We start from the raw sequence: 124,977 nt of genomic DNA on the forward strand, positions 1-124,977 counted from the left end.
TACCTTAGTGCAAAAGTTTTGCAATTTGTTTAAAGATGCTGTTCAGATCCGACTGCCCAATCATCACCACCCCAGCAAACAGCAGTGCTCAGGCAGTACAAGGTACAGCGCGACCAGAGCAGCGCTCCCATCAGGCGGCCGCAGCAGAGCCGCGCACCGCCCCTCACACACGCCGTGGGGGGAGGGGGGAGTCGGGCCCGTCGGGCAGCCCGGAAGCCTCAGCTGCTCCGTGGGAGGCTCCGTGGCCGTGCGGGCGGAGCGGGGCCGCGTCCCGGCGTAGAGGGCGGAGGCAGCGGGCGGGCTGCCCGCCGGGAGAAGATGGCGGCGGCCGAGGCGGTGGCGCGGCGTTTGTCGCGGCAGGAGCAGGAGCTGCGCTGGCTGGCGGCGGAGGTCGGCCGCCTGAAGGAGCGGGAGGCGCCGCGCTGCGTCGAGGGCTGCAGCCCCGAGCTGCAGAGGCTGAGGGCCGAGAACGAGAAGCTGCGCTACCGCCTCCTGCACCTGCGCCGCAGCCTGGCGGCCGAGCTGGCCCGGACGGCGCCGGCGGAGCCCCGAGCCGACAGCGAGGTAGTGCTCGGCGAACCGGGCCTCTGCCGGGGTAGGGGCTCCCGGGGCGGGGCGGCCGTGGGGGGCGGCCTGGAAGGGGACACCCGGCCCGGGTCACGGCCGCGGTCGTGGGCACAGAGCCGTGCTGTTCCCCGGGGCGCGAGCACTCATCACACTACTGAAGCCTGTTTTTGTTGCTGACTGGGCCGTGTAAACGTCTCAGGATCTTGCTGGTGGTGGTCGTTGAAATAATGTTGAGAAAATGATATTGGGAAAACTGTTTGGTCAGCAGTCTTGCAGTGTTTGCTGGCCATCAGATGCTGTGGCCTAGTTCTCGCTTTATGTGACTTGTGTGTGTATAAAGGAATGTCTCTGAGGGGACTGACTGTGTTCTTAGCCTGAGACCAGGCTGGTCTGCTTTGGTTGGTTCGGTGATTGCTTGCGAAAACCTCAAAAGCATAGTGGTATACTTCACCTTGTTGTTATTTTCAGGAAGTCTCTGCAGTAAGGTCTGCTGTTGTGGTGGAACAAAAGGAAAAGGAAGTCGCCAGTGGACACAAGAGTGAAGTAAGTGGATATTTAACACCATGTCATTAAAGGAGGAGTGGTATTGTTTGGTTCGGTGCAGGAATGATGCTGAAGTCTGAAGTACCTTGCTGTATTCTGAAATCTCCGATTTGGGAAGAAGGCTTCCTGTAATGTAGATATTGACAAAATGGATTATCTGAGACTTTCAACTTGTGTATAGTGTTCTTGCATGTTCACAGCGCTCCACTTTCTATATGACAATAGTATATAGGCTTTTGGGAAATAAGGGTCAGGATACTGTGGTTCCTGGAGAGAGTGGTGTTTCATGAATAGCTAAATAGCGTGCACTGTGAAGGAGGATGTTGGCAGTAGTAGCTGTTGTTTGATAATCATAATTTGTTTTCTGCTAAACTAAAGGAAACTTCCCCTAAACTCTCTTGAGTTACTTGAATCTGATTCTTTGAAAAGTCCGGCAGAACTGAGCTCTTGTTGGAATGATCCAAACTTCTCTGGGATGTCAGCCAAATGCAAACTGGGGCAGAAGTATGGGCTGCTCTCTGAGGTCGGACACATAAAGCCATTTAGATCCAGATGGATGAGGGTGCGTTGGAATATTAGAAAGCAACTACAAAATAGTCAGCAATTCGGACTGGACTATTATTCACAAATGCTTTACTACATGTCAATGTAAATTCTAATATATTGAAATCTGGTCTCAGTTGGAACCTCTAGGGGATGTATCAGCGCTCTAAACCTCTTCCTTCCATTTCTCTCACAAATAATTTTTGGCAAGTGTGTATGATTTCATTTCCTTGTTACAGTTACAGCGTGAGCCAAGCTTCATAGAAGACAGACTGAAGCTTTATGAAACACTGAAGAAAGAACATGATGCTTTGCTAGCTTACAGAGCTGCCAACGAGAGAAAACCTATTAAAATTACTCTGAGAGATGGAAAGACAGCTGATGGGGAGTCTTGGAAAACCACACCATATCAGCTAGCTGTAGGAATCAGGTAACTTGCAGATTGAAGGAATTATACTTCTGGGGTGATAAATCAGTTACTGTTATTTGCCTCTTACCTTGTTGCATTAAATTCATGTCGTAGTTGGTGGATGGTGACAAGATCTTAAGTTGCTTCACTTGGAAAGGCATTGTTGAGGCCTCAACTGAATGCCAAAAGAGTAGCAGGGTTGTGCATTGCTGTTATGAGGCTGTATGCCGGGATCATAATGCTAGCTTCCAATTAAAAAATGCAACAATTAGTCAGGCTGCCAAGAACTAAGAGACATGTAAAGATTTGTGAGTTACTGGCTAATTGTAGAAACTTATTATGAGCAGATCCCTAGTACTGAAAGTTGAATGAACCTTGAAGTCCTCAGTGATCTCTGTTTTGAAAGTAGGAAAGTGCTTGAAAAAAGCCACCCAAAACATAAAGACTAAAGGTGCTATAAGAGGTGAATGGGATCATTGAGTACTAACCACTTTTTCAAATTTGAACCTAAATATTTTGGTCTCTTCTTTGTGTTCTCTAGTCAAGGGTTGGCTTCAAATGCAGTCATAGCCAAAGTGAATGGGGAACTGTGGGACCTGGATCGTCCGCTGGAGGGAGATTGTACTCTGGAACTGCTTACGTTTGATGATGAAGAAGCTCAAGCTGTAAGTAAATCTGTTTTTCACTTGATTAAAAGAATTGATGACATTAAATTGATTGCAGCATTATGCTTTTTAAACTTGAACTTTAAGTAAAATGCAAAAAAACTGTTCAAGTAATTTTTCTCATGATTTGACAAAGGTGATTAGATATTACATAACTAATTTGTAGATGAAGTAAATCTTACTGTTCTTTTGTACATAAAGAGGTTATTTCTCAAATGTGACTCGCATTTTGTATGTAATGTCTTGATTCGTGTACTAACTTGAAGTAGTTTGCTTAAGATTTATGGTGTGTTCGAAGGATGTGTTTGGAGATCAGACACTGAAAGCAACAGTGTGGTTGTCTTAGAATTTTCTAGAAATTGTGCAACATCAAATTTGAGTCATAAATGGAATGAAATGTACACATCTGTGTATTGACAGTGCTTGTTAGAGACATAAGCAAGCACATCTTGGTCGATTAAACTATGAATATAGTTAGTGACATGCCTGATATTTTTTTGTGGGATTCAGATTCTAGCCTGTGTTTATGCATTGGACTTAGACTTCATTTTGTCAAACTCACATGATTAAGTTTGTACAAGGCATTTCGCAAGCCTTTTGGGCTATTAAGTGGCCTGAATTAGTAGGGACTTAAAACATAGGTGAGTATTTATCTGTGGAGTTGCTGACTCCTACCTTCTGATGTTAAACATAATGTGGTTTACAGTATTATCAATAAATGTACCACATGTGAACAAGAGCAACTTAAATGGCTGTATTGCTTTACATGTGGTTAAAGCTGCATAGACTTTAAACTGACTGGAAACTGACTTGCTTATAAATGAACAGAGTATGTTTATTACAGTGACTGAGTTGTGCAGAGGTATAATTGTATTTCAGACTAAAATAAGATGAGGCTTTCATGCAATGGCTGCCATTGTATTGTCAAAGAAGCAATTATCACATCAAAAATCACCTAGTAAATATTTAGCATGGTTAAAAATGACAGCAGAAAATTGGTATAAATCTCACAGAATTTAAAAAGCAATGATTCTGAAGCCATATGTTTGTTTTGGTTTTTTATTTTAATTATATAATTTCAGTGATTCTATGACTTGCTCATCTGACTTAATTTGCAGGTTTACTGGCATTCAAGCGCTCATATTCTTGGAGAGGCCATGGAAGGATATTACGGGGGCTGCTTGTGCTATGGACCACCAATTGAGAATGGATTTTACTATGACATGTACATGGAGGACAGGTAAGTATTCAGTAAGGACTTTAACACTCGTTATTGCAATGCAATACTAGAGTATTTTACTCCATAATGTTTCTGTATGTTAAAAGTAAAATCATGTATCTCTAATATTGCCTAAATATCTGACAAGTTGGCCATCTTTTAGTAGAGATGCATAGAGAGAATGTATGCTTGTCTAAATTCTTAAATTCAATGGCAGTGTTCAGACAGCTGCTGCTGCTCAGGACTTGGGATTGCTGAATGCTTTGTGGAAAAAAATGTAGAGCGCTTTGGTAAAACTTCCTGAAATTCCTGGGACACATTGGAGGAAGTTTCCTTACAGAATCACATGTAGAAAAGATGCATACGGATGTAACTCATTTAGGTGTTTACTACTTGTCTAATTTGTGCACAGCTTTACAGTTCTGGTTGTTTTTCCCTGTTTATCTCCCTGTAGTCAGGGAGAATACTGAGTCTGCATCAGCTGTTAAGCTAGCTCTTGCAGTGGAGTTTAGCCACATATACTTGGAGATAATGGTCTTCCAGACAGTTAAATCAAAGACTGTTACCTGTGTGATTGGAATGGGATTGTTTGGAGTGGTACCATTTGTGTTTCAGAGCTTTGTGTATGAAAATAACAGCTGATACCAAGAAACTAAGACAATATTGTGACAAATCACATGTCCCGTGGATTTCAAATTAAACCACTGTAACATGATTACTTAAAGAATGTGAATATCAAGATAATTGACTTGAGTTTCTTTTGTCCTTGTGTGTTTCTTTAGAGGCGTATCTAGTACTGAATTCCCAGCACTAGAGAACCTCTGTAAAAACATCATAAAAGAAAAGCAGCCTTTTGAAAGGCTGGAAGTCAAGAAGGAGATCCTGTTAGACATGTTTAAGGTAAATCTTTGGAGTACCTGTGATTCTGGTACGATGTTTTATAATGTAACTTATATAAAATACTACTTATAACATCAGAATTGTACCTATCGAGTAATAATAATAAAAAATCTGTAGGATTCTGTTTCTCTTCTCCCTGTCCTTTACAGGTGTTCAGGAGTTTTTTCAAGCAATAATAAAACAATTTCTTGTTGCACAAAAGCACCGTAAGCTCAGTGAGATTATTGGTGCATAAAAGGCATACGTTCATCCTGGTTAACTTGCAGAGGTGAATCAAAAAAGACTTTATTCCCTAGACCTCCATTTGATATGGTGAATGTTAACAGCCTCCCTGTACTGTGATGTAATTGCCTTTCAGAAGTCCTTTGATGTTTTCAGGTGGTAGTCGCCATGTTTAACACTTAGTCATGAAAATGAAGATACTTTGTCTCTTTCCCCTCTTGTTTTGTAACACTTCTGGAAGGCTGTTGAATGTTTACATACGCACATGTGAACAGCTAACTTGCTAGTTGTGGTAGTCTTTTACTGATGCACTTGCCTTATGAATACGTACTTTTGGAATAGAATGCTAGTAGCTGTTGTAACGGTGTTCCTGGCTTCTCGTGTTTCCTCACACAGTATAACAAATTTAAGTGTCGTATCCTTAATGAGAAGGTGAACACACCAACTACCACAGTTTACAGGTAAACAAATTAAATCAAAAGGTATTACAGAACATTTATACTGTTAAGTTTATTTCATTTTATTTGAGAGGATAATAATCTTTTTCTCTTTTTTATTTCTGAATACTTGTATAATAAAGTTTTAGATTAGATTTTCAATTAATATTACTGATTTATGTAAAACTAGATATTTCCTTTCTCTGTTAGGACAGATCAGATCTCCAGTGATGGACAAATGGCAAATCTTTACAGTCTTTGCCTCTTTGATAGAAAGATTAAAATAAATTACCACTAATGCAGTTGAAAGTCTAGATAATGGATAAAACTAACCTGTAGCTCAGTGTGTGATGAGGATCCTGTTCATGCAGATGCAAGGAGTAAAACTTATTAGTAAGAAAATGTGAAAAACATTTTTTCTGTTTGGTGTGTATAGTTTGAAATTTCCTGAGCAATTTTAAATGAATTTACATATGGAAATATATGAATTGCTGTGTGTGATACAGTGGTTTTGATAATGCATCACATGTGATGAGTGTTGGACCAAGGGAATATTCAAGTACAAGACACCAGTTACATTTAAGATGCATGGAATTTGCTGTGTATTACATATGTAGATACTTATTAATTATTTGAGCATGTAAAGCGATACCTTGTGTATCATTAGTAACTATATTTTAAGACGCTGGACTGTTTTGAAATAAACACTTTCTTCTGGTATATAGATGTGGTCCGCTGATCGATCTCTGCAGGGGCCCACACGTGAGACACACTGGAAAAATTAAGGCCCTTAAAATATTTAAGGTAAGTTTAAATAAACTGCATTTTAAAACTTAACTGCAATAAGCTGGTCAGTTGATTTATTTCTTTATCTATTTTTCCTGAAGTGACAAGGTCCTTTGTATTTTTTTCTTTGCTTACTCTAAAAATAGTCCCTTATTTATTTCCCCTTCCTCATCAGACAAGTAGAACTACTGACTTTCCTCCTTCATCCATTTCCAGGGCTTACTCGTTGTTGACATCACAGCAGTCATCAGTGAAAACTGACAGCATCTTTTTTTTTTTTAATCAGAGTGTTAGTGCAGTTAAATTCATGCTTGGACTGTAATGACAAGCAGAGCAAATACACTCGGGGTAGTGGTGTGGAACTAGCTGTCCCATGCACAGTAGAGAAGTTAATGTGGCTAAGCTAATGTGACAGTACTGCTTTATTGTTGAGCTGGTATCTTCAGCAGCATTGCACTGTGTAGTGCAGATGTTGTAGTCTGGCTCTGTACTAGCTGTCACATCTTTGTGCCATTCTGTCCATGCATTATGCATGTTCCTTCCATTCTATGGTAAATGAACATCCAAGATGCAAATTGGGTCAGAAAATAGCATTATGACCTTGTAAGGTGGGATCTTTCAGGTGTAGGAGGTAAATGGGCACTGGCAGGTCTGTAAGTGTTGCTTTTTAAAAATAGCATTGCTGACAAGAATGATGTAGTTTAACTTACTTGCAGATGCTAATTCTGGTGATGTTGTTAGACTGACCCCATTGGAACATTCATTATACTTGCTTCTGCTGGCTTCCTGACTGAAATCTATGGGACTTTTTAGTTACAAGGATTAAGTGTTTGACTTGTCAAAAAGCTAGGATTTATCTGAGCAAGAGTTACTTTCGTCTTTCATGTTTCTTTTTCACATTGTTTTTAACTTAAATACTGTTGGTTTTTTATAAGATACAATGTGAGCTAATATGGAATCTAAATGAAGTAAATATGACTTGACTAGTGACTCTTGTTTATACCTTCTGCATTAGGTATGCTGACTAAATGGCGGTGCAAATATCTGTAATATAAATAAATGCTGGATGACTGCATGTAATTCTTTTACCAAATTAAAAGCCATAACATTCAAATGCATTAACATCTATTCTTCCTCTTGGTGAGAGTATAACAATACTTATCCTCAGTTATGGGTTTTGTGCATCAGAATTCCTCTACGTACTGGGAAGGAAAAGCTGACATGGAAACTCTGCAGAGAATCTATGGAATATCCTTCCCTGATAACAAAATGCTGAAGGAATGGGAAAAATTCCAGGAAGAAGCCAGAAACCGGGATCATAGGAAAATTGGAAAGGTGTGCTCTGTTATGGTCTGCTTCTCTTTTATGCTACTGTAATAGAATTCATTCTCATCCTTTTTTTTTTTTTCCTTTCTTCTTTTCAGGGTAATTTGAGTGGGAACCTGTTCTATGAATTTATCTTACAATGTACTTTTATATTTCAAAATTTAATTCATGCAGATTTGGCTCATTAGTTGCTTACGAATACTGAACTAATGTTGGGAAGAAGTTAGGAGGTAGTCCCTGTTCTTGGGGAGGTATGTCTTAACATTATTGATGTAGGATATTTTGAGATCCTACATAAAACACTAAATTTTTCATAGAAGAGAGAATATGAATAATGTTTTGGTCATACTTCTTATAGGCGTGAGTGAGGAAGCAACACATACCTCTACTAGATTTAAACGAAAAATTTTAGTATTACATTGAGTTTAACTTGGAAGACATTGGTTTGACAAGGATTGTGACAGAACATTGGTCTTATTGGTATGCAGAGATTCCACAAAGAAGTCACATATTTGCAGTTACGTTTGATGTCTCTTGGTAGAATAAGTGTAGTTAGAAGGAGAGTATCTGAAAGAAGATAAATTGCCTTGTGGTTGTTTAAAGACACAATGGGCAATACAGCTGAAGGCAGTGAGGCATACATTTGAAACACTGAAGTGTTAAATGAAGGTTAGCATCAGTAGTCTGCAGGATGCCAGCTCAAACCTCTCGTTACTTGTTGGTAGGTACCAAAACACGAATATGGGCTGCTCTCAGAAGCAGTAGTGAACAACTGGGGGTGACTCAGAAGAAGGAAAGCCAATGAGACACTTACAGGAAACTGACAAAGGACAGGTGTGGAGGAATGATCTTTGCTGAAATGCTCACGTTTGTTTCAGTTAGCCCACTAAGACTAGAACATATGTACAGCACTTGATGATTGCCTATTTGCATTTTCAAAACCAAATTATCTACCATCAAAAAATTTATATATTATCTATGTGTCTAGCATCTAATAAATGTAAGTGGCTAAGGTTCTCCAAAGATGGACTGGAGCCACACTTCTGAGTTTGTATTTGAGATAATTCTGATGAAGAATGACAAGGTCATAAACTTCAGCCTTCACCCCTCAGATGTGATGGGTATATGCATAATTGCTTTGGTTACTAGTGGTAAGATTACTTACGGCTTCAAGATTTTGAGGAAATATCTATTTAGATAGCCACTGAATCAGTTGGGCTACCAGTGTTATTACAGACTTCTAAGAGTAAGAACTGCAGATAAATTAACTTCTGGTGCTGAGAAATTGTTAACTTCTAGAAATCATCTTGTTACTGTATTCTTTCATTTTTGTGAAGTCTCGATGTGCGAAGTAGTCGTTTTCTGCAGGTACCTACTGGAGATATATCTGAAATGATGTTACAGAATTCTGTTTTAAATTTACATAGGAGCAAGAACTCTTCTTCTTTCATGATTTGAGTCCTGGAAGCTGCTTTTTTCTCCCCAGAGGTGCCTTTCTTTATAATACACTCACAGATTTCATACGAGTGAGTATAGACTTGCTTAATACTTTCTACTGATCTTAAGTGGTATGTTATTCGTAGCACTGAGCTATTCTCAGAGAGAGATGGGTCTATGTAGGCAAACATATGCCATTTTCACCAAGATGATACAGATCTAACCTTTTTCAAAATAGGACAGATGAAAGCATTCTTAACTGACATACGTTTTACAGTTATGTAAATCCTACATGCACAGTTTACTTGCCCAGTAAGCTGCCATAGTAAGAAAACATTAAAAAAAAAAAAAAAAAAAAAGAAAAAGAAAGCACTGGAACAGGCTCCCCAGGGAGGTGGTTGAGTCACCATCCCTGAAAGTGTTTAAAAACCGTTTGGATGTGGTGCTCAGGGACATGATTTAGCGGTGGGTTGTTAGAGTTAGGGTAGTATGATTAGGTTGCAGTTGGGCTTGATGATCTTGAAGGTCTTCTCCTACCTGAGCAATTCTGTGATTCTGTGAAAAGAAAATCAGAATATTGCTTGTAGAAAGCTGCATTATCTTGTTCATGTTTAATTTGTTTTACAGGAGGAGTATCACAGGCGTAATTTTACTGAAGTTGTATCTCCGAACGTCTTCAACAGTAAACTCTGGGAAACTTCTGGGCATTGGCAGCACTATAGTGAAAATATGTTCTCTTTTGAAATAGAGAAGGAAACTTTTGCGCTTAAACCGATGAACTGTCCAGGACATTGGTTTGTACTCTCAACTGAAACGTTCTTACTTCATTATTTTTATCCCTTGTGAGGCTGAGGAGAAATAAATGGGGTGTCAATACATGTTATCATCTGTGTGTGCAGTAGGCTACTAAGCAGCTAGGATGTCTAGAGAGCTCCCTGGCAGCATCCCAAAGCAGACCAAACAAAACTCTTGTAGGAGGATCTTTTCAGTAAGTCTAGACATAGTGAGCTAGACTTGCCTGTGTCAATATTAGTCTGTACCAGAAGCAAATACAAGTAATGTTGGTTAGACTGAGGCATCAGATACGGCATATCGAAAGTTGTGATTGTTATTCTCAGTGTGGTTTTTTTCTAGATGATCTCTAGCAAGGCTTTTTGAGTGCCTTGCGTTCTCCATTTGCCTGCCTTTTAGAACATGGGCAATCTGAATGAATAAATGCTTAACAATGAACTTACCATCTGTATTAATCGCTAGTTTATGTATTGACTTACATCTTCTGTAAGAAGGATAAAAGCAAGGTTCTTTCATATTTCTTCTAGCTTGATGTTTGCCCATCGTCCGCGATCCTGGAGGGAAATGCCTCTTAGACTTGCAGATTTCGGAGTTCTTCACCGAAATGAGCTCTCTGGTACTTTAACCGGCTTGACTCGCGTAAGGCGCTTCCAACAAGATGATGCTCACATCTTCTGTACAATAGAACAGGTAAAAAAAAAAAGCAACAAAAAAAGAGAATCCTGCCCCTCCAACACAAACTGACATTAAAAAAGTAAAACTCATATAAGAATTTTCACTCTAACTTCTTCTATTGTGTTTTGTAGCAAAATGCTGCTTTCAAAAAAACATTTTTTGTTAGATATTGGCGTTTCCTTCTTAATCATCTGATAGTTCGTGTTTCTTAATCTTCTGCAGTAATGTTCATCAGTAGCTTCCTGAAATTATTTTATTAGAAATCTCTCAAATAGCAGTGCTGTAATTTGCTTATTCTTTGAAGTTAAATATTTATATAAAAAATAAAGTTATATTTGAGGGAAATTACTGGTTATGAATTATAGAACAGGATCTTTGTATAGGTGTTTTCCCTTGAGAAAGATAGATATCAGGCAAGTAAATTACGAAAGGAAAAATATTTTCATATAATTTTCATATGTGATTGTTGTTACATAGTGGCCTCTTAACTGTTTATGAAGAATTCAGCAAATCCAGTTAGGGTTTTATGTAAATAAATTGTAAAAATGTTGTGTTTTATTTTTCAACTAATTTCGTTTGTTTACATTTAAGATTGAAGAAGAAATTAAGGGCTGTCTTGATTTCTTGAAGTCAGTTTATTCTGTCTTTGGCTTTACCTTCCAATTGCATCTTTCAACAAGACCGGACAACTATCTAGGAGAAATAGAGATTTGGGATCATGCAGAAAAGGTAATTCACAACAAAACATGTTTTTACTATCTGTGAAGTGTTACAGAAATAGATGTTTAGCTAAATTGTTTCATGTTAAACAGTGAAATTTGTGAAATTGTGTAAACCAGATGCTAAATGTTATCCTGAATAGAAATGCATGTTGAAAACCTGTAATATGTGAGCTTTCTAAATAGAACAAGAACTTTTAGATTTTTAGAGTCCCTTCCTTTGAACCGATTATTTTTTTTCCTCAGACTAATCACAAAATTTTTACAGGGAACAACTTTAAAATAAAAGTATATCATAAGTGACAAAATGTTTTAACAATACAAGTCATCCAGCCTGCTGGCTTGCTTAGTATCTCAGAGAAAAATGCTTGCGCTTTTACAGTGACGAAGGGCTCTCGTATATCTGTAAAGGTTGTGGGGTTTTGTTGTTGTTGTAATTACTCTCTCTGTTTTATGATTAGCAACTTCAGAACAGCTTGGATAACTTTGGAGTACAGTGGACATTGAATCCAGGAGATGGAGCATTTTATGGTCCTAAGGTTAGTGAATCAGTAGTTTAATACAAATTAAGGACAGACAACAGTATAGACAGAATGTAGGCAAACTGTATCAGGCTACTGTGTAATCTTTCTTCACAGATTGATATTAAAATCAAAGATGCTCTTGGCAGATATCATCAGTGTGCTACTATCCAACTTGACTTCCAACTACCCATTCGATTTAATCTTACCTATGTTGGGTGAGTGATTAAACTACTTATCTTCCTCTTCTAACTAGAACAAATAGAATGCTTTGGTTATCTGCAATTTCCATAAACTGAGATATATATTAATGCTCTGTTGCTCACCTAACAAATTATTAGTTTGCATCTAAGCACCCTAAAGGAAAACATCTCTTGTGAGTGGAGGGCTGAGTCCAGAACTTGAAGGTGTTTTCTCAGTATAACGGTAGCTCCTTTTAATTGTAAATGCCATTGTTTGCAGGAGAATTTGATGACGTGTCTGTTTGTCTTGAGAAAACTGGTAGACAGCTGATTATATGGCTCAGTTTTTAATTTCATTCTAGTCATCTTATCTTCTTTGAGGAAGTTGCATTTGTATTCAAACATACTGCAAGGAGCTAGTATGTTTGCAATAGAAAATACGTTGTTCTTTTTGTCAGATAAAATTAGGTAACCATAACATAAAACAAATGCAAATAGTTTTTTAAGGAAAGTGTCACTTAGACTTCAAACTAGGAAGAGAGACATTTTATCAGCTGAGTGAGTTAATTTTAGAACTATGTCATCTTCTGGGTTATTCTTCTTATAATGTTTATTTTTATATAATACAAAAAGTTTGAGGGAGATGTTGGTTATTTTTGGTTCTGCTGCATAGTGTTCAGTAGACATCATAGCTCTTTAGTAGAAAATAAGATTAGAAAAAGCAGCTGGCTTTTTTTAATAATCAGAGGTGTGTAACTTAAAGAAAGAAATGAATAGTGAGGGCAGATAAGATCCTGTGCAAAGAGATAAATTCAAGTTGTAGTGGAAAAGAGAGAAAGAACATAAAATATTAAAATACACAGAAATTGAGCTGTCAGTTTTGGAGTAAAGTGGTCGAGCGTGTCTTCTAAAACTTAGGAACTTGTGTCCATGTTGCAGTCACTCCGACTGGAGAAAGGAACTGAATATTCCTTTAAAATCACGGGTCACTTTAAAGTAGATTTTTAATAGCAAATGGCAATTTTTGCCTAGTGTAAACTACTGTTTTTTCCTGTGATAAGTAAAATCAGAAGGATTAGTAGGATTGTGTGTATGTGATCTAGGAGAAGTGTGGTTCTGAAGTTTTCCTATTCTTTTTCAGTAAGGATGGCGATGATAAAAAGAGGCCAGTGATTATTCACAGAGCTGTTTTGGGATCTGTGGAGAGAATGATAGCTATTCTAGCAGAAAACTATGGAGGAAAATGGTACGTGGCACGAATACCATTCTAAGAAATGTTAAACAACGCAGCTAGAGAGTATAGATCCTCCCTAATGTCTAATACATTCCAATGCAGAGTGATTTCCCTAGGGTTTTCTCAACATCAGGTGAGATGAAAAGAAATCTAGTTTTACAGTTCCAGTTGTGTTTTCTATTAATAGCTCGTGGTTACAAATTTGATTTCATGAGATAAGAATTGCAACTGTGTGTGTGTGCTGCATTTTACTTCTTCCTTTTTACCTTAGAAATCCAGTTTTGGTACTGGAAGATGCTTAATTATGTAAAGTAGTTACTTACACAGGCATAAATTAGCCTGGATATGTGATTATTCTTTTTTCATTTGTCAATTGTTCTATTTCATCTGAAGTTAGCTCTGAAGATATTTTCTTCTTTAATGGATTGAAGGATTAAGGAAGAGTGAATTCTCACCTTTAAATGCAGAGACTACCCACCTAGTACTATCAGGTTATATAATAAATGAAAGCGGAAAATTATGTGAAGAATTGAAATTCGTTTTAAATTTTTGAAATTGGTAGGAAGTGAACAGAAGGTCAAAGTTCTGCGTACGTCGTTTTACTGGATTCAATGTTTGCTATTTTATGTGAATTGGAAAGTGTAAAGGTAACGTTATACAGCATTTTTAGCTTGCAGTTCTGTGGATATGAATGAAAATGTAGAATGCTCATTTATCTTTATTTCTTGCTGGGTTTGCCAGGCCATTCTGGCTGTCTCCACGGCAGGTCATGGTTGTGCCTGTGGGACCTACTTCTGAAGAGTACGCACGGCAGGTGAGAGTAGAGCCTAATGTAGCAACCAATTTTAGTTGCTCCTTAAATACTCATCCTTGAGCAAACAGTAAATGCTTTAATAATATGGGAGACATTTTTGGGTCAAGCCATTTTTTCCATACCCTCTAAAAGTTGTGTAAGCCTGAGAAAGGGAAATATAACTAAATGTTTGGGGTTTTGTTACCATGCACAAACTTCAGTAATAATTACAGGAAAAATGTTCTGAGCTACAAACCTTACATACTAATTAATGTTTCATTATAGAACTATCTGCTTAAAGTAGGGGTAGACTTGGTTTCTTCCATTTCCCAGCATATATACCCTTGGCTACACTGCATTGGAGCAGAGTTCTTTTTATCAACCTCCCACCCTTTTTATGCAAACATAAATGTTTTTTTTCCTTTTCTTCTTTCTGTGACTGAGGCATTTTGGCATTCAGCAGTGTAGCTGTCTGAGGGGATCAGCGAATGTTTGATATGAATGTTAACTTGTATTCCTTCTAACAAGGAACTGTTAAGCATTAAGGTCTTGTCAAGCTCTTAAGCTTGTGTGTAGTTTTCTTCAAATAATTTTGTTGACTTCATTAATACACCTATTCATAAGAGCAAAATTATTTACATATGTCAATTATTTATTGGAAGGAATATTGTTGTAAAATATATGCTGTAATAGCGTCTTCTTTTAGGTTTGCAGTGAGTTTTTTGATGCAGGATTTATGTCAGATGTGGATCTAGATCAGAGCTGCACGTTGAACAAGAAAATCAGAAATGCACAACTGGCTCAATATAACTTTATCTTAGGTAACTGCAGCGTCTTTCTGCTTTTCATTTAAGTTCTAATGTTGGGCATGTTTTGTTTAGGCTCACTTTATAATATAGGTAGTTTAATATTGTTTGTGATACATCTTGCAGTGGTTGGAGAAAAGGAGAAAACAAATCATGCTGTCAACGTGAGAACAAGAGACAACAAAGTTCATGGAGAAATTTCAGTATCTTCTGCAATTGAGAAACTCAAGAAATTTAAGAGTTCGCGTATTCCAAATGCAGAAGAAGAATTCTGATGTTGCTGCTGAGGAAAAAACTATATACACTAACTGCCCATGTGAAATACTTTCCTTCTCTACAGCAGTAATGCTCATCTGAAAGATTTTAGAGCATGGATGTACAAACCAAGCAAAGGTAGCAATGCTGGTACTCCAAGGATAGCACGAGAGAACAAATGCAGTGGGTGACCCCGTTCACAGTCCTGCAGGACTCTGCTCTGTGCTAGTTGCAGAGGCCTTTTTTAAGATGCTCTACACTTCTGCTAAAGTATGTCAGTTTTACTGTGTAAATAAATAGAGCTGCACTAGCTGAAGGAGCAGGAGGCTGGGAAATGTGCTTGCTGCTGCTGCGGCTGCTGAACTGCCTCAGTCACATAGCAGCTGCTGAACTGACATGGCCTGGAATCCAGAGCTTGGCTGTTGGCTTTCATGTTTTTCTAACTCCGAATTGTCAAATATGTGTTCTCGGAGTAGGGGAGTAGCCTGTTCCTTCATGAGTTTATGCTCACAAGTGACAAATAAATGGCATCTGTTGGAAATCACAATGTAACAAGGTCCTGAATGAGCCTATGCCTTGGGTAACTGCTTGCTGTAAAGGTGATTGCCAAGAATGAAGTGGAATTAACCAACCATCTGTGTGGGAAGCGTTTTATTTCTGCCCGCGTTTGTTGTTGACTTGGTTCTTTAAAAACAGTCAAGAAAAATCCCCCTCAATCCACCTTTCAAAAAAATGGGCGTGTAATTTATTGCTGGGGTTGCTTGGGATATTGAGTGCTAAAACAGTGTGGGTGATGTAATTTTCATTTTTTAATATTGTAAATGTGTTGGAATACAAATTGGTTCTACTTATCTGACTTGATTATGCTTATAAATGATTTTTAAAGCTAATGCTGCAGGGCATTTAATTAATGTTTTTGAGAGATGATTTTTAACAGTATTTCTTCACTTTTATCTGCTCTCTCAGTACCAAGAGGTTGAGATGGGAGACATACTGCCACGGGCTGATGTGGTTATGGTGATGTAGGTGTCACTGAGATGAAGCAGAAAGTGCTGTTAGACACAGGTGTTACTAAAGCACAACACGGATGCTTCCTCGTGCCCACCACTTGTGCAGCTTGTGTTCCGTGGGCCTGTGCTTTGTGTTGTGCTAGGTGAGGCTTGTAAACAGGTTTTTACCAAGTGATGACCACCAACAGAAAAAAGAAAAGCAAATTGAAGGAAGGAGGGCAGGGAAAGCTTTCTGCTCAGCTTTACAGAATTCATGTCAGATGAGTGGGTAACTTTTTCCTGTTTTTAACAATATATTTTTGTATGTAAGATTTTTTGTTTTGCATGGGCTACGTTTTCCTTCCATGACCTGTGATATATACAGGCTCCAGCACTGCCAGTAGTTTAAGATGAATTTCTACGTTTTTCCAGTACCAGGCTTTAACTCACGTATCCGCGCTGTAGCCGTTGCAGTTTTCGGATAACCTGCAGCATATGCACTGAATTTCTGCAGGGACAAGCGCGCCCAGCACATCGGCGCTGAGGCAAGCGGGCGGGATGCGATACGCAGTGCGATGCTCCGCAGGGCTCGGCCCCGAGCGCCGCCCGCGGGCGGGCGCGCTCCGCCCCTCTCCGGGCAGTGCCGGCCGTGAGGCGGCGGCAGACAAGATGGCGGCGCCGGCGGGGCTGCGAGCGCTGCGGCGGCTCTGCGGCATGGCGCTCTTCGTGTCCCAGCTCTACGTCCTCTCCGGACGCGGTGAGCGCGGTTCCCCGGGCGCCCCGAGGCCGGGCTGCGGCGGGGGGGGAGGGCGGCGGGAGCGGGCAGGGCAGGGCCGGCCTGGCGGAGCCTCAGTTGCGCTCGGGGTGGTCGGGCGCGGCCGTGCCTCCTGGCGGGGCTGACCTCAGGCGCTCGGCCCGGGGTGCCGGAGGTAGGCGGCGGAGCGGTGCCACTGACGCCCGCCGGGCAGCCCCACGGTGCGGTCACAGCCCTCGGCTCGGGCACGGCCCCGCGGAGCTGCGTGTGGACGTTCCCGTGCCGCAGCTCCGCGTGAGGGAGCGGCTGCAGTGCGTGGTGGAGCGGCTCTGTTCGTAGCAAACACAGCGGGAAATGAGCTTTCTGGGCACTGCTGCTTCATTCTCAAGAATCAAAAATAAGGCTGAAGTGAAATAGAAACGTGGTTTCTCGTCTAAAAGGTGTAAATCAATTTTAGTGCTAATCTTTGATGTTTAATGTTTACATCCTATTTATGAAATGAGAAACCTGATTTATATATTTTTAGTCTTGTTATACTTTCCATTTGTACTTTTGAGCCAGTGTGGTGAAATCAAACCATTCCGGGTGTATTTTATTCTAAAAATACTGCTTTCGCCTTTTTTTTTTTCCTTACAGCAGGATCTTTGATGGCCACAAAGCATTCACAGCCACAGTCTGCATTTGCAAAAAGCCTGACTTCAACGAGCACGAACGCTCCCTACTTCAAGGCAGCAGGTACAGTGTCGTGCTCTTCCCCTTGTTTTTCTTCTGTGGATCTTCCCCCTCAGAGTATTGAGTTTACCAGTAAAGTTCTTCAGTTCTGTCTCGGAAACCTCTGTGTTCTTTCACAGTGATAAAAAAGACGTTGTAGAGTATCGTATCAAGAAGTACTCTTAAGTAACCATAAGAAATTATTTGCATTATACAGTTAGAAAACTCGTCAATTTAAAATCTTAAAGCTAGAAAACAGTTAAAATGGCATTGTGGTTCATGCATCTTATACCTATGGTGGATGGTAGAATTCTTCAGACTTCAGCATTCTGCAAGAAGTTGTTACTGCTCCCAGTCCAACGTAAGCACAGCTGTTGTATATCACTGCGGGTACACAGAGGTAAGAGTTTCAGCCAGATAGCAAGTTAAGAGGTGATTTCTGAATGCATACGAACAATAAATGGCTGAGCTAGCTGTTAACTTTGTCCCTAACTAGTCTGTGCTGAGTGCTATTGTGCTGGGCTGTGCCGTCCTGTGCAGAACTTCTCGAGATCCTTACAAGTTGCTCTGCTGTGTTGTGAGGGTTGTATGGATTCTGTTCACTGCAAACTATGAAAAGTCCCTCATATGGTGTCAGTGGACTTACAAGTATTTGAATATACATGCTTCAGGCTATATAGCTTTTTAAATTTTTCTTTTTTTGTGATTGTATTCACGTATTTTACCTTTCAGTAAGTACAGAAATTCCAGCTTATGTGACTAAATGTCCAAGCAATGGGCTTTGCAGTAGGTTGCCACCAGACTGCATGATATGTAACACAAATTATTCCTGCATATATGGGAAGCCGGCCACTTTTGATTGCAGAGTCAAGCCACATGTTCATTGTGTTGTAAGTAACCTATTATTTTAAAAACTATTTTTAAGTAATTTAATTTAACTGTGGCATCTTTTCATGAAATATACAGATATTTAAAAAAAATTCTTACGTAGGCAGATTGCTAGGTTCTCATAGGCAGGTTGTCAGTTTTGTTGATTGATACAATTAACATGATTGAACTGCAGGGTGTTGGTGGAGGGGTAGATCTACTCTTCTCTGGTTGTCTTTCTTGCATTGGGTCGTCTTGTAATGCAGCCACTAATTGATTGGGTTTAATCAGTACTGACCAATGAAAACTGAACCAGTTTGAGAATGGGGAGGGTAATATCTGACAGAAGTTGAAACCAAATGAGTGAGAACAGTCAGTTTGGCAGCAGTCTCATTTAGATTAGAGGAAGCCGTAGTACTAAAACTGTGTTTTAATACCTTTGTCAGTTTTGCCATGTTGATTTCCTACTGGATATGGAGGTACTAAAGAGCAACTGTCATTTTGCCCAGAATTTCTATCTATGAGATGTAATTTGATACTGAAGGTTTGACATTTTCTTGATTGCTAATGAAGTGATAATGCTGTCCTCCTGTAGGATCAGAATAACCTTGAGCAGGAGAACTTTACAGTTAACATGACGTGCCAGTTTTGCTGGCAGCTTCCAACAACTGACTACGTGTGCACCCCTTCTACAAACTGCATGACGGTTTCTTGTCCGCGGCAACGATACAACGCCACTTGTACAGTGCGGGATCATGTTCATTGTCTAGGTAATGTGCCATACCGTGCATTTTGTAAAATTTTCTTTTTATTAAATAACATTTTTAATACTGAGTCAGCACAACGATCGTTTATATTGATTATAGTAACAGTCCGCACCTTGATCAATCTATTGGATTTCTTTTAAGAGTTACATTTTATTTATAAAAGTGATAGCTAGCTGTAAACATTGTTTTTGAGGACTGTTGTATACCTTCATGTGAGGGAAAATTGATCTATTTTATTTTTGTCAACTTTTATGACTTAAACTATTTTGTACAACTTTAGCGGAATCCATTTCAAATCTCTTGGGAGGGTAATGGAAAAAATCATGCTGGTGTCACCCAGCTAGTTTAATTTCCCTGTTTATTTGTTCAGTTACCATTCGTGTTTTCTGATGTGAGACAAAAGACTGATGGACTACAGAGGACTGTAGAACATCAGATTTTGTCAGAAATGGTTGTTTCATCAGTGCCACCCCTTTTAGTCCCTTGTTAGAGGATTACGGTGAGTTTGGCTTCATATGTCATTTTCTTACTCATTACGTGATCTTTGTTGCATTAAGGTTCAAATGTTTTTTTGACACTTAGGTAATAGAGTCTTTCCAAAGATGCTGTATTGCAACTGGACTGGAGGTTATAAGTGGTCTACTGCCTTGGCACTAAGGTACACAGGATCTACTAGTGAAATTTAAGCTAAAACGTGCATTATTTTAAATGTATAGTGTGTAAAGTCTTTGTTCCGTGTTGTTCAGCTCAGTGGGTATTTTATAATGGTTTCAAATTTAGAATTTGGAGGCATACAATGCCTGAAGGTTTCTTATTAGCTGTCTTAAGTAGAGCTTGAAAGAAAACCGTTACCCTATTTCTGCACTGAACGTGCTTTCTTCAGAGTAAATGCCAATGATTCTGAAGCCTCACAAGTGATTCTCTGAGTAGAGAGGACATGCTTTCTTTTATTCTGTGCAGTGTTAGATGAGGTTCAAATGCTCAAATAATTCTGTGGACTTAAAATTGTTCGCTCCCTCTTTATAATGTACTTAAAGCAATTAAGGCTGAAACTCATCCAAATTACTTCTTGAGTGCAGCTATTTCTGAATTTGATGGATATCACTGGTCTGTGCATAGATGGAAAAGAAGCCTTAAAACATGTAAACCAAGTGTTGTAGCTGGAAATGCTTTAAAAGGGAAGATTCTTACATTTTGGAATTATTATGGTAGAAACCACCATAGGAATTTAGAAAAAAACTATTTAGGTAATTTTTTTTGACACATTAAGCCATTAGAAAACCACAATAGTGATTTGAAAGTACATGGAGTTCCTTTGGTGGTAAGACATTTTTCATTAAATTTTAGTTTTTCAAAAATGATGAATTATGTAGTAAGAATCTATATTCCTCAAGACAAATACATAATAAGACTGTGATTAAGGACATGATAGAGCACACGTGCCTTCACAGCAGTTATTGTTCTCTGCCCCCAGCTGGAGAAATTGGCTCTTGTGTGGATACTGCATGGGATGAGTATACTCCTTGGTTTTGTTTCTATAGCCTATTTTTTAAGCTTCTGCAAAGTTAGAAAAGTCGAGAAGTTTTGTTTTTATTGCTTGTCATGAGTGAAAAGCTGTCGAGTCTCTGGGTGCTATAAATATGACTATAAAATAACATAAAAGTAATGAATTGTTTTTATTCTCACAGCATCACCCTTGGTGGATTTGGAGCAGATCGTTTCTATTTGGGCCAATGGCGGGAAGGTCTGGGAAAACTCTTCAGCTTTGGTGGACTTGGAATATGGACACTGATTGATGTGCTACTAATTGGTGTGGGCTATGTGGGACCTGCAGATGGTTCTCTTTATATTTAAATGTAGTTGTAGTTTCAGAGAAGGAGTAAGTAATTGCTTGGAAAGGGCTCCCAACAGGGGTATGTAGAAGTTTAAGCCCTTAAGATAAAATAAAGAACAGTTGTTCTTTCTGTACAGTATCTGTACCTAGCTTGCCTTTAAATAAGGTAAAATAAAAGAGTGGATCACTAAGTTGAAATTAATTTCCCTTTTTTATGGACGCACTGTTTTTCTGAGAAAGGCTGATCAGCCAGCTGAGTTCTGCACTGTTCTTGGTGACCTGTCCAGCACCAACAGAGCTGTAACCTAACTGGATTAGTGAGTTGTTCCTTCATGCTTGTATGTATCAGTTTAATTTTAAAACTGGTTTACCTAAATATGTCATTAATATGGTTTTCTTTTTCTCTGCATACTTGTGGGAGGTTGATTTATTTGCCTGAGGTCACCATCCTTGATGGTCTTCATTGCGTTCATCTCTAGCATTTGCTTAGTGACTGACTTAGAAATGAGGGTTAGAATTAGATTGCGCTAACACTCAAAGCTAAATACGAAATAACCAAAATACCTTTGGTTCCAGAATGTCTTTGTTTTGGTTGAGTTTGACTCATGTTTCACTCGTATTGCTGTGTGGCGGTGCAGTGCCGCTCAGGCTGTGTAGCGCTGTGTGCCCGCAGCCCGGGCCGGCCGCGCCTCCCGTCAGCCGGCCGCTGGAGCGCCGAGGGGCGGCGGTCGGACGGGCGTTTCACTTGAATAAACTTGACCTTGGAGCGGTAATTGAGTTTCGTCTTGCTTGTGCTTTCCGTGAACTCCGGGAGGTCCCTGTGGCCGCCGAGCCCCGCTGTGCGGAGCCCCGCTGCGCGCCGTTCCGCCGGCCGGCCCTGCAGGGCGGTGCGCCGCCATGGCCCCGCCCCGGCCCGCCCTCGGCCCGCACAGGCGCCGTCATGGCGGCGGAGCGGGAGCGGCGCTTCTACCGGGAGCTGCCCAAAGTGGTGAGCTCCGGGGCGGCGGCTGTGTGGCCTCGGCCGGGGCCGGGGCCCTGCCTTCCCTCGGGCGGAGGCCGCGGGGCGGGGCGGCGGGCTGGGGGCTGGCATGCTGCGGACGGGGTGGATTTGTCCAGCGTACGGCCCCTGGGGTCCTCTGTTCGTCGTGCACTTGCCACTGGATAAAGAACTGGCTGAGCGCCGGGCCCACAAGGTGGTGGTGAACAGTTAGATACAGCTGGGGACCAAGTGGTGTTCCTCAGGGCTCAGGGTTGGGGACGACCCTGTTTAATATCTTTATTGATGGTCTGGATGAGGGGATTGAGTGCACCCTCAGTACTTTGCAGGTGATACGATGTTGGGAGGAAGTCTCAGTCTGCCTGGGGGTAGGAAGGGCCTAGAGAGGGATCTGGATAAGCTGGATCACTGGGCTGAGGCCAGCAGGATGATGTTCAGCAAGACCAAGTGCTTGGGCAGAGTGGCTGGGAAGCTGTGTGGCAGAAAAGGATCTGGGGGTGTTAGCTGACAGCCAGCTGAACATGAGCCAGCAGTGTGCCCGGGTGGCCAAGAAGGCCAATGGCATCCTGGCTTCTATCAGGAATGGTGCAGCCAGTAGGAGCTGGAGGTGGTCGTCCCTTTGCACACAGCTCTGGTGAGGCTGCATCTTGAATACTGTGTTCAGTGTTGGGCCACTCACTGCATAAAAGACATTGAGGCCCTGAGTGTGTCCAGAAAAGGCCAACGAAGCTGTGAGGGGACTAGTGCACGAGTCTTATGGAGTGCGGCTGATGGAGCTGGGATGGGTTGGTCTGGAGAAGAGGAGTCTCTGGGGAGAACTTATTGCTCTCTCCAGCTCCTAAAAGGAGGATGTGGTGAGATGGGGTTCAGCCTCTGCTCCCAGCTAACAGCGATAGGATGAGAGGTGATGGCCTTCAGTTGTACCAGGAGAGGTTTCAGACTTTCTTCTCGGAAAGAGCGATGATGCACTGGAACAGGCTGCCCAGGGAGGTGGTGGAGTCACCACCCTTGGGATGTTCAAAACAAGGGTAGATGTGGTATTGAGGGACATGGTCTAGAGCAGTCACAAGCATGGGTTGGTGGTTGAACTAGATGATTTTAGTAGTCTTTCCAACATTAATGATTCCGTGATTCTATGATTCTGTTCCACACTCTGGGAAGTGCTGTGCTTGTTGTCCCTCTGCTTTATTTGCAGCTTTTGTTGTCTGTTCTTCCAATAAAAACAATTGTGTAACCTTTGTTTTCTTTGTTTTGTCCTGTTTACTCTGAAACTACTCCAAGAAGTCTGTCCCTGATAACATATTCTCCATGTTCCCAAGGGTGTGTTTTAGTGCATCTGTGCTATCTCTGTGTGCGTGCTGCTGCATCTTATCGGTGTTACAGTTCTGGGCTTCCAAAACAGCCAGCGGCACGTACTCAACATGCAGCTTGCATGGCAAAACCAAGCTGCACCCTCTCTGTGTTCTGATGCCCCTTTTCAATAAGATATATCTTTCTGGATTTAAGTTTAGTATCTATTTGAATTCTGCAAGGTGTTTTGCTTGGAAGACCAGGATGAAATGTGTACTTGGCTTCATGTCCCAAAGTGGGAAGCAGCTGTAGCTCCAGCTGTTCTGTTGGAGTTGTGCACAGGTTGAGGCGATGAGAACCCTTTTCCTCTGCCTGGGAATTTAGTGCTTTAGGAATTTGAAATGGGATAGGTTATAAAATTAAAACCAAATTTTGAAGAAACTATGTTTTCAACATTTTCCAAAAGCTTTAAGATGTATTTCACCAAGTCTTTCTATCTCTGAGAAGAGTGGAATGACAGGGGTTGTGTGTAGCAAAGCTTGCGCTTTGCACGTACATTTTGATTGAGTTTTGAGGGCTCTGGGGAACCGTTTCATACCTCAACAGCCAAGAGACCATAAGATGGAGCAAAGATGGGGAGAGGAACAGAGTTGAGGGTCACAAGTTTGCACCCCTAAGTCGGGTTGTCATGAAAAGGGCAGAAATCAGTCACCAGCAATGGGAGGCAATTAGTCCTGGTGTGCTGTTAATGGCTAAAGACAGCACCTTGCTGGATTTCTGGTGTGAGCTAAGACTTCTGAGTATTAAATAAATAATTAAAAAATAAAGTTGAGCAGATACAAAAATATAGCTTGTTTTGAACAGTGTCTGCATACATTTCATTTACAGTGAATGAGGAAAAAAGTGTTTTTTCTTAATTCCGTGAGAGCTGTTCATATCCTCCTCCCCTGCAGTGGCACTGTTTCACCAGCTATCTGGGCTGCTGGGATCCATGCTAACCACAGCCCTCCCAGTGAGAGGCAAAGAGGGCAGTCTCAGCTGTACTGGTGCATGCTAACACATGAGGAAGCGATTGTTGGCCAAACATAGGGATGATTGTTATTTTCAAACTTGGAGTGAAACAGTGATGCAGGATACGTGAATGGTAATACAAAAAAAAAAAAAAAAAAAAAAAAAAAAAAGTAGAAGCTGTCCTTCTCACTTAAACATCCACAATGTATTTCCCCCCTCCTAGGAACTTCATGCTCATTTGAATGGCTGTATAAGTTCTTCTACTATGAGGAAACTTATGGCCCAGAAACCAGACCTTCAGATCCAGAATGGAATGACTGTGATTGACAAAGGAAAGAAAAGAACCTTAGATGAGTGAGTAGGCACATGTGTGAGATGAATGTTTACCATGTACCTTTTAATTAAGCTGCAGTCTTAATTATGACCTTGTATACTGACTGCAGAAATAACATATTTAAATTTCAGTTTAGTAAAAACTGTTGGATTTTGTTTTCTAGTTGTACCAATTAAGTCATTTCCTAAATATTTGGAAAGAAAATGGAAATCTCATGTTGATATTAATAATTTCTGTTGCAAATGTGTTAGCTTCTGAAATCAGAAGTGGTCTTTAAGATGGTCTTGATTGCCCTATAGACAAAACTCAATATGCTTTTTAAGCTACAAGCTGGGTAATTAACGTAGTACATGTTTTCGCAGTATAGACTTTTTTTTGAATACTCATTTTACCGTTCAGTGTTTAATTTCTGACTTTTTATTTTAGATGTTTTCAGATGTTTCAGATCATCTATCAGATTACAACAAGGACTGAAGATATTTTACTGGTAAGTTAATTTAAACAGTTTCAAACAAGCAAGCGATGTGCAAAGTCAAGGTTGGTTGGTTGAATTCTGAATAACAATGGTATCAACAAAGGTCCCTTCAACTGGAGGTCAAAATTTCTGGTGTAAAATACATTAATTTAGAAATACAGGATTAAAATAATTTTTCCATTTAATATTTTTTAAAAGCAATGAGCTTCCAATATGGAGGTCCTTATTACCGCTCAGGTACTTGGACTGGTAGCATCTTAAAAATGTGATGCCTCTTCATCAGTAGCAAAGCTTTAATTTATTATAGTCTCCTGTTTCTTCTTTGTCTTGTCATATACTAAAGCTGCAGAACTAGAATTGTCTTTTGCTTACCTCAGTTTACAAAATTAACAGGAAGAATGGTTGTGTGGTCACTATAGGGAGAATAAAGCGATGTAGCGTCATCTTTTTCCTCATCTGAAAGGGTTTTTAGGTGGACTGTTAAGTTACAGAAAGACACAGGAGCTGTGAAAGGGTTTATAAGTGCACCAGGTGAGGAGTGATCTCATTCAGACACGGAAATGCATGTTTGTCATTACCCTCTCTCGTGTCTGTATGGGAACTGAAGGTGCGTCCATGGGGAGTCTTTCCAGGGTCGGGGAGCTGGAAGCACATCCGTCCTGAAAATTTTCTAAGCGTTCCATGCCAAAAGATAATTAGGTCTCTTTTAGTTGTAAAAGAGAGTGTAAATATTATTTTTATGACGTTGAATACACTGTTTCTTAATTAGATAACTAAGGATGTTATTAAAGAATTTGCTGATGATGGTGTCAAATATCTGGAATTAAGGAGCACCCCTCGAGAAGAAAAGTCCACAGGTATACTTTGTTCTAGTTATTAATTCTTAAGTCTGATATGCTTTAAAACTTAGTTAAGACTATGTTAATAACAAGGCAACTTAAATTCAGTTGGGTCAATTAAAATGTGCTTTAAATATAAAAGCAAAATTTAGTGATGTAAAAATATGTCACTTTACTGTTTACTGTTAGATTTTTGAGAAAAAAGATGTGTTGGTTATAATTCCATTATCCAAGAATTTCAGTTACTGACTTTAGTAGGACATCTGAGCGTGCTAATATTTTTAGTAGCTGGTATATTTTATTTTTATTACTCCATCTTTTATTTTCTTTTTTATGTTATTTCATAGAAACGCATAAGAAACTACATTCTGATTCGTAATGTTGCTTTTTTTTCTCCTAGATGCTTAGCAGAAGGCTTAATCCAAACATATGCTTCAAAGTTAAACTGTATTTATAAATTGAATTAGAACTATGTAAATTAGAAAACTATGGAGTAAAATCAAAGGTGCAAAATAAGCAATGAGGCTAGAGAGCTGGGTCTGCAGCATAATAAAATTAATTCAAATATGTTGATTCCAAATGTGTACATGTGTTTGTAGGTATGACCAAAAGGATGTATGTTGAAACTGTACTTGAGGGTATAAAGCAGTGTAAAGAAGAAGGCTTGGATATAGATGTAAGGTAAATGAGCCCATGGAGTGCCTCTGTTCAAGGTTTTGTTTAGTCTGATGCTCAGTGATGGTTTGCAGAGAAGTTTACAAAACAGTATAGAAAAGAAAATTGCCTAAACCAGATAAAATATATTGATTTCTGTATATTTTTAATTAGCATATGGTTTGACTAATACAACCTTTTTACAGAAAGTCACCCATGTAATGGAATAGAAATATAATCCGTACGCAAATTTAATTTTTCATCTTCATTTCTACTGATAGAGAATGAAACTGGATGCAGCTTTTCTGCTCTAAGGCTGTTCATTCGCTGCAATATTTTCAGGAAAAGCAGTGTTTTGAAGAAAATTGTGTTAGAGACTCTTTTCAGGGCCTACATTCATTGCAAATGTTTTGACAAGCAGCCTGCAGTAAAGGAGAGGTAATTAAAAGGAGCAGAAAGGTTTTAGAAGATGTCAGCTGTTGCTTGTGGGCAATGAATCTACATGGCTGTATTACAGATTCTCAGTAGCAACCTGTTAGATTTATTTGTGAAAACTGAAGGTTTCTTATTTTTTGTGTGTGCCTTTCTGAGAGGTTGCTCTTCTGGTACTGCAGGTGGCAGAAGAGCGGTATAATGTTCCCTGCCCTCCCTCTCTCCATGGTTACTGCATATCACAAGCTATTGTACTGGTATCCCTCTGTGCTTTGGTACCTTTGTTCTCTGAACAGTTTCCTGTGCAAATGCTCTCTGTAGTCAACCATGAAGGAGGTGAAAATGCCCTTTGTGTTGGTGTGAGATTTGTTGGTCTCCTGGCACTATGGCTTGTGTTTTACTTCACATGTACATTTCTCTCCAAGATTGTTAATAGCAATAAATAGGAGAGGTGGCCCGGCAGTTGCTAAGCAGACTGTTAAACTTGCTGAAGAATTCCTTCTTTCCACTGATGGGGTTGTAGTAGGACTTGACCTCAGTGGTGATCCAACTGTAAGTTTTTGTTTTGTTTTGATCTGTCCTTGAAGATGAATATTTAATGTTGTGTAACAGAAGGCAGTTCCAAAAATACTTTGTTCTTTTAAGATTTTGCCTTAGATTTGTTGCTTGTTTGAATGAATTACTCATAATTTTGCTATCGTGTTAATCCCTGTTGCTGTAGGGGAGAGACACTCTTAACAAGGAACCAATAGATTGTAATGCTGAAAAAAGAGTCACTGGAAAGCAGTGTTTATCTGGCAAGTGTCTCTTACTAAATTTCCCAGTAGATTTGCTGGGCTGAGGTAAATTAAATACTACAGCAAGTCGACACAAGTATAAATTTTGATTAGTTGCACCAAATGCTCTTCTGGTATTATGAAAGCAAAAATACTTGAGGATAGCTGTTGAATTGAAATGAAATAGCTCTAGGTGATAGTTACGGAAAGGGTATCAAAATCAAGATGTGTGAATGGTCAGTGTTGGGCATCACCTGAACTACTGAGGTACAGCCAATTTGTCAAAATTGCACCCATACAGCAGAACATTATCTGCTGTGCTGTAATCTAAAGTGGAGTAATGGCAAAAGAAAATAAGCCAGTGTAACTGTAGTGGACCTAAGTATTTTGATATTGTTAGACTTCTTAATCGTATAATTAGAGAAGTCTTGTAAATCTAGATGTAGAATGATGATCCCTTTCTATCTTCAAGGCAGGGCATGGTCAAGATTTTTTGGAACCCCTCTCAGAAGCAAAAAAAGCAGGTCTGAAGCTGGCATTGCATCTTTCAGAGGTAAAAGTTTTCATTATTTTACTCCTCTGTAATTCCAATTTCATAAAAACCTTGATGAAGCTAACAGTAGCTTCTATGGGTTTTGAACTTCTCATGAGAAAGCAGTAATGGTTTGAGGCATTTTGACCAGACAAAAGAAAACAAAGATAAATCTTCACCTGTCACCTCTGAGTAAGACCTGTCCCATTGTTTCTTACTGTGTTATAGCTAGTGAGGGGGACTAGAGGGAGGGCAGGCGTGAATTTGAGAATTAGAAATACTCCAGGAGATCTACTGTTCTTTTTCTGGTATATTGACAGAAGTCATGTATAGTAAAAGTTTTCATGCGTTTTCATGAGTGAAATTTTAATTTTGCTTTGGCTCTGCTTATTTTCAGTAGATTCAGTTGGACCTCTTCATATGGTCTGTTGAAGTGGTGGCTGATGTCTACTCTGAGTCTGATGAATGCTGAAAATACTTTTGTTTCTTTAGGAAGTTAAGTGTGATAGATGTTGTCACACAACTGTTCATACTTTTCTATTTTATTAAGGCGGTTTTTGCAATGCATTCCCCCATACTTATCTGAAAATATATTACTTTGTGATCTGGTTTGAGGTTTTTGTTTTATTTAGGGCTCTTGCAGTTAAGTTCTTCATGGTGTTTTTAACAACTGTGTATAATGGAGGTTAAAGGACACCTTGACAGGGTAGTTTTGAAACTGAAGAATGCAAAGCTGATTTGAGGCCTCTTACTGAAAGTACTTAGATAATCACTATTCAAAATTCTTGTTACATATCCTTTTAAGATTATGGCTTCTTTGTTTAATAATTCCAAGTTGGCAGTCACTTTCATGCCTTATTTCTTTCTGCAGAGCAATGCAGATATTTAGCCTCATTGACGCTCCATTTTGATTAGATATGCTAAGAAAATAGAACTTGAACTCAGTTGTAATAATTTAGTATGTTATTTTACACTGCTCTGATGGAATGTAAAATATATCCTCCCTAGATTCCAAATCAAGAGGCGGAGACCAAAATTCTCCTGGGCCTGCCTCCTGACAGAATTGGACATGGAACGTTTCTCAACTCTGCAACAGCTGGTTCAGAAGAGTTAGTGCCACTTGTTAGACAGAATCATATACCTATTGGTAAGGAAACAAGTTAAGAAATCACTTGTTAATCTCTGAACTGAAGAATATCATGCTTACTGCTGATTCAATAACTCTAATTTTTCTTTGGTGGCATTTGTATTTTTTACATATTTGTGGCAGCAGACAACAGTTGATGTCTCAGATGAAAACAAAATTAAATCATAACCCTCAGTTACTGGGTAAGGCTGTGTGGTGTTTGTATATGTGGTTTGCAAGCTCCCTACGTTTTACACGCAGTCAGTAGTTAAGAAATAAATGGCTGCTGCGCATTCATCAGAAGATCTTACAAAATATTTGAAGCCTTGAGAATTAAGAAAACAGCAACAATTGATTTCAGTTTTCATTTAGAATGGAAGCAAGCCCATTAATGTGTAAAAAAAAAAAAAAAAAAACCACCATCTTTCAGTCTAATATGTATCCTTGTTTATTCTTTTTTTGTTCCTTAGAACTTTGCATGACATCAAACATCAAAACTCAGACAGTGCCTTCCTGTGACAAACACCATTTTGGATATTGGTACAGCATTGGACACCCTGCAGTGCTTTGTGTAAGTTTTTTAACCAGGTATTTAGACAGAGCAAAACTAGAGTAATATTGGAGCATGTCTCCTTCTATGAATTAGAGCTGAGTTACTAATAATTTCTGTCACTGCAACATATCATCTGCTTGTAGCAAATCATAATATTCTATTAGAGAAATGCTTGTAGTACAAATAGGAATGCTTAATATTTATCTCATTTTTGTTGTAAAGCTGAGCATTTTCCCTATGTAGAGTTAGAAATAGGAAATCTCATTAATGCTTCAGTAATCCTAACTTGTTCCTTTTAGATAGACAATCTTTAGATTGCTTTCAATCATATGTTTGAGGTGCTACCCTAGTACTTCAGTCAATCTGAAGAAATTGTTTGAGCTGACACTGTCTAAATGCAGTGGATGAAACAGTTTCTTCCCTGAAGATGTAGAAATACAGAATTTGATCTAGATCCCAATCTGAGGAAAAGAGATATAAGGAGGTGATGCATGCAAACTATGTAAATACATGTATATTTGATGTGCTTAACAGGCCATCTTTCCAGCTATTTTTATAGGAAATACTGTTTTCTGGATAATTTATGTTATATGTTATAATTTATGTTTAAGAAGTTTTCTTGTGTGTTTGAGTAATTTATTAATTGTAAGTGAAATGAGGAAAGGTAAGGATGAACTGATGAACTGATGGAAGAACTGGAGAAAAATGTGAAAAACATTGAAGTAAAACTGTTTTGTAATGTGTAGACAAAACCCTTTAACTAATTTAAACTTTATTTTTCTTCCAATTTAACTCCAGACTGATGATAAAGGCGTATTTGCAACAGATCTGTCTCAAGAATATGAACTGGTTGCAAAAACATTTAATCTGACTCGATCGCAGATGTGGGATCTTTCCTATGAATCAATCAACTATATCTTTGCTTCAAATGCAGTAAAATCAAAGCTAAGGGAACAATGGTGTAAAATGAAGCCAGCTCTGTTTGATTAATCAAACTATTGTTCTAAGCTGCTTAGGTATATTAGCTTAATTACCTTTTTTTAAAATTTATTATTTTTTAGACAAAAATCCCTGGCTTTAGCCTTTTTCAGACGTTAGGCTTATAAATGCAGTTTCTAAACCATGCCACTGTAAAAAGAAGACAGACATGCATCCTTTGATAGTAAGGAGAGAAGTGAATGTCCTTTCATAGTTGGGAAGGGCCCTAAATCAGTGGTTAAAGTTCCAAGTATATCATGTAGTGTCTCTCTAGTTGATAGGACATTAAAAAAAATGTTGAATGGAATATGTCATCTTACCAGAAACATTTCAGACTGAGAATAAAGGTACAGTTGTTAGGGTTTAAAGGCTGGCTGTTGGCAGCATCGTGCCAAGCAGTTTGGATATGGGTTGTGGATTTGTTTCTTTGTATTGTTTTTAAACAGAAGTTTTAAGCAACTGATTGAATGCGAAAACAACCTCAGGGAGAAGGAAATACTTGTCTCAGGGGACTTTAATAGTGCATCTGCTTTTGTTGGCATACCGGTATGAATGAATCCTGCTGTGGGTTCTCCGGTGTATTGGGGGTGCCTATGGGTACACTCAATAGTGATAGGATTTAGACAAAGATTAGAATCTCGAGAGCCTTAGCAAATTGTGACCTACTTGGAGGAAATGGTCTAATTCTTGAAATGCTCTTTATAATTTCTATTTGTTTATTCTGAAAAGCAATAAAAATACTTTGAGCGTGCATGTTTTCAAAACAACTACATCCTGTGTGTACGTGGGTGTGTGCGTTTGAGATTCATGGGACAAGAATGTGTTGCCGGGCAGCCTCGGTCTTCTCGGCAGCGCCGTGTTTGTTCTGACAGCAGAGGGCGCTCGTGCACTCAGGCCGTGAACGAACCTATGTGCATCTGCATATGTATTGGGATACTGAGATATAAAAAAACGTGTGAACAACTATGTGCAGCTGTGTTATATACATCAGCAGGTAAAATGTTGACAGGAGATACAGGAGTGGCTCTTACTCTGAAGCGGCAATTAGAAATGCCACACACACACAAAAAAAAAAACAAAAAAAAAACCAACCAACCAAACAAAAGCCACCAAGAGAGAGGGGTGAGGAGAGAGCATCAGAGCTGTTCAGGAGTCTGTGTGGTTACCTGAGGTTTCCACAGAATGTTTTCCAAGCACAAAATATTCCTTTTAGGGATAGGGGAACATTATGTGAAGTGGAACTATGGTTTTGTGTTTTGTTATCTGAACTCAGACCTCACCAGAATTTGCAGAGCCACATGCTCACTTATTCAGAGACAGTATCTTAAGTTACTGTAGTTATTGTCCAAATAGATTTGCTAATCTTTTGGTACCTACTGTTCATTAAGTTTCTCTGACTTGGTTCTTTCTAAGACAATATTTCCTATGGTACAAGTGTTTTGGGGTTTTTTTCCTTGTTAAAAAAAGAAAAACCTGTTTAAAGACATATTTAACATTCCAGAGAGCTGGATAACCTATCTTAATCCCAGGATAAATGGGCCTACACTCATGCGAGATAACACTCTGTTGTAAGTTTTCTAACATTTTTGAGGTTATGGCCTTCTAATAACTCCTCTATAATGATACTTGGTTTATTTTCAAAGAAAAACCGTCAGCTAGCAGTTCACTTTAGAGATGTCATCCTTGTTCATTGTATCTACCAAGTGTAGAACTTCCAAACACAAAACAGGATTTGTAATCAGTCCCTGATGAGATTCTAGTTTCAAACTGTTACGTGTTACACAGAATTAAGTCTACTTTTTAATGTTCAGATGTTAAATGTGACATGTCTGTGTGTTCGGTCAGAGAGAACAGCCCTGGTGAACACTACTGTATTCAGCTTTTTTTTTCCTCCTGCAAACATACAGTGCCTCTGAGATTTTTAACGTTATGAAATATTATGTACACTTCCAGTATTTCCACTTAATTGATTTCTGGGTGTCTTCAAAACATTGCCTTGTATCCGTTGCAGTACTGCTCCCAAACAGGTTGGTACATGATGACACATGGGTGCTGCATAGGTTCATGGTAACAGGTTATTAATGAAACAAGGGTGTTCTGGATACATAGTGAAATGATACAGTTGTACATAATCTAGAATTAGAACCACTCATCTGAAGCCTGTGTACTCACCTGTCACTTAGATACTCGCAGATATGCTGTTGATTTAACAAACAGAAGGAAAACAAAAACAACAAGAAAACCCCCTACCCCTTGCATATAACATTATTTTCAATGTCTCTGCCGGCAATAAAAGTGCAGAGTCAACTTGGAGGATTCCATTTGTGTGAAGTCAAAGGAAGAGATCAGAAAAATACACCTGGGCGGCTAAACAATGATACACAGAACTGATGAATTTCTGCAAATCAGTTTCTGACAGTGTGTTCCTGCAGTTATTTACAGCGTGAAGTATTACCACTGAAATAATAAGCACGGGGGCAGAAGACACTTTACTGAATGCACTGTAAATTCTGAGTAAGTATTTCTAGAATTTCACATAGATCAGCTCAGGTTACTTTAGAAGTGAAAGAAATAGATTTAGACTGAGTTAGTATTTAGTTTATTTCCATCTGATTACATGAGGTAAAACTTACAAAACAGTCTTCCACGTTCAGAGTCTTCACAGGAAAACAAGCACTTTGGTCCTATTAAACAAGTGACTTTGGAGAGACACGCAAGCAGAGAGCAACTGCTCGCTGTAGCACGTTTCTCAGTTAGAGGCAAACCCAGAAAGTCTTCAAAACTTATGTTTGTTATGATTTAAGAGGAATTCATACCAAGCTTATCGTAATACAACTGCTGAACATGAAACAGTGACGCACTGCTCTTCAATTAACACAATGTAATTGTGTTAATGATATTAGATGCCTGCTTCAATATTCAGGCATTTCAGACTAACACAAAAAAAGTGCAGATAAGGGTACTGTAGTAGGTAAGTGCATAAAATGGTTAAAGTACCGGAGCATCTCTCATATGAGAGGATGAGAGAGCTGAAGCTGTTTAGACTGGAAAAGGCTCAGGGAGATCTCATCAATGCATTTAATTATCTGAGGGGAAGGAATGAAGATATAGCCAGGCTCTTCCTACTAAAAGGAAAAGGGGCACAAACCGAACACAGGAAATTCTATCTGAACATAAGGAAACAATTTTTATTTTATTTTCTTGTGTGGGTATTTGAACACTGAAATGGGTTACCCAGAGAGCTCGGGCAGTCTCTGTCCTTGCAGATGCTCAGAACACAACTGGACATGGTGCTAAGTGTCTTGCTGCAGCTGACCCTGCTTGAGCAGGAGAGGTGCCCTGGATGATCTCCAGTGATGCCTTCCAATCTTAACTATGCTGTGATTCTGTGAAGTGAAAATACAAATATACAAATGATAAAGTCTCCATATGAATATAAAATGTTTAAAAATTAAATACTGACTTAACACAGTCACTTAAGTGACAGTCTTTCACCAGGCTTGAACAAAAGAACTTGACTGACTTGTGAAATTATTTTTAAAGAAGGATTTATTCATTCTTCATAGCTTTCCTTCTTTCACAGCCACTGTGGAATCCTTTAGTGCCATCAGGACCTTTAGGCAGCCGCAGCACCCCTACAGGTAGACCATCTGCAGTTTGTATTTTCCGAGCTAACATGGGGCTACTGACCGGACTCTTCTCTTGTGTTATAGTTTGAGCTTTTCTTCTCTGTACCCAGGGACTACCAGAAGGTGTAATACTGCTATCTGAAGAATAATCTGTAGATTTTCTTGGAATTTCAGGGCTAGTACTTGGGTTAAGTTTGCCGTCTTCAGCCAGTGGGGACTTTTTGGTCACTTTTCTTAGCGAGGATGGACTGTTCCAAGGACTTGATCTGGGCGATACGTTAGGACTCAGATGGTTGTTTGGGTGAATGACAGGACTCAACTTACTTGTAGTACTTGTCACAGTACTTTTGCGTCCTGACAGTGGTGATGTAGGATTACTCTCTGGCTCAGAAGAGCTATTTGCTGATGATTCATCACCAGTAAACTGAAGTGCCTCAACTCTCTTATTAAGGGATCTAACCTTCTTAACACTCTTGCTGGTATCTTCATCACGGTTCTTGTCTTTAGGAACCTTTTTCTTTGGAGGTTTCATGCCTATCAAGACAACTTTCATGCCAGTCTCTTTCTTTTCAGCACACATGAAGTCATGAGCCTGTACAGCAGCATCTACTTCTTCAAATTCTATAATTGCACATTCTTGTGTTCCCATTTGCGTATACCGACTGCTGAACCTCCTGATATCAGGTGGTAGATCCCTACCAGGCTTGAGAATACGAACTGATGAAATTACACCAAAAGTTACAAAGGCTTTGAGGAGGTACTCCATTACCCTTTCTTGTATACACCCGTTTTCTTGTTTGTTAAAACCCTGCAGTTCAGAAATCATGTGGATATCATACACAAGTAACATCCTGGTAGGGAGGTTTTCACTTGGAAACACTGGAACTGGTGTATTTCTTCTAACCTTTCTGTTATCATCGTTGAGCTCAAGCATGTCTGAGTACTTCAGTGCATGGGCTGTGGTTCTCCAGTCACGAGTAAGGTGTTTTACCTTGAAGACAGACACAGGTTAAGCAGCACATCTGATCAAACCCACACAAACAACTTACTGCATATCCAAGGCAGATGCAGGCTCCAGTCTACAGACAAACCTGGATTTATGTTACACATAGCAGACTTGAGCAAAAAAAAAAAATTGATTTGCCACTGCAGCGGGCATGAACAAGCTCCTAGAAAGCTGATGTCCTATCAAAATAGGAACTGACACTAAACCTGATTGGAAATCATTACTTCAGTTTAGAGCCTGCTGAAGTGATTCCACATCTAGATCTAAACATGGCCAAAATGCATGTTGTTTGATGGTTTTGTTTGTGCACTACTTTGTTTTATTGAACTTATTTTTCATCCCTCAAAAATCTTTGTTAAAAAGAGAAAAAAAAAACAAGAACCAACAAAGCTCACAAAAGTTCTGCCTTTCCAGAGGGAGTTTTTTGAGAGTTTAACTGTTACCACTGAAATCTGTTTGAAGTGGTCTGAAGAAGCTCAGATTGCCTTAACTTCTGTGATGAACAGCTCTGCAAAATGTCAGATTTGCCAATCCGGGCAAAGTATTTAAAATGTAATTTACAAACTATTACATACACATACATAGGAATTCCTAATGTGAAATAAAAGCAACCCAAGAACTATGAATAAAACCCACCTCAACTTAAAGTTACTTTAATTGCTTGATAACCTCTAATGCTTTTGTGTGGTTTTGGGATCTCCATACTTTTGCCAAGGCCCTTCACAGAGACAATAAAGTAACTTTACCAGGATAACTTAGTTACTCACGTGTAGGTGATCTAGAAATGAATCTTATCCATTGTTCCACTCAGGATGCCGTACTCTCCCCAGAAAAAGAATTTAAAAGTGTAGTTCTGTAAATGCCTATGATTTCCCCAGACAGTCATTCAGAAATTAATGTTCTGGATGAGAACAAACCTCACCACTGCATCAAAACTGAGTCAAGCCCTCAGAGGGGCAAGTAAAGAGGAAGACTGTAAAACTGCCTATATAAGTTCTTTTCATCCCTCCTATTATTTTTTAGTTAAACAAATAATTTTAAATTTTAAAAAGTTAACTTACTTTCTTAAAAGAAGTGAGGAGTTTAACACTGACGTAGCCCATCTTATTTCTTCTCACATGCTTTAGAAGGAAGGCATCTTTCTCAAGGTTCTCATCTGAGAAATAGTATTCAATCTGTGCTATTAACTTCTGGATCAGGTCATTTTCTGGTGGTTTCCAGTTCTGATCAGAGTCATCATCATTTTCCCCGCCACTGAAAAACAGATAATTTGATTAACAGGACTCCTTCTCATATTAATGGATTAAAAAGCAAAACAAAACAAAAAAAAAAGCGAGAATGAATACCCGTAATGTCAGTTCCAGCTCCTTTTACTCATAGGCACTGAATAGGTAGCGCCCTGTCCATCTGAGGCAGGAGGCTGCCTCAGATGATGCTTTCCAGTTAGCGTAAGGAATCAAATTCCTGAGCTCACGCCAAAAGCTGACCTCAGTGTGGAACAATGACACATGTTTACTAGTGTCTTGAAAACACTGCCAGCTCAAATCTTACACCAAAACAAGAAATGCAGGTGCACAGGAGCTTAGTCACCATTGTAACAGCACTCCGTTTTTCAGCTTGAAGGCGTTAACGTTTCTGTGCTTCGTGAGTAGTATTGCGTAACAGGGAATCCATATTCCAAACTGATGGAACCATATTTTCTCAAGCATCTTCACTTTATGAATGTATTTGGTGTCAGGAGCCAGCATCCAGAGAGTAACGCAGACTGACAGGACTACTGAACTTTTTACAGGTCAATTCCACATTGACAGAGTAACTTCACTGGCAGTTTAGTGAAGATAGAAGCTCTCCATAGGTGTCAGATTAAGGACTGTGCTGTGGTAGCAGCTCACGTGCTATACCTCAGAAACAGCTGTACACTGTAGACACACAGGCAGGTTGCTAAGAGATCACACAAATTTCTTGTCTCCCCCTCCCATGCTGCTATATATGCATCTCTGCAAAGTAGAGCCCTGCCAAGAATCCTGTCCTGAAAAAAGATCTTGTAGCCATGGAACTGAGACCAACTTGTTGTCACATCCCATTACAGCCACGTGTTTGTTGCTGGAATACAAACGACCATTTAAGCTGTCATCCAGCACTGAGGCAAGTAGCTCACCCACACGCTGCAGCCACAGATGTTGTTATAAGAATTATAATGGCAGTCTTAGAGCTGTTTGTTTTTTTTTCCAAAGCTATCAGCTGTCTAGTTTTGCCGTGGGATCATCACAAAAGTTCATATGAAAAGAAATCGGCTATGTTCCCCAGTCCTTAAAAATCACGTAATTGCTATTGTTCATATGGTCTCCCATATACCTCAGCAATAAAAAGGAGGAGCCACACATTTTCTCAAAATTTTCTTAAAGTGACTTTTTTGCAGAGCTTGTGAGATCGCAGAACAAGAGGGAGAAGGCTTCATGCGAGGGTGCCCCATAGGCAACACTGCAGGCAGGTGGAGGCTACTGACTCACCTCACCAGGCGGCCATTTCTTGTGGGAACAAACTGGAGAGCGTGGTCCTGCTGCAGGCTGACGTGCTGTGTGGCGCTGGGCTGCCCACGCCATCGGGTTGGCAGCAGAGCCCACGCTGCTCCGGTCAGCGGGTTCTGCACAGGGAACACACTGCACTCCCAGATGTGACCCGTTACTGCAGGCTTTTGGAAGCTAGCTATTTATTTATGGCTTTTCCCCTGGGCAACAGCTATACACGGGCAGTCTGTCACACAATCCTAGAAATCTCCTTGTCAGAATCTCTGTAGCCCCTTAATGAGGTTGGGCTTCAAGGAGTGAGAAGAGTGAGAGCAAAAGAACCCAAATTTCAGTCATTTGAAGATGCTGGAAGGGCAGGAAAACAGATGAAGTTACTATTAAGACAGTAAAAAAACTTTAGTGCCCTACAGTCGGTGCTGATTTGAGAAGGAAGGAAAACAAGGTAAAGTGATTGTTTTCCATTCTCTCACCCCACAACCTCTCATTTTCCATTCACTACCAATTACGACTAGTGCGTGCAGAAGAAATTTAGAGTATGTCAGCACTTTAACATATCCACACTTTGCTAAGAAAAGCTTACCTTACATTCAGGATGGAGCTTACAACTTTTACAGGTTTTATTAGTACAGACATTTGCAGGCATTTTGAAGCTTCAGATGGAAAGAAAATGCAGCATCATGCTTGGAAAAAAAAATGGACTGCATCAGTTCTGTTCTAACTTACAGTGTTAATGCACTGAGTCAGGGTGACGCATCTCACTTCACCTCTCTAAAACATTAAGTATCGGTCACAGTTTGAACTGTACACCATTTCTCTATTTGGCAAACAGTTCAGCTTTCACAAAATCTTTAGGGCTCTTGCAGCAGCCTCATTAAGTATTGTACTGGAAGTTCCACTTCCTGCAAATGCAGAAATTTATAATTAGTCTACGTTACCTCCTAGTAATGACCAACTGGTACTACCTCTAGAGGGTATAACTCTGAAGGTTGATTAGATTATGAATCAATGTCAGCCAACACTGTGAAAAAAGTAGTTACATATCTGCATAGGTTTGGGGTTTAAAATACCAAAACTCAACAATATATTAATGTAAATGGAATCTATCATTTTGACAGGCTTTTGCTGAATCTAGAGAAGAACAATGGTATTGCAACAATAAGTACTACCTGGCAACATAATAAAAAGCATGAAGCTGAAGTTCCAAGAGCGTGCTCAGTCAAGGCAGAGGAAATGTGTTAACAGAACCAACTGGTAGCAATACGTATGATGTTAACTAGCAGGACCAGTAGCTGCAGCAATCATTAAATCTCAATTTCGATTGCAGAACTGATGTCATCATAAAAATCTTTCACCTCTGAAGGTCAGATTCTTCCTGTGTCTGCTTGTATTCAAAAGACATTTAAGTTGGGCAAGAATAATTTTTTTGTTATGCATAGAGGAGAAACCTGACTTTATAAAGTGTGTATATTTTTCTGAATTAGCTGGCAGCTAAGAGGCTGAGGACCAAACACCCAGAATAGTCACAGGGCTCCCCTAGAACTGTAGTGTCTTGACCATGAAGAACAGTTTTCATTTTGTAAGCAATAAAGAATAGAAATTGAGAAAAAAAATCTAAGTTGTCTTGTAGCTTAGCTAGACTGAAACGGCTCATTCCCAGGGGCTTTAGACTAGCCCTGACAATTTTTGTAAATGCTTGGATAAATAACTTCCTATCCAATGCTTCATTCCCAAAAGTAAACCCTTAACTAAGGTTATACGCAAATGGCAGAAGCACGTGTGAATTCCACTCACCGACTTTTGGTGCAGAGCCTTTATAGTGCTGTCCGTGGCAATACTTCTGGCTTTCCCTGGGTCAGGGAGAGGCCATTTACAAAAAGGCCATCTCCACCAAAACTGAACATATCAGCATTGTCTGCAAACATTTTTGAAGATAGTGCCTACTGTAGAGGATTAAACAAGTGGCATTTAAGAGTTAGCTATGTGTTACAAAACCTGAAAAAATAACTGCAACTTTTCTTAGTGTACATTGGGGCTAAAAGCTCTTAGACATTACAGAACAAGCTTATGTTAAAATTTCATAGTGATGCTCTAATTTTTATGCTGGTATTGCACTGGCTTTACACTTACGTCCTGTTTTAATGTTGCATGATCTAAACACCAGCTCTGCCCACAATGCTCTGTGCCACTTGTAGCAGGAATCACACCACTTAGTAAGTGCAAAGCAAAGTGTGCACTCCAAAACCAAGTAACTGAGAAGGCTTTGAAGTCATTATCTCTCTCTTTGGAGCTAGTCCTCATTCAGGAGCAGCCTTATTCCTCATTTTGCCAACTTAATATCATTAAAAAAGAAATCCTTCTATTAATGAGCTCGTGCAAATTGGCCTCAGTGTTGTACCTGAGAGCATCTATACACACGCTGCTTTTCCGAGGACAAGCTCTGAATTTTCTGTCTTTCAAACTCAAGATGTACGTTCTGAAGACCTTGCTAAGGAAAGATGCTCAAGCAGGGCGCTGCCACAGGTCCGCGCGTACCGCTGCGGCGATTTCAGCACTTCAGCGCAGAGAGCACTATTGGCGTTATCTAACAGCGAGGCACGGAGTTGTTTATAAGGTCGTTATTTCACCTCTGCGCAACTCGGGTCCAAAGCCCCAGAACGATCTGCTGGTTCACGTCTTAATTCTACCACACAACATCTATATGGTTCTACGCCAAGAATAAAGAGAACAAAACCCACCACAACCCTAAATCAAGCCGCTCCAAGCCTTTCGGTAAGGGGCAGCGAAACGACCGGCCGGGCCGCAGCTGCGAGGTGCCACGTCCAGTCCCGCTCCGCTCCGCTCCTCACCCCCGCGGCCGGGCCGCGCCCCGCACCCGCCGCCGTTGCATCAGCCGCGGCCCCGCAGGGAGAGGCGGCCCCGGCCCGGCCCGGCTCACCTGGAGCGCCCGCACCGCCCCGAGTCCTCCTCGCTGCAGCTGCCGCCGCCCCGCGCCGCCGGGCACGGCGCGCCTTCCTCCTCCTCGTCCTCCTCCTCCGCGGCCACGCGGATCTGCACCGGGCCGCCGCTCGCTGCAAGCTCCGGACCGGCGGCCCCAGCCCCGGGCTCCGCCGCCCCGGGTCCCCCGTGCTGCAGCTGGGCCATGGCGCTCCGCTCCCGCCGCGGTAGCGCTCCCCGCGGGCCCGGCCCCGGCTCGCGGCGCTCCTTTCCCCGCCGCGCAGCCCCAGGCGCCGGCTCGAGCCACCGCCCGCCCGCCGCTCCTCCTCCCCTGGCAGCGGGCGGATCACCACGGCCCGGCGGGGCGCGTCCCGGGCTGCGCGGCCGGGCCCTGAGCTGCAGCCGGAGCGCCGCGCTGCGGGAGTTCGGCGGGGGCCAGCGGCGTGAGCGCGGCTATTCCGGCCGGGAACGACACGGGGCAGTTACGGGGCAAAGGCGATGCGATGGAACGGCTTTTGTTTTTGTGAAGCACCAGTCCGCAGTTCTGCATGGAATTCAAATGGAGCAAAGACGTCCCCGACAAGAAATGTTGAAGATACAGAGCCCCCTCTGAGTTAACTCGGAGAGTCCGTAACGCTGCATTTCGGTGGCCTCTGCTATTAAAGTGACAGCTGTGTTTTCATGACCAGTTTCTTATCGCAGGTCTCCCTGGAAGCGTTCCTGCTCCGGTCGGGGATGGCCTTCCCCCCAGCACCGCCCGCACACCGCGGCGTGGAGGCAGCGCCGCTCAGCCCCGGCCGTGGTGAATCCCCGCTGATGCCTGCAGCGCTCGGCTCTGCTGCTCTGCTCTGCGGCTCCACGACTCCTGAAAAACCCGGGCGGGCAGAAGCACCGCGCCGGGTCTGATGGTGACAAACAGTCCCCGTGAGTCAGAGCTGCTGGCACTGACACGCACTGAACCGCCGGCTTGGCCGAGTCCTCGCGTGCCTTAAGCCGAGAGCTATTTTGTTTGTGCAAAACGCCTACACAGCTCCAGCCAAACCTCCGCTTCTGTGCCAACGGAACGGCGCTTCGTTCCAGGCCTGGGGCAGGGCAGCGTGCTGCTATTGCTGGCAGCGGCAGCAGGGACACCAGCACGGGGTGCGCGTTTGGGGGGAGTGCGGGCACAGGCGCTGGGGCCGGCTCTTCGTGCCGGCTCGTGCCTGCGCCGAGAGGCAGCGGCTCTCCTCTGGCGGTACGCGCAGCCCGCCCGCACGCTGCCCTGCGGGACGTGCTGCGGGGGCTGAGCTGGGCTGGGCTGGGGGATCCCAGAGGTCCCTGCCGGGCCGCGCGGTTCTGTAATTAGTGCAGATGGAGACGGATGGCATTGCAAACACAGAGCTGATTTGACCACCACTGAGATTACGAGTGTTTTACAAAAACAATACGGCGATGACCCGTAACGCCCAATGACCAGCACAGATAAAGCGACGCTTAGCTCCGACGCCGGCGTGGGGCAGCGGGAACCTCCCCGAGCGCGCGGCGCTGCGCGGGACCGCTGAGGGCGGGGCGGGAGAGCCGGGTGCGGCCTCCCTCAGCCCGCATCCCCGGAAGCGGCCGTTGCCGCGGTAACGGCGGAGCGATTTCCGACAGGGGCGGCGGCCGGCGCGAGGGAGGCGGGTGGCCATGGTGCCCAGCAAGTGCCGGCCCGGCAGGGGCCCGCGGGCCGCGCCCGGCCCGGTAGGTGCCCCCGTGAGAGCGGCGGCAGCGCGGCGCGGTGCGGTCGGGTGGCGCGCGTGGAGGCATTTCTCCTCAGCGTGTGAGGGGAGAGCACCGCGGTCGCGTCCCCGCCGTGTGCCACCGCCGCGCCGAGCGCTCGCTCAGCTGTGCTTGTGCGTGTGAGGACTCGGGTTAGTTTCCTGCTGTGGCACGTCGGCGATCCTCATCGCGGTGCTGGAAGGAGCTCCTGCTGTCGCGGGGTTGTGGTGCTGGATGTGCCGTCCTTGGAAGTTCATTAAGCCCACTGTATTGATGCACGTTTTTGAAAAACGTAATCCTGTCTTTTTTTCTTTTCCCGTGCTCAGGCCGGTAGCTGCAGGCTCCAGCTGCTGATCCAGACATCTGCAATACCCAGTAAAACCAAACCAGTAATTACTGTTTTCTTTCTTCAGTAGATAGGTGGATTCATGCAGTTGTGTGCCACGTTTCTGTGCCACATGTCTGTGCTTTTGGATGGGGATTGCCTTTTCAGCAGTAGCGTGTTGGTTTTTAATTCGCTGCCTCTTGTAGCTGATAGCCTTCTCGTGATGTATCTCATTTAGCGAAGATGTGTGAAGTGAAGCTACCGGGCTATCCTATAACCTGTCACAAATTCAGTGTGTTATCTCCTATGCTTCCTTCCATACCCCTCCTCCTCCCTTGGTTGCCGTGGTCCTGTAGGGCGGTGTGTGCGTGGTTTTTTTCCCCTTTGTTTTGTGAGAACTGTATTTGTTTCTAAGGCTGTGTTTGTCTGTGTGAGGACACTGTTTGCTTTTGAAGACCTCAGTGTTTCTCTCACACATCTTGTTATAGTTTGACTTCAGGATAAATAAAGAACCGTCGTCTCTCCACAACAGACTTCTGCAGCACGACCTGGAAAAAAACTACTCGGGAAGGCAAGGTGATGCTCAGTAGGCACTGTTTTTTTTTTGTTTGGTTTTTTTTTGGAGGGGGAGGGAGTTGGAGTGGGAGGCTTTTAAATCTCTTTTTATGAGCTAAACAGTGAAGAAAGGCTTTATTATGAGTAGAAAAATGTTACTGTCTTTCATACGTGACTGATTTTCCTAAATGAGCGTATTATATCCTGAAACTCATAGAATCATAGAATGGCCTGGGTTGAAAAGGACCTCAAATACCATCGAGTTTCAACCCCCCTGCTGAGTGCAGGGTCACCAACCACTAGACCAGGCTGCCCAGAGCCATGTCCAGCCTGGCCTTGAATGCCTCCAGGGACGAGGCATCCACAACCCCCTGGGCAACCTGTTCCAGTGCATCACCACCCTCTGTGGGAAAAACTCTTACCTGTCCTCCCCTCCCTAGTGCAGATGTTTTTTCTCACTGTTTTTTTGTTTTGCTCATTCTGTCCATGGAGGAGCATTCTTTCTCTCACCTACTGAGCCACAATCTTTGTGAGTGTCACACTCAACTCCTCTGCCCCCTGAGGCCTCACAGTTCTCAACCGTAACCTCTTACTGGGTGTCTGATGTTTTAATGTGTATAGACAAAATCCATTTCTAAGATATGAAGAGATGGTTTTCCTGCTGAATGCTTCTGGCTTTGAAAAGCGAGGTATTTGGTGGCATTGCTGCTAGCTGGTGAAGCCTGGAGGAGCTCCGAAACACAACTGTACTGCTGCTGCTTTCCTGTCATATAAAAACGGGGGTGGTATAGGATAGGAGATAGTTCAGCTCTAATGGCACCAAAATACTTGTGTATGGCACTTCTTTATTCATCCCAATAAATAATAATGACTGACAGCTGTTCAGAGCGGGTCGATTTTTACGGTTCTTATGCATAATATTCTTTATTTCATTATGGGGTATGTTTAAGCTCTGCAGTCTTGTTTTGTTCCCTCCACAGGAGACCCGAGAGTATTGAGTCCTTTGGTGCGCAATAAGCAGCTGTATCTTCCAGTGCCATCTGCTCTGACCGAACTTTCTGGTTTGGAGTTCAAGCAAAGCACAGGTTCTTTATCTGCATTTGGGGAGTCTTCCATACATGCAAAACCCAGATCCCGACAAAGCAGTCACAGTGTTAGTTCACACGCTTCTGGTAAGAGTGTGAAGTTCTCACTAGCCTTGTATTTATTTACTTCTTATTATTTGAACTAAGTATTTAATTGAAAAGTCACGACCTGCAAGATGTTTCTTTTGGCTGACAGGCTGTGTAATTACATAGCATGTGTTGTCTCCTGTTCCATGGTGTACTAAGAGATCATTGTCAGGAAACTGCTAGTAGTATCTTCCAAGTTTTAATGGAGGCATTTAAACATAGGATTTTTATATGCCTTTCTGTAGCGAAAGGACAATGATAGGGATCTATTATGACATTCAAGTAAAAAGTAACGTCTTTTTTAATTCCTTACATTTATTGGCTTTAAAACCTGAGGCACAAGTCTTTAGCAACGATGCTAATTGATTATTTTTCAGTCTCAGTTTTTTTTAAATCCTTTTTCTTTAGCAATTCATTTCACTTCGAAGGATACGTAGAGAATATTGATTGTTATATAAGGGTTTGTAAGAGCAGTTACTAATGAAAAGTTAGAAGGTAGCACTGAAAAGCTTCTAAATCAAGTTAAACGCGAACAAACTTTTGTATTTATTTAGCTGTTTTTTCTAATGACATGTTTTACATCATGAGGAAGTTGCTCTCTGTAGAAGTAAATAAATTAATTCTTACTCGGTGGAGAATTTGTGTTTTTTCCCAATAACATATTTTAGAAAAAAATGCAAACGTGGAAGATGACCCTATGTTCTTGTGGTAGCATACATGCACAATGATCTATTTCTAACCAGTATTTTTCAGTAGATTGTTTTCCAAGAAAAGCTAAAGCTTGCCATACAGGTTGCTGATTTGTTTTATGGGTATCTTCGGTCATTTTCCCCTCTTTCTGCTTATATTAACAAAATGAATAGAGTTGGTTATTTTGTAAATGTATTTAAAAAGGTTGCCTCTTTTTTCCTTCATAATGGTGTGAAGCATAAGAGCAGTCACAACTAGATAGCGCATGCACTCACGTGTGAAAGAATTTGTATTTGTTTCTGGCTCAGTGGGACTGCTTCCATGTTTCGGTGCTTTAGAATTTTAGTCAGATCAACATCTACTTGATCTGTGTCATTATAGTTGTTCTTAATATAGATAGTATCCTTGTTAAGTTCAGATATTGGAATTGTGAAACTATTATGCAATCATACCTTAAGACAGCATTGGGTAATTCTGATCAAAACAAAAGCATCTACAAACTGTCTGCTTACCACAAATTATTAAGTAGAACCCTGTCACATGTGAGCTCAGTGGATGTAGGTTTGCAAGAGGGATGTATCTGTAAAGTAAAAATGGTAGAAAACTGGTGGGCTGGAGTCCCGAGTGCAGGCAAAATGCATTTAATGTACTGTGTAATTCTTTTAGTAAGAAGTAATTATTAATGGTAGTTAATTAAATGATTTTGCAATGTAGTCCATGTGTTGTCTTGATGATTTTCTGATAGATAACGTGAATTTTGGGAGCAGTTCATCAATAACGTTTCCTGTTTTGCAACGTACTGCTGAGGAAAAAATACTGAACTCGGATAGACTCACCCTGGAAAGGTGAGCAGGGAGCGGAGCCCGGGCTGAGCAGCTTGCTGCTCTTGTGTCTGCTGGTCTCAGGGATGAGTATTCCAGCAGTGCTGCTGTGGGTGATGGTAGGTGGAGGGGGTTGGGCTGAGTTTCTTGTTCTCTTGGTTTCCTCTTTTAGAGAGGACCTGTGTTCCATTGAGAAATTATGTATGTCTTCCTGTGGTAAAAATTCCGTCATGGTAAATATATCCGTACAGCAATCATCTCAGGCAGGTAGGGTTTTTCATTTTAAACTAAGGAGCTAGTTTAAGAGCTGAACTCAAAGTCATGCAAGAAATCTATAGAAAGTTGAAGCCTATGTCTTCATTAACTGTAGAGTGTCTTTTTTTTTTGTTAACCAGGACAAAAAAAAAAAGCTATATATGTGAAAAGCACCTTCAGTTGTAAATAATTGTGTGTATGTGCATACACATATATATTTTTTTCTGTTTATCAGTGTTGTTTATGTAGTCCAGACAAGTTCTGTGAGGTCAGTAGGATGTCTTTAGGAGATAATCCTGCAGTGAGAATGACCGTTTTCAGCATCATTTCCTGTATCTTTTAGCTTTCCCAGTAACACTTAGCATTTCATGCATTTATACTTCAGATGTGAAGTTCTGTAATCTAAAGCAGAAGCACATAGACATGGTGTGCATTGAACTGTGACCTCAGTAGGGTCGTTATGTGGTGTCTGAGTAGCACACTGGCATGCTGTATCTGCTGAAATTGTAGTGTGGTCACAGTGTGAATTTTCCAGGTAATTTCCAGGTGACAAGGAAATCTCTGATTAGAAGGAGAGGCTTTAAGAAAATGTTGAAAGTACTTCTGCTATGTTTTTATATTTTTCTACAGTAAGGAGTTACTTTCCTATTCCACAGTTGTCTAATTAGCAAGCCTAATTACTTTAATCAAGATAATACACTTTTCTCAGTTCAGTTGGAGTGGGTTAGGAAAAGGTCGATTACAAATTTGTTACTTTCGTAAGATGCTTTTTTTTTGGTTGTTGTTCCAGGCAGAAGCTGACAGTGTGCCCGATTATCGATGGAGAAGATCATCTTCGCCTTTTGAATTTTCAGCATAACTTTATAACCCGGATCCAGAACATTTCCAACCTGCAGCATCTTGTTTTCTTAGATTTGTACGATAACCAGATAGAGGAAATAAGCGGGCTTTCAACTCTGAGATCCCTGAGAGTTCTTCTTTTGGGGAAGAACAGGTAAAATAATAAAACTAACTTTAAGCAGCCTGCCTCATCATGGCGTAGTGTCTGTAATCTGTCATTGAATCTGTTACAGGGTTTTCAGATTGTGATGTTGGCTGCGAGGCCAATGGGTGCCCTCCTGTTAAATGGCGTCTAATAATAGCAAGCTTTCTAATAGGAAGAAAAGTAGTCTGCTCAAGAAAAAACGTAGATTGAGACAGGCATTCCCAAGAGCCATCTGGCTCTGTGTGCACTGTAACTTCACTGTGCACAGGGGAAGACGGGAATTAGACTTGCTTGCATGTGCTGTTCATCTGCAGCTACTGTGCTGGGCATCCCCCAGGTCATTGCTTGTAGCAGAGTTGCGTAGCAGTCTGTCACCAGCAGCTCTTGGCCTTCATCTTTCAGCTGTGTATGGATCTTTCACTTCAAAACATAAACCAATGGAGATTGATCTTTTTATTTTTCTTTTCCTTATCAGTAAAATGCTAGTTGGAGAATAGTATGGTATTTTACTGGAGTTCTTGGCTTTTATAGCTGAAATATCATCTGTAGATATTCATTTTGTTTATAGCAAATTTTTGGGTTGTGAGAGTGATAGTCTAAGTTGCTATAAGGAGTAATTTTCCAAATTTAGCTACAGTGATTTCTGCATAGTTTGCTTACGTAGAGGTGTGGTTTGCAGACAAATAGGAGGAGATAAACTTGTCATAAGTCAGGCACAGTTGCTAGAAGAGACTATTTTCTGCTGCTTCTGTGCATGATCTTCAGTTTTTGAAGCAAATGCATAATGCATGTGATGTTTAATATAAACAGCCAGCAGATGGTGCTGCTGATGCTTCAGTAACCTAGGCTTGGCATCTGAGAAAATGGGACAGGACAGAAGAGCGTTGTCATGGTGAGATGGTGAAGCTGTACAGGTGGAGAAGAAATTAGGCCAAATGTAGAGACCTGTATTGTCTAGGAAGGGCCAGCGGCTGTCGGATTTGTTTTATTCTCGGTTCTTGTAACAAAATCTTAAAGCTTGTCACTACAGTTTTGCTTTAAACAGGTTTGGGAAGAGCTTTTTGCCAGTAATAGTATTTCTTACCTTTTGCATAGGTTGTATGTTGACTTTGTTTTCTAGTGGCGCAAGGATTCTCTCCCCTTTCGTCTTCCTGGAATAGTGATAATGCAGATTGCCACTGTTGATGACCAGAGAGGAAAGTGGCAATCTAAGGCATATTTATTCATTATAGAGAGTTGAGAACTCTGCTGTTCTTTTCCTATTGGTAGGCAGGCACAAATGGCTAAGTTTTTTATTAGCTTGAAAATGAAAGTTACTTTAATAATTTCTGTTATTATTGAAATGTTTCAGGATAAAGAAGATCTCGAATCTGGAGAACCTAAAAAATCTTGATGTTTTGGATCTTCATGGAAATCAGGTACAGTGCAATAACTTGATTAATAAATTATCTTATGTAGATAATGCATTTCTGGTGTCCTTTGTCAAATTGTTGCTTTTTGAAAGTAAGCTGGTAGCAGATTTTGCCAGGCCTAGCAGCACTTGTTTGCGCCAGCAGAGTAATCATCTTTTATAAGTGGTTAATAGTAAAACATAAAAGAATTTAAGTTCCTGCTGATCGTTGCATTGTTTCTTCTGTTGCTGATCTCACAAACCAAGGTGGTTTATGTACCTGTAAAGGACTTGAATTTGTACAAGGGAAAAGCTGAATGGACCCAAACTCTTTGTTTAGGCTTCTGAATGTACATAAGTCACTCGGTGTCCTTTCAGATTATTCAGTTTGAGACTGTGCAGCTTCTTCTGTTTGTGATGCTCGAAGCTTTAGCTCTGGAACATAGGAGAGAAAGGTTGCTAATGATTCTGTCAGAAACAGTGCACGTTGTATATAAGGGCAAGCCAGATAAAATATTCTTCTGTAAAATAAATCTAAAACACGTGTGATACAAAATGTTCTGCAATTGAGCTGTTTAACAACATATGGTTACTGTGTCTATATAACACCAATGTGTGATTTTATTTTTTTTTTTTCCTGGATTCCTCTTCTGACAATTTTGACTTCTTAACTGGTTTCTGTGTGTATGTTCATTATTATATCATTGATTCACGGTGGGGAATTACAATGCTATAGGAAAAATAAGAGGAAAAGAAGAGTTAGCACTTCAATGAGTCTCTGTTACATGTGATGCAATAACTTTGTGGCTTCTGTGAATAACGCGATTGGTGCAATAGTGTGCAAGCGGTGCGGCGGAGGCACAGTGCTTTTAGTGTATTTTACATGAATGGACCAAATGAAGTCTTGAACTTCTATTAATGAATTATTTTCTGTTCCTTTCTAGCTTATAGTTAGGCAAGTTTTGATATCAATACTCTTTTCTCCTCTAGTTGAGGAACTCATAATTTAAGACTCCAGTCTGTCATACGTATTTATTAGTTATTTTTGAAGGTATAATGAAGACACAAAGAAATGCTGATTTTCATAACACTATACAATACTAGTGTCTTGGTTTTAAGTCTGTGTTTTTGTTGTTGTTTGATTACTTATTAATGAGTAGGCAGTCCCTCTTGTAATTTCATTGAGATTTTTGGGGCTTTGGGGGCTTAAATTACACTTCTTCATATCAGATTTCTGATCAACCCAGTTCATCTACAGAATTGGATTTGAGAACATGGAAAGATGTATTCCAGAATATAGCAATTTCCACAGCAGATCAGTAGAATCAAAAGTGAAGTGTTGATACGTAGCTCAAAATGATGGACTGTGATCAGTGTTCTGTTGATACAGTGTTCTCCGCCTAACGTACAAGATTTTTTTTCACTAATTCAGTTGAGAGTTTTGAGAACCAACAGTGCAGAAACAGACTATCTTGCTTATCTGTCAGAATGAAAAATAGTAGAAAATACAATCTGCATTATGTTAACTAGGCATTTATACATGTGTTTCCTTGGATGGCTTATGGTATTACTCTCCACCCATTTCTCAAAGGAAGGTTAAAAATAAATCTGTCGTAACCGTGGTCAGTTTTACAACTGGAACCAGTTATGGACAGCAGTTTTTCTTTATCGGAACGGTTTTCATTCCAAGTAGATCTGATGATGCTTCTGCGGTGTGCATCACTGCTGTTGTCTTTTCTCATAGCTATGGAGGGGAAAAAAAGGAAGACATGGACTGGCAGTAGCAAATAGCCACAGGTGTGTTGAAGAGGAGAGGCTGGGAGAGCTGAGATGGCCTTGTCTGGAAAAGAGAGCGCCCAGGGAAGCTCTGCTGCAGTGTGTGGAGCTACCTGCCAGGAGGAGGTGCTAGGATGGAGCCAGGCTTATCTCAGGGGTGCCAGCGAAAGGACAGCAGTAAGTGAGCATGAGCTGAAGTACAGGAAAGGCGTTCAGACTTGAGGAGTGTTACTGTCGAGGTGGCCAAACACTGGAGCAGGCTGCCCAGGCAGTTTGTGGTGTCCCTGTCCATGGAGGTGGTGTGAGGCTGGCTGCATGCGGTGCTACGCTGTCTGCCGGGGCTGAGCTGGCTGTGGGCAGGGGCAGGACCAGGGGATCTCCGGAGGACCCTTGGACCTCAGCTGATATTAAAAAAAAAAAGTATGATAATAATAACAACAACAACAAAAGTAAAGAGGAGTTACAAATATATGGCCAAAATGTCCCCTGTAAATCCACAAAAAGCTTCTCAGTCGAATGAATGAAAAGTGCTGTGGGATTGAGCTGCAGAGCACTGTACCAACATCCTATTACTGCGCTCACTGAAAGGCACTCAGTGTTTGGGATTAGGATAAAAGTGTTTCTGTGGTTTTGATGTTTATAAATCCCACACATTTGGTGGCACTAGACAGAAAATCTGTTGGTCTTTAGAGCATTTCCTGGACAGTGTGCTTTGATTGCTTCTATTCATCTATTCTGAAACTGCTTGAAAGTAAAGGTTGTTCACGGCATTTTGGTGGGTTTTTTTAAGTGTATTTTGGTTAATTTTTTGAGGCATAACACAGATGATCAATATTACTATCTTTTTAATAGTGTTGAAGTTAGCTGGACACAATTTCTTCTGGTTGATGGAGTAGTAACAGTTAAGAGCAAAGCTGCATTCCTGAATTCTCTCTTTCTTTCATTTTTTGTGTATAAGTCAATCCAATGGATGGAATGCAGATTGTGAAACTTCTAAGACTGTAATGTTTTCAAGAGATTGGAGGTGAAGAGAAACAGAGGAAAATTTCTTGGAAAATAATTTATTTGGTTGCAGAATATTTTGGCTAATATGGTTGGTCTGATCTTGGAGACTTTGCTGCTGCCAAGTAAAAAATTCAGTGGGAACTGGATGTGCTTTAAAGCCCTGAGATGTAGTATTCCACATTGTTTAATGCTGAACCTTTCTTCCTTTTTACTCAAATCAAGCCTTTAAATGCAGAAAATGCTTTGCTGTGATAAAGATCCAAAATAAGATTCTTAAAAAATATTTATAAAAAAAAAACCATCAGTGTAATGCCTCTTTGCAAAAAGGACAAAATGCCAATTCCTCTGTCATTATTCTTTGCTTGTTCTCCTACATGATTTTGTGAGGCTCTTAATACTGCACAGCAAAAACTTGTAAGCAGACATAGGGGCTTAATATCGTCTGCTTAAATTTCTGTGTAGAATCTGCAGATGTATGAGTATTAGCACACTAATGTGAACATCGTGAACTTTAGGATTCAGAGACTCTGCGTGCAATTGTGTGCAGTGTACTCCTAATACACTGCAATTTCTATTTAATTTCTAAACATTTAATTTCTAAATACTGTACTTTCAAACTCCATGTGAATGGTCTTTGGAAAGAACAGCGGCTGATGGTCATCTTTTCTGTTAAGATAAATAGCATAAATTGTGTATGTTTTATATAAAAGCCTCTCATACCTTTTTACTTGAGGTAGAATTAACATGAACTTTATTCTGTCTTCCAGTGAAGTAGCTCAATTTCACTAGATTCTAGTGAAAGCAGAACTTGACTAACTGCATTTAGAATGAAATTTATTCTTTTAAATACTTTAAAAATCTTTTTTATTTTTTGGTCTTTTTTAATTGTTTGGAAATAATGCTTCCTACTTATTTCCATGGAAACTGCAACTGATACAAAAAGCACAATAACACCATTTGATAGAGCTAATTCTCAGCTACAAAACACTCCTTTTCAACATAGCCATCACCACCACCATGAGCTATGCATTTTCACCACTGATGACCAAGAGCCTGCTTGCTGTGCTTGTAAATATCTGCACTAGTGGAGGTGACCCCCTGTCACTGGTGCTGAAATGCACCACCCACTGCCCCACTGTGCTTGCGCACACTGTTTGGTCTCCATAAACCTTCAGCAAGCATCAATGAATGTCAATGGGTGCCAGTTTTTCTGCATGGAGGAATTCAGTTCCACCACTTCTGTGCATTTTAATTATTATGTGCTGCATAAAAATTTCTTTCCAAATAAATGTATTTTATAGCTAGTTATTAAAATGTACAAGCAAATAAGAAAACTGTTTTTGTTTGATGTTTGCAAGTCTTTGAATTTTGTATATTTTACAAAGCAACTAAAATGTCTAATGATACATCCTATATATCCTAATAAAGATTAATAGTGGTCTTAATTCAAATGTAATTAATAGAAAATAGTCTTTAAAATATATATAACAGTTCTTTTTTTGAAATATTGTTATCTTCTAAAAAGAGCTGGTATTGCTTGTTAGCTAATGCATAGCGCGCAACGAAAGCTGATGGACTCGTGGATGCGTGCGGGATTGAAAACAGAGAAAAGCCAATAGAATCAGTCTTAAAGCTGAGCTAAGTTACAAACAGTATCTCTATAACTGTTGATTAAATCATTGTCTTAGAGATAATAATAAAATGCCAGGATTAATATTCTGCATTGTGACATGCTGCAGTCCTGGCTCCACAGACATCTGCAGGAGTCTGTGCTCTTTGTGCTCACCATCTGCTCTTGGCTGTGCTTGTACAAATATTTCAGTCTAAATACACTGTTGTAGACAATAGTGTCTCTGTTCCTTAGCTTTAATATTTTGTGTCTTGCTCACTTTTTTTTCTGAATGTCATGCACATACATAGAGCCTATTAATTTAATTAGTAGTTGAATCAAAAAGGGACTTAATGTCATTTAGTTACTATTTTTGCTATCTACTTTTCTATACTTTCTATGGGAAAAATTGCTGTAATACTTTTTACATCAGTATATTCACGTCATACATCATAGAGTTAGATGCCTATATACGTGTGGTTCGTAAGCATGAAAATTATCAATGACATTGTACCCTCAGACTGTTCAATACCAGCTGCCTTACCTATTCTCCCATTCCAGGAGCTGCTACACACTCTCTAGAAACTGGCACAGCCAGATTTGTACTGATCTGTATCAGCAGAAAGCTCAGTATTGCTGGGAAGGTGTATGACACTAGTCTCTATGTTGCTTGCCTGCATCTAATTGCTGTTGGCAGTTCTGAGGAGGAGCAGCATGGCTGGGTATGGGGTGTTGCAGGGAGCTTCAGTGGTCCTGCAGGTAGAACTGGCCACCCTTGGTGTGGAAAGGGAATTCGTCGTACTTGCAAAGTCTATAAAGCTCCCAAGTGTTGCATGCACAGCCACGCACTGAGGAAGGCCAGCTTTTTCCATAGGAAAACCTGCTGCCTTCTTTTTGCTATAGAATGTGGGTTACAGTAAGAACATGATACATGTATCCCTCTGTTCAGTGGCAATTGTTTATCATCTCTGTGATCCTTCACTGTATGCAAAGCCTACATAAATGGCTGGGTAAGTTCTGGAGAACAGTTTCCAGACCACTGTGAGAAATAAGTACCTGGATAGGGGTCATGGAGTACATCACTGAGAAATATGAACAGCAGGAAATAAAAAAGCCAGGTTGTGTCAGAAGAGCAATAATTAATATCTTTTTAAAACATGGTTGCACCTCCAGAAGTAACAATTAAATGTAAGAGGCAGTAGCTATAGTTATTCTCTTGATTATTATTATTCTTCCAGTATCACTTGTTTTAATTCCTAATGCCTTATTTTAAACATACAAATGTAGAGCAGCTGACTTCTCACTGTATTTTAGTCATGTTGTTTGAACCTTCCATTTTCTAATCGCAGGTAGCTGTGAGTTGGCAAGGAATTGCTGCGGGCTTTTGAGCAAGCGCGCCATGTATCCACTGAACAACGCTTCTGTTTTCTAATTTTTCTTTGAGTACATCTCCCCAAATCTAACAACTATTTGCTTGCAAAACTTCCTTGCAAGTTCCACTGCCGGAATAATTTTGTTCTTCTCCAGAGGGTTGTAGCTACTTGCTCCTGACCCACAGCAGGTTCTTGTCCTCATGACCTGCGGGAAAGCCTGTCTGTGGAGCTTGTGTAGCCAGAGCTGTGAGGCTGCTGCTGGCTTTTTAAGAGTCATGAAGCAAAATTGGTACAGATTTCTGTGATAATATGAAGATACAATGCCACGTAAGTCTTGCAGTAAAAGTGCTGCAGGATTCAGGTGTGTGTCTTGAGTGCCTTTACAGAAAAATTGAAGGATCAGCTGCGCACGTGATTTCTCCGCTTTGGCATAGTATGATCCTAGCAGTGGTGTCTTAATTGCATGATGTCTTAAAGGTTGCTGCCTTAGAACAATGCAGCTGAAATAACCTAACTTCTGATGGTAAGGAAGGGAGTGTTGACTGATTTTACTGCTGCTTGCCTAGAAAGATATTACTGAAGTGAATGCTAGTACTCAGTCTCCAGCAGCCTGTAGCTTGTGTTCAACTATTTATGGTTAGTAAAATACATAAGCACACTATTAAGTTGCTTTTTTAATCTGTATGTATTTAAAAAATGTAGATAAAACTTGCTGTATGTGTTTATACCTCCTTCACAGATCGCTAAAATAGAAAACATCAACCATTTGAGTGAACTGAGAGTGTTAAACCTTGCCAGAAACCTACTGTCCATTGTAGAAAATCTTAATGGACTGGATTCACTCACAGAGCTCAATCTTCGTCATAATCAAGTCTCTGCTATAGTAAGAAACAAAACATCTTTCTCTCTTCCTCACCCTCTCACCTTTCCTCCCTCCCTCCTTATTTACACTATTACTATAACTTATTGAAAGCGTACCAGTATTTCGAATTCGTGAAATCTTAGATTTTCCCATACTCTTCTGCTTCTGTTATTTTCTTGCAATGCTTAATTTTACAACATGAAGGTGGAAGTAACGATTTGTTTATTGGTGTTATTTTGTGCAAGTGTGATCACTGATAGTGATTAAAGCCTTGGTAGCTCTTGATGGTTCTCCTGGACAAAAATAACCTGATCCTTTTTAGTTCAAACATACAAATTCAGAGACTCCTCTTCCATACAAGTTTGTTTCTAGAAACAGAGCTTAATTTCTGTAGCTCAGCTAAGTAGTGTTTCAGAAGGTGATGTTCTCTTCAGGAATGTAGTTTATATGGGGTATAGTTTAAACTGTAGGTTTTGTTATCCTGGTTAAATTCTAATGGAATGATGTTTTGGTTGTGAGTGGTGGTTTGTGGGACGTTGTTTTTTTTTTTTTTTTTTTTTTTCTTTTTAATTGGATGAAATGCTGTGTAGCAATGTAGCAGATGAGATGGAGGGAGAGCTGTAGATTTGATTTGTGGCTAGAATCAAAGTGATGAGCTCTGTGCCACTTCAGTGTGCTGCGGATAATGGCTTAACGTCCACTGGTCACAAGCTGGAGTATGCTCCCTTGTCGTATAAGGAGATACACACTTAAAACTGGTCTGCAGTCTGAGTGGTACATGAATCCCTGCAAACTGTGCTGTCTGGCCACGATGGATTTTTATTACATAAATAAACTTTGATCATGCTTGATGTGTTTCCTTTTAGTAAAATTTTGAGCTATTTTAAGGTTTTCTGCAAAGTTCTATTGTACAATACATTAAATTCATGATTACTCATTCTGAAAACATGTTCCTTTTCATAAAATTGTAAAGGTGACAGAGTCCTTCAGATTATTCTTGTTCAGAGCAGCTACTGCTGCTCTGTAGTGCTGATTGCACTGCAGCATTGCACTTCAACAACCTTATTGCTGCGTAGTCTGTTTCTTTTTTTTTTTTTAAACGCCGTATTTATCCTGCTTCTTAAATGCTGAGACAGCACCTTGGCTTCTTTCCCAAAAGCTTGTTCAGAAACCAGCAGCAGCCTCATCCTCTTTCCTTTAATATCATTTGCTTTGCAAGTGATGCAGCTTGTTCTGCAGGGTAGATATCTGCACTGAAACACTCCCTTGCAGTCTGCGTAAGGGAGAAATGGATCTGCATGTTCAACAGAAATCAGTGTTGCAGCAAGGTTATAGTATATAGAAATGCAAGTATTTCATCAGGCAAAGTAGAAAGGTTTGAAAGATGTTATCCTTCAACTACTGAATTTGTGCCTCTGTATTTCCTTCTAGAAAGATGTGGATACTTTGCCCCGTCTCCAACGTCTGTTCCTCAGCTTCAACAATATATCTAGGTAAGGGGAATTACCACTTTGTTTCCTATAAGTAATTTGAAGCATCCTCTTGGAGCTGTGTTTCACTGAAACTTAAACTCTGTGAATGCAGATTGAGGTTTTTATTTTTCCTATATACAAGCATAATCAAGCCATTGTGCATTTTCTACTTTAAACATATTTTAAACATTTGTATTTGAATGTTGTACTATGAGGATTCCACTTCAAAACTTAAATTTTTGACTTAAAGATGATCATTTTCTTTCTGATAATGCTGAAAATTAGAAATAGTTCTGTCTGGTAAAGCAACATCACTGTGTTTACAGAGTTATACAAACTGCTGAGTCAGATTCTGCTTATGAGGATTTGGTAATATAATGCTTATGTTTTACTTGTCCATACGTTAATCAGGTTTGAAGGGTGTATTCCTGGTGGTTTCTCTTTCAAACCAGAGGGCAGAAACAGAATAGCTGAACTTTCAAAGCAGGGTCTCTGTTATTTCAAGTAACTAAGTTCATTTTGGTATAAATAGAAAAGTTAGTCTATGACATATTTCCTAGTCGTGTATTTTTGACATTGCATTTGTACTGGTGCCAATATTAAAGTAAACGATGATTATAGTGTAGGCACACTTGTTTTGATTTTATCTCCAGTTAGGTATGTGCTTCCTCTATTCCTTAATCACCACCAGCTTTCTTTGTTGCTTAGAATCAAATAATTTAATTTTAGACAGGGAAAGATGCCTCAGATTCTAATTACTGAAAATAGCATGCTGTTCTTGTGGTACCCGTTTTCTCTGTAAAATGTTATACTTAGTATGAGCTTTTATTGTAAGAGCTACTTGAATATTTTAATTTGACCTGCATTATGTTTTCTGTAGACAGGTCCAACCTACTTGTACGTGTTCTTTAGGCTTTTAAAGTACCAGTGCAGTGGATATCTCTAAATGCTCATGGGATTTAAGCATTTAAACAAAATTAGAGATGAGCTTGCAGGAACAGTTAGTATGCTTTTCCCTTAATTGGCCCCTATATTTCGTTTTTTAGCTGACATAATAAAGAGAAAGAGTTAGCATTTTGCTTTGCTTATATAATTCCTGGCCTTGGAACGTGCCTTTTGTTTCTGTTTTTCTGAAAAATATCTTGGCCTGGCAAGAACAATGAGGGGACTGCAGTAGCTGGCTCCTGTGCCATGAGGGAGCATCACTGCAGTCAGTGGAATTTCTGTATGCTTTATGTACGTGGTATATTTCACATAGCTTTCTGACATTGCTGTTTGTGCAGTATTTTGCTGTTGTGTGCATTCTTAAACTGGATTTATTGAACTGTATGTAATCAGTAGCTTACTTATTAATACTTTCTCATTTATTCATTGGAGTTTCAGCAGAACTATTGATAAATCTAGTGTTAGCTTTCACGTAAGCTGGAGATAATTAATTCAAATACTTGTGCAAACATTTATTTAGGTTTAACTTGTAGTTGCATTAGGTATGAAAATAAAATCTTACTGTCAGACAGACTAATATTTATATACATATGTAGGTAGCTAGGTGAATTGAATGTATCTGTTTAACTCTTTAATAGTCTTAACAAAATACATATCTGGCTCTACATGTATTTTAAATAAAATAACTTGTAGCTTTTGTTTGTGGGTTTTTGTTTTGGTTTTCTTTCATAAAAAAGACACTCCATTGGATTCAGCAGTTCTGGAAGCTTAAAAATCTCTTCAATTCCTTATTTTTAAATATGTAGTATATATATCTCCTCACAGGAAAAACGATTATGAAATTATACTCTTGACCTGTCTGTGTTACGATACTTGACTTGATACTGTTGAACTGTCTGAAGAAGTTAAGTGCAACCATAATAGTAGCAAATTGCTGTGCTACCTCTGAACCTTACTTACAACCCTTCTAAATGCTTTCGTGTATTTTTTCACTTATTTACCTGGGCTTATTATGTGCCATATGGTAATTCTAAAATTATATTTTCTAGGAACAGCTGTATTTATACAGCTGACTCTTCTTTTAAGACAATCAGCTAGTTACACAGATATTCTAATTGATTTATCCACAGGTGTGTAGAGAACCTGTAAGTGGAAACAAGTAACAAAGTACACTGTCAAAACCTGTGTATATTACAAATTCATTAAATTATTTTACTGATGGTCATTTAATAAGTAGCAATTTTGAAACAGTGCTTCCATGTGAAGTTTTTTTGGTTCTTTTTCTTTTTTTTTTTTTTGGTCAGCAGGAATCCTTAAGTCTTAAATCCTTACATACCAACATATATGAAATCAAGTTTCTGTAAAGGGTTCAAGAATGCCTTTCTAAAATTTTCCAGTTTTAAGATAGTAGAGTTATCCTGGGTTTCGTCACTGAACACTTTCCCCCATTCTGCTTCAGAGGAGGCCTCAGAGTGCTGCTATTTCTCAATTTGTAGTTAAAAATGGCAGTGTTAGCAAGATAACTTCTACATCATTGGGTTTTATCTTGTTGATTCAGATCTGAAAGAAAAGATGCTTCATTTCTGTCTTCAGGACAAAAAAATTTAGCTGTTAAATCTGGAGACTTTCATACCTGACATCTGATGGTAGTATGTATCACCAGTACTAGTTAAATAGAAGGGAGGGAAATTCCATTTTGAATTTCTCATGCGGTACTGAGAAGAAATTACTGAAGCTGTTTTCTTCAGAGAAGGTATGCCTCTGAGAATCAGAAGGAGAGTTGTTACTGCTTATACTTCTTAACAGGAGGCCAGGAAAGACCATTTTGTTAATTGTAGGAACAAAATACGTGTTTTCACTGTTGAAATGCTCTCCAGGTCAGTGCGATGTTGGTTCTTTCATTTAGTAAAGTATGTTATATGGCCATATGGAAAAACAGGGTATCAGCTCAAAGGACATTTGTTTTTCTTCAATTGATTACTGAATTGGAAACCTTAGAGAATGGATGTTCTCAATCTAACCAAAACAGGAAAAAAAATACTTTCCTCAGCAGAATGAAAAAATTATAAATACGTTGTTAAATACCTGAATGAAAGCAATACAAAAAGAATGAAAGGTTGACTGTGGTAACATCTGTTTTCATCAGTAGCGTAGTGATTAGAAACATGAAAAAGACCGGGTTTTCTACTCTCAGTGTTTTTTGAACATGCAATTCCGTCTTAGGTGTTCTTCCAGACTATAGCAAGTGCATTGAGTAGTGAGTCTGCCTTCTCCAGAGCTCTTTGCAGAATGTGCTTTATCATTGATGCAAGGAAAGAAGGAGCAGCTGTCTTCCCCAGTAAGCAGGCTTTATTAGAAGACCAGTGTTTCTTTGTCCTGTTTGCAACTACTACATGTATAAACATGATTGCATGCACTGGTGGAGACTGAGCATACACCACTCCAGAATACTGTGCTGCTTAGTCCAAGCCATGTTCTCATATGAGGTAGAAAAAGTGGGTTTGCATCTCCTCTGACAGGGGGAAGAATTGGCTGTAGTACTCCTGTGTCTTATGTGCACACCCAAACTGACAATTTGGGGAATTTGAAAACATTGCAAGGAAATGTTTTTTGGTAAGTTAGACCAAATTCACTTTTTTTTTTTTTTTTTTTTTGTGGTACTGAAACTGCCATTTTAGCAGAGGTAAATTCATCTGGGAAGAAAGAGGGAAACAGAAGGAGAGGTGGTTGGGTGGGACTTGAGGGGGAGGACTTTTGGGAAAAGGAGCAGACATTCCACTCAGGGAGATGGTTGACTGAGCCGGTCTGAAATGGCATCATCCACAGCTGTTTTGTGTTACTTGAGCAGGTCACAGACTCCTTTTCTGTGAGCAGAGGCTGGAGAGAGCACTGCCAGCAGCCTCTCCTTCCCACAGAGCGGTCATCATTTGACACTGTCTGCATGCTGGGAAGCAGACAGAAGTTCAGTAGTAAAGTGAGTAATCTGCTTGGCATTAGAGCTTCATGTGCTTTTGGATTGGGCTTCCAGTGCAATATGTATAGTATATCAAGTTTTTGAAGTTGAATTTCTGAAGCTCTGATTTTGTCATGTGTGCTTACAAATATGTGAAATGATAGATCTTTTGCACTACTGTTTTGCTCTAAAATTGAGCTGCTAATTAAGGGAGCTGAGAGCAGGATGAAGTAAGCACGTCTGTATTAGCTGCAGAATGAATGTTCTGGTGTGCTCGAGTGCTGAGAAATTCAAAGCACAGCAGTATTTTCATGTGGAAGGTTTAAAAAACACTAACAGACTTTCAACTTTTCTGTCACTTCCTGAAGATACTGGATTTGCTGAAAAGCCTATGTGACGACAGAAGTACAGCTTGGTTAATGGTATAGTGGGAAGTGCTTAGAGTATAACTTTTTAATAAATATATTTAAATTATTTGAAACTTACTTTGAAGACCAAAATATACTGGTATTTAAAACAGTTTGTCAAGCAAAATCAGTGGGGATTCACTTTTTTTTTCTAAAATGTTAGAATTTGCTTTACTAACTAATGTGTTGTTTAAGTTGGGAAAATCATTGCCTAACTTTCAGGCGTATTGAATAGGTGGAAAAAATGTGCTTAAGCAAGCTTCTTTATTGAAAGAAAACCAGATTGCAAATGGAAAATGATAATCAAATTTGTCTTTTAAACCCCAGACACAAAACACTCCATTGTTCAGAGATGCTGAACACCTTCACTGGAACCTGTGCACAGTTCATTTCTATTAGTCCTTATATTGTTTTAATATACAAAGCAGAATGTTGACAGTGTTCACTCTGTCGTTTCTCTGCTGCACCCATGGAGTATATAATGTGGAAGTTACTTGCATGCTGTATTGTATTTGTTTTTTTGGTTAGTGGTTATTGAAACATTTTTGAGTTGATTTATTTTTATAATTTACTCCTCCTAGCTTTTGTTGGTGTCCAGATCCTTCAAACATCCAAGCCTTTTTTCAGCGAGTTGAGACTGATTGCTATTTGGTTGTTGGGAGGGTTTTTTGTGTTTTGAATCTTTTAACGATTTATATGTTTTTCCTCCGTAATTTCCACATGAGCAGAAGAAACATCTTGCCTGATCACTAGAAACTTTCAGAGATATCTCATTTTAAATCTGTCATTCTGGAAAATCTAAAGCCTTTTGTGACTGGACATTAGTCCTCAGCTGGGTGGTATTCTTGGAAGGTTGAGCAATACCAACAATATTTGACATTTTGTTAAACAGCAATCTTTACACCATTTGTACTGCATATGATTTCTGAGTCGTATGTTCAGGGCATTCTTAAGGTTTGATGTCCTTCCAAGTATTAGTGCCACCTTCCAAGTATTTCCTGCCACCGAGAGAGGTAAGAACCATATCCAGTTGATGCAATTGGTAAGGTCGCCCTATGTAAAAAGTGAAAATATTTGGACACTGATTCTCTATTTTCCAGATCAGAAATGGTTTCTTTTCCCAGAACTTTTTTATCTAGTAAAACTTCTGTATGTATCTTCTGTATATTTTGGTGTGGTAATCACTGTTTCATCATTTTTAGATTTAAACTTCATACTCAAGAATACCAAGTCTGATTATTTCATAATTTCCATTTGAACCTACTTGACTTCATAACATAGACACAACTATTGAGTACCAAACTGCATAAGGATAGACAAACATTTGTATTTATTCACTGTAATCAGTTTGCTGAAAGTTTCTGGATATTCATGCTTACTCCCATAACTGTTCGGTTTCTTTTGAAATAATTTTCTGATTAAGAGTGCTGCTTATTTGGGTCAGTTGCTTTCTTTACACCTTTCATCTTCACTAAAAGGAGCAGGATAGGGGTTGTACATGTCTACATACATTTTACACAGGACAGTTATTTTTGTCAGGAAACCATATCTAGTGTCATAAAAGCCAGCTTGCTAGCATTTGTAGGCTGAACTCAGAACAATATTTTAAAGATATGACGCTTTCTCAGCTTTTCTTTCAATATTTAATGATGTTGCAAACACCCAGGATCATCTTGGGGTTTTCGTACTTGTCTTTTTTTCTTGCATTTTATGTTGTCTTCATGCTGGTTTTGATGACTAATATATGTGTTATTTTTTGATAGGCATCCTATTTTACTGGTGCTTTTTTTTTCTTTTAAGTACAGGTAAACATTACTATTGATTCTATCCTTAAGAAATAAAATCTTCCATCTCTTAATTATTCTTACTCTGTGGCATTAAAACTTTAAACTTTTTTGGTTACAGTTTTGAGGATATTCTGTGCCTTGCTGATTCCTCATCTTTGTCAGATATCACCCTTGATGGCAATCCAATAGCTCAGGAGACATGGTACAAACACACTGTTCTCCATCATATGATGCAGCTCCGACAGCTAGATATGAAGAGAATCACAGTAAGAAATCTCTGTTTTCATCAAACTTACTAGTTTCTTAAATTTAGGAGTAAAATGTAGGGCTTTGTTTGTATATGTAGGAAAAAAAATAATTCAGTGGTTTCACTAATTCACTATTCAATTTAATTGTACATAGACATTCTGATATTTAAAACTTCTTTCATTTTCTGCAGTATTATGTAAGGGTCTGCTTTTTTATTTCATTTATAACGTGTTTAAAATATTTAAACTCTTGTCATTAGTAGATGCTGTGTGACCATTTGCCAAGAAACATGAGAAAGTGCAAAGGATTTTGTTAGAACTCTCTCAGTGTAGTCTTACTGATTGGATGTATAGCTGAAAAATAGCAGAATGCTCCTTCCAACGAAAGCAGTATTCTGCTTACACCAAAATTGGCATTACTTGTATTCTTTCATCTAAAAATTCTACTTAGTCTGCCACTCCAAGGAAACCTGGTGATCACACTGTTTGTGTATCTGCTTTTCTTCCTTTCGTGCCTAACCTACTCTCCCCTTTCCTTTCTGAATCTGTTGGTAAAGTTCAAGTAACCTTGATAAGGAAGAGAGAACATGAGGACAACTAAGTTCCTACAGACTTCTTGAAAATATACAGTGAAGTAGAGGATGAAGAGAAATCACTGCAGGGGGATTACCATTAAGACATCCCTTTTGTTTCTTAGTCTAAGAATAGTCATGATAATTCTTCTGTGTCTGCTTAAAAGTTAAATGTAACCACAACCTTCTTATAACATAAACCCAAACAGCAAAGCAATGGCACTAAGGGATGTGGTTTAGTCCTCTGACCTTGGGAGGTCAGGTTGATGGTTGGACTTGATGATCTTGCTGGTCTTTTCCAACACAGATGAGTCTATGATTCTGTAACAAATGTAACTTGCTTAACAAGCAGTGGTCTTGGCATTACCGTTTTTGACTGGGTGCTGATACATATGCCTTGTTTTAAATGCTCATTCGCTTGTACAACTGCATTAGAAATTGTGGGTATTGTTTTACCATATATCCTCTTGTCCTGTAGCCAATATACTGCAAATATAAAATAGAGCCGATTATGATGTAAAATAGAACATATATGTGGAAAACATGAATTCTAAAAATGAAGTGCTTTGGGACATTTGAGTTTCACTACCAGTATCTAAACTACTACTACTTTTTTTTTTCCCCCCAGATATTTTTCAGGTAGTTTTTTTTTTTCCTTCTGTGAATTTCTACTGTATATTAGCTAATTGCTTTGCTTTTCAAAGGAATGCTTTCTCAGTACTATTTCAGAAACTTGGGTCAGATAAAGAAAATGCCTTTTTTCTGCCTATCCTACTTGAGAAGGGACAGATCCTGATAGAAGTCAGTGATGGAAAACCTGTAGGAAAAGCCCTAATCCCTTAGTAGACTCTATAGGATCCATATGGGAAAAGGCTATTAGAAATGCACAACCTTGGGAAAAACTTAATCTGAGTTCACACCTTGTTAAACATAAGAGGATCAACCCACAAGACAAAAAGCCATAGAAAACCAGGCTTCAGCAGTTGTGCTGCTCATAAAACCACTTGTAAAAAAATGTGGTTTGCATCCTTTTTATTTGCCTTCTGGTTTTTGAGCCTCAAGAAAATGTTTTAAAATATTTTCTCAATGTAGATGATACTGTAAGCTTTTTCCAATAAAAACTGTGTTGCCCCAAATAATCACAGGACCTAGGAATCTTTTTGTTGTTATTATTTTTAAAGAAAAATAACAAGCAGCATGAGGTTTGTGATTAAATTAGACAATTGGCAATGCCAAACCCAGCTGTTCTGCCTAGTAATACAACATGCTGTTGCTGTCAGCTGTAGGGTTAAATGTAACTTGGTGAGGTAACGGGCATACAGTATTGCGTATATGATTTTTCTCACTTGATTAACATACCTAAGGTAGTACATACATAAGATCTTTCGTTCATTAGCCTGAAGGCCTGAAGTGCATCCAGCCTGTTTTGGACTTAAATATTGCTTTGTCTTGCACAGAAGTGAGAGCTGAACCAGGGAGTTCTGTCTGACTAAGTATTCTTCACTAATTGTTTCAGAAGTTCTACTTGAGAAATGGGAATTACACAATTCTTATTCTTCTTTTATCTTTCTTTTTACTTGGTGGTTTCACTGGGGCAAGAAAATCATTTTAAGAAAGAATAAAACATAAAGGATATTTTCAAAAGCTTGTAAGAGGCTTTGAAGCTGGTTTTTAAGAGAACACATGCTCTTTAGTGCCAGGCATTTTCCATAGGATCCTCTGCAAAAAGAGTACATCTGAGGAAGAGTTCTGGTGGCAACAGCCTTAGGTGACTGTTGAGAAACACATAGCTGCTTCAAGTATCAGATACTCTGCACTTGCAGCTAGTTGTTCTAGTATTTGTTAAATTGGAGCAGATTTGCTTTAATTCAGGGAATTCTGTCATACTACGACAATTTATGACTCATTTTCCCATGAGGAAGTTGGTGTTTGCTTGAGCTATCTCATTACTAAGCAGCTTTTGATAACAAATTTTAAGCTCTTAAACCAGTGAGGCATGGACCCAAGAAATGATAGTGAAGTCAGTGGAACTTAGCTACCTGTAACAAGTTAGGGCTTTGCATATCTGAAAAAAAAATGTAAAACTATAAACAATTATTTGTTGTCTACACTAGAAGATAATTCCTAGCTTAAGAAACCCATCCAGTTTGTGTTATGCATCTAAAACATCAACTTAATGGGAATCTTTTGCTGTGTGGTAGATGTAACAACAAAATAGTCTGCCTTCTGCGAGCGTGAGCGGAACGAACTTGTGTGAATAGTAGTAAAGCACCAGTGAAGAATAATATGTGCATTCCATGTGTACTGTGTTCAGAATCCTTCACAGATCTTGCTGTGAGTTGACTCCTGAATGACTGCTGGTGTGATGAGAAGTTTGGCCCAAATCCCTGTCACTGTTAGTGTAGAGCTGATGGACAGCAGGGGGAGCTATCGCTATGACCAAGCTCCAGGCAATTACGTTCTTCTATACATTTTACATTGTTCTTTACATTGTTCGTTACATTTTGTTCTTTTTGGCATTCTGTCACTGCTGTAGCTTCACACTGAAAATGTAAATCTGCAACCTCAAAATTTCATTAATGACTTATGGCTTGCAGAATGCAAGACTTCTGCTGGGTGGGTGTGTGAAGATGACTCCCTAGCCTTTTAGTAAGCGGTCAACTAATAAATGAAAGAGATTGCACCATGAAAAAGAACATCCAACTCTGTTTGTAATGATCTAGCACTTTCACCTTCTAGAAAAACATCCCCTCCCAACATGGAGCTTAGAGACTTGATTTCTTCCATGGTCATAGGATTAGCAGACTCGTTAGTGTGATGACATTTTCTTCCCTGGCAGGCTACTGCAGTAGGAACCTTGACTTCTTCCACAGATGCCCAGCATGCTTGTCTGAACCCCCCAGCATGGATTTAAGTTTTTCTAAGGTGTACTGGAAATCCTTTATCAGTAGTGGATCCTGACAGTCTGGAATTAGAATTTAGGAAAGAGTGCAAAAGGATACTTGGCAAGTTTTGGAGGATGACAGAGCTGGCAGCAGCTCCTTAACTATTTAAAGATTCATTATTGTTAGCCTAACAATTTCTTTTGAACACACAAAAAGAGAAGATGCAGAAGATAGGATTTAAAATAGCTTTAGTTCATCTGGAAACTATCAAAAAGACAACAAAGTTACGGATGAAAGCAGCTGAATAATGAGGGGAAACAAAGGGAAATGGAGAACGAAAGAATTTCCAAAGATATGGAGCTAAAAGGAAAGAGTGGGTGATAATGAAACTGAATTGTAGCAGAGTTATTAAAGGCTTTGTTTTATAGCTGTCTGGGTTTTGTTTGTTCTTAAATGTTTTTTTTTCTCTTCTTCAAGATTGATTGCATGTGTTTTGTAAGACTAATCAAGACACGTATATAGACTTCTATAAAAAGTTCATAGAATCATAGAATGGCTTGTGTTGAAAGGAACCTCAAGAATCATCAAGCTCCAACCCCCATGCTGCAGGCAGGGCCGCCAACCTCCACATCTAATACTAGACCAGGCTGCCCAGGGCCCCATCTAACCTGGCCTTGAACGCCTCCAGGGGCGGGGCATCCACAACCTCTCCGGGCAGCACATTCCAGTACCTCACCAAATTTGGCCTTTAAACTTCATTCTGATGTTTTCTCTATTATTCTACCTTTATAAATACTGAGAAAAACTAGTTATTTGGGAAGGCTGGTTTGTGGGTTTTTTTTGTGTGTGTTAGTTATTGTTTTATGTCCTTGACTGAGCTCATTTGTTTTATACAACTATATAAAAGATGTAGTACTTCTTAAATGTCTCAAATTGTGATAAACTCTTGATATTGAACAAAAATCTGACTCCATTTAGAACAGCGTTTGCCTTAGTTCATCGCAATGCAAAGGATGAGACTGTTGGGAAAGTACTGGGCAGGCTTGAATGTGGGCAGCAGACCTCCATGGCTGGCAGATAGTGTCATGAAGTATGGATTTGTTGCTGGATTAAGGGAAGGCTTGGAGATGGAAGATAGGGTTGGGAGTGATACTTGTGGAAGCTGCAAGAACTATCTTAGGGAAGTTTGTGGATGTTTGCCTTAAAGTGAAGTTGTTTTGAAAGGAGGAGAAATCAATGAGGCACATTTCTTACAGATTAGTGTCACCTTGTTGTGCAACTTTCACCTTCTCCTGTGCTAAAGGTAACAGTAATTCAGGTAATTTGAAGCTGAGCATATGATGACTGGCCAGCTGTTTCCTGCCAAATAGGATGGATAATAACTACTTCCTCTCCCTTGATGGGAAAACTGGTTTACATTTCTCTTCTTTCTGCATACCAATTGTATGTAATCAAACGCTGGAGAAAAAAAAAACAACCTTCATTTGAGGCTTCTAAACATACTGTAAGTTATTTAATGTGTTTGTTGTGTTCAGAAGTTGTTACAGAAGATGACATGGCATAGAGAAAAAACCTTTTTAACAATGTTAAAAAGCAGAAGTGCAATATCAAATCAAGAGATTTGAAAGCTAAAAATCAACTTTTAACCCCCTTTCTATTGAATGGTGTCAGTAATCTATGCTGTTTTAAGACTTATTTTAAGACTTGTTTCAAATTTTTAAGTAAGTGTAAGATTAGTACACTTTGAGATAAATAGATGCCAGAAGAATCATGCTTGTCATTCTTAACATTCTGTATCATATACTGAGTAACAGTGCATTTTTATTTTTGCATTATTTACACGTTCGTTTTTGTGGCATATGCCTACAGGCTTTTTATTTCTTGATTTTTTTTTTTTTTTTTTTTTTCCCACAGCCTCCCCCAAAACCTTCCCATTCATGTTTTGGGCTTCATTACTTGGTATTCTGTTGTACTGGGGTCTGTAAGGCCTCCTATACCTGCTTAGCTGTTTGTTTTTCTTTGTTTCTTTCTTTTTCTTGTTGATCTTTCCTTAAGCAGGACTAGCAACCTCCCAAGTTCCATTCTAACCTGAATTATGCTGTAATTCTGTGACACCAACCTTTTGGTAATTTCCCATTTAGGAAGAACCGAAAACCCCAGGAGCAGATGAGGCTGCCAGCAGAACTTAACCTTCAGAAAGCCAGATGCTTTCTAGAGTGAAAATGTATAAAATAAATAAATTTTTTTTAAAAATTGGGCTTTTCAGTTTGTGTTCCAGGGAGATTCTTACCCAGCCACAGGCAACAGAAGTGTATTTTACCCAAAGCCTCTTGCCTTAATCTGAATTAAGGTAGGCCCCTTGTATATATATTCAGTATATATTGTATATATATTCAGTATATATATACAAGGGGCCTACCTTATTATACCTTATATATATATATAAAATAAAAATAATATAATTATAAATATTATTTAAATTACTATTAATTTATTATTATATTTATAATTATTTATATATAAATGTAATTTATATATGGTTTAATTATAATTTAATAAAATAATACTAATTAAATAATAATAATGATATATATTAAATAATGATAATGATATTATTAGCATTATTATTATTTAGTATTATTTTATTAAATTATAATTAAACCATATATAAATTACATTTATAAATTATATATAAATTATATATATATATATATATATAATTAATATAAAATATATAAATAATACAAAAATATAAATAAATATAAAATTAATAAATAATACATTACAATTACAAACACGATGGCATCACTCCATGGCCTCAGCCACTGGCTGCTCCAGCACAGTGTCTGCCCAGGGCTGTACCTGCAGCTCTGCCACCACGGCCTCAGCCCCATATATATATATGTATATATATATGTTAGGCTAAAGTCATAAAACAGTTTTGAAGTTCAGTGGCCTTACAGACTGATGTCAAAATCCATTGTGTATCGTTACTCTTCAGGGATAGTATGCAGAGAAGAGTACACCTGACATGTGAACCTAACTTACTATTTTACTTATTTATATATTATTATTATAAATAAAAATTGTTTTTAAGGATGTATTAACAATGCCAAGTGTTAAGTTCCTTTTCTGTTTAATCTTCCAGTAGGCATTGATCCATGTGCTTAGGGGTTCTTATAGTGCTGTAACCATAGTACATTTGAATAGTATCAGAAATTTGTCGTATCAATATCTTCCTGTTCATCTCTGTTTGTTGATGCTCTTCATGTGTAACTTTCTGGAAGGTGGAAGTGAAAAGCTTAGGACAGGAGCTCTCTATTTTGATGGAAACCAAAACACTTCATGTTCTTGGAAGGCACATTAATAGAAACACCCAAATGGCATATGAAGTAAATGAAAATAAATTTAAGTATGCTTACTAAATATTTTTGTTGGAAGAACTCTGCACTTTTTACTTCATAGGGAACATTTCTTTTGTTACTTGGAAAATAAAAATGTTCTAAAAATACTGTGCTGTGAGAATGTTTAGACTTCTGTAAACAGAGAACCTTCAACCTAATATGGTTGTATTGCAGTATTAAATTGCTGGACCAGGAGAATTATATATCTTCAATTTTATGACTTCCATTATTCAGGAAGAAATGACTTTCTTTTTGAACGTGAACAGGCAGTAATATTGACAAGAAATAACGTTCATGTAATATAGTTAGTTATTCTTGAAAATATTTTTCTCAAGTTCTGATAGTGAATGAGGAATAGCAAATCTCTGTTAACAGTATATAATGACAAAATTATTATTTGGACATAAAATGAGATACGTCCACTCACCCTGTGTATTTTCTTACAAAAAAAAAAATCACAAAAAACCTGTCCTATTTCAAAATGTTCGTCATTGTTTTACTGATCATATACTTAATGTTTTTTCAAAGAACTGAACAAATACAATTATAAATAGATTTGTCTTCAGTATTTCCATCTAGTAGATCATGTTTTGTATTTCTTTATTTATTTCTAGAAACATTTTATTGTTTTAATGTTAAAATATTTAATTATTGAAATAGATAAATTTTAATTTTAAATACCAACATAATGAGACATATTCATAATCAATATTAATTCATTTCTAAACCTTTTAAATTCATAATTTTGTAAAATTGTTATCTTTTTTGTCTTTTAGGAAGAAGAAAGACGCATGGCATCTATTGCAGCAAGGAAAGAAGAAGAAAGGAAGCGTGAAAGTCATAAACAGAGTTTGCTTAAGGTATTTAATGTGGCTGTTCTAACTAAAATGAGATAAATCTACTGTAAACTATTTACAATATTTTCTAACCTAATATTTTTAATCTAGTTCTTAATTATCCCATCATACCTATCTTTTAAAACTTTTTACAGCTTAAACAGTTTACCCTACAGTTGAAGTTCTTCATTCAACTATTCGAGTTACCAAACAACCAAAACCCAAATCAACCAACCAAACAAAAAAAACAATTGAATATGTGAGTATGGTGCTCTGTGTAAAAAGATAGCAAACTTCATTTTCCCAAATACAGAAATAAAGTAAAACCAAAAGCAAAGGACTTTTTGGTGATTTCAGATTCCTTGAATGTGTCCCACATTTCAGGTGAGTGCTCTGATGCCATATAGGGTTTTCTGAAGTAGTTTTTCCTTTGTTCTTTCCTCTTGAAGTTACTCCTCTTTGTAGAAGGAGCTAAGCAGTTAGCAGGGCAGCAGCTAGGCTCCAGCTGTCTTCTTCAGAGGAACACTTATGTACCGTACCAACGTGGTTGGTTAGCACTTGTTCTCATGAGATGGAGTAGCTCCAGCAGGGGAGACAAGATCACACTCCAGAATACTCTTGCAGGCTGATGACTAAACGACTGACTGCTAGCAGGAGACTGAAGTTCAAGGATAGAAGACTATCAGCATTACTTTAGTCCCAAATCATTTCCTATTAATAGAGGTGCCTTAAAACCTTCTTTGTTGTCCAGTAATGGTTATACAGAATGCACCTTTAATTTCGCAGGTGGCAAGGGAGGTGGGAGGAGAAGGTGTGGAAATCACGTATCTGTATTGTGAAGTTGTCTAGATAAAATCGTACTTCACGAAGGGAATTAGACCACATGAGTTGCATGAGTCTGCAAGAAGTGTAGCAAAGTTATGTAACTCTGAAAATTAAAATAGAAAAACAATGCTAACCAGTTAAAAGATGCTTAAGTATAAACTGAATGGAAAAAAAAATGTGTCTAGTGCCATGTCAGGATCAACAAAGTAGTCTTAGTGGTTTTTTGTTAGTTGTTTTTTTGTTGTTGTTCTTTTATGTTTATTTTTTAAAATAGAGCTTTTTTATTGGGAAATAATGACATCTGAAATCTATTCCAGTTTGACATTTTGATGCCTGGTCTCACTTAGGTAAAGAACTGGGAAATTAGGAACTAATAATTTTACATAACGTTTCATGCTGTTGACAAGCTAATTGGAAGGAAGTTTGTGATTATTTGTAGTTCATGTTCTTAACCACTGGTGTAAGGTTTTCCTGTAGTTGAGAGATTGTTTGCATTGGTGGCACAGATTTCTCAGTGCATCTTGCCAGTGAAAACTTCCCATAGAGGAAAAAGCATGTTTAAATACAATGCCCTTACTACTCAGATTTTAATGTTAAGTTGAAGGTTTCATCACTTAATTGAGACTTCTTGCTCATCTTCAAATAGCTAACTGGAATAAATGTCAAATGGCAGTATATTCTTTGTGATTCAGTGAGAAGATTTGTATCTCTCTCCTTTGTAAAAATAGGTTCTTGTGAGCTTGGATTCTGTGTTGTGTATTGTCCCCCCCCCACTCCCCAGCGTCTGTTTGAATTGGAGGGAACAAGTCTGCTAGTAGATAAAATGTTCAGTGGAAAAAATAATTCCAAGGACAAAATTTTAACAAGAGTTACCTTTGAAGAAAATACTTAGAGAATGATATTCTGGAATTCTGTTGTTGTCACTTTCCTACAAACCTTTGTAAACTATATGCTGTGTAAAGGAAATCATGGGCACTCATTTGATAGCAAGTAGTTGCTGCTTTCCTGTATCTGCAGCATTGAAAAAGTTGATGTTGGCAGTGCTGCCTCCCCCGCTCCTTGCAGATATTTCTTGGCCTTGACAGTGGAGTTTATTTATCCTTCTTTTTTCTGTACAGATTTTTATCTTGCTAAAGCCCATTCTTCAGCAGTGAAAGTCCAGTGGGTTTATCTCTGCATTATCAGACACAGCAGACACCAAGATCTGTGTCACTGTAACGCATCAATACCTTCAGCATGAGAGATTTCCACATTGGTATTAAGTGTTTTACTGTGAAATGTTTATATGCTCTTTATTTGTCCGTCTAAATAACTAACTTTAAGGAAATACTTAGGCTGTATAGTCACAGCTCATGAAATACTTGCTCTTTTTGTTCATCTGTTTCTCTTTTTTCAAAAGACAATGTTTATTTGTAAAGCATAATACTTCCCATTTCCAGCATGGAGTACTGTGAGGAATGTTCTTCATGAACTTGGTTACAATGATGTCTGCAATTCGCCCAATGCAAAGGAGTTACATAAAAGCATAATGTTAACAGTTCCATGTTGCTTTTATAGATTAAACTTAGGTGCAAAGAGAATCTAGGTTAAAGTTAATAAATCACAGTGTTAATTTCAAACCATAAAATTGGGTTAACTCTGCTTTTCTCCATGGGCAAATGAAGTAAATGTTCATTTTTCTGTTTGAAGAAAGAGACTATAATGAAATGTTGTGTTTTGTGCTGATTTGCCCTGTTTTGTCGAACAGTAGTACAAGCTACAGACTATCAAAGCAAGACTCATGTAGTTATTGAGATCAGCTAGTTTAAACTTACTCTTCTACAGCTTGTCTTGATTAAGGTACTTGTTCCTATTATCACCAGTTTTGTGAAACCATTGTTACCCGGCAGTTATGTAAAACACTGCTTGAATGATGCGTTGAATTTACTGTGTACCTGCGAACCAGTCCTTCTGTTTCTTCAGTGTAAAATGTTAACAATATTTTGATTAAGCAATATGTTTGTTTTGCATCAAACAAGTATGTTGATACTACTCTGTCATAATTTATTATTTATTTTTCCTGACTTTTGTTTCAGGAAAAGAAACGGTTAACAATTTGTAATATTGCTCGCCAGTGGGAGATACAGCAGAATAGAATAGATCTTGTGGCTTCTTTAAACCAAGATAAAGATAACCAGCCTTGTCCTATCAATGGCAGTGCTGCATATGTATTTCCTGAAGAAAGCAGGTATTTTGTTCGGGAATATTTCTTCCCATTCATGTCTTACATTCTTATTCTCAAGGCGGAAATCTCAATGTACTTTGCTATCAAATATAATATATCCAAATTTATTCTGAAGAGATGTTTAATGTTGAACATATGGGCTGTTAATCGTAAGTAATATATACTTAATTAATATAACAGCTGCTAGTTGACTAAAGAGGCTTATACTAAACTTTGCTAAATGAGGGAGGATTTAATGTTTGCAAGAAGTGTTGAGTACAAATTCTGGAGCCTGCATTGGAGAAACCAAAGCAAGTATTTTGGAAATAAAAATTTTCAAAAACCCCAAGGTTTTAACAAAATAAACAGTGTGTTTTATTTGCACTTGTTACAGTGCTCTTAGGCAATTTACATTACATTTTGTTGTCTGAATTGGAGATTTATGTTTGGAATTTTTTCTTTTTCAGGACTGGGTAAAGAAATCAAAGTCTAGTAATAATGTTTATCACTAATTTAGATTAGTTTAAACAAATTAGTGAAGACATGGCTAATTGTCCTAGAATAAATAAGCCTTAAATAACACTGCCATCTTTTATTTTATCATGTAGCCTGTTTTGCGTTTTTACTCCTGATAGGTTAAAATTGACGTGGATCTATTAATATGCTATATAATAAGGAAATTTCCAACATGCATAATTAAGGAATAAAATGGCAAGTGAAAGTCAGCATAGATGAGTAATGGCCTCTCAAGTAACTAATCTTAGACTTTTGATAGATACTGTCAAGAAAACATCAGCTGAGTGATCATAGTAGTCAAAAAATACATTAAATATTCTAGGAAGGTTATAAAGAACAAAACAGTAACCATCATTACACAACTTTCTGAACCTATGGGTTGTGTTCATCTCGAATTCTCTGTGCGCTTCAGGTCAGCTCAGCTGCATATATTATGTGGGAAGTAAGTTGCGTAGAGAGGAGTGTTGAAAATATTAGGATCTGTTGTTTAATTTTAAAATTGATATTACAATTTTGGAAGCTCACACTGTTTTAAAATAAATGGTTAATAATCCTTATTAATTAAGGATTAAAGAATGATAATGAGATTATTTTCATCTCTAAGAAGAATAATGAATCCTGATCAGACAGTATGACATAAGGGTTTTAGCTGAGGAGTGATACTGTTTTTAAGTGTGGAACTGACTGTTCAGCACTGTCAATAGCGTTATCCTTGACTGGTATTAATAAGTGTCTGATCTTAAAGGGCTGGATCCCACAGCACTTGCTCATGTCATAACTTCTACAGTTCATACAGAGAACAAAATCTTAAGGGGTCTTAGCTCGGATAAGCATGTTGATTGAAGTTGCTTTTAGGTAGCTAAAATATGTTGATTTAGCATTCTGAAGTAAAATTCTTAAGCAGGTTATTAAATACAAATATAAGTGATGTTTTTTTTTGTGCTGTCCAGCTCTAATACCAACTGAGCTATTCTGCCAAAGCAGTAGAAGTTTTGTAATGTTACTTGATGGAAAGACAGTTTTCCATTCCTTAACACTTTTGAACCATGCTGGGTAAAAATGGATGAATACTGAGAACTGCAGTCATATTTGAGTTCAAGTTTTGGTGAATGAAAGGACTATCATTCACTGGAACAATTTTACTACTATGAAATAATTTATATTACTGAATTTTTGTTTTCTCCACAGGTCTCTTGATACAATATTGAACAGTGCAGTACAAGGCTTGTCTGTCCTTGAGTCTCATCTGGTGGAACTGGAAGGAGACACTCTTTACTTGTATGGTTCTGGAGCACTGGAGTGCTTGGATCGAAACTGGAGTGTTCAAACAGCTGGAACTGTTGTCACAGTCTCCTTTATGTTCATAGAATTTGATGAAATTGTGCAAGTGTTAACAAAAATGAGGATAAAATTTCCTAATTCTGTGGTAAGAATGCCTCAAAATGTCATCTGTGTGAGCAGCTTGAGAATATTTATTCTGTAACAGAACTTTAGTTAGCAGTCACTCTTGATTGTTTTATGCAAATAGATATATTTGTAAATTGCATTGGTTTCATCCTTTAATGCTCGTTTCATTCTGGCACTTTTGAAAAACAGGACTTCTATTCAGGTTCTTCAACAAGATGGTTATTTTCTTTTCAGTCTAGTTATTACTTCCTATAGTTCCCTTGACCTGTCTGATTATCTTTAAGTTGCAAAACTGCTGTAGAGACACGGTATTGTTATTCTACAATATTACAGATCGATTGTATCAGGAGACCTTCGTTTGTATTGGGGGTTCTAAGACCAGCTAGCTGGTAGGATAGAAGAGAGTGGGAATAGCTGGTTAAATTAGTACAGCTCTTGGAATTCTTCAGTTCCTGTTGAAGCAAAACAACCTAATGAGAAATCAGTTTAGGACAGTTTCTTGGACACACAAATCTGTGGTTTTTAAGCAAATAATGAAGTAATGATGACATACTTAAATGAACTTGTCATTCGGATTATATGCTTACATAGCTCGCTGATTCTTTTTAAGGTTTTAGATATAATACTACTTAATGGTTTCATTGAGAAATGAATTTGTGGGGAACTTGATTGTTTCACTGAGGTAAACTTGTTGGGCATGGCAAAATCCCAGCAAGATTTTTCTTTTTTTATCTTCACCCTTATTCACTTTTTTATCTTCGTTTTTCCTCCTCTATCCTTCTGTAGTGCTGCTGTATAGCTGCGTTTACCATGCTGTGGGAATGCTACTATAGGGCACAGTTCAAAGAAACAGCTGACTTCAATGTTAGTCTGTTAACAATAACGTTTAAAAACATGTTGTACTGATTTTCATGTGTGAATCTTGCTTTTGTTGGCAGAATTAAAACAAACCTTGGTCCAGCAGTATCACTGTTCGTTTTTTTTTTTTTGTAATATGAAAGTGACAGTGCTGTTACTAAGTGGTTTATAGATTATTTAGGAGCTTATATTCTAAAATGTCAAGATTACATATATGTACACCAGTTAGTTTATACGTAGATGTTTTTCTCCCTAATGACTATAAATGAAGTGAGTGGTTTGTTGTTGTTGTTGTTGTTTTCATTTTTAAGCACCTAAAGTTTAAGGAGACGAATCTTGTGACGCTGCAGCAGTTCAATGCGTTAGCCCATGCACATCGCATAGAACAGTTAACAGTTGATCCGCAGGGAAATCCAGTTGTTAACTTTACTTTGTGGAAGTACTACGTTCTGTTTAGATTGAACCATTTTAATCTACAGAAGATAAATGGAATTGAGGTAAGAAATTGTTGCTTTATCTTACTAGTGATCGTACACGATAAATTAGCAAATGTTTGCAATTGCAAATGATAGTCCAAACCTGCACCTGAGAGGCAGGAAAATACCTGAAGGCAAGACTTATTATAGTTTTGGAATATGTTTTTAAAAAGGTAAAGAACTGTTAGTCTTGATTTTAGGCGTGACTCAGTTATGTCCAAAAGCATCACAATTCTTAGAACTGGATATTTGTACAGAAACGTGCATTTGACAGACTGCCTTGTAGCTTACAGTATATTATTTACTATACATTCCAGTGTTAGATAATACAGCTAAAATTGGCTTTCCTTCAAGTGTATTAAGTGGATAGTATTGGTGGTGGCTGGGTGGTTGGACTAGATCAACTTAGAGGTCTTTTCCAACCTTAACGATTCTAAGATTGAAGAGTCTGTTAAATAGACTTTTTTATTCACGTTTGCCATGTACAATATCATTATTGTTTAAGAAGCAAATTCTTTTCTTTGAGGTATGTTATTTAAAATTTCCCAGTGATAATAATCTCAGATTAATTAAAATAGCTGTCAAGGTTTGAAGTTATTAAACTTGACAAAATGCTGTACGCCAAGTGGTATGGCATACAGTATAACAAATGCGCTACAGTTATTGAGTTGGTGCCTGTTTTCCTAACGTACTGCACTTGGCAAGAAGGCTGGGTAATGGACTTGCATTGATGTGGTATTACTGTTATAATCCTTTCGTGATTAATGGAGCAAAGAATGTATTGGCATAAGATGGAGAGCATGAGTTTCTATGAACTATAGTGTGCATTTAGCACTGGTGTCTCTGTTGACCTTGTCCTTATGCTTCTCTTAACATAAATAAATTAATTAAAATCCCTTCTTTCTCTGGCAGATCTGTTTCTGCCTGCAGTGCCCTTTGTTTCCCTCGGTGCCTTCTGCACTCTTTGTTGCAGACCTTGCTTCTGTTAACAGACTGCTTAGCAAGGTCCTTTACTTTTAGGCCACTAAGGAAGATTTATTTCATTTTAAACGAAAATGATCAAAAGTAAACACTGTGAAAACAGTGTTTAATTTAATTAAGAAATGTAATTGGAAGTTATGTTTCTAGTTTCCTGTACTGTTTTTCTGGGGGGAGTTTATCCCTGCATTATGCTGTTGCAGTATGTCATTCAAGGATATGTCGTACAGTCAATAAACATTAAATAGGAATATAGTAAGTTAAATCACATGAATTTTGACTGAAATTTCATTTCATTCACACATTTGCATAATATAGAAGAAAAAAAGTTATGTGAATGTCAACGGTTTACGGGCGTTAGGCCCGATTCCGTGACGAAGGGGACGGGGGACCCACAGGCCCACGTCCCGGGAAAAGGGGAAAGGGGAAAAGGGTCGGGAGATGGACCTGAGAGCAAAGAACAGCAGCAACAATCTGAGGAGAAACAAACTAATTTACTAAATAAGATATCTGAATGCAAAACAACACACTATAATACAATATAATTACAATTTAAGCTGATAAATCCAATGCAGAGAGAGAGAATGTCCCAAAATCAAGGTAGGCCTTACTCTACTACCGACGATAAGACGGCTGGAGAGCGAGGTGCTGCCAAGACGAGAGACGGCGGAAAAAGGGATGAGGTCTCGTGATCTGCAAGTTCTTATACTGTGAGCTTTTATCTTTTCCCTCCGGCTGGAAAATGGTAACAGAGGAGAAAAGTACCGTGGGGACTGTAGTAGTCCTTCTCTTCTGAGAACCAGGTATATCCACTACGTGATGTTATGATGTGGAATACCAATAACCGAAAATCACAAAACCATGACAGTGAAGGTATCTGGTAAATACTATAGTTACTTCAAAAATACTGTAGTTTATTTAAAAATGGGTTACTTGCCAGAAATGTGTTAATTTTGACAGAAATTAAACTTGAAGTTAAGAAGTCACTGAGTGAATCATAGAATGGCCTGGGTTGAGAAGGACTGTAATGATCATCTAGTTTCAAGCCCCCTGCTGAGTGCAGGGTCTCCAACCACCAGACCAGGCTGCCCAGAGCAATGTCCAGCCCGGCCTTGAGTTCTTCCAGGGATGGGGCATCCACAACCTCCTTGGGCAACCTGTTCCAGTGCTCACCACCCTCTGTGTGGAAAAAATTCCTCCTAACATCTAACCTAAACCTCCCCTGTCTTAGTTTAAAACCGTTCCCTCTTGTCCTATCACTATCCACCCATGTGAGTTTCATTGTTCTGTGTTGTACAGGTAAGATTTAAATGATCATAAAGGTTCTTTCTGTGGAAAGCCAAGGGTCTAGAAGCTGTGCTGACAAACTTTTGGCAGTTCATATCAGTTCATAGTTTGGTCCTTTGGCCATGATGTCCTGTGTTTCTTTTGCCATGAGTTTACTAGCTAAGACAAGCAAAAATAACAAAAATCAACCAAACAATGGAAACCTTCTACCTGTCTTTTACAAAACTGAAGTGTAAAAATCATCATGAAAAGTTTTCAACCATTGAAAATAAGTTACGTATATCTTAAGTGATTTAATTGTGACTTAACAGGGTAGATCGTATTTGAAGAAATATATAATGAGTATATTCTCTTGGCTACAGAAGTGCAGTCACTTATCTCTTAAATTTTTGTATGTACGTGTGTGTGTATATATATATATACATATACATGTGTGTTTATATGTTTAATAAACCTTTTCTATGATTCTGCCAAAATCAGAGAGACTATAACTTGTCTTTTAACGTGTGGATGACAGTGTCTTCTGGTTCCTTTAGCATAACTTGATCCAATATTTCTGGCAGACCTGCTCCACACTACATGTGCTTAGAGAAGAATTGATGTCTGACATTCAGGTACTTGATAAATCATTATAAAATTCCTCACTTCAAGAGGAATATTGTGAAGCATAGAGTACCATATGCATATGTTAAAGTTTCCAGAATTACAGGAAATAAAACAAGCTCAAGTATCTAATTTGGTTTCTGGTAAGGTATATTGAAAGTGCCAGTGAAATCAAAACTATGTTTTGAAGATATGCCTGGAGCAGATCTGCAGTGTTATGTATAACAAATGTCAGTTAGTCCTGAATCCATGTATGCAATAAATTAGGAATGTGCCAATTTTGAAACTTCTCTTTTTATTTTTCCTCACAGGTTACTCAAGATGATGTTGTAATGGCAGAAAGGCTCTTTGGCATTCTGGCTTATGTAGCATCTTCTGAGCTGCCTCGTTATCGCTTGCTTTCGTCATTTGGAGAATCTAGGTAAATTTATTGTTAAGGTTCAAGAAGGAATGCAGAGGCGATGTTGTTCTTTAAATAATACAGTCACTGATTCAAATTGCAGTGGATGTTTCTGAGCGAATGAAGATTTCTCATTTAGCTCATTTTGTTTTTCTGTTATTATTTTGGAACATCCTTAAGTTCCTTTTTTTGTAGGAGATACGTATTGGTACTGTTAATGAACCTTGAAGAACTGTGCACATTACAATATAAATTCCTTAAAACTGAGATGAGATTTGTCTGAATGGACTGTACTGTCACTTTAATGGTATACTCTTGTAGCAGTTAGAACAATGAAATTACCATATTCTGTTGAAATTTCAGAGAAACTGTATATAGACAAAATACAATGAACTGAAGTGGAATTTCTCTGGAATATATTGTTTTAATTTTCCACGATGTCATGATAAATTCTTTCTAGGTAATGAGAGAAAAATGTCACAGGTAACATCTTGTGGAAGATAGGTTCTTTGCATACTGCAGTATTACACTTCCTGATTGATGAAGACAGATGTTTTCACAGAGGCTGTATGAGGTCTGCTGAGTAAGATGAGAGGCACATGAACACAAATGCCCTGCTTGTTTAATTCTCCAATTGTGCTGGTATTGGTGAGGATTCGTGTGCTTTCACAGTGCAGATGCAGACTTTTTTGTGGCTATTTCATAATGGATGACTGTAACAGTTCACATATTTAAGGGTTGGTGCTGTAAGAAAAAAGTTGTTAAAAGTGACTAAAAATATTTAGTCTTAGTCTTCTACAGATGGTTACTTTTAATATTTGAATTTTTTTACTGATGGTTACTTTTAAATTTAAGCTGCAAGGCTTCCCATTTAGGTGATGAAATGTGATACACGTCAAAATGTCTTTTGTATAGAAGTGAAGTAACTGTGGACTATTTAGAATCATCTGTGTATTGTGAGTAATTTGAGGATGTAGTAAACTTGAGAGCTCATAAATGACATGTTCAAAAGGAGTTGAGAAAAAAACTCAGAATCATTAGGAACATCCGCACTTAAAAAAGAAAATAAATCCATCAATTAAAACTGTAAATCTCTATATTGTGTCCAAAGGATGAAGCAATTCAGTTACCTTCTGGAGGGAAAGGGGAAGAAATCTGGGACTGGAAACGAGGAAAGTAATGATAACAGAAGAGCTGGGAGAGAAAACACTGCTCGAGCAACATTGAGTTATGTCACAAAGGACTTTCATATGGAAAAGCTTGAGGTAAGCGTATCATTATAAAATACTTTCTTCCTCTATTATGTAACCTTTGACTACTACCAAGTTTCTGTTGTGCTGTTGTGAATGGTTGCTTTAAAATATCACTGCTTACCATATTTACATGTTTAATCAAACATTTCAGTTAGCTAATCTGTTCCTGAGTACTGGGTAACAGTCAGTTTGTGTCTTTAAAGAAGTGGTTCCTGAATGGTGCTGCAGTCTCACGAATACATTCTACCTAGAAATATTGCTTTGGTGATAAAATGTACCTACATTAGTGAAATGTGGAGGAAAAAAAAAGAAACAACAACAAAAAATCTGCTCACTTCTTGTAAAGATAAATGTACATTGCACATAATAAGATTTTTCTTTTGGAAGTCAGAAAGTATGTCCCAAAGTGTACTGGTGAAGAATGCCTTCAGACAAAACTTGAGTTAGCACCAGCTCTACCAGTAAAGAGCTTTCTCCTAGCTTTTAAGTGAGATAATCATTAATAAAGTTGCAAGCTGGCTGGCTTTTCTTCAGACAAGTGCATCAGTCACTCCAGCTTAAATTTGTGTTTCTGATCTGCTAAATCTTCTGGCTGGGCAGAGAAAAAATGTTTCCAGGGAGAATGTGCTTCTTTCATTGACAATCTCTTCTCTGAGCAGACATTATGAGTTACAGCTATATGCATCCTGTTTCCTACGTTTGACCTGGTATTTGCTTTTTAATTATGTTGAAATGTGTAAGTCCTCTAAGTGCCAGAAATTTAACCAAAGGTCAGTAAGCACTGTATTCAATTATTGCATAGTTTTACTATCTAAGATACATACCATTGAAAAGAGAGGATGCCAAGCACCTGTAAACTAGTAGTAAGTTAAGTTGGTTGGCGAACTAAGTTACTAGGTAAACTAACATAATACATGTGATTAAATCAGTGTATTGCTGAAGGTGACAGGTTATTTGAATGGAAAAAATAATCTGTTTTATCAGGTGAAAGAACTGGAAAGTATTTTCTCTACTTTATCTGTTGTTTAGGAAACTTCAGTTTTAATGGCTCAAAGTGTGACCTAACATTTTCAGCAGTCCCACAAATCAAATTGGTTAAGTATACACCAGCAAATAAGTGTTCTAAGCTTATTATGGCATTATGTAAGAACTGCAGAAACAGGGATTAATACAGTTTGTCTAGAATGCAGAGCCAGTAGTTGCATGAAGTGTCTTTTATTTTTAATCATGAAATTACTGTTAAAGTTTTGGGTTCTTTCAGTACCTTATATAGTATGTTAGGAGCTATGTGCCTGCCAGAGTCCGTCAGGAGGGCTGCGAAGGGGATGCATAGTGGCTTATTTTTCTGTGTGATAATAAGCTTTGTTCTTCTTAGTGCAGGTAGATACATGTATGCTTTCCAACTGTTGTGGCAGCGTCATGGATAGCTGGAAAGGAAAGGAAGGAAATGGCTGGTGCTTAGTAATTCTGTAAACTTCACACTGCTGTCCCAGAAGGCAAAAAAAAAAAAAAAAAATGCTGGTGAAAGATATTTCTGGATTTCAGATAAATGAATTTATTAATGTACTATGAATATTACAATTACAGTAAGATTGTGTGGCAATACTAAAAAAAAAACTTAAATAGACACTAGGTTCTGCAGTTTAAAACTATCAGAAAATTGTACCTCTCCTCATGTTTATCACTTTTTAAAATTAAATTTCTATGGTTCAGGGCTTGTTTTTTTGTTTGTTTTGAGTTTGATTTTGGTTAACCTTTTCTTCCTTTGTCTTATACAATGTTTAATGGTTTCTCCCCTGCAGGAAATCAAGGAAAGAAAAACATTTTGCCAAACATACGTCAAGAATTTAGTGAAAGAAGCTGCTGACATCCATATGAAAAATGAGTCCTTGCAGAAGCTCTGGCCTCAAATGTTCATTGAGCTTGTCAGAGATGCAGTGATAGAAATACGCAATAAAAATTCCTACATGAAACTCAGCTTACAGCGGATCACTGATCAAAAACAGTAGAGTCAAGGCCTGTTCTCTTGCAAGCTTTTGGTTTCAGGTTTGGATGATGTTTCACAAACTTAAAACAATAGAATATAAAATTACCATCACAATGAAACACGTCCTTACTATCCCCTTCTCCCCCCCCAAACAAAAGTTACCTTTAAATCTTAATTAACTCTGTTTTCATAACTTTCTTGATAGTGTTCAATTACAAATTTACTTGCATAAAACATTAACAGTGCTTCCTTGGCTAAAGTGAAGAGATGGCATTGAAGTAACTTGGTGATTATGCCATGTTTCACTACATTCTTGTTCATTTTTTTTTTCTGCTTTCCTTGCTTCTGTAGTGCTATAGCATTGATGTTAAGGAACAAGTTTACAAACTGCTTATTTATTTATTTATTTTTGTTGAACACTTTCTGATTGTCAGCTTTTTGAGTATTTCCTGCTGTCTTTAAAAAAAAATAAATCAGGAATATTAGCAATTTTTTAATGATTAAGAGCTAGTAAATTATTGCTTTTACACTCTAAGGTTGATGAATGCTTTATATTATTTTATTTGTCAGATTATAGAACGCATTTTCAGATCAAGTCTGTGACAGTTTTTGGCATACTGAATTAACGTAATTATCAACTGAACAAATGGCTTGAACTTGACTTCAAGTTCTTTTCTCATTAATTTAATTTATGTTAGTTTGTGTGAATTATTGTAGGTTAAATATGAAATTGGGGATATGTACTTATGCTTTATTTTTATTCTTTTATAATTTATTGATATAACAAATTATTACTTTTTGAGCTTTGTTGATTAAGGTCAAATAAACTGAAAAGCACGCACTCAATTTTGTAAGGAAACTGATGAATGCTGTTCAGTTATAATCACTGACAACTGTTTCATTTCTGTGTCTGTGTGAAAATTTCAGACTTTTATCAATAAAAATAAATTACTCACTTTTACCTTTCACAGATAATTGGAAGAAGCACTGTATGCAAAAAAAACCAAAAAAACTTGTCCTTAATGCTGCATAAAGAGATGAGATACAACTTGCCCTCAAAATCAAAAACACATTCCATAGTCCACTGTAAATACCTTATTATCTTCTGCCCAGAAATTGAATTTAGGAAATGCTAGCAAGTTCAGCTGTTTCCTATAGCTAGTGGCTATATTTGAGAAGAAAGTTGTGCCATTTAAACTCAGGTTTGGCATTGTATGTATCTTAAGTAATAGAATCAAAATCCTTCTTTTTTTTTTTTTTTACAATTAACTATTACAATTAATTAAAATTGGTCTAATTTTATGTAAGCTAATTTATAGAAAAAAAATCATAAACCAAAGCAAACTTCTTGGGATGGTTTGTATGGCTCATAACTACATTGATTTTCCTGCTTTATGTGAACAAGACTGCCTGGCAATGCAGAGGTGCACAAACAGTTCTGTAAGTTTCTATGTCCTGAAAAAAGCCTTGGGGCAGTAGCAGGAGGCAGGTCAATGCTATCTTGGAACATAGTGTATTTGCATTCAGATCATGCTGGTGTATCTCAGTTATCAGAAGGAGCTCATTTTCAGAGCATGTTGCAGGCTAATGGTGGCATGCATACCGTTAAATGTAGCTTCCAAGTGTTTTTGGTTTGTTTTATGGTATATGTGAAGTTCAAAAGCATACTTGCAGATAGTTACCTTTGAGTATTCACAGAATTAAATAGAGGTTAAATCACTTTAAATTTAATGACGTTAAAAATTCTAAAGAAACCGCTTCAGCAGTCATCAGATTTTAATAGAATTGATCACTCCTTCAGGATTTTTGAACAGTTTAATGGAATTTAAAATAAGATGAATGTATTTGATAGGATTTCTTTTTTCTTTCCGTTGGAAAATCGCTCTCTCAAGTTTTATGGTGCCTTTTATTAAGGGAACACAAAGTCCATACGAGAAGGGAGTTGGGTATGGGTGGAGGCGGGGAGAAGAATGTGCTGTATAGGTATGCAGTCAGTATAGAAAGGAACTTGCAAAAGTTTTTTGGATCTATCAGTTACTTTACATCATTTCTGTGCAAGGAGGCGTAAGTGAAGGAATTCCAGTTTCTGCATGGGGACAAAAAGCTCAGCAGCTGTGTGAAAGTGCAAAACTCTCTTGATGATATAGCCAGAGCAGATGGGCCCCTTTTGAATCACATTCAGCAGTCATAAAACATTGGAAAAAAATGCTTTAGGAAGGGTGGTTAGGTCTAGAAGAACAGGAAGTTCTCCATGGGAAAATCCAGAGAAAAGCCAGTCTTTGTGATACGAAGGCTTTAGAGGTGTAACCGTGATGGAAGGCTTTAAGGTAGGATCTGGAAAAAAAACAAATGACATAAAACAGAGGGTATTAACTGTGAATTGTATGAACATCTCCTTAGTACGCACTGTATCCCCAGTAGTCTGTGAATGCTGCCAGTTTTAACATTTTTCTCTAATAGCAGCTGTTTGTGTCAGGATTGTTAGGTCACTGAAGTGAAGGTAGTTAGGCAGCTATTATAAATGAAGCTCAATGAAATTGAGCTGTGTAGTATCTTACATAAAACCAGTAGGAACAAAAATTGTTTTATTTTTCATGTCTTTTTAAAACAAATGAATGTTTTAAAGTGATGTTAGGCCTCAGTACTTAGAGTTCTGAACTGCCAGGTGATTTTAAAAATGTTAGTATGTTATGTATAGCATTAGATTTTTTTATATCCATTCATGCAGACTACTGCGACCCATTACTATAGTTGCTTATTAATGAGCTTCTGGATGCCTACAGATACGAAGGTGGTATAAGCAGCAGATTGCTACAGATTCTGAAAATTAAATGCTACATATATAAACTTACCATATGTTAACAGGTATAAATTGAGGAGTTAAAGTAGCCGTTGACTTTCGAGCTGATGACCTTTTACTAAAACTTTCCAGGATGAAGAGTTGTTCTCTTGCTTCAAAAGCCTCAACCCATTGAAAATGGACCCTAGTGATCCTCTCATGTAGCCTGATTTTGTGCACAAGACAGGAGGTATAATTGTATAACTTACATATGTTAACTAGAAATCATCTTAAAGACGAAAATATTTCAGTATCTTTTTAAACTTCTTTTCCATTGATTTTAGGATGATTAATACGTTGTTCTTGTTTTCTGAGAAACATTTCCTCAGTTTCCAGCTATGGGGGCACAATGATATATTTTACTTTGATTCAGTTTTGGTTTAGCTGTGTCATGCATAGAGGCCCTGTTATGTCATGCACTCATTGTTTATTCTGCAACTGAAATTTGGCCTTCAGTAAGGAGACTGGTGAAGAGCTGTATTTCATACACTTCATTGGATACAGGATCAGAGAAAATAATATAACTGCAGATAAGCCATCAAAGTGGAACAAAGGAAGGTGTGATTCACTTGGTGCAAACCAAAAGCTGATCCTGTCAGTTTTGAGGAGGAAAAAAAAAAAAAGGTACTGGGAAGAGTTCTATCGGACCACAGTAAGTAAAACCAATTTACTGACTAAGGCCAGGTGTTCATTTTGAAAGGTGTTTATATCTCCGATCTACACAGACTAGAAAAGCAAAGTGTCTTGTCTGCTACTACAGATGGTCGTACTTCTATCACGTAAGTTATTTAACAATAAAGGCTAAGCTATATATACTGATCTTCTGCAAATTTAGTCAGCCAGTTGTGCAAACATTCTGCAAATTTAAGACTTCTTTATCAAAGCTGTCAGCTGTAAAAGTGACAAACATTTATGCTTCTTATTGCTACTTTTCATCATAGTGATGTAACACGATTAACTGCTTTTTGTTAGGTAGTTTAATTAAAGAAGTTGAATTAAATGCCTGTTATTTCATATTACTAAGCAACATGCACAAATATATAATTCAGGGTGAGAGGTCAGTACTCATTGAAAATCACGGTAAAACCATTTTGTTTAAATTTGGGAAAACAGACTGCTTGAACATTTCTGTTCTCAGATCACACAAACTTCTCTTCATCTTGAAGTCCGGTATCAGTGGAATTATTTTCTCTTTGGTTTAAATTGGAGCCATCAGTCTTTTTGAGAATTATAAAACTTAGTGCTTTGTTACTCGCATGTAGAAGAAGGAGTGGGAAAAGATGAGAAGAGCTATCACTTTGCTCTATAGTGTGATAAAGTTGCTTTCACTCAGAAGTGAACGTAAACTGATTTTTGTGTGTAGAGAGTATAGGTTACACACACCTAAGACATTTTTACAAAAGGCTAGTTAGTATTTTCTTACATGTAACTACAGACATCACTTCAGAGCTGGATCTTCTTGTACATAAGCTAAAATAAATTGAATTTAAGAGACTATTTATACAACCTGAGGATCCAGTTTTGTTGGCCAGCTTTGCTAGGCTTCTGTTATCAGGAAGAAAGATAAGCTTATCTGGAGGAACTCTTTTCTTTGTCTACTATGATAAAAACACTATTCCTCTGCAGGCTCTGTACTGTACTTCATGTGCTGTGCTTGTGTATCAGGGGCTGAATGGATGCCTCTGCTTGTCTAAAATGTCAGGAAGGCCTGGTGAAGAACTGAGAAGTCTTGATGGGGAAAAGCTTTCTCAAAGTCTGTATTTCTTTTATTTATTTCAGTTATGGATGGGTGGGTGCATTGCAAGTGGAAACATACTTCATTGACAAAAGTACACTGAGCACAGAATGGCAGAAAACTGCAGGTTATGATTTGTATACCAAATCCAGCATTGGAAGTATCTGCATCCCCAAGAAATGTGTTTGTGCAAGGCAGCCCTATGTTGCTTAGTACTGACTGTGATGACTTGAGGAAACCTTCATGTGTAAATATTTATTCTAACAATTTAAAAAACACAAACTGATAGTTTAGTGATTGCTTGTTGGTTGTAATGGTATAAAATATTGTGATAAAAGTAAAATCAGGTTTTTTGGTGCTGTAATCTGTTCATTAAAGGATTACAAAGCCTAATCCCACCTTTAGCTGTTGCCTTCCTGATTAGGCAGGTGCTTCCATGCTGAAAAGGAAAAATCTTGTGTGGGATCATTATTCTTGTCATATAGTGCATGCATGCTCAGTCCATCTCTTATGTGATCATAGATGTTTTATTGGCATCTAGTTTAATGCTGCCTCCATAAATGTGTTACTTTCTAGTTTGAGACGAACTATTCCTTTTGATTTCATTTGACTGATATGTGCACCCCAAAGTTAAAACACTGCAGCTAGCAGTACTTTGTTTTACACCTAACAGATCTGGAACTTTGCATGAACGTGGAGCAGACCGTAGATGTACTCATTCTGTCTGGAATACTAGGCATGGAGAACATAAACAGCACTAACTTTTTTGAAGGAGAGAGTGTGATAACTTTAAAGAGTCAAGGTAACAAAAAGAATTCTGCTTTTATGTATAGTATTGAGCATTTAGCACAAGCACAGGAGGAGATAGCCTGCAATCACATGTAGTTTCCATGTGTTCATAGTATACCATTAGATAAGATATTGTACAGTTAATTCACATTACAGTTGTGGAGAAATTGGACCTATGAATGTGATTGTATTACTGCACACATAGTCTAGACACCTTGCTAGGTTTTCAAGATATTGAAGCACTTTACTCTCAGTGAAGGAAATCATTGCAACATGTAGAGAAATCATTCCTTTCTAGTAATCAAAAAAAATCACTGATAAGCTCTTACAGTATACTCAGAAATTAAATTGTGAGGCAGTGCATGCTGTGATTTGTGTTGTATTTGGGCATGTAGCATATTTGCAGCCTGCTCACATTAGGCTCCAATAACCTATGTTCTCTAATGAAGTAAAGAAATAATTCTGAAGAGTGATGAAAAAAACAAGGAGCATTGTTCCTGTATCTGTACTGGCAACAGGATATATTAGATTTCATACAACTTATATCCTGAGTCAAGCATGTTAAAGCTATTGTTTGATTATGAAGTTTTTGTGTCAGGCTACAAATGTTTTGCATTTTTGAAATGTTACTTAGATTCTAGAGAAATGTTAAGAACTATAATAAAATGTAAACATTTGGTGTTTCTGTAATCTAGAAAAGGCAAACTGGCTTGTCAGCTTAAAAGAGAAGAGAACTGTGGAAATACTAAAGGGAAGGCTGTGGCAAATGCTATTGGATTAGAGAGTGAAAAGTGTAGAGAAGACTTTGTAAAGTGATCTATGTGTTCTTCTGGAGAGTGCACAGAGCCTGGAATATATAAACCCGTAGCAAAAGACTTGAGCATGAAGATCTCTCTCTGATGTTGTGGCGGTCATTTTAGAACAGACAAACAAAAAACCTGATTTTTTTGACAGTGCCATTGTTGTGGTTAAACCCCAGCAGGCAGCACAGCCCCACTCAGCTGCTCACTCACTGTCCCCAGGTGGGGCAGCAGACAGAATCAGAATACCGTTTGCAGTAGTACTGGGATTTTCCAAGCTGTTGAAAAAATATTTTTTTTTTGTATATTCTCCAGACTGCTATTCACAGCGTTTTAAGTTTTAAATAGAAGAAAAAATAAGTGGCCTACATCTGTAAAGAGAGAGATTTACATTGGTTAAAACTTCTTCAGAGGTGAGATAAGGACCCTTTAGCTCTGTTGGTACCATTTTTTAAATTGCATGAGTCTTGATCTTGTTGCTGGTTGTGGAAGGAAAAAGGAACCACAGGTGTCTTGGGGAAGTTGTATTGACCATTTGCTTTTTCTTTGTTGGTGCTGAGCTTTTGCCCTTGTTTGGCAGTGCTAGATGTAGGTTCATACTGGAGGCCTGAATAGCTGTGTCAGAAAAATATCATAACTGATATAGGTATGTTCGGGGCATTTTCCAGATTTGATCAACATATGTTGCCTATCTAAGATTAATAACTTATTTTCACATCTTCTGTTAACGCCTCACTTTGACAAGCTTTGTTACGCTGTGGGGACAAAGTGACCTTTCAATAATGAGTATCTCAGTGTGTGATCTATACGAATGTGTTTGAAGTCTTCCAGGATAATAGACGAGCATCAGTTGTGAACTGCTTCTGGAGACATCTGTGCTGCCTGGCTACCAACTGGCTCTCATTTTATTTTATTTTTTATTCCAAAGATGCTTTTTCATAAAATGTGCTTGTCAAACTGCTCCAAAATGGTATTTGAAGGAGGCTATAGGATAAAAAGCAGTGCCTTGGAGAGGATCATCCACTCATGGCCTCAATTTTAACAGCAGAAAAGTGAAATAAAAATGCTTACATTAGATATCTGGTAATGAGCTGACAAAGGTGTTAAGGCAGCCAGGTGCTGCATATCTCATCTGAAGTGTATGTTAAGTGTTGGGCTCACAGAGAGTGAGGCAGCCTTATGTATTTTTAGAAGTGTGAGAATTGTTGCGGGAAGCCAGATCCTTCTGTATTTTTCCTGCTCTGCTTCCCTTCAGAGGCTCTCATGTTCCCCTTGCTTTAATTTCAAACTCCAATGTATTCTGTTGAATATTGACAGCATTGCTTGTAACTTCATTGCTTTGTCCAACAGAAGGCAGGCGCAGGCAACTTTTTCCTTTTCACCATCATACAGTGGGAGTCTAGTGGCCAAGATGAAGAAAGCCTCGGGGCAGGGGCGCCTACCAGCATGAAGTGAAATAGCTCTAGCACATGTTGTTTCGCCAGGATTGCTTTTTCTTTCCTGGCACTGTCCTGTTGCAAAGGGAGGTGTATACTTGGCTGCCGCAAACACAGACTCAATTAACTCACACTTTCACCTGTAACAGTCACAGGTCAAGGATTGCCTGGATTTTGTACTTTCATTTTTTTTAAGTTGTCTGCTTTATGTCCTAAAGAAGATTCGTGCCTTTCTTCTTTATTGATCGCTGTCTGTAGAATGAGAGGTATTTGCAATAAATAAAATACAATGTAAGTAGGTGTGTGCTTACGCATTAACATTTGAAATAAATAAATGTTTACAATACAGCTAAAAATCCTCTAAATCTTTAAGTACATTCTTGTAATACTGTTTTTAGCAGCTCAACTGAGAATTTTTTTTACATTTCAGCTGAAAAAAAATTTCATGTATTTAGGACCAATCTCTAAAAAGAATTATTTTTTGAACTGTTCAGAAGACTGCAATATGTTTAAGGCCAGTGCTTTCATAAAGTGATCTACTGCAAAGTAGGAGTACCAGTTATTGCACACAGCAGAACTGAGGAGGTCTTGGGTGTAGTTTGTTTACTGGAGGCCAGTGAAGGTTTTTTTTGGTTGCATTTTCTTTTTTGAAGTACGTTGAAATGAACTTCATAATATTTACAATAGTTACAATTACTGAAGTTCTTGGAAAAAAATCATTTATATTCAGGTCTGCATTAGTAGCAAATTCTATCTGTGTTCATAGTGAGTGTGGCATAAATGCTAAGTCACACCTTGATACAGTGATTGAGGGCCAACCCAGGGGAGCTCAGGTGCATGCAATGCAATGCACCTGAGTGACTGGAAGGGGTGGAGCCAGGATCCACCCCTTACCAGACCTCATTTAAGGGTTGGTAGTGTAGGCAAAGACATCTTTCAGATCCTTGTGTATCTGAGGCCTTCTAAGGGTAAGCAGATTCTTTTCTTTGTTTCTGTATCTTCAGCTGCCACATTTGAGCATATTCTCACTTCCTGCGGCCTAGGACTTTGCTGCTCTGCTCTCACTGCTGCACTTTCCATCATTTTACAGTAGATTCTTGGAAAGGCTATGGATTCTTGTAGCTGCATCTGGAAGGTTAGGGTCATCTTTGATCACATGTAGACAAAGGAACTATTTTATTTAAATTTTTTCTTTCTGGAGTGGTGATCAAGAACAAACAAGCTCAAAATCTGTAATTTAGGTCTTCCTACTTTCAAATTTCTGAGATTGTTTTGGAAAGGGGAAGAGTGCAAGAGTGACAAAAGTGGAGAAATACAACCTATAAGATAGGGAAGGCCTATAATAAACTGACGTTAAGAAATAGCCTTTTTAGAAGGGCTAATTGGAAGAGGCAGAGTCAGGCAAACCAGCTGCCTCTGGAGCACTGGGCTGCAGACCTGAGGAAAGCCTATGGCACTTCAATTGAGTGAAATAGAGGTCTAAACATGAGAGTGAGTGAGTTGTGAGCTATGATTGTAGTCTGATTTCAGACCTGTACAGCTTGGCAGGTCTTAGTAATTTTCAGTAGGAAATATGTGCAACTCAACCTCAATGAATGTTCATCTTTTTCTCATAACATTCTTTAACTGTTCTCTTTGGTTACTCTCCCAGTTCATTCCAGAAGGCGGCTTTCTTCAGTCTATGTATTAAAACAGGATGCCTCTGCCAAGTGTCAGATCAGTGATTTAGCTCTCTAGTGAGTATTTTCTACTGTTTTATTTATTCTAGAAACTTCTAATCATCTCTTTATAAAATCATAAAGAATAGCTGAATCATGTGAGTTTCAATCTCAGTGCAGAAAAGGTAGGCCTGAGCTCCAAGCTGAAGAGAACCAGCCCTTTTACAGACACCTTTTGAGTTGCGTTGATGATCTTTACTGCATGATACCTCTTTCCTCCTACTCTGCCAGAAACATCGCTAGCATTATGTCTCATGAAAGTTAGCAGTAGTGCAAATTTTCAGAGAAATCTGTTGCACCAGTCATCTCATGTTTTCTAGAGGGAGCAGTTATTTGCTCGTTGCTACAAAAAAGTAAATTAATTGAAAAACCTTTTCTCATATAAATGTTTTGTGTTAGAGTGGATATGTTCAAGAGAAATTCAGGCCATATAATTGGTTGTGGCAGCAGTTTATTCCCATCTGCTGCCCTTGTTGGGAAGGAGGTTACTATAAAGTTAAAAATGTCATATAGGATAAAATACTGCCAGTTCAAAAGGCACTGAAAATAGGCAAGGAGTGTGGGAGACAGCAGCAGGCCCTCAACAGATATCTTTTATTGGTGCTATTCCAGTTTAAGAAGAAAATATACTGTGGGCAAATGTCATGTGTGTATAAATTGACTCTACTATCTATTTCCAGCGATGCTGCAGGAAAAAGTTCTGTCCAGACACTATCCCTATTTACTGGGGAGAAGTTTGTACTTCTCCCTTCCTAAAATGTGAGTAGACAGAACTGGATCATCTCAAGAATTGTGTTTAAGTATTTCTCTGGGGCTACGCAGAAAGCTTGTCTGTTCGCTTTTCAATTCAGCAGAATTAGTAGAATGTGGTTCATATTAGTGTCTAAGGTCAGAATAGGACCGCTCATCTTCTAATGTTGCCTGGTCATGTTCTAACCTGCCAGCAGTCCAGTGTTCAGTGTCTTCCTTTTACATGGGATTTTAAGAATATATTAGCACAACCTGTGCAAGTGAAAGGCCAGAACTGGAGATAGTGTCCAAGGTCTTAAAAGACTCCTGAATAATCTTTCAGGTAGAAATGGCTTGGAAAATCAGAGACAGGCATGCACAAAATCTTCAAACTGGTCTAAAATGTCTTTTAATTGGACAATTTGCAGAAAATGATACTATTACTCCATTAAGCCTCTCCCAGATATTTAAGGGAGGAGGGAAAAAAAAAAAGTATTTTAAGTATTTTCTCTGGCAAGACTTGAGCTTTAGGCTGTAGATCAAACAGGTTGAAACGTTTTTCTGGCCTCTTTCTTCTTCAAATAATCCATTTTTTTATTGATTCTTTTATGTTACCATCAACATTACTCATATTATATTTCAAAGTGGTCTGGCCAACAGTCTTGATACAGAGACAAAAGTCTTGAGTATTGGCTAACCAAGCTAGTAAGAGATGCATATTTTCATCCTGAAGCATGGTATTGTCCTTGCAATATGTTATAGGTGTTTTGTCTCTCTCGCTCTTCTTTTTTTTTTTTTGGCAGTTTCCAGCACTAAGTATTTAAATGGTAATTCATTGGCTTTGAGCTCTGTCAGCTCTTCTTTTCTGGAGTTGCAACTAAATCAATGTTCAACAAGTAGCAATGTTAATCATTCCTCCAGTGTACCTGCATGCAAGAGGGAATGGAATTAGGATTGCATGCAGTTATTTAAATAATGCTGCATCTGTCTTTGATTCTGCAAAACTGTATCCTTAAAACTGTACTGCTGGAGAATGCAGCTGTTTTTTGCATTATTGAAAGTTGGCTGTCGTAGCAGTAACATCCAGACTTTCTTGGATGCTTCATTGAAACATCATGATAAAAATACAGCACTGCTAGTGCTTCTACTATTCGTGGAGGTGCAATCACTAAAAATAATTCTTACTCTCTTGAGAACTTTGCAGAGACAGTAGTGAAGAGAATTTCTTTCTGTCAGTGTCTCGTTTGCCTTATCTATGATCTGCAATTGAAAAGGGCCAGGAGGTTCCTGTATAAATAAATCTATTCCATGATGTTCCCTTCAGTCCAACTTTGATATGCCTTAAAGAAAGTTAGATCTAAGCTTTTCTTGTAGCAGGGAAAACCTCAAGAATGTGAAGTTGGATGTAGGAGATGCAGGCACAAGTCTGCACAGAAGTTGCAGTAATAACAATGAGAGTTGTGAACTGCTGCCTTTATCTCTATTGGGTGTTAGTTCAAATAATCAGCAGTGATGTTTAATTGTGTGTGTTAAGTACTTCTTTCCTTAAGATTTAAAAAAAAAAAAGAAAAAAAGGGGGCAGAGAGCTGCATGTTGACTGATGGGAGGCATTTCATTTTGATGGCTTGGGCTACTGGGATTTGGCATTTGCTTCTGGTAGTTTGTTTGCTTGTTTTGCTCCTTAAAAAGTAAGGTTTAGAAGTCCAACATTAAGCTGTGGAGGAATGGGAACCAAGGAGTCTGGCTGAAAGATTTTGGCAGCTCTCAGAGGTGTGGTTTATCCTTTAGGTGGAAATCCTACCATCCTTCATCTCCATTCTTACTATGACTAGCATTAAACAGGAAAGTATTGCAATATTTTTTAAATGAGGCAAATATGAATCTAATCCTGAATGCTTTCTGATTTGTTTTCTTACCCTTGTGCCTATCATCTTCCTTAATCCTTTTTCCTTTTAATAAACTGTTTTGAACCTGATCAAACAGGATTATACTCGCCAATCTGTGGATGTGGGAGGTAAGGAACATGGAAATAAACTTCTTCAGGAAGGAAGAATTGCATCTGTGTCCCTTTGTTTGGGTCCTGTGCTACCTGAAGGTGACAGTTTGAAGGTCAGAAGGTATTTTAATTGTAAAGTGGGAATTAGGTAGAATGATAGAATGGTTTGGGTTGACAGGGACCTTAAAGCCCATCCAGTTCAAAGCCCATCCAGTTCCAACCCCCTGCTGTGAGCTGGCTGCCACTCTCCAGCTCAGCTGCCCAGGGCCCCCATCCTACCTGGCCTTGGGCACCTCTGGGGATGGGACACTCACAGCTCCTCTGGGCAGCCTGTGCCAGTGGCTCACCACTGAGTGAAAAATGTCCTCCCAGTGTCTAACCTAAATCTCCCCTCTTTTAATTTAAAGTCATTTCCCCTTGTCCTACTGTTATCAGACCATGTAAAAAGTCAGCTTCCCTCCTGTTTTTTAGGTTTTCCTTAAGTACTGGAAGGCTGTAGTGAGGTCTAACCAGAGCCTTTTCAAATCTTGGGCACTACAGTAAGTTATAGAGTTAGTGTTTTATAATGGAATGATGATTTTGTGCATCTAGTAAGAAGCAAAAAACAGCAAAACAAAATCACTTATTCACCCAGAACATTTTGGATAGCAGCATTTTGCAAGTGCTGTGAATGTGGACTGTTCTAAAGATGCTCACAAATTAAACCTGGCAAGTACCAGGTTTAAAATTCCCTAAAAATTGCTTGTTCTGTGTTCTGCAGAATTACATGAACTCTATTTGATTGCTTAAAATATTGTTTTAAGGTTTTATATATTATACTCTACTTACCATGCCAAAGTTGTTCCTACCCATGGAATAGTCTATGGCTGATTTCTAAAGCTGTACAAGTTCCTTACCTTCAAAGATTTCTATGCTGCTTTTTTGTTTTCTTTTTCTAGAAGCGAATATGTTAAAGTGAATAAACCTACTTCCATGAAGCTCATTCTCTCTTTTATTAAGTGTTTCATTTTGTGCATGCAGTTTTGTCCCATTCAATGGCCTTTTTCAGTCTGTAAAATTTATCAGCAGCCTAGCAAGTTAAGAAAATCTGAACAAAGGACTTAGCTTCTGTTACCTACTGCAACAACTGCTATGCTTTGATCGTACATGTTAGAAGTGGACTACCTACCTGCTTGCAGCAGCTTTGTACATCAGGTGAATCCAGTCAGGCTGAAGTTGCCTTTGATCAGTCACACATTCAAATTGTCTTTGTAAAAATAAGAAATGTGCTGTAGGGGGAACCATAAAACGGTCCAAGCCTTCACAATTTCTAAGTGAAAGATAACAGATTGCACTTCAAAATAGTAGAAATTAAAGGTGGAATCTGTTTTTAATGTTCTGTTTGTTGTTTTTTTTTAAGTAATTCTTAACCACTTATTTTATTTTTCCCTTCAGCCATGAAGCCTCCACATTTATAAGAACCTGAGAGAGAACATCTTTAAACTAGAAAGATATTAGCCTTGAAACTGAGGTGACAAAAAGATTTTCCATGCTCCTTTCTATCCTTTTTCTGTCAGAAACTGGTAGATTACTACTTATGCACATGCATACCCAAACAAGAAGTTTATGCGTGTGTTTGTGTGCATGCTTTTGTACACATGGAATTTCAAATAATTTTACAAAGTAGTTGCCAGCATAAGGAAGTGCAGCTTTATGCTTCATAGTGCAATCTAGAGCAATCTGAATCTGTCTTATAAAGAAGTAGGTCATAATGCTGAACAATTCGTCTCATACAAAAAAATATTCATAGCAGACTTAACTGTTCAACAGATGTCACTAATCTTTCATTAGGTAGAAGCACTGGAACCTTTTCTTGTGATGTTTTTTAAATCAGCCAGTGCCAGTTCGGTGCTTTGTACAGAACAATTATAAACAGCTTACTTTTTTCACTGGCAAGTTATATAACCCACAATTTTTTTAATTCAGATCTAAGGGGATTTAATTTTCTTCTATTGTTTAGCTACAATTAAGAATGATTACCCTTCTTTCTGTTTCATTAAATGCCATGTTATAATTTTCGTAAGAAGAAATCTTTACAAATATAATTTCTATTGCATTTAACTTTTATAGTATATACTTTAAGTTACAAATTCTATTTCTGAGGCAATACCTTACATTTCACCCTTAAGATTTTCTCTGTCCCTGATGTCTATGAGAGTATTGTGTAACTCTGATGGGAAATACACTCCATTAATTTTTGTTTATTCTTCAAATGTTAATACTATTGTTCTTTGAATATGTTTTGAAATTACCATAGAATTCTATTTTAAATAATAAGCTTGCTCCATTTTTCTCAATTGTTTTTCCCAGAAGTACTAAATGAAATGTTGCCATAAATATTATCATGCATCTGTTCGCACTGGGTTGCATTCCCACAAAGGCTGTGTGCGGATGTTAGTCAAGCACGTGCTTAATAAAGTACTGCAGTAAGTGCTTATAGGTGGTCCTGATTTTGGACGTGTTACGTGTCAGGATTCTGCAGCAGCAGAATTGCTTCTGTACCAGCAATTTAATATTCTCTGTCAGTGGAATTACGGTCGTTTTCTCGCTCCTTCCAGGTAGAGGGAGCGATATGGGTTGCTGATGCTTAACAAGTTTGAAACCACCAAAGTGAGAATATTCTCTTCTTTGCTGGTGTTGGAGTGCAGTCCATTTCCTAAAACTTACTCTCAGAAAAAGATTTTGCTTTAGAACCAGGGACCAAGCTCAAGAGTTGAATAACCCAAGATAGGGAATTTAATAAACTTAAGTGGGATTATTAAACAAGCATATGAAAGGCTCTTTAGGGCACTGGAATAACCTTAGAGGAAAACTAGTAGTGCCATGGCACATGAGATTACGCAGCAGAAGAATGGCCATAATATGCCACTTCATACTCTGTTGAAGCTGTTCCAGTTTTCTTGCAGACTAGTGTGAGGACTTTAATGTATAGACTTCCACCATTCTGCAGTTCGCTGTCTTTGGATTTTAAGCCCTTCTGTTTACAGTCCCTTTTTACTTCAGTGTACTTTGTCTCCCTCTTTAAAATCCTTCACGGAATTTGTAGTAACGTTTTCCATGAATCAACTTAGGAGGGCAGGAATTTAGCAGAGGAAAAACTTAGGTTTGTAAGTCTATTAACTACTGTTCTCAGTTAACAGCTGTTGGGGCCTAGCAGCTGAGTGAAAAAGGCAGGGCCTTTTGTCCTGAGGATCATTTGCTCAGCAGGATCTCCCTTACATTATTGTTGATTTTTTTTTTTAGTTTTGTGAATTCCTTCATTCCAGAGCTCCTACCTGAAAATTTCCAAGCAAAGGTTCAAAGAGAAAATGTTCAAGAAGTGCACGCAGTTTTCCAGGAGGCTTCAAAAATGAATTAAATTCATGTGGTGTGCATTTGGACAACTAGTAACTAATTTATTGGAGTAGCAGGTACATCAGCAGGATGGTAACTTTAAAATCTATATCTATGTGTGTATGTGAAGTCCTGTGTTCTTTGTGAGGGCTCTGCCCCAAGCGTAAAATAGCAAGGTCATCTTTGCAAAGACTCTTAAGTTTGGATATTTGATGTGAACTAAAATAGATGGAGTCAGTCATGAAATTGTGAGAACAATTCTGTAGATTTTAAAATCATTGACATAAAAACATTGGTTTGCACCATTGCACTGCTGTGAATGTGAAAGTCAAGGAGTAAAAATACTTCATTGCTCACTTACTGCTGTCATTTACAAAAGAGAAGTTCACTTCCTCATACAAATGTTTCCTTTGCAGGCTTTGGAGAAGTATGTTCAATGTGTTTACTTTGTGTCTTAAAGAACTTTCAGAAGACTCTAGGTTTTTGTCGTTGTGTGTGTATTTTTTTTAATGATATGAAAAAGGAAGAAAAGAAGGGGGAGAAAGAAATGGGATGTAAAGGAGTCCAGACTTCGCAAGAAGTGGATCTTGATTCTTAAGAAGTTATAAATGTTTTCCCCTTGATTCTTAAAATATTCTTTTAACTTTTCTCCTTAAAAGCATTAATATATGTGCACAGACACTAGTGTGTTTAATAGTAGAGTATTAATGTCTTTTCCATGTATTTTTATAAGTTCTGCTGTCTTATAAAACTTGAGATTTTTTACTGGAGTGGGGGTAGTGAGGAGTAAAAATCATGTTTTCTTTTTTATGCTTGGAACGTTTTGTTCAACAGAATGCACGTCTGTGTGATTTTTCTAACTGCTGCCTAGGCCATGGCAGGTTCTCTGAAAATCTTGATTCTGCTCAGGAGGAAGACATCCAAGAGCAGGGCTAAAGGCAGATTATGAACACATGGGAGCAAAACATCAGTAAACTTTTGGAACTCTTCCTTGGAAGGGCTTGCGTGTTCCAGCTGTTAGAGATGAAATATGACTCAGAGCATTAATCTCAATAAGAACCATTGAAATGGAAAATAAATAATGTGGAAACTTACGTGTAATTAAAAATTTAGTTAAATATTTCTTTTTTCAGCAAAACATTGTACTGCTCAGAGCCAAGCAGTAGTTCAGGTACCTGCTAAAAATTCACAAAGCATTTTTCGTGGCACTAGGTAGTAGATTGTTTTTTCTCTTAGGTAGTGACAGTTGTTCCTGATGCCAAGAATCGTGTTGCAACTACTACTCTTGTTGCTTCAGACAGGACAAAGGCTGGACCAGCATCAGAGATGAAATAAAGAGAGGCAAAAAGAGTTACCTGAATTTGGCATTCTCCAGTAAGCAATACACAAGAAGGTAAAGAACATTAATGCTTTTTTTCTTGTATTTAGAGAATCTTGCTATATACAGATGTGAGAGCTGTTTCCAATCTCACGTAAGGGTGGAATTTGTACTTTCAATATTGGTATTTTAAAGGTACTTGTGAAGTGTGTGGGTGGAGACTGTAAGTCAAGAGTAAGCTGCTATGAATACACCAACTTTTCTAAATACTGAAGGTATTAATATGAGGCATTCCAGAAGATATATTCATGAGGTATTTGTGGCTTGTCTGTTAGGTGACTTCAACAGTCTGCGCATCTCCTACCATGCCAGTTGTCCTGCATCTGAAGTTTCACAGTATTTAGATTATTGAAGTCCAAACTTAGTGATTGCTTTTAAATGCTTAAGCTTCTTGTTCAAGATCACACACTAATTGTGTAGCCAAGATGGGAGAAGAGTTAAGTATTTTGTCTCATCCTGTACACCAACCTTACACTGTACTTAACACTTTTATTAATAATTTTCAAATGTTCATCTGTATTAAAGCAGGCGTTTCCTCACATAGAATTCTTCTTGGTGATCTTTTAGAGAGATAATATTTGGTACTGCTAGTACAACTCACAAAAATGTGGTAATACTCAGTGAAACAAGTTAATCATTTAAGAATAGTATCTGAAAGAATTTTCCTCATGCTTCTTAGTCTGAATCAGCTAGATAAAGATATTATTTCCATTCTAGGGAATCACTAGTTCAAGTATAATAGCAAAATGGAAGGTACTTCCTTGAATTAAGCTTATTCCTAGGACTCAATTGAACTAATTCATTTTTACTGGTGGATACTGTTTTTATTCTGTTGACTCAGCAACAGGTTCCCTGAGCAACTGGATCCAGTATCCAAGTGAATAATGCTTTGAACAGGTGTTGAACTAAATGAACTCCTGACACCTCTAAATTATTGTGTTTTCAGGAGGAGGAGAATTAGATTCCCAATTATGTTTTCTTTAAGCCCTTCTTATTAGTCCTCCTAGGTGATTAGTTTCAAGACTTTTTTTTAGCTAATGCTAAAAAAAAAAAAAAGAGGTTAAGCAATTCAAAACTATTTGTTTATCTTGCAACAGAAGTTCTTCCTTCATGCCTTCCCCTTGAAATAACTTTTACTTATCTACCACCAGTGGATTTTTAAAGTGTCTCAGTAATTAGTAACTCAATTTAATTAATTTCACCATGATTTTTTATTATTGTTGTCACTGTAGTTGAAAATATCCAAGCAGCTGTGACAAATTTGGATAAGGAAGTGAACTTGGCATTCCTTCAATCTCTATGTGTGTTCTAACATCAGTGCTTGCTGATTTTTTTTTTTTTCTCAATCTGTCATGGTAGGTTTGCCTCATACAATGCTATGTGCTGAAGAGAGAAAGCTTTGTAAGAGGAGGAAAATCTAGATCAAGCTCAAAGCTTGAACAGGCTTCAGGTTTTCTGGTTATAAGTCTCCCAGTGATAACGTAGGCTTCATGCTCTTGCAAGGCAGTGGTCTCTTTAAAACTCTCAGTCAGTGTTTTCCTTGAACCAAGTACTGAAGCACAGGACAAGTTTGACATACTTTCTAATAAAAACACCTTATGAAAGTTTTCGGATGCAGCAATATACTCATTTCAGATGCAAGCTTATCTTTGCTTGAGCTGATCTGATTCTGCTGAAATCATCACCACAGCAAACTAAACACCTTAGAAGTTCTTAGTCAGATAGTATTTTTCAAAATATCATTTAAACCTGTTCAGAATCTAATAGGAGAAAAGATACGGAGTTAATAATTACTCTAGTCATAGGATGCTTGTCTACAGGTTTTCCTTCTAGTATCACAGGACTGATCTTAGAAACATATGGGATTCTTTAGAAAGTTTCTCTATTAGAGAATGTCTTCTCCCAGGGCAGAAACTCAGTTCATTAACAGGAAATGTAAGGCTCCAAGGAACTGTGGTGTGAACACACCTGCAAATCCTCCACTAAAAAGCTACGAGGCAGGGGGTGAGGGGAATACCTCTGTCAGACTGTAAAATCTGAAAATCAGCTTCCTTTTTTTCACACTGAAAAACAGAGGAAAATAATTCAATGTTGTGGTGAATTGAATATGTGATTCAATGCTTGGTTTGAAATATGCTCCTTCCCTTCCTTTCCCCCCCAAAAGAAACCAAAACACTTTGTATGTATTTGGGGGTACAGACTTCGAATCTGATGTTAAAACAGGCAGCTTCAGAATCTTAGGAAATAGCTGTATTTCAGCAGTTATAAAAGCTGTCCCTGAATCACTCCTTTGCCTTCTGAGTCTAAACTGTTGTGTTTGGGACAGAGGTGGTCCGGGGCCTTCGCAGAGCCTCTTTCCTTTCCAAAGGGAAGTAATAAATTGTCTTGGAGTAAAGGAAAAATAAAATCACAGAATGCTTTGTGCTCTCTGGTTGGTTTGTTTGTTTTTTTTATAAAAAAAAAAGCCAACAAACTTGGAAAGGGATGATGATTGGTCAATGGAGTTAAATCCAGTTGGCAGCCAGTCACAAGCGGTGTCCCCCAGGGCTCAGTACTGGAGGTGCTTCTATTCAACATCTTTATCAATGATCTTGATGAGGAGATTGGGTGCGCCCTTAGTAGGTTCGCAGATGATGTCAAGATGGGAGGGAGTGTTGATCTGCTGAAGGGTAGAAAGGCTTTACAGAGGGACGTGGATAGACTGGATCAATGGGCCAGGGTAAACTGTATGAGTTTCAATAGGGCCAAGTGTCAGGTCCTGCACTTTGGTCTCGGCATCCCTACAGGCTTGGGCAGAAGTGGCTGGAAAGCTGCCTGACAGAAAGGGACCTTGGTGTGCTGATGGACAGTTGGCTGAATGTGAGCCAGCAGTGTGCCCAGGTGGCCAAGAAGGCCAATGGCATCCTGGCTTGGATCAGGAATGAGGTGGTGAGCAGGACGAGGGAAGTCATTCTGCTCCTGTACTCAGCATTGGTGAGGCCCCACCTCGAGTACTGCATTCAGTTTTGGGTGCGTCAATACAGAAAGGACATGGAGGTGCTGGAGCAGATCCAAAGAAGGGCAACAAGGCTGGTGAAGGGCTTGGAGAATATGCCCTACGAGGAGAGACTAAAGGAACTGGGGCTGTTTAGTCTGGGGAAGAGGAGGCTGAGGGGAGACCTCATTGCTCTCTTCAAATACCTGAAAGGTGATTGCAGTGAGAGCGGGGCTGGTCTCTTCTCACTGGTGAGAGGACAAGGGGAAATGGCCTCAAGCTGCACCAGGGGAGGTTTAGGTTGGATATCAGGAAAAACTTCTTTACAGAAAGGGTTGTTAAGCACTGGAACAGGCTCCCCAGGGAGGTGGTTGAGTCACCACCCCTGAATGTGTTTAAAAACCGTTTGGACGTGGTGCTCAGGGACATGATTTAGCAGTGGGTTGTTAGAGTAGTATGGTTGGTTTGTGGTTGGACTTGATGATCTTGAAGGTCTTTTCCAACCTGAGCAATTCTGTGATTCTATGATTGGTTATAGCGCTCATCAAGGCACTCAGGTTTGCCTTCTGGAGAGCTATGTGGACGGTTAAGCTTTTGTGCTAAATTTTCCTAGATTTAAAATAAGAAAGAATAGCCTGTCTGTGGCTGCTTTTAATTTGCTGAGCTAGTCTATCAGCTTTCAGGGACTGTGTTTTTCATTTTTCATTTGTTACCAGTCTGGTATTATGGGTCTTGATTGTCTTTCTCAAGGCTCCTAGGAGCTGATGTTACACCACTGGTACTCCTAATTTTTATAAATTCTCCAGAAACTTAAACTAATATAGAATGTCTGATTCTGTTGCTTTTTTACTGATTCTTTATGGGTCTGAAACATCTGAAGAGAATGTCTGGTAACTGAAGTCCAGTTGTTAAGGAACAGATATCTCTGTCTTGGAAAGTTTGTCTTTGCCAATTGGATTCTTTCCATGACAGTTTCATCAACTAAGCAGATACATGCACCCTCTTCCTTAGTGTATACCTGAGGAAAAATTGTTTCTCTAGTAGAGTGAAACTATGGAGAAGGACAGAAACCAGTATATCTGTACATCAGCTGGAAGAGATCTTCTTGAAACATTTACGGGATTGGGTACTGAGTCCTTACACATATGTTGATCTTAGAAAACTTGTAAAGGATCTAGATGCAGATCTCTGGATTTCTGTTCATTCACAGGTGTGTAGGTGAATGGTAAGTTAGAAGGCAAGACAAATATATCGTATTGAAGATGGGAGAATTGTAGGGCTTTCCTGTAAATGCTGAAAGGAATATGCTGATGCTAGCTTTAGGATATAGCTTGCTGAAACCAGAAACCTACATTTGAATGAGAATTATAACTAACACTAGAAATGGCTGCTTCTGCCAAATAACTGCCAGTTATTGGACCCTGACTTGCTGATATATAATATGTGGGGTGCAGAAAATAACTAGCTTCATTTAGTTCAGAACAGAATCTGTTTTTTTTATTGTTGTTGTTTAATATTTGTTCTGATCACACCCAGAACAATAATCGGGGCTCATGCCAAACAGTATGATATAAAATGATATTTGGGTGTGAATGCAGGTTAGCTCTTGTCTGAGTACAAATTTTCAGAAGGTGTGTGTGCTTGCAGAGTTTTGTCTTCTAATTTCAGGGGGGTTTTCATATCATGTTAACATGAAGACGACCACAACACACCACATAAATGAAAGGAAAAATGTGAATTTAAAGTGTGCTCCGTGATCTTGCATAGGCCACATCAGTGCCATCAATAGAAATACAAAGTTTATGCTATTCAGAAATCTGGCCTTCTGCTTCGTTCTCTTCCATTCTCTTCTTATCAAACTGTTGAACAGTGAGAGGCAGAATACCTTCCAGTGGAAATTATTCCAAAAAGTTCCATGGCAATGTGACTTTGATCGGTATTGATGAATGACATAAGCTTAATATCTGGCAAGGAAAAAAACAGTCTCTGCTCAGAAAATTATCTCTTACTGATATTAAGTGTCAGCAGCACTGCAGCTGAATCAGAGGTGAATGTGGGTTAGCTGCCAGCATACACAAGGACGGTCTGTTCAGAACCATTTTGGCATTGATCTGGCATGTTCTGTAGTTAGCTTGTACTTGTGTGCTGTTCTGCACTCTCAACCTTACAATACTGTAAACTAGGGTAGAGAAAAAATACCATGAAGAAAAACACCTTAAATCAAAGGAGTAAAGCAGGACAAGTGTAGAAGTGTCTGTAAAGCCACTTCATAGCCCTGTTGCCTAACAGGGAACCAGTGAAGCAGCTGCTGAGAGGGAGTGATTGCCCCTACACCTGTTGCAGAAACGAAATTTATTTTTCTCAGGTGTTAAAATCATGTTGGAACTTCCTTTAAGTTCTGAATTTGTCAGGAATGGAGGTAGGGTTTTTTTTTTTTAACAACTTGAATGCAGACCTCAGTAGTACATGTTATTTTTCATAAATGCCACATGGTTTGAGAAACGAAGAGCTAGGTTACAGGATGAAGGCAGCTGGCAGTGAATTGGATAACAGATGTTCAGGACTAGTACTAATGGCTATTGTGAACTCGGTTTCTATGGGCGTTGTGAAGAAATCAATGGATGGGGAGTTGACATTTAGCATATAGGCTTTAGAAATGCTTTGTGAAATGGCTAGCAGTAGAGAAAGGTATGGAAGACCTCAGTAGAAAGGTCTTCCATACCTTATCCGAGTCACAGGCTCGGATACCACAGTGACAGATGGAATGTTTTTCACGTACATGCATTAGGAGGACTAATGTTAGCCAGTCAGCTGTAACTTGTCTATAAAGCTTAGGAAAAGGACCAAGTGTATTTTTTAATGGCTCAGTATACTTATCTGCTCAATGTGAAGCAGTGGTCAGAGAAGCAAACAAACTTTGTACATAGGTCTGTCTGAAAATGCCTCCTATTTGTTTTTGTGGAAGCTACAACAGATACAATGAGCACAGTATCACAGTTTGATAAATTCTCAGCTACAGAACACTCTTTTTCAACATAGGTGGCACCACCACTAGCTATGCATTTTTTCCAGCAATGAACAAGAGCATGCATGCCGCGCTCATAGCAATCTGCACCAGTGGAGGTGACCAACTGTTGCCACTGCTGAAACGCAGCACCCACCGCCTCACTGTGCTCGTATCCACTACTTGGTCTCCACTAACTTTCACCGAAGCATTGATGATGTCAATGGGTGCCATTTTTTCCTCATGGAGGAATTCAATTCCACACTTTTGCTTCCTATGCGCTTCCATGTCAGATTCATTTTGTCAGACTGCCCCTCTGCTGCCATCTGTCATGTGACAATAAAATGTAATGGAATACGGGTGGGGAAAGTTCAACCTCCACTGCCATCTGCCTCTGATGTTGTGGGCCAATGTAATAAAATAGGAGACATTACTTTTGGAGCAGCCCTCATAGCTGTTTAACTAAAGGGGCTGTTTTGAGAGTGAACTGTGCTGTAGCCACAACTTTGTCTTACTAGGAAACAGAAATGGAAGGGGAACAAAGTGGCTTTGAGTCCCAGAAAGACATATGTGAGAGGAAAGCAGGCTGGTTTCTGCTGAAGAGATGCAAGGAGTCCTGACTGGTGCCTTTGAGATGTGTGCTTTGAAAAAGCCTATCTGTTTTTCCTTTTACCTCTTCCATAACACGCAGACAAAGCATTCCAGCAGACTAGGAAGCAGTATTTTGCAGTTGTTTTCTTCTTTTTTTGATGCCTGAGCATTAAAATAATAAACCAGTAAAACTTGTCATTGTTGGATGTCAGGCTAAAAGAACTGTGGAATTTTGGACTTTTCTCTGAAGCACTATTGCTGGGCACAGTGGGAGGAAGAACCATAGCAGCTCTGAAAGGACCACAGTCTGGTTTGAGCGTAGTCATTTCTGTATTTCAAAATCCCATCTGAAGCACGAGGGAATGGTATTTCTATTAGTGTTGCATACAAATCTTCATTCCTACTCAAACTCCCCTGAATTTAGTGCTTATAGCAAATATTTATTTACAGAATTACAGACTCATAGCTGTTGGAAGGGACCTCTAGGGATCATTGAGTCCAACCCCCTGCTAAAGCAGGATCCCTACAGTAGGTTGCACAGGAAATTGTCCGGGTGGATTTTGAATATCTCCAGAGAAGGAGACTCCACAGCCTGTCTGGGCAGATTCTTCCAGTGCTCTGTCACTCTTACAGTAAAGAAGTTCTTCCTTGTCTTAGTATTTAGTGTATACGTGTCCAACCCACTAGATTTGTTTTTGTTGCCCTCTTTTTTTTGTTTTAATTAAAAAATTATATAAAAGTTTTGTTACTTATACATTAAGTATATTATATATTTTTAATGCAGCCCAGGACAATTCCTTGTCATTCAGTGCGGCTCAGGCAAGCCAAAGGATTGGACACCCTTGCCTTAGAGACATGTAATTACCAGCCCATTCTGTACTCTGCCAGTTCGTACTGAAAGACCTTAATATCAGAATGTTTGTCTTTACAAAGCGTCTTCCTTTGAACAGGATTTCCTTAAACTCTACAAAGTATTTATTCTTTGTTTTTCAGGTCAGTATTATTCATTTTACTAAATCGGACTAAAGTCTCACAGAGTATCAGAGCAGTAAGATACAGATGCTCAGCTTTTAAAAATGTATCAATAAGGATTGCAGGTTAGCTCTGCTGTTTGGAAACTCACATTAATTTCCAAGCACCAGCATTTGAGTGCAATTGATTTTTAATTTTTGTAAGGATTCTTCTAGAAAAATAATCTGTTTGCTCATGCTAGAGTGAAAGGGAGGCCAAAGACTGTATGTTTTAGAGAGTTGAAGAATATGATATCTGACTTGAACTTGTGTCAACGCTGAGAGTTGGAGAACAGCTTTACTCCTTGCGTGGTGTACACGCTCACAGATACGGTAAGAGGACGTTATTGTCAGAGGGCTGTCATCTGATGGGTTGAATTGCAGTCAGGGCGAGGATTCCTTGCTGCTTAGGTTCTTGGAAGGCTTGAAACCCATTAACATTCCTAGAATCACATGCATCATAAACCATAGTATAGCAAGATTAGAAGTGAAAACTATGCGAGTATGTATTTGTCATCGTTCCCTCATGTATGTTAAGTTGCTGTTGCAAAGTATGCCAAAGCAATTAGATACTAATGCTCTCCACAAACTTTTTTTTTTTGTACTCTGATGGGCACAAGATTCCCTGGTGTCCATGACTGCTCTATCCTGCTTCTACTGGCCAATATTGAAAGAGGAGAAGGTAAACGAAAATACTTGTTTGCAGCTTCTCCTGCTCTTAAGTGTTCTAGCTGCTCCCAGCATCCTTGCAATGCTATCACACAAAGTGCTGTTCTGGCTTGTGCAAAAGGAACATGAGGAAGCCAAAATAAGAACATGCTAGAAATTATTAATTTCTTGATGTCATAGAATGAAAAGAGTCACTGTGTCACTTCTAAAATTCTAGTGTGCTTGTGATCAAGTATGTCGTTCATATTTGGTCACTACTGAATACTAAGTTTAGAAAGAGCTATGCTGAATACGTTTGGTAATAAACCAATATTTAGGAGCTCCCAGAAGGCCTAAATGTGTTTCCTTCATTGTCCAGTAGCAAAGGTGCTTTCTCAAAAATCTAAATTCTCTGAGAGGGAACAAAAGCTTCCCATCTTGATAGGAAAAGAAATAAAGAGCTTGAATTGCAATAAGATAGATTCTGCTTAGTTTTGGCTAATGCCTAATTAGGGATAATGTTCAGCTGGGGGAGCGTGAAGTCTTTGTCAGTTTGGATTTTAAGAACTGTTGTAATCAGCATCTGTCAGGTGGATCTGATCGTGCTGTGGGGCAGGAGAAAGAGAAGCCCCTGCAGTCCCTGCCGTTAGTATCTTTGTGATTCTGTGATTACAAGATTCCTGATGTCTTTGGAGTTGTTCACTCAACCTATTTTTGAAGTAGAATTCTGTGATGATTTAAAAATACAGACACAAGTGAAGACACTAGAGAGAAAAGCGCTCATAAATTTAAAGAGATTAAGAGAATTATAGCCATTTCAATTAACTATAAGAAATATAGTGAGATTGCAAAAACAGTGTTGAAGTAGTTTAGCCTGTATTTAGGTGCCAGAATGTCTGCACATAAGCTTTGGAGTCATTATTTCTTTTTGCTGTCCACAGCTAATGCTTACAAAGTCCAGCTGTGACAAAATTCTCTCCTTTGTTTAATGACATCTAGACAAATTCCTGGAAGGAGGTGAATTTGAATGTGAATTTAACATCTGTTGAAGATGAAGAAAAGAGTCAGCCTAAAATGTGGGGTAGTTTTACAGGCAAAATGAAAAGGTTAGGGCTGTTCTTTGAAACTTAGTATTTGCAGTATTAAAGCAAGTCACGTGACCTGAGGAATGGCCTCTTTTTACCAGTATCAGTGTCAGTGACTTTTGTTGTGAGCCTGTTGTGGTACCAAGAGACAGCTTGGTGGCTTATGCTCCTCTAACATATTGCTTTTCGGGAATGTTGCAAAATATATATCAATCTTATCAGGCCACATTCAGAGTGTAGGTTGTTATAAAATAATCTTGAAATGATTTTTTTTTTGTATAATGGGACTTGAGAAAGGCTTTTTGGCTTGAACATTAAGTCCATGCTATTTTTGGTCAGCATTATCTTCACACATTGTAACTCTAGTAACAACTCTCAGTGCATGACAAATGGGTAGTGTTCATACTTGGCCAATACCTTCGAAAGTCTCATTAGAACTGTGTGACTGGACAACAAGCTCCATATCTGCTATTAGATGGCATGGCATGCTTCTCCTTTGATTGGAAATGTTTTCTGTCATCCTTGATTAGGAATTGAATGAGCAAATTATAGACTGCTAAAGCAGCATACTGTCACCAAAAACAGCATTGGAGTTGGAAACAAACCTGTTGAAATATAGTTACTGACAAAGCATTTTTTTCCTTTTAAATTAATAAAAGAATAAACAAAAAAAAAACCAACAACCAACCACCACCAGACAAAAACCAACAAAGCAGAACAAAAAACCAAACCCACCAAACAAAAAAAAAATGACAGCGCTGCAAAAGAGCAAGAGTTATAGCAAGAATTATCATTTCTGTACTTCTGGGAATGAGCACCCACAATCACAGGGAGAACAGGAAGGTAAAGGAATAATTATTTGAGTAAATACAGAGAAAGGAAAGTGAGTGAGCTAGAGTTGGCGCCCATATTCACTCTGTGGGCCAGCACTGGCAATATACCATAGTAGATGGAAGCGTTGCAGCAATTTACTGTATAAACAACCAAACAGCCTGGATCTATCTAATCAGCTTTTTGTGATAAAGCATGTCAAGGATCCCTTTTTCCAAAGCTAAAGGGATTGCAGTAATGACAAGATCAGGAATAGTGTGTGTATGTACCTTTAAATATGGATGCATGTATTTTATTTTTCTCTGAGTATTTGCCCTTATGAGAGAGTAGATGTTTAAAAAGACATAAAGGAACATAGCAGAAAGAAATGGGCACTGCTTCAGCAATAGTTAATGTTGCCATCCTGGAAAGGTTTCAACATCTGGGAATTCTTTTTTTCCCCATTTCAAGCTGGGTGGAGTTATTCAAGATGAGCTAGCAGAGGCTTTCTAGGTAGCATCAGACCTTGGATGAAAATGTGTCCATGGGAAATGTAGTAGGGGAGGAAGATGATACAGCTCTCTTCTGCCACATACTGTTGATTGACTTGCTGTTTAATCTATTCTTCAGCACTTAGGGGGCTGCAGTTCTCATCTACTTCTCAGTGTTCTGGTATTTCTGAAGAGCAGTGTGTGATTGTCAGCAGTATGTATCTGGATCATGACTCACCTTGTTACACTACAGCTGGGCTTTGTAAGTGCTCCTCTTTCCCATGACACACTGCTGTATGCTTTCAGCCAAACAAAATGGTGTAGACAAGTGTGAAAGTCTGCAATAGAATAGACATATTTGAAGCCTTTTTTGTTACAGAAGGGAGTAGCAGAATCCTTTATATTTTGCTTAGTTTACAGACTAGTCTTCCATCTCACCCCACCTCATGTCGCTTTCAGTCCTTGTCTTGCTCAACAGAAAAAAAACAACACTCTGATAAATATTCCTGGCCTTGTTATCTTGCCATGAAGAGAAGTGTGAGAACACTTAGTGTCAACATGGTCTTCTCACAACCCTGTGCATTGCCATAAAGATTTAAAATGCTGTATTTTTTGTGTTTATAAATGTTACTGATAGCCATGTATGTGATAGGTCTTAACTGTTCTTTAGAACAGCATGGAGAATTTCCCCCAAAATGAGCTGACACCCCTCCTAGTGATTCCGATGGCCCCACAGGCCAGGATACTAGAAAAAACAGAGCAGAAGAGAGAGCATCTAAAGTGCTTTTGGATTCCCTGTAGGGAAATATTTCCAAGGGAGGGTTAAAAACGTGGTGAAGTAAAAAGACCTGTCAAAGACCTGTCTTGCTGCAGCAGGAGCAGGTAGGGTCTTCAAATACCTGTACTCCACAGATGGGCTGGGTGACTTGTGGAACTTGATGAAGAACAATCGAAGTTTGTTTTTGTGGTTGTTTTCTGAATGTTTAGGCAATACTCTCCGCTGAACAGCACGTACACAGAGCAGACCCAAGATAAATGCCTTTTACATATACCTCCTAGCTAAAAAGATGATCTCAACAGACAAATCACTGCTGCAATAAAGGATTTAATTAATCTTCAGCTAATCTGGAACAATGCAAATAATACTAAGATGCAGAATTCAACAAGGTGCAGAAGCTTCTGACAGAAAAATCAAGTGGGCAGCGCAGGAGGTCCTTACGTGTATATCATAGATCATACCAATAATTTCCTTGTTATCATTCAACATCACTTAAAAATATAACATCTATCAAAGATTAGCTGCAGTTTTATTAAAGAAGCAGATTTTTTCTCTGTGCCTCACAGAATACATGCAGAAGCCAGCAGCCTAACACCCCTTTTATGACCTAAATCAATAGCCCTTGGTTTCATATCCTGATCTCTCAGCAGTAGTCGTATTGAACTCTGTTTACCACTAGGTATAAAAGGGCTGCATCTTAGCATGTTTGAAAACATTTTATGAATCTCCAAGACAGCTAATTTTGCAAGATACTAGGATTTTTCTGAGGGAGGTATCAAACCTTTTTAGCAATTCAAGTTCAATATTCTCAGTTTTTAACAATAGGGATTTTAGCACTTCTTACAATTGAGCTTTTTAAGGTAACTTGATATTGCTGCCCAAGCTAAACCAATATAAATCAGAATTAATCTGATTAGAAGAACTTACAAGTCCTTGTGCCTACCATGAAACTGCCTGCATCTGGTTTCACTTATTTCCTCACCTTGTGTTTTCCACTTATTTTTTTGCACTAATGACCACAGAAGTAATTTTTCATCTTCTTTTAGGCATTGAATGTTGTCAGTGTTTCTGAAATGAGTCTAAAAGACAATGTTGTGCATTTCAAAATATTTTTTTCCCCAACAATGTTTTCTAGAAACATTTCTGTCACAAATTCCATTTAATTCTTCTGTTTCAAGTTTTATTTCAGAACATTGTAATTCCGTCGCTCTTTCCTTGCATGAACTTCTAATCCCTTATGACATTGCACTACTTGCTGCATCAGTCTACTGTGATTATGAAGCAGAAGGATTTCTAAATTGTGTTGATTTTTTTTTCCCTTTCCACCAAAATATTTCCATCTGGTATCAGCAAAGTTGAAAAGTTCTCATTATTTTTCATGTTATTAAATGTTCTTGTTAAGTTTTCTTCCTCCTGCTGCTACAGTTCTTTTGGAGCTTGGTTTAACCTTGTGCTAACGTTAATCTTGGAATTCCAAAAACTCTGTAATTATTTGCATTTTGTGACTTTGATGGATTTTACTTTACACTTTGGATCTTGATATCCTTCTTTGTTACATCTGCATTGTTGTAGCAGTTAAGAAAAAACAGTTTTCACACTTGCATATTTCCATCTTTTCTCCTATTAAGAAACAGTTTAAAAAAAAAAAAAAAGGAAACTTGAAAATTGATGGGATTGGAGGATTGCTTTCATTCTCTCTTCCTTCCCCAGCCTTTCCTCCACATTACTCCTTCCTCTAGGAAATTGTGAAACAGAAGTGAGAAAACAAGAAATACGTAAAACAAACAAACAAGCAAAACCAACACCAGACATATGCATTGTATGCAAAACTCTTATTTGGAAAACTCAATCTCAAAGATATCAGCTTTCCCTTAGGGGGAAGAAAACTGCTTTTCTATCCAGCTCTATTCAGATATGGCGAAGGAAAAAAGTTAGCCTTCCTCCAGCACGCGCCCAGGGCTGGATCTCTGGCCAATTAATTGTTTCATAATCTCTCAGGAAATTCTCTAGGTATCAGAGTATGCATGGGATTGTCTCATCCAAAATACAGTGCCCAAACTGAACAGCTTCATATTCCTTGCACCTACCAAGGAACTGTAAGAGTTTGTGTGAGGAGGAAGAAAACCACCATTGTAGCTGACTCTGGATTTCTCCTGCAGAACATTTCTATGACTGTGTCAAAAATGTCAGCTGTGCAGAGCCAGCACTCTCCAGCAACACTTCCACTCCATCCAACTGCACCTCGCTGTAACCTGGAAGCCCCGAGTGCACAGTACCCTGGAAACATGAGAAGCAGAGCAAAGTTCTGCTTCAGATTGAAGATCTCTCTCTCCCTCTGATAGATTTCTTGACAATGTAATACATTTTCTAATCTTTTCATCTAGTCCACACCTTGAAGTGAAGTTTATGATTTGGCTCCAGGTACTTGCGTTGACAAGCTGTGCTTGGGCTCTGACTTGCTGTGCAGACAGTATGTGTAATATAGAGAGAGATGTAGGGTTTTCTCTAGCTCTTACGAAGCTGAAATTGCATCCATGATTTTAGTAGAAAATGTTAAACTTCCAAAAGGAAGCTTGTTGAAGAAAAATAAATGTAACTCTACTGTTTTTTAATAGATGAATGTTGAGCTGTGGAAAAGTACTGCATAAGGTATGCAAGATCGACGTGCCTTGGTGCAGTAGATAATTTGGAGAGTTGATCCAGTCGTGTCTCTGGCTCTGAGCTGCAAAATGTTCCAAAAGATGCAGTGATTGCTCAAGAAATTGTGGAAGTAAAATACATAATAATATTGAAAAAAATAACCAAGTCACTTGGAGCTATTTTAATAACTCATAAAAAGTCTATTTTGCTGCAGTCTTCTTGGTAGTTATGTAGGTACCAAAACTATTGTTTATTATCTGAGATGCTGAACTGTTGAACCATTACTTGTGCAGGGACAGAGATTGCTAGCAGGGGCAGATTCTCATACTGGTTGTGGTGTCATTTTAGAATGTGATTGTCTCCTGTGGGGTCAAGGGAATTGTCACATCTTATTGCCGAACGCTTCATCAAAAATTATCTTTAAAAATGTTTCAGAAAAACTATCTCCTCTTATAGATGAGAAGAAAAAAACAATTTTATTCCAGGTAGAATTATCCAAAATGTGTTATACAAATAGCTGCTTTTATGTTACCATAATATTTTCTTATTCTTTCACACACTGCCTACTTTATAAACTCCACAACTGACTTTCACACCAGTGCTATTTCAGTGAAGATGTTTTACTCTGCTCTGTGTTTACCATACCACAGTGATATACACTGAATGTAGATGTGGAACTCTTGCCACCAATGGGCACAGCTTGAATTTAACTAATAAGACCAGAACAGGTAGAATTCCTTGCAGCTCTTTGCATCCATCTACTGAACAGATGCATGGAGAAGTAGGCAGGTTCAAGCAAACTGCTGTTCTTTAGGGACAGGAGGAATATAAGCTGTTAGGAAACGGTGGGCCCATCTTTCCGTAAAAAGGATTGCTGAAAAGTGAAACGTAAGCTGCTTCTTGCTCACAGTGTAAGGCTCTGACCCCGCTGGCTGAAATCCATGTTGTATTCCTTAATTGATTTCATTGCTTTTGGATCATCTCATGTGTTAGAAGATTCTACACAAACATAGAGAGTAAATATGGTTTAAATACTAGTCCTTATATCAATATAACTTTACATTGGACTAAGAATGGTTACTTCTCCATTCCTACAGAATCTTGAAGTAGAAGTTTCCAAAACATTGTCTACATTGTAAGAAATGAAGGCTTTTTGGCTTTTGTGTTAACAAAATGTCATGTAAACTATCTTACTTTTATCTTTCATTTGTGAAAAGCATGCCCAAACGGCGTAAGTGTGCATGCAACGCATGCAACAAATGGAAGTAAAAAGAAACAACTACCAAAACTAGAATGCAAAGAGCGATGGCCCTGGCTGAAGTGCAGACTTTTCACAGATGTTTGATTGTATACATGGGCCAGACTTCATTTGAGATGAATAGAGAGTACATAAAATGCACACTTTCCCTCCCCCATCCCTCTTGTTTATCTGATTTTGTAGAAGGATTTTAATTAACCCCACAGAACTGCAATAAACTGCAGGAACTGTAAACTTAACATCCAGAAACACTACAAACAGAAGAATTGCTATGTAGATCCAAGGTTATGTTATTCTTCTTTTGTGTCTATAAACACATCTGTTCAAAGCTACATGCAAACTTCTTTACTTCTCTGTGCAGCTGAAGTGCATAAGGAGATATTTTTCCTGAAAAAAAAAAAAAAAGGCAATGCTTACTTTAAGGAATTTGAGACTTAGATGTTTAGATAGTGAGGAGTACTGCCCTCACTCTCCAAACATCTCTAAAAATAGTACTTGTTTAACTACTTATATTTATTTCTTTACAAGTTGAGAGAGACTATCTGATCTGATACTCTGTGTATATACTTGTGAATGCATACTTGTGTGCTTGTCCTTCTGCTGAGCAGATGTTGATGTTGCAAAGATTAGGTTTTTATGGGAAGGTAGATCAGTGGAGTTTGGGGCTTTCATTCTATAGTATGTAATACCTACTAGCGCTAGCAGCACGCCTGCTCTGAGATGACATAACCTCCCTGATCTGCTCCTCCAGTTGTGCTTGCCTGTTCACATCTATGGTTTAAAGTGCTTGGAGCTTACAGACATTCTACTTGATGTGAACTGAATTCTGTTTACCTTATGCACAAAGAAAGGCAACAAATGAAATCTAGCTGACTAATTTATCCCCATGTTATTCTTGAAATGAAACAAGATCTTTTCCTTCTCCTCCCCATCCTCTTAGTTTCTCTCCTTATTTTACTGTAGCACATAAATTTGGTTCAAGTTTTAGAAGCAACAGCTTTTATGAGGTCAGATCATCCATTTCTTAGAGGGCAGGGAGAGAAGAGGCATTTATCTGGCTGCTGCACAGGCACATGTTATCAGCAGGGCTCAGCCCCCATCTGCATGGAGTCCAGCTCTGGACTGGAGTCCACCTTTAGGGCACGTTTCGTGCCCTCATCTTGTCCATATGCTGCACGTGGGCAGGGGGCAGGCTGGAGTTACATGGGGCTCTCTACACAGCGAGATGAAAAAAGTAGTAGGTCTGGAGGGACTGTGTCACACAACATTGCTAGGGCACCTCAGCTATTCCATGTCATCCCAGGGAAAAGATTCTTCCTGCTGTGTAATATGTTATTTGCGTGAGGCGTTTGTAAGAAGACAGAAAGAAAACTGTACTGACAGCCTACTTTGCACCTGTGTGTAAAGCTGAATAAAGAAAAAAGGCAGGATTTTAGCAACTCACTGCAGCCTAACCCTTAAGAGCCCCAGCTGAAATAAAAGGAAGTCTGTTTTGTACAAGAAGTGTTTGTCACTTGTGCTTAATCAGACTCCATTTAACTGTTGCGTGTTAGGCAGTTAAAGATTATATGTTCCTGATATAAAATGCTGGAATCTCTGGTCTGAATCTCTGGCACAGAAAATACGTTCAAGTGTATTAGGACTTCTAGTTACTGTGCTGGTAGAATTTCCAAGAACAAACGTAGGAATCTCTGGTTTAAGAATCCTTATCCAGGGGTGGATGAGGGAATGGTGTTCATGAGTTATGTGGAATGTCTTGATATCTGGGCCCAAAACTACTCCCTTTTTCTAAGAAGGACAGTGTAAGATCTTGTTCACATTACGCTCATAGGGTTTTGGCTGTAAATACAACTTTTCAGAGTAGAAGTGTGTTACAAAGCATCTGGATAGTCCTGGCCATGACCATTTATGTAAAAAGATGACTCGTGCATATGCTTCCTGAACTGCTGCTATAGACATATGCCTCATCCTTAAAAACCTTTCCTTTTAGAATGTGAAGTTGAACACGCATCCTTTTTCCACTGTCGTGTCTTTTTCTCTCTTTAATAACCTAATAACTCAGACAGTACACAGTGTTCGAATGTACTTTTATTCTTCTCAGTGTAGAATGGAAAGCGTGACTGTACAAGGGTTCACACCCTCCAGTGAGAGTGAAAGATGATGCAGACCTATGAATGCTCGAGAGGTACAGGGGAGGGGGCAACAACAGTGTTTTGTTTCATGCTGTTCCTTGTGTGCTGAAAATGTTTTGGGGATAGACCAATGTTTTGACATAAGATTTGCCTGCAGATCACTACACAGGTTGCTTACGGTCCAACTGTTTTCATGAATCAGAGGAAAAACATCTAGGCATGTCCACTGCATAGGGAAGCAAGCCCATAGTTCAGCACTTACATCACCCATAAGCCTTTTATTTATCTTTTGTAAACAACTCTCTTCTGCTTCAAATTAATATCCTGATTGAATTGCTGATATAAGCGTTAAACTATTTAACATCACGTTGTCAGCAGATAGCATGAAGAAAAACGGTGACAGGAGTGCTCTTACCAATGACTTGCATTCGAGTATCTCATCAGAGCCTTATCACACAGCCTGCATCTCTGGGTATTGGTCTCCAGGTCAGACATTCAGTGAGTGGGTATGAATACTAAATCTTTTCTCAGTGGCAGTGGTTTTCAGGTAATTGTAAGTTCTACTAAGAATCAGTAAATCAGAAGAGTGGGTAACGTTGAGGATAAAAGCTATCTGGAAACAGCGTCTGTTCCAAAGTGGAAGTGGAAGTTTGTTTGGGCTGCATGTGTATGTCTGATATAGGTTCAGCGATGTGCACTGGGATGCAGGGGCAAGAAGTTATGAGTACAAATCGAGTAATAAATATTTGATTCTTGCATTCCTGGAAATATCGCTGGAGTATACCAAGCTGCTTTTACCCTTGCCAAGGGAGAGCACAGCTACGTGCCTTATTTCACATTTAATCTCCTGTCTTCTCAGTTGCAGTTGCTGTCTGCCTTCATCTCCTCTGGGTTAAACCCTGTTCTGCTGGGAATAAGAGAACAGAATTTTGGGCCTAATTCAGCAAAACACATAAATATGTTTAACACTGTGCTTATTCTGAAGTGTTTTGCCAGGTGAAAAAGTGTCTGACTTTCCTTCCAGAGCAGGGAAACAGTCAGTTCTTCAGTGCACTTGTCTTCACCTGCAGCCTCCTATTGCTTTTGCACTGGATCATGGCTTTCCTGTGCATACGCTGGGTGCACTGGGTATTGCTGTTGAGTGGGTGATAGTCGTTGTGGCTGTGAACTTGTGTGCTAGCACTCTGAGACAATTATATTCACATCATAGTGAGAAAAGTAGTACTTCTCTAGAGTACACTACGCTTAATCAACTGCATAGGATAATTTCCTTGAATAAATTATATTGCTGTAAATTTCATGCTGCTGCAAGTGAGAAAAGAAGCAGGCCCAGAAGATTTATTGCAGAAGATGATTTGTGGGTAGAAGTGCGTTGCTTCTATGGAGGGGGAAACAAACTGATAAGTGTAAAAAATGAAAACTCCAAAACTGTATTTTGGCTCATAATCAATAGTCCTCTGACATGTGTTGGCAAGAATAGTACTGAGGTGACAAAGAATCCAGAGTAAATCAAGCAAGCAGCATGAACTCCCCACTATCAATCAAAATGCAGGCCTTTTTCATTTCATGACCAAGCACTCCCATCACTATTCAAAGGGCTTATTCTTGTGTCATGTATGTTGCCTTAAGCAAATTAGCTCAAGGAACCCACATGGGAGGAAAAAGAAAAAAAGAAAACCCATAGTTTTGTCAGAAGCTTTTGCCAAAGTCAATATTTATGGAGTCATAACGGCCCGGGAGGAGCCCATGCTGTTTCAGTACCACAAGCAATGCCATTGCTTCCACTGTGTTTTTTAGAGTTTTCACACCTCTGAATCAGCAAATAACTTCACAAAGGCAGCTCATGTGCCAGAGACTTGTCCAGACCGTGTGTCTCACATTCACTGCCCAGACGGGTCAAAGCTCATGCTGGAGAGCAGCTTCCTCGGTGTCATCGTGGTGCTCCCACACAAGCCAGAAGGTTCAGTTGGAGAGCTCCAGCACGAGGAGGAGCAGAGCAAGAGCCAGGGCTGGGCTCTGCCTGTGCCACCTCCATGGCACTTTCTAAGCTGGTGATCACGGCTGCAGAGCTTTACTGGAAGCTTCTAGCCACACGACGCCTGTTGTGGCGAGCACTACTACATGGTTGCACTACAAGCACAGGTATTTATAATTTCCCACCAATAGATCCCTGATTTGGGAGCATCTTGAGTGAGCTGGGAGTTTACAACCATTCTTGTACTCAGCATTTCATTGATCTCTGCTTCTCACTGATCATAGAGGATGGTCTGGATCGTATTCTGAGGTCTTCATAACTCTCTCTTTGCGTACAGAGGAGCAGAGCTATCTTAGACATAGACTGGTGGTGAGTGATTATCTGCAGTTTCTAACATGAAAGATGCTGAAGTCCATGATTATTTCTAAGGCCCAAGACCTGAATTCTAACAACTTCTCCTCATCACTATCAGACATGGACCTGTGGGCTCTGCTGCCAGCACAGTGGCTTGCTTCCTGGCTGCTTTGTTTCTGAACAGAGCTCCTTTTCTCCCCTTAATACAGGATACCCAGTTGGTTGTGAATGGGTTTCTCACTCAGCTCCAGCATTGTGGCCCAGACCTCCAGTTATGTAGATAGCCCTATGCATAGCTATTCTCAGAGGAGGTTAGGTTTTAAGAAAGCAGTACAGATTTCCCAGCTCTTGAAGCGGATAGGCTCAGCTGGAGAACACTGCCCTGATGGCACACAGGCTGCACCCAACATTGTGCCAAGTCACTCTCCATTTGTAAATGTTAGAATGCGCTGTAGTTGGAAAAACAGCAAAAGAAAGATTTAAATTTTATGGCTGAGAAACAACAAAGGAAAATAAATGTAAACCAGAAAACACAGCACACACAAAGCCATGTGTGCTGTAGGTCTGTGGTCTTGCTATTGCACAGTAAAGAAAACAAATACCAACATGAATGGCTGCTCAGTTGTATGATTCTCATGTTTTCTAAAAGCACGTTGTTGCTTCACCCAAATCTGTATATCCTGATTGCATTTCCTGCTATGAATAAATTGTTTTAAAAGGAACGCTTACACAGGAAACATGTAGACACATTGTTTGACATACACATCGTAGTATTAGCTCAAAGGGAATAAAGATGGTCATTAGCAAAAGGAAGTGATAAAAAAAAAAAAAGTCCACCTAAAGAGAACTGTATCAGGTTATTTATGTGTAGCACAGCAGTGAGAGCAGAGGTTGTGGTCTGTGCACCTGTACACAGCCACACGTGGCTGGTGCTTATCTGGAACGTGGAGAACTCCTCCAGAGTGACCGCAGGGAGGCACCTGGTGCTGGGAAGGAAGCAGGAAGTCCCTTCTGTTAGTCAAGGAAGTTAGCTTGCTCTGCTGGGCTCCTGCGGAGCTTTCTTGAGGAGCTGGTGCTACCTTGGCCCAGGGACTGCAGGTCCCAGAGAGGTGCTGTTCCTGGCATCCCCCTCACCAGTGAAGTAAAGTAAGTGTCAAACTGGCATGATCTCCCATTTCTGTAATGTGACACGCTAATTGAAAAGCTTTACAACTTTTGTCTGTTGCCAGTGCTCTCAGGACTGACCTCCTAGTGCCATGGAGGGCACAGATGGGCACAAATGGAAGCTTTTCTGAACACAGCTTCTGGGTGTGAATTGCAAAATTTACTGCTGCTCAGCATAGCAAAGAACTGAGTTACTGTTTTTTTCCTTTACTGTCATGTATTGAGTTCTGCTTCTTAAAGGGAATTTGATCTAGGAGTGAAGAGAAAACTGGTAAAACCTCACTGCCTTTCTCCCAGGCCACCAGGTAACTGTTTTCTCCATGTGTTCTTTTATTACTAGTATTATTTTTTGCTTGTTTTCTTTGTTTCCTGTCCATGGTGTCATGTCCCATCCCACACCCTGGTCATAGGTACATTCTGTGCCTTAACTGTGCCACTGACCCGTGCCAGACCTGTTGCAAATCTGACGTTGTCTCCCATACACTGGGCAGCAGATTCCTAACTCTTTGCCATGTTTGACACCTGCTCTGTGAAAGTGGAGGAAATGAAGCAGAAAGATCTCTTTGCAGCGATTACTGGCTCGCAGAGAAGTATTGAAACAAGTGATAAGTAGCTGAAACAATTCAAGGGAGGGAAATTCTAGCTTCCTGCTCTACTACAGTCTGATCTCCTTTCTCAGATTCCCTCCTTCCTCATCCAAGTGGGGGAACTTTATGCACACTCGTTCTCACTCGTGGTGTGAGATTCATCTTCATGACTAATGAGGCAGCAGCTCAGTCCCACTGGGCAAAGAACCTTGTTCTACCCTATTGTCTGTTTGCCAGTCCTACCGTTTCATGCTGTAACTGAGTCTGAATGTTTAGAGTAGCACTGCTGTTTTGTTCCCAGGCTGCTGTAACCCAAAGAATTTTAGTGAAACCAACTGAGAGAGATTGCTATTCTTTCAGATGCAGCTGGCCAAGGAACTGACTTGTAGGCAGTGAAGTCCTCCAGCTTTAGAGTGAAAATACCCTTATACTCATTGCATCCCAGACCTTTGCAGCTTGCTGGGTAAGTGGAGCCGGTGGCTGTCCTTATCTACACACTGGGAGATGAGACGTAGCTCAACCACAAACTGAACAAATGAGCAGGTAGGGTGATCCATGTCCTCACCCAGACCTTTTTTTTGCTTAGTGGTTTGGATTTCTCCTGTATCTTCCTCAAGTGCATTACTTTCCACTACATCTTGTGGGAACAAGTGAAAGCTTTAAAGAAGCATTTCCTTTGGAGATTACAATTTAAACCCTATGTGAGTGCTGTTTTCTTCCAAGCATTCATGTTTTGCTCCCTGTTAGGAATAATAATGTCACCCCACAGTGTCCTTCGTGTCCATCTCTAAGATAAGGGCAGACATAGCCTGAGTACATTGTTTTTTATTTAATTTTTTGTACATAGCCACATTTGTTACATAGACTATGAAAGACTTCAGATAATACTGCAGTATAATGAGAAGGGAGACTCCTCACTCTGCAATTCTTCAGAACAGATCTGGTGTCAGCTCTCTGATGCACAGATCTGTGTGGGAAGATCTGCTCCTCTCCTCTGCAGCAGCCCAACAACTTCCTCCTACGTTGCTGAGAAAGCATTGGTGTGTGCCTCTGAGCTGTTCATTGGCAAAGGGAGGAGGTGGGGGGGAGAGATAGTGCTCTGCATTAGCCCTTGGGAGGGAGCAGTCATTCTGAAAGCCAAACAGAAAACAAGAGATATTAGGGAAATGAGAGTAACGGCAGCATGAAAGAGGAAGGTGACAAGTGCATGTTCCTTGGTGTTTCAGAAGGGCTCCTTGTGCTCTCTGCTTTCATGTGCCAGGATGCTGAATGAATGTTGGGCTCCAGCTCTCCTGAGTGCTGTTAGCACCAACAGAACAGGCCTCTGGGGCTGCCAGTGCATGGGTTCACACTGCTCAGCTTCCCTTAGTGCAGAAACGAGTCCTCCACCCTTGAGGGCTACTGAAATTAGCTAGCTGATTTCTTACTGGTATGGATTAAGCAAACTTCCCTCAATATCATGAGTCAGGAACTCTCCAGCAGAGCAGTCCCTCCATGTAGGAGTTAGCTCATTAATGCATCAGTTGATTTATTAATACCTAAGCACTTAGGGCTTTGCTCCTGAAAAGAAACTCCTGACTTTCGTCCCACTGGCCGCAATTGTCTCTCCCAGAATAAACTGCAGTTGTGTAATTGGTGGAGCAGATGAAGCAGAACATCTAATCTGGTAAAGATCAGAACTGAAGTACTGTAATCTGCCGGAACTGCTCTTGCTCACACACCACCTGGCTTAGCAGGTAGCAGTGATTGATGCGCTGCATTGTGCCATGGGCTGAACCATGCAGCATCCGCTTCCTGCAGCCGCCAGACAGGCTCCAGCCCCCCCTAAACGCAGGTACGGGCCTCCTGCTGCCCAGCGCGGTGCTGCTCCAGGGGAGTGGAGGAATGCACTCTAGATTGAATCGTGTGGTTTCCGAACCCATTTACCTACTCCAGGTGAGACCTCGGTCTCGGAGGTACCTAACTGCCTCTATCTCAGCATCACAATGCCGCCTTTCTTTGTCCGTGGGAAAGCCCTGCAAAGCTTTAGCGCACAGCTGCCTACAGCTGTCTGTTTGCAGCCACAAAGCATCTGAAACTGCCGGGGAAACTCTGCTGCAGCGAGTGCCTGCTGAGCATGCGGGGAAAGGAGGTTGTCTGCAGTAGATCTCTCACTTAGTGCCTGTAGCTGCACGTGGTCTTGGAAATCGAGTAACTGTGTGTCTGTGAGCGCAAGGAATAGCAGTCAGCACTTCATCTTTCAGTGGTTGGGCTGCGTTCAGGTATAATTGAGTCCAAAATGTTGCCAAGAAAAAAACAGTGTATTTTCCTGTGTTTTAAAGCAAATGGGGTCAGCTGGTTGGGGCGGTTCCAGCACAAGGATAATATATGTGTACAGTAAAAAGGCATTAAACTAAATGTTGCAATGAGCTATTGCCAGTACCTGTCTGGTTCGGAGGTTCAGAGCTCGTGCTGGGTACTTATTGTATCGTTCGGTAACAACACCCTGAGGGTTGTTAGGTCCATGCACTTAATATAAAGCAGGAACAGACGGACAAATCCACATTTGTCTTCACTTGTGGACTCAGAAGTTATCAAAATAGATCCTCCTCGTGTGCACTTCTAAGGGCTTTGCTCTTCGCAGTGCGAGGGTAACGCTGGCTGCTGCCTCGGTTCCAAATCTCAGCCTTTCGGGCAAACGCTGGCAAGAGCTGCAGCGTCAGCACCGCGCTACGGGGAACCGCCGCGAGCCCGGACCCGCCGCTGCCGGCCCGGCGGTGCCCGCGGCGGCGGGATCAGAA

At 39.1% G+C, this 124,977-nt stretch overlaps 6 protein-coding genes and 1 long non-coding RNA gene across 14 annotated transcripts in view; 5 read left to right on the forward strand and 2 right to left on the reverse strand.

The window, feature by feature from the left end:
• Window positions 222-15,881, forward strand: LOC110403769 (threonine--tRNA ligase, cytoplasmic-like). The gene is made up of 19 exons (XM_021407466.1): window positions 222-564; window positions 1,036-1,110; window positions 1,893-2,083; window positions 2,604-2,727; window positions 3,846-3,967; window positions 4,729-4,846; window positions 5,465-5,529; window positions 6,231-6,309; window positions 7,480-7,626; window positions 9,045-9,143; window positions 9,682-9,848; window positions 10,374-10,536; window positions 11,113-11,250; window positions 11,702-11,779; window positions 11,879-11,979; window positions 13,085-13,189; window positions 13,919-13,991; window positions 14,677-14,791; window positions 14,903-15,881. Exons 1-19 carry the CDS (start codon window positions 319-321, stop codon window positions 15,049-15,051), a joined length of 2,355 nt encoding a protein of 784 aa, XP_021263141.1. The 5' UTR covers window positions 222-318; the 3' UTR covers window positions 15,052-15,881.
• Window positions 16,620-21,144, forward strand: TM2D3 (TM2 domain containing 3). 2 transcript variants are annotated; one of them, XM_021407475.1, is made up of 6 exons: window positions 16,620-16,777; window positions 17,411-17,509; window positions 18,218-18,375; window positions 18,948-19,122; window positions 19,702-19,777; window positions 20,808-21,144. In XM_021407475.1, the coding sequence occupies exons 1-6, from the start codon at window positions 16,690-16,692 to the stop codon at window positions 20,971-20,973; spliced, it is 762 nt and encodes a 253-aa protein (XP_021263150.1). In that variant the 5' UTR covers window positions 16,620-16,689; the 3' UTR covers window positions 20,974-21,144. The 2 variants fall into 2 exon arrangements, with proteins under 2 accessions (XP_021263150.1, XP_021263151.1); XM_021407476.1 differs by having other exon boundaries at window positions 16,629-16,777; window positions 17,414-17,509.
• On the forward strand, window positions 21,500-31,720 carry ADAL (adenosine deaminase like). Its single transcript, XM_021407470.1, has 10 exons — window positions 21,500-21,941; window positions 24,475-24,605; window positions 25,012-25,072; window positions 25,830-25,917; window positions 26,499-26,580; window positions 27,411-27,537; window positions 28,234-28,314; window positions 29,302-29,440; window positions 29,890-29,990; window positions 30,771-31,720. The coding sequence occupies exons 1-10, from the start codon at window positions 21,531-21,533 to the stop codon at window positions 30,960-30,962; spliced, it is 1,413 nt and encodes a 470-aa protein (XP_021263145.1). The 5' UTR covers window positions 21,500-21,530; the 3' UTR covers window positions 30,963-31,720.
• Window positions 33,534-41,285, reverse strand: LARP6 (La ribonucleoprotein domain family member 6). 3 transcript variants are annotated; one of them, XM_021407474.1, is made up of 3 exons: window positions 41,049-41,285; window positions 36,647-36,839; window positions 33,534-35,570 (listed from the first exon to the last, which is right to left on the reverse strand). In XM_021407474.1, the coding sequence occupies exons 1-3, from the start codon at window positions 41,252-41,254 to the stop codon at window positions 34,500-34,502; spliced, it is 1,470 nt and encodes a 489-aa protein (XP_021263149.1). In that variant the 5' UTR covers window positions 41,255-41,285; the 3' UTR covers window positions 33,534-34,499. The 3 variants fall into 3 exon arrangements, with proteins under 3 accessions (XP_021263149.1, XP_021263146.1, XP_021263147.1); XM_021407471.1 differs by lacking the exon at window positions 41,049-41,285 and adding an exon at window positions 38,694-41,008; XM_021407472.1 differs by lacking the exon at window positions 41,049-41,285 and adding an exon at window positions 39,905-41,005.
• On the forward strand, window positions 42,625-84,879 carry LRRC49 (leucine rich repeat containing 49). 3 transcript variants are annotated; one of them, XM_021407467.1, is made up of 17 exons: window positions 42,713-42,766; window positions 43,111-43,173; window positions 43,598-43,685; window positions 44,645-44,836; window positions 46,272-46,371; window positions 47,393-47,596; window positions 48,939-49,005; window positions 55,480-55,623; window positions 57,034-57,095; window positions 63,285-63,432; window positions 71,052-71,135; window positions 74,012-74,163; window positions 75,844-76,081; window positions 77,232-77,417; window positions 80,576-80,685; window positions 81,776-81,929; window positions 83,720-84,879. In XM_021407467.1, the coding sequence occupies exons 1-17, from the start codon at window positions 42,713-42,715 to the stop codon at window positions 83,924-83,926; spliced, it is 2,253 nt and encodes a 750-aa protein (XP_021263142.1). In that variant the 3' UTR covers window positions 83,927-84,879. The 3 variants fall into 3 exon arrangements, with proteins under 3 accessions (XP_021263143.1, XP_021263144.1, XP_021263142.1); XM_021407468.1 differs by lacking the exon at window positions 43,111-43,173 and having other exon boundaries at window positions 42,625-42,766; window positions 83,720-84,876; XM_021407469.1 differs by lacking the exon at window positions 43,111-43,173 and having other exon boundaries at window positions 42,707-42,766; window positions 43,642-43,695; window positions 83,720-84,876.
• THSD4 (thrombospondin type 1 domain containing 4) overlaps window positions 100,619-124,977 on the forward strand; it is a 296,831-nt gene continuing 272,472 nt past the window's right edge. Inside the window, exon 1 of one of the 3 annotated variants that reach the window (XM_021407464.1) lies at window positions 100,619-100,711. The gene's annotated coding sequence lies outside the window, so the exon portion shown is untranslated. Of the gene's footprint in view, window positions 100,712-121,481; window positions 121,593-124,114; window positions 124,133-124,977 lie in introns of those variants that run through there. The other 2 variants (XM_021407463.1, XM_021407462.1) reach the window with 2 other exon arrangements.
• On the reverse strand, window positions 123,007-124,971 carry LOC110403775. Its single transcript, XR_002441826.1, has 2 exons — window positions 124,620-124,971; window positions 123,007-123,327 (listed from the first exon to the last, which is right to left on the reverse strand). It is a non-coding gene; the product is annotated as an uncharacterized LOC110403775 (long non-coding RNA).

Source organism: Numida meleagris, chromosome 9 (genome assembly GCF_002078875.1).
Source record: "Numida meleagris isolate 19003 breed g44 Domestic line chromosome 9, NumMel1.0, whole genome shotgun sequence".
In the NCBI taxonomy this organism is placed as follows: domain Eukaryota; kingdom Metazoa; phylum Chordata; class Aves; order Galliformes; family Numididae; genus Numida; species Numida meleagris.

Bases quoted from the DNA above. Each gene is read 5' to 3' on its own strand.
- LOC110403769 (XM_021407466.1), top strand. From the start codon at position 319: ATGGCGGCGGCCGAGGCGGTGGCGCGGCGTTTGTCGCGGCAGGAGCAG. The intron at 5,530-6,230 runs GTAAACAAATTA...TCTGGTATATAG, and splicing joins CCAACTACCACAGTTTACAG to ATGTGGTCCGCTGATCGATC. The intron at 9,144-9,681 runs GTGAGTATAGAC...TTTGTTTTACAG, and splicing joins CACTCACAGATTTCATACGA to GAGGAGTATCACAGGCGTAA.
- TM2D3 (XM_021407475.1), top strand. From the start codon at position 16,690: ATGGCGGCGCCGGCGGGGCTGCGAGCGCTGCGGCGGCTCTGCGGCATG. The intron at 17,510-18,217 runs GTACAGTGTCGT...TTTACCTTTCAG, and splicing joins TCCCTACTTCAAGGCAGCAG to TAAGTACAGAAATTCCAGCT. The intron at 18,376-18,947 runs GTAAGTAACCTA...GTCCTCCTGTAG, and splicing joins AGCCACATGTTCATTGTGTT to GATCAGAATAACCTTGAGCA.
- ADAL (XM_021407470.1), top strand. From the start codon at position 21,531: ATGTCTTTGTTTTGGTTGAGTTTGACTCATGTTTCACTCGTATTGCTG. The intron at 25,073-25,829 runs GTAAGTTAATTT...TTTCTTAATTAG, and splicing joins GGACTGAAGATATTTTACTG to ATAACTAAGGATGTTATTAA. The intron at 28,315-29,301 runs GTAAAAGTTTTC...TATCCTCCCTAG, and splicing joins TGGCATTGCATCTTTCAGAG to ATTCCAAATCAAGAGGCGGA.
- LARP6 (XM_021407474.1), bottom strand. From the start codon at position 41,254: ATGGCCCAGCTGCAGCACGGGGGACCCGGGGCGGCGGAGCCCGGGGCT. The intron at 36,840-41,048 runs GTGAGCCGGGCC...TCTGTTTTTCAG, and splicing joins GGGCGGTGCGGGCGCTCCAG to TGGCGGGGAAAATGATGATG. The intron at 35,571-36,646 runs GTAAGTTAACTT...TCTGTCTTCAAG, and splicing joins TCCTCACTTCTTTTAAGAAA to GTAAAACACCTTACTCGTGA.
- LRRC49 (XM_021407467.1), top strand. From the start codon at position 42,713: ATGGTGCCCAGCAAGTGCCGGCCCGGCAGGGGCCCGCGGGCCGCGCCC. The intron at 49,006-55,479 runs GTACAGTGCAAT...CCTCCTTCACAG, and splicing joins TGGATCTTCATGGAAATCAG to ATCGCTAAAATAGAAAACAT. The intron at 80,686-81,775 runs GTAAATTTATTG...TTGTGTCCAAAG, and splicing joins TCGTCATTTGGAGAATCTAG to GATGAAGCAATTCAGTTACC.